General features: G+C 46.5%; 6 protein-coding genes across 8 annotated transcripts; 3 read left to right on the top strand and 3 right to left on the bottom strand.

Annotated features, from left to right (window-relative positions):
* The first annotated feature begins 2,573 nt into the window (after positions 1-2,573).
* abhd8a (abhydrolase domain containing 8a) lies at positions 2,574-11,549 on the top strand. Its single transcript, XM_042342890.1, has 5 exons — positions 2,574-2,700; positions 7,507-8,248; positions 8,909-9,079; positions 9,877-10,093; positions 11,013-11,549. The coding sequence occupies exons 2-5, from the start codon at positions 7,515-7,517 to the stop codon at positions 11,187-11,189; spliced, it is 1,299 nt and encodes a 432-aa protein (XP_042198824.1). The 5' UTR covers positions 2,574-2,700; positions 7,507-7,514; the 3' UTR covers positions 11,190-11,549.
* Positions 11,550-16,220: 4,671 nt separating this feature from the next.
* ankle1 (ankyrin repeat and LEM domain containing 1) lies at positions 16,221-26,363 on the bottom strand. The gene is made up of 9 exons (XM_042342866.1): positions 25,991-26,363; positions 22,506-22,658; positions 22,261-22,366; positions 21,677-21,803; positions 18,935-20,248; positions 18,134-18,323; positions 17,455-17,614; positions 16,897-17,026; positions 16,221-16,466 (listed from the first exon to the last, which is right to left on the bottom strand). The coding sequence occupies exons 1-9, from the start codon at positions 26,239-26,241 to the stop codon at positions 16,306-16,308; spliced, it is 2,592 nt and encodes an 863-aa protein (XP_042198800.1). The 5' UTR covers positions 26,242-26,363; the 3' UTR covers positions 16,221-16,305.
* A 391-nt stretch (positions 26,364-26,754) lies between these two features.
* rfxank (regulatory factor X-associated ankyrin-containing protein) lies at positions 26,755-34,269 on the top strand. 3 transcript variants are annotated; one of them, XM_007898804.2, is made up of 9 exons: positions 26,755-26,935; positions 28,661-28,979; positions 29,391-29,513; positions 29,688-29,753; positions 29,977-30,077; positions 30,709-30,834; positions 31,185-31,251; positions 31,728-31,808; positions 32,974-34,269. In XM_007898804.2, the coding sequence occupies exons 2-9, from the start codon at positions 28,685-28,687 to the stop codon at positions 33,102-33,104; spliced, it is 990 nt and encodes a 329-aa protein (XP_007896995.1). In that variant the 5' UTR covers positions 26,755-26,935; positions 28,661-28,684; the 3' UTR covers positions 33,105-34,269. The 3 variants fall into 3 exon arrangements, with proteins under 3 accessions (XP_007896995.1, XP_007896994.1, XP_007896993.1); XM_007898803.2 differs by lacking the exon at positions 26,755-26,935 and adding an exon at positions 26,949-27,065; XM_007898802.2 differs by lacking the exon at positions 26,755-26,935 and adding an exon at positions 27,390-27,507.
* Positions 34,270-34,322: 53 nt separating this feature from the next.
* Positions 34,323-37,080, bottom strand: LOC103181983 (nuclear receptor 2C2-associated protein). The gene is made up of 5 exons (XM_042342689.1): positions 36,979-37,080; positions 35,939-36,029; positions 35,214-35,319; positions 34,869-34,936; positions 34,323-34,685 (listed from the first exon to the last, which is right to left on the bottom strand). The coding sequence occupies exons 1-5, from the start codon at positions 37,014-37,016 to the stop codon at positions 34,563-34,565; spliced, it is 426 nt and encodes a 141-aa protein (XP_042198623.1). The 5' UTR covers positions 37,017-37,080; the 3' UTR covers positions 34,323-34,562.
* A 13,415-nt stretch (positions 37,081-50,495) lies between these two features.
* ncanb (neurocan b) lies at positions 50,496-95,652 on the top strand. Its single transcript, XM_007898800.2, is given in 17 exon segments — positions 50,496-50,528; positions 50,948-51,031; positions 66,713-66,792; positions 67,518-67,916; positions 69,757-69,931; positions 73,845-73,972; positions 74,248-74,541; positions 75,722-76,804; positions 79,670-81,493; positions 81,496-81,717; positions 87,244-87,357; positions 88,294-88,407; positions 91,308-91,466; positions 91,659-91,741; positions 91,942-92,086; positions 93,362-93,544; positions 93,955-95,652. Coding segments are annotated over 15 exon segments (5,112 nt in total). The 5' UTR covers positions 50,496-50,528; positions 50,948-51,031; positions 66,713-66,719; the 3' UTR covers positions 94,071-95,652.
* A 5,856-nt stretch (positions 95,653-101,508) lies between these two features.
* Positions 101,509-107,522, bottom strand: hapln4 (hyaluronan and proteoglycan link protein 4). Its single transcript, XM_007898799.2, has 5 exons — positions 107,224-107,522; positions 105,464-105,584; positions 104,200-104,562; positions 103,229-103,531; positions 101,509-101,896 (listed from the first exon to the last, which is right to left on the bottom strand). Exons 1-5 carry the CDS (start codon positions 107,224-107,226, stop codon positions 101,613-101,615), a joined length of 1,074 nt encoding a protein of 357 aa, XP_007896990.2. The 5' UTR covers positions 107,227-107,522; the 3' UTR covers positions 101,509-101,612.
* Positions 107,523-109,364: the final 1,842 nt, after the last annotated feature.

The raw sequence follows: 109,364 nt of genomic DNA, 5'->3' as shown, positions 1-109,364 counted from the left end.
TCTGTCCTTGAATGATTCAGATCGTACCTCTCACACTGCCTCCACTTCATCTCATAAACGGTTTCTCCTCTAGCTCCCATATTGTCTTGTGTGGGATTTCTCAGCGCTCTGTTCTTGGTCCCCTCCTCTTCAATATCTATATTCTCCCTCCTGGTGCCATCATCTGCAGACGAAGGGTCAACTTCCACATGTATGCAGATGAGACCCAACTGTACATCTCTGCCTCCACCGTTGACTCTAGGACTGCTGCTGCGCTAACAGAATGTCTGTCAGACATCAAGTCCTGGATGAGAGCTAATTTTCTTCAGTTGAACATCAACCGGACTGAGGCCCTCCTGATTGGCTCCCGTTAGCGCCTCCATATCTCAGGTGCTGACAGCATCACCATCCATGGATGCAAACTCCACCTTGCTAAGCCAGACCGGAAACTTGGCATCTTGTTTGACTCTCAACTATCCTTTCTACCCCACATCTGTGCCATGACCCGCTCTGCCTTCCCCCACCTCCGCGACATGGCCTTGCTCCCCCCTACCTTTGGAACCTCCTAACCCCTTACCATCCCTCCCCCCACGCAATGGGCAACAGCCTGCTTCATGTCCCCTGCCTCACTTGCCCCACCATTGGAGGGCGGGCCTTCAGCCACTCTGCCCCCACCCTCACCCCCTCCCTTGCCTCCTCCAAAACCCATTCAAGACCCTCATCTTCAACTGCTTTTGATCACCCTGATTCACCCCCTGCCCTCCACCCTCCCCAATCCCAACTCCCAGCTTGAGTCTGAAACACAGACTGTCCAGCACCTTGGGCCATCCTCCTGACATGAAAGGTGCTATACAAATGTAATTTTGTTTTGTGTATGTGTATGGGAGAGGGTCTTACTGGACAGTGATGAAGTGCAGAAATCCTGCTCAATTTACCCCAGAGTTGCTGAGAATAACTGTAGTTCCCTCCCCAATCTTCCCAGTATACTGCAATCCTGGTTGAAATAAACAAACTCAGCATAAATAATTATTTATTTATTTATTATTATGAAAATTGAATCTGTGGCTTTCTTGACTTGTATAAATCACTAATTCACCACAATGTGCATTTTGCCACTGAGTTAGCCAGTGAATATTGTTTCATAGGTGTTTGGATTCTAACAGAGCAAGTCTGGAAAAAAAAACATTCGTAGTGGTTTTGTTTCCTGCAATGATAATGCTTTGTCCGTGTTGGCAAGTGGCTTTGTTTTTCAGCTCGCTGTAAAGCAGAATTCTGTTCCCTGGGGAATACAATTTTACACTGAGTGAACAACTCATGCATGGAAGGATAGGTAGAGCAATCCAGAAACACACAAAAGTCAACATTTATCCACAGACAAAAATAAAGAGATAGCGAGAGGTAGGCAGAGGTAGACAGATGAGTGTTAGTCATAAGACATATACCTCACTAGATTCATAGGTACGCAATACATTGTTATAATAATAACATAATGATAATAATCCTTGCATTTGATATCACGTCATCGAGATGGCTCAAAGTGTTTCAAAAATAATAATAACCTTTAAATTTGTTATTCTGTCTTTCACATCAGTAAGACCTCTCAAAGCGCTTCACTGGATTTTACTGTGAAGTTTAGTGACTGTGTATTTCCTAAACAAAACACAGAAGCCAATTTGTTCACAGTCATATCCCACAAACAGCCAGCCAGTCAATACATACCATTGTATATATTCATCGATCCGTGCAGATTAGACCTTGGTCCTTCAAGACCCATCTCAAGACCCCCATTTTCGACCGTAACTTCGGTCACCCTCTTACCCCTACCTGCCACAACCACCATCTCCCCACCCACCCACCCCACCCCCTGATCTCAACCACCAGCTCGGGTGCAGATCCCTGACTGTCCAGCGCTTTGGGACGTCCTCCTGACATGAAAGGTGGGATACAAATGTAATTTGTTGTTGTGGTGGAGGTGGGACAGGTGCATAAATGAATGCAATGGGGAAAAAAAAGAGAACCAGGACTCTTGGGAGCACAGGCAGGTGAACGACTGTAAGATACCCCGTCGACAGGCGGAATGCAAGACACGCCTGTCAACCTGTTGACCTACAGGGCTCGGTCAGGGGCAGGGATGGTGTAAGCAAACAGGTAGATTGAGCTGGAGTCTGAACAAGGTGCAATTTGACGCATCTTGAGGGACCCAGGGGCAAGGTCCCGCCCTCGGAGTCGGAGGCGATTGGCTGGATTGGGTTGATGGGCAGCCGGATGGCCGAGCTGATTGGCCGAGGCGCCTGTCAATCAGAGCGGGGGGCGGGCTTTGGACGTGCTGTTCAGACTCACTCGTTGGATTTGAAGGACAGAGACATCTTGCGACCAGACATCAAAACAGGGGGAGGGAGACAGGGAGAAGGGGTTACAGATCCACACACATACACACACACGCATACAACTGCAATCCTGGCTGACAACATGTAAAAACAGAAAGCAAAGGGCTGTGTGTGTGTGTGTGTGTGTAGTGGTGGTGGTGGTGGAGGGGTTGAAAATAAAAGTCAAATCAAATAAATCCAGTCTTTTTTTTGTTTTGCAAGATTTTCCAATTTATTTGTATCTCACACACACATATATACATCAAAAAAAAATACCCGTGCGTTTGCAATTCCGAGGAACGGTGCATTTTCTGGTTTTTTTTTAAAAAAAACTAAAAAAAAAACAATAAATGAGGTAAGAGAGATTTCTTTGAAAATTGTTCAATTCTCCTTTGCATGTCCAGTACAGTATTTAATTGAGCCCTCTCTCTCTGCATCGATGAAACGTTTTTTTTTTGCTCTGTTCTGTTCGTTTGCCGGTTGCATTTCGAAGTACATGCAATTGCATTTCATTTTCATTTGGAAAAGACTGAAAATAACGCTTATGATGCAGATGGAGAGCAGTAATGCATATATTTGGGGACTTTTTTTTAATCAGCTAACGATTTATGATTTATTTACAGTGTGTGTGTGTGTGTATGTTTTGTACAAGATACATATAATATTCATCAAATGCATTGCAATTGACGTGGACCTGCAGTTGTTTACATGTATTTATTGGCTTATGCGGGTTTATTATCGCCTGTGTGTGTGTGTGTGTGTCTGAGATTTAAAGGGTAAAGCTCGCTGGAGCAAATCTCTGGGGATTATTAAAATACCTGCAGTTGGAAAACAACGTGAAGGGAAATATCATAAAATCCCAGAGAACGATTCGGAATAAATACTGGTAACCTGAGTGGGAGAAGGTTACATTGTAATGTGCAAAAGAGGGTTAGCGTTTCAAAAGAAAGGGGAATGGGGAATGGGTTTAATTGCCTTTTTGTGGGTTCAGGTTATCCCCGCTGTCCTGTATCCCTGGTGCTGAAATCGACACAGATAACTAGACGTTAGTTATACTGTACATAAGAATTTGCTAGGCTAAAGAAGACCAAGGTCCATCCAGTTCGCCTTCCACCATCCTGGCAGTATCGTGTCATGTCCCAAACTATATATTGTATCCTGAGATATTATTCCCTAACAGAAATCTAATTTGTAATATATGACATTAGCAGTGCAACCGAATAGGGATTGAGCCAGATGTTAGCGGAAGCTATATCCAAGTCAGTTGATTTCGATGTTGTTAGCCCGTGAATAATGTTGGCAACTTGCAGAATGCTTCATCCTTGCAAAATCTCTCTCCTCCCCCACACCCCCATATAAAACAATTATGCGATTCGATTTTCAAACGCAAATAAGAACCTTTTATCGCTTAAGACGGTGCTTAGGAAACACGTTTGTTTTACAATGTAGTTACTACCAGCCTCTTTTAACGAGAGAATTTGTAGAGCTGTTATTCTCTTAATAGCAGTGTGTACCACTGATCACACCACACTGTAATATCCCCAACACTATTATCCCAAACACCATTTATTTTACCAATATCGCTTTGCCTTTCCGCACCTACAAAGATTGCAGATTTTCTCAGTGGAAATGTAATTTACAGTCTACACCTCAAAAGGCTTAATAATAATCCTTGCATTTGATATAGCGCCTTATCACATCTTCACAACGTCTCAAAGCACTTCACAGGATAGACTAGAAAGTGAATTGACTGCATATTTTGTGGGTGAAACGTGGCAGCCAATTGTGCACAGAAGTGTCCCATTGGATTGAGTGACAAATTATTATCATTTATTTTAATTTTTTTTTGAAAGGGATCATTACCCCCGGAAAAGCGATCTGCCAATCAACTAACAACTGGGTTCCTACTTACAGCTAGAGGCCTGTGGAGTAAGGAAACTTGCCTAACATTTCGGCTTGGCATCTCTAAAGGCAAATTAATTATTAACCAATTGATTTTTTTTTCCTATTTAGTTTAACCCACAACCACTTTCCAGCCAGTTCAGGTTAGAGACCGGAGAAAGCTTCCTCTGGTCTTTCCCCATCAACAATGCATCTCAATGCTAACCTCAGAATGCCAATGGAATCCTTTCCACTACAGTATAGCCATCTCTGCTCTCTCTGACAAACCTACCAGTTTGATGAACAGTTTAGTGCTGTTTTGTCCTGTGAACCCAGCCACCAATTAATAACAACAACATGCATTTATATAGAGCCCTTCATATAACATCTCGGGACACTTTACAAAGATGGGGTCAGAACCCCACATGTTACATGTAACCCTAATCCAGTCCCACTCTCCTGGTCACCCAATCCATGACTGTTTGTGGGACACTGCTGTATGCAATTATCTGCCGTGTTTCACCCACCAATACACAGTCAATTAATTCACTTTACAATATGTTCTGTGAAGCGCTTTGAGATGTCTCAACGACATGGTAAGGCCTACATCAAATGCAAGGATTATTATTATTAGTGTTATTAGTGTGGAGGCTGGAAGAGAATCCAGATCAGAGCGAACTTCTTAATGTTTATCATTTGCAATCTCATCACAACTTTAGCCATGAGTTTTATTATGGCACAGCTATCCCTGCACATTAAACCCATCGAGTCTGAATTTAGGCATTGAGATATTGGCAGTGTGATGACTGATATTGATATCTCTGTGACAGCGTTAAAAAGTCCAGGGTGTGTGTGGTTTTTTGATTTGACTGAGCAAACCCAGTGAGCTGAACAGTCAAAGCCCTCAGTGCAGGGTAGCAAAGAGCTTCAGAGAGAAGATACGATCAGTTGGGGAGCAGAGTTGAGAAAATGTGGAGATTGGGGCTTGAAAAGCTGTAGGACATAGGATCACTCAGATAATGGATGAGCTCCAGGGTTTTGAGATCCTGGCAAGACAATGAGACAGAGAAGGAAACCGTGTGATGAGCCTTGATTTCAGCACAGTGAGAATAAGCAGAGAGGGGGAGGGTTGTGGAGGACAGGTGATTTGGAGAACAGTAGCAACAAGGAAGTAGAGAGGTATGGACCTCAGAATGGTATGTTGAAGTTCAGTGTCCGACTCAGTAGGAATCAGCTGCCAATTGGTATGGTTCCATCTCAATATTTTATATAAACTGTGTTTAGAGGCAATTGTGAACTCACAGATTTGTCACTTCACAAGGATATTCAAGTAGGAGAGAGTCACAGGGCTCTGTGTATAAATACTTCAGCAACCCTGCTCAGATCCTGTTGTGTACGTGCATTGGAAACCGCAGAGAATACTCTGTAAATGCTTACTCTTGTGAGGTTGGAAAAAGTGATTGAAGCATTTGCAGCCGGCAATCAGCATGTGTTGAGTGCCTCTGTCTCGGCTCACACCAATTTGCACAACTGAAGACTGACTTACACAAACACAGTGTCTCACACAACTAAATATGGCCTCCTGCACAGATTTGTAAAACTGCAGCACACTGATTTACGTGATTGTGCACAGATCTACACAGCTGCACGTTGATTTACACAACTGTACACTGACTCAAAATACTCCATTGTCTTGCAGCGCTGTAGTGATCTTTCAACGCTTTGGGACGTCCTCCCGACGTGAAAGGGGCTCTATAAATGTAATTTTGTTGTTGTTGTTGTTGCATAGCTGGCCGTTGGCATGTGAGGCTTCACAATCACACACTGAACCTCAAGAGAGAATAATAATAATACTTGCATTTGATAAAGCGCCTTATCGTGTCGTCGAGACATCTCAAAGTGCTTCACAGGATACACTGAATCTCCCTCATACAGGAGTAACTGAGGCTAATTGTAGCCCAGTTGCTAAGGAAAGCTTAGCACAGCACCACAGACAGAACTCCAGTACTTTGCCAGTCTATGGATGGCTCAGCCACTCACTGGATAAACGAGCAGATCCATGGCCTTGTGTTAAGAATGAAATAAAATTGTAGAGCAATGGGCCCAATTGGCAGAAGGGGTTGGAGTTTGGAATTGGATGGAGTTGTGATCACTCCATCCCCACTCAATTGAACTGACGGCCCAGAATAGACTTGACCCTTGGACTAAGTAGCTGAGGAAAGGGGTGGGGGTGGGAATCAGGAAGGGGTTGAGGGAAGGACTGCCTTTGTCCATCAGTTGTTGCCTTCAGGGGAGATGCCAAAGAGGATAAATCTATACAGTGAGAGAGAGAGAGAGTGAGGGGGCTGGGGGAAGAATCTTCTTGCTGACTCACTGAGTTTCTGAAAGAGCTGACATAAATAATTTAAGTCTTGCTGCATGTACAGTGAGAGCAGATGAATTCTGAATCAAAGCTTGGATTCCCAGTTCGCTGAGGTATCTGTGCTGAGGCTCATCAGTGATCAGTGAGAGATGGAGTCTCCAATTCTAGGCTCTGGGCAGACCAGAAGTCGCCTGAGATGATGCCAAGTGGTGTCACGCCTGCAGAACCATCTGTATTAAATAAGATCCACTGCCTTTAATGGAACATAATCCTTCGTTAAATGGAGTTTCTGTGGTAACCTTTGATGCACATTTTCAGTCCTGCTCTCTTGAAGACTGTGGCTTTGAAGTCCAGGTCCACAGGTCCTCAATGCACTGGCTGTTTACCTAATGGGAGCCTGAGAAAGGAATGTCAACAGGAACAACACACACACACATCGACAGTCAGACACATGCCTGACCTCAGTTTGGATGAGGGAGTGTCCATTTACAAAGATTTCCCCCTCCCCCCCTCCCCCAACCTAGATGAATTAATTTCTTGTATTCTTTGAGAAATAAAGTTAATAATAATCCGAGTTCCTGGATTTTCACGTCAGGCGAGTTGCTGAACGATTTTAGAATGATGATTCTTTAAAATTAGTCTTCAGGTTTTACAATAATAATCCAGTGCATTTGATATAGCGCCTTATCGTGCCTTCGAGACGTCTCAAAGTGCTTTACAGGATATACTGTAAAGTGAATTGACTGTATAGTTTGTGGGCGAAACGCGGCAGCCAATTGTGCACAGCGGAGTCCCACAAATACTCGGGGATTGAGTAACCAAATTATTATTATTATTATTTTTTCAAGGAGTCCTGAAGCTTCTCATACCTGCTACTATCTCTCTCCCATCTCTCTCCCTCTCTCTCTCTCTCTCCAGGCATCAAGATGCTGACCAGCATCACCGACGGGATAATGTGCTGCATCACAGGGCGGACATTGAACGTGGTGGGGCCTATCGACAGTGTGGAGACCAGTGACGGCTTTGACTATGTGGAGGTGAAACCCGGGCGGGTGTTGCGTGTCAAGCACATCGCCGGTGCCCAGACCTCGGTGGAGCCCCAGCCCTCTCTTCCGGGCAAAGGCTCGGTGCATTGTAAGCGTAAAATATCCGTCTACCGCAATGGGCAGCTGGTGATCGAGAATCTTGGCGACGTCATCCGCTCCGAGATCCTGCATTGCCAGAACGGCAACACGGAGCCAGGCAGCACAGTGGAGATCGAGCTGTCCGAAACCTCGGGCCAGGCCAACGGCAATGGCAACGGCAACGGCAGCGCCAACCCCCCCGAACAACCGTCCGGCAAACGACGCAAACGCAAGCCCAAGAAGACGGTGGTCATCGACTGCAAGAAGCGCATCACCAGCTGCAAGGGCACCCACTCTGACGTGACTCTCTTCTTCATCCACGGGGTGGGGGGCTCGCTGGACATCTGGAAGGAGCAGCTGGGCTTCTTCGCCAAGCTGGGCTATGAGGTGGTGGCCCCCGACTTGGCGGGTCACGGCTCCAGCTCCGGCCCCCGCATCGGGGCCGCTTACACCTTCTACGCCCTGGCGGAGGACATGAAGGCCATCTTCAAGAGATACGGGAAGAAACGGAACATTCTCATCGGACACTCTTACGGGTACGGGATCTGTGCTATTTTTTTTTCGCCCACAAGATACAACAGCAGATTATATTTCTTTAGCGCCTCTCATGGCACGTCGGGAGGACGTTCCAAAGACAATCAATCCGCTTTACAATGTATGCAATAAATTTGGTCACTTATTGGCAATCGGCTGCTGCTGCTGTTTCACCCACAAAAATACACAGTCAATTCACTTTACAGTGTATCCTGTAAAGCGCTTTGAGACATCTCGAAGACACAATAAGGTGGTGTATCAAATGCAAGGATGATTACTATTATAATTACGGGCAAAGTACCGTGCGCTCCCTCTTTCTTGTTGACCGTTGAATTCACAGACGCCTACAGACCCAGCCTTGCTGGCCTCTGTGAGTTCCTAATAAAAATAATCCTTGCATTTGATATAGTGCCTTATCACGTCTCAAAGCGCTTCACAGAATATACCGTAAAGTGAATCGACTGTATGTTTTTCGTGGGCGAAACGCGGCAGCCAATTGCGCACAGCAGCGTCCTACAAACAGCCGTGGATTGAGTGACCAAATTATTATTGTTATTATTTTTTTTAGGAAGGAATTATTACCCCCGGAAAACGACGAGTTAATGTACGTTTCTCCTCTGGGAGACCCGGGTTTGAGCCGCTTTCTGTTTTCCTTTCCCCAGGGTTTCCTTCTGCACGTTCCTAGCACACGAGTTCCCTGATCAGGTGCACAAACTGGTGATGATAAATGGAGGGGGGCCAACTGCCCTGGAACCCAGTCTCTGCTCCATCTTCAACCTGCCCTCGTGTGTCTTGCATTGCCTCTCCCCCTGCCTCCTCTGGAGTTTCCTTAAGTAAGTTGTTTGGGGGAAGATTAAGCTGACGCCGGTTGCATTCGCTATAACCGTCTCATTTCACACACGTACAACTAGTGCCTGCGAGATACCAGTCACTACGCTTTGCAGTAAATCCTGCGAAGTGTTTTTGAGATGTCCTCCCGACTGTATCAAATGTAAAGGATTATTATTATAATAACCTGTGCTCCTCTTGTGTTCCAGATTTCCCCCTTTTCCTACATTTACCAGTCTATGAGCTTAGACCCAAACCATTCGTACCGACAATAACGTTTATACAGTAACACCACCACTGGTATGTAGACTGAATGGATCGAAGGGTTTGTTGTACAGGCAAGAGCGAGCGCCAAATTGGGGAGGAGAGGAAGATTTTGAGGGTCATGACCAAATACATCGCCAAGAGAGAGAGAGAGAGAGAGAGAGGAGGTGGTTTTAAGAGGAGTTTGAGGTTGGGAGAAAAGGAATAATAGGAAGGGATTTTGGAGAAGAAAAACAGACACCATCTATGTGGGGAGGCTGCATCTACAATTATTATTCCCCCCCTTGCTCTAAGCCAGTGGTGGCCAACCTTTATGGTTGAATTTTCTTGATTTGAATATCTCTTGATTTACGCCACAAATCAAATCAAGAAAAAAAACTGAAAATACACGACCGATCGAACACGGACTTACCTAGACTCGTGCGGATGTTCTGGAAGGGCTGCTTCTTCATGGCTGGTCCCGTGGGCCACATCCGGCCCGCGGGCCACGTGTTGGCTACCGCTGCTCTAAAGCGGTCTCTCCCCACTTTTCTTTCAGAGCGGGATTTGCGCATCAAGGTGCCAAAGAGAAGCAGCTCATGAAGGAAGGGAACGCCTTCAATGTCTCGTCGTTCGTGCTGAGGGCGATGATGAATGGTCAGTACTGGCCGGAGGGAGACGAGGTGTATCACGCTGAGCTGACCGTTCCTGTCCTGTTGGTGCACGGGATGCACGACAAGTTTGTTCCCATCGATGAAGACCAACGCATGGCAGAGGTAAGAGAAACATCTTTGCCATCAGACGTTCACTGTTTGACCGCTCGACTCAGCGAAGTTAGTGACCTGGAAGTGTGGAGAATCCCTCTTCATACAACCACTTCCCATCTCCACCCCCACCCTGCCCACTCGCAAGGGGAAGAAGCTCATGCATAATAATAATATTAATAGTCCATTTGATATAACGCCTTATCATGTCTTCGAGACGTCTCAAAGCGCTTCACAGAATATACTGTAAAGTGAGTTGACTGTATATTTTATGGACGAAACGTGGCAGCCAATTGCACACAGCAGCGTCCCATAGACAGTCATGGATTGAGTGACCCGATTATTATTATTTGGTATTAAAATATATAATTATTATTTTTTAATAAACTTATTATTATAGGGATCATTACCCCCAGAAAAGCGATGCACCAATCGGCTAACAACCCGGGTTCCTACTTATTGCTGGGTAAACATTGGCGTGTGTGAGGAGTAAGTAAACTTAAGCTTTCGCCCTGACCTGCCCGGGAATCGAACCCTGGTCCTCTCGCTTGCGAGGGGTGCTCTAACCAGTACACTACGGCAGTGGTTAGAGCACTCGCTTTGCAAGTGAGAGACCTGAGTTCAATTCCAGACAGAGCGAAACCTTGGGCAAGTTTCCTTACTCCACACAGAGCCTAATAATAATCCCTCCAAAACCAAAAACAATAATAAATTGGTCATTTTCAATCTACGACTGTTTGTGGGACATTGCTGTGCGCAATTGGCTGCCGCGTTCGCCCACAAATATACAGTCAATTCACTTTACAGTGTGTTCTGTGAAGCGCTTTGGGACGTCCTCCCGACGTGAAAAACGCTATATCAAATGCAAGGATTATTGTTATTATTATTATTAACTCCACACCGCTGATTTCAGCTTTGTTTGCCTCGTTAGATCTTACTGATCGCATTTTTGAAAGTCATCGAGGAGGGCAGTCACATGGTGATGATGGAGTGTCCGGAGACTGTCAACACACTCTTACATGAGTTCCTGCTGTGGGAGCCTGACATGAGCACCAGTCAGAAGTCAGAGACTGAGCCAGAGATGGAAGAAGCTGCGGAAAACAAGTAAAGAGCTGGGGTGGGGGGAAAAAAAAACTTTAGAAAGGGGGGGGAAAAGAAAAGAGAGACACTAAGGGTTGACGGTAGAAATTTTCCCAGATCCAACGTGTAGAGAAAGGGATTTTATTCACAGTTGACAGAGGTTATTCGTTCGTTCGTTCCGTTCCATTCGTGGAGATATTCTGAACTACGTGAGGGCTGTAAGAGAGGTGCAGGGATTAACGACACCGCCACGCGAGTGAGGTGTGCGAGAGGATTAGCCGGGTCCTCGGGGGTCTCGAAACAGGCCTCGGGTGTCTGGCAAAAAGAGCGGAAATGTGTAAAATGTACATTTTGATAAAACGGCAGCTAAAAAAAAAGGTGATTTCTTATCAATTTAGGTGTTTTTTTTTAAAAAAGCGAGGGAGAGAGGCGTAGTAAACGTTTATTGTAATAAGTCACCGTCTAATTCTATCAGTGAGGGTGGAGAGGGCTTTTAGAACATGCTCTAGGCAAGGTCTTCAACCCCTTCTTAGGGACATAGGCACAGGAGGCTCTCTGGGGCAAATGGAGCAAGGTGAGACTATTTGTGGATTGGATTGAGAGAGAGCTGGTACTTGGGGGAGCGTTTATTATGCTGAGACTCTTTGTAAGGGAAGGAAAGGGCACATCTGAATTAACACTTAAAGCAGCTTCCTCACCGCCACCGCAGTGTTCACCAGCTCGACCGACCGACCGACCGATCAGTCAGTTAACAATCAATGTCCAGTACCGTCCTGTTATAAACCCTGAGTCAAAGGCTCTGCAGGTAATGGTTGCGCTTGACATGGCACGGAAATGCACAGAGAAGCAAGGAATAGACAGGGAGAGAAAACACATTGCCGGGAACGAAAGCCGTGGATTTATTTTGCACGCTGGACAATGAATATAAAACAGAAAAAAAAAAGAGGGTAATCTTATCTCAGCCGAGTGCTGTCGATCACAAACAAGCTTCAATCAGCCAGGGGAAGGGTTGACGCCAATTTATGCTTAACGTAGCACCTTTCATGTCAGGAGGACGTCTCAACAGCAACTTGTGTTTACACAGCGCCCTTCACACAGGGTAACATCGCAAAGCTCTTCACTACGTAAAAGACTAAACTTTTGCACAGAATCCGCAGTGGGGTAGACACACGCTGGTATCAACCTGAGCCAATCCTGAGTCACAAATTCACCCCCACACAGTACTCTATACCCAACTGTATTATCGGATAATATATAATGGTTATATCATATATAAAAGTGCAGCTGTACATAATAGATATAATTGTGATTTGACAAACTTGGTGTCATTCTGTTACAGACCAATATTCATTCCATTCACTACAATTACAGGGCAGCCAAAAACAAACATATTGCAGCCTGTAACTCATTCCCGTGGACCAGTCATTCTGTATATTACAAAACAACTTGCATTTATATAGCGCCCTTAACACAGGGCAGTGTCTTGGAGCGCTTATTATTATCCACCTGAACCTCTCAATAAGAATCCAGTCTGTAACTCACTGTAATTCACTATCTGTTCGTATCAGTAAAATTTGCTGTGCTATTTCTATTAATCCTCAATCACAAGCATTTTGGCTTGTGGAACCTGGGAATCCTATTCCAGTGTGTTGTGTTGTGTACATGTGTATGTTTGTGAGTGACCTATTCCGATTTCCTGATCAGGTAAGACAGGGATCAGGACTCAACAGACGGTGTGTCCCCATCCCGTTTCTCTCTCAACGTTTTGAAATATATATTTTTAAGTTTTCCTTTCGGAAAGAAAAACAAAAGGATATTTATTTATTTTTTTAAGTGAATCACACAAGGAGAGCGGTAAGTAAGGGCTGTAGATAGACGGAGTCCAGCTCGACAGACAACTGAGACGTGTGCTTGTAACAGCAGTGGGAATGCTACCCCGTAAAGCCAATTCAGCACTAGATCTGACACAAGTGTGTGCATCGCACACTTATCCTGACTCAGTTATCCCCCGTAATAGCGACTCCAAGAATTAATTAAAGGAGGGTTTACAGACTCCGAAGTCAATACATCTTCACTCCCAAAGATTCAACTCCATAGACTTCCCCTGCCCGCCCAAAATGTCACGCAACTATAATTAAACTGAAATACACATTCTCGTACTTTAGAAAAATATACCTTTTCCTCCCTCCTTTTGTCCCTGAGATGCTGACTTGTGCCCAAGGAGGGGGGGTGGCGCAGAAACTCTTCCAGGGGGGCGACAACTCCCCCAAACCCATCCTTTCCCCTAAATCCAGCCTGAAATTTTGCTGGAGTCACCCACCTTAAGAACCATGCAAATTCAGGAATATAAGATTTTCCCCCAATTCTGCGTTTCTTATCTTTTTTGAGACAAAATTGTCCTGCAGTTTAAGTTGATGGAATTTCAGGCCTCAGATTCTCCCAGTGATAGGTCATTTAGGGAGTGTTTTTTAAACTCTCTCTCTTCCCAGCCCAGGGCAACTCTTAACACCTCAAACCCTCCGAATTATTCATAAGAATATAGGAATTGCTAGATGAAAGAAGACCAAGGTCCATCCAGTTCACCTTCCACCATCCTGTCAGTCGCATGCACACGTCATGTCCCAAACTATATACTGTATCTCAAGATATTCCAACAAAGACCTACCTACCCCACTGTCAGACAGAGAGCAAATAGTGAAGCAGCAAATATTCTATTTATTTCACTCGGTGCAGAATCAATCACCACAATATATTTACAAAACATAATAATGTACATACAGACACACACAAACACATACGTATAAGATATATATATATTTTTACGAGCTTGACAAAGCTCTGTGTAACACCTAAAATAATTGCTGTACGTTTCAGTGAGAAATGTCGATGTAAGAATTTCACAAGAACCAATATAAAGTGTACGTTATATATAGTTATCTAACGTGTACGGTACAAAATTGCTTATTAAAAATCAGATGACTGTTTCTTTGTGTCGGTCTGGTTTGCTGAAGCATGGGGAAACGTGTGGGTCAAACTGCGGTGCAAACCTCACAACAGCAATTTGAGCTCCTATACGAGGCTGGCATTCAGTGTGTAACTGAGACTGCTGCAGTTCTATTTTGGTCACGGCAACTGAATGCCCAGTAAACAACAACAACAAAATTACATTTGTGCAACGCCTTTCACGTCGGGAGAACGTCCCAAGGCCTGGAACCCAAACATTCACAAAGATGACAGCAGAGATGGGAGGTTTGGTGTTGTTACCCTGGTGCAGAGAAGGTTGGGAGGGAGGTGAAGATAAAGGGAGGTAATTGAATAAAACTTCAGTAAACAGCAAATAGGGAGCGAGATTAATGAGTGCGCACATTCACTCAATTGGAAGCTCTTTTCAAAGAGAGGCAGAGAATGGCCTCCTTCTGTGCTGCATAATTCCATGATTCTATGAATTGAAGACTGGGAAGAAGAAAGGGGAGAGTCGAAGGAATTTTAGAGTGTGAAATGTCTCACTACAAATCGTCGTTGAAACAGAAACCATAACAGTATTCCAAAAAGGGAGCAGAAAAAATATCAGAGAGTACGGGGTGGGGCGGAGGAATAGGTCAATGGATTAAAGTAAATAGCTTTAGTGAGAGCTAATAGCAGCTTAGGCACAATGGGCCAAATGGCCTCCTATTGTAAACTTGATCAGTGAAGTGGCTTTAAAGACTTTAAAGATCTCTCTCTCGCCTCTGAGAGAGGTACCAGCTACTTACATTGCATCGCAACAACAACAACTTGCAGTCACATGGCACCTTTCACGTCGGGAGGACGTCCCAAGGCACCGATCACAATAAAGATATGGATAAACAGTGCAATGATTTTAGACTCTTTGACGATTTTATGGAAAAATTACTTTTTAAAAAAAACACACAAAAAATACAAATTGCTTTTATGATAGCGTCTTTCACATCAGGAAGACATCCCAGGGGCTTGAGACATCTCGACAAGGCGCTATACCAAATACAAGGATCATTATTATTTTTCGAATGATATGCGTTGTAGACAGAGTCCGTGTCAGTGAGTGGAGATGGTGGGCTCACTGAGGAGAGCAGTCTGCATAAAAAAAAGAGCCCAGAAGCAACTGAACAAACGAGGACTGAAAAAATAACAACGATTCCAAATAAAGGAACCAATAATAATAATAATAATCAATAAGTGAATAGGCATCTCCCAGGAAGGGGATTTCAATGGCTCAGTTGGTGGCTCACTGGCTCAGATGAGAGTGGGGATGGGTTCATAAAAAAAAGATAAATATTAAGATTTTAAAAACGTTTGAATTGGCTCAGCACTGATAAAATCAAGGGGGTGGGGAGGGGCGGGGAGGGAAGAAAGAAAGTTCCTGTCCGCCAATTCACTGAGAATACAAGATGGACAGATGGTCTAAAGCGTTGGCGATAGATCAGGGTTTTAGCTGGGCTGATAATCTCTCAGCCCTGCACTCACTGGAGTCTACGATTCCCCTTCGCAGACCACTAGTGCCCCGACACTTAAAGTTAAAATAGGGAACTTAAAATTAAGCTTTGTTGATACAATTTTTTAAAAAAAATGTGCGTGTGTGTGTGTGTGGTGTCATGGAGTCAATTACTCCCTTAGTTCAAACAGGTTAGCAGCTGCTCACCCACACACACACACTGCGTCTTATGGCAGATAAAAGAACTGCAACCGCAGAGGCTTGTGAGCCTCTCGTCCTGCCAGAAGACTGAGAGAAACTGGAGTCAATTAAAATAATTTTTTGGGGGTTGGGGGGGGGGGGGGGAAAGAGATTAAAAACATTTCCTCGGGGAGAGGAGGAGGGGCTCCAAAATATTTTCCACACAACAACCAATTGCATTTATATCGCGCCCTTCATGCAGGGCAGCATCCCAGAGCGCTTACAATACATAATACAAAATACCATACAAAATTTCATTCAGATGGCGCCTTTCACGTTGGGAGGTCGTCCCGAGGCTGAGCTCACTCGCACTCACACTCACTCACACGCTCACCCATACACACACACACTCACCCATACACACACACACTCACCCATCCACCCACTCACCCACACACACACACACAAAGGCCTCTTTACAAAGTAGCCCTGTTGACGTCTCCCGCTCTCCTGCCTAGATGTCCGCGGGTCGGAGCTGCCTTTCGCCCTCAGCCAGGAAGATGAGGGAGGCCTGGCGTATGAGGTGCACCCCCAGCTGCCGCCTGCGTTTCATAGTCCACGTGGCCACAGTGCCGTAGTAATCGCCCCTCTTCTGGTTTGTCAGCTTCGGTAACCCTAGTGTGGTTTGCGAGGAGGAGGAGAGGTTTATAAACCAGGACAGCAGCAAAAAATCATGGGTAATTGGAGTCGAAGTACGGATCGGCCATGATCGCATAGAATGACAGAACAGGCTCGAGGGGCTGAATGGCTTCCATGGCTGGAACTCCATGGGGACATAGAAATGTACAATACAGGACTGGCCCATCGAGTCCTTGTTAGCTGCCCCTTTAGTCCTATTCTCTTGCTTTGCACCCCCTCCCCCCCACCAACAAATCTAAAGGCCGTTTGTATTTCTCACACACATTGGACCCAAGTTGTGCTTTTCATTCCCACGTTAAAATTTACACCAAAGTCAGCCATTGAACCACATGGACTTGCACTGTGTGTGTGTGTGTGTGTGGGGGGGGGGGGGAGTGGGGGAGTGATAAAGAAATAGGTGACTTACCCAGTGCGTCGACCATGCAGGCCTCCCGGGTAAAGGCCTCGACAGCAATTACATTCTGGAAACAGTGCAGAGAGATGACTCCCAGGCCATCTGCCCAGATATCCATAATCCTCTGTAACTTACTGTTCACCTGTAGAGGAGAGAGGGGGAGGGAGCGAGAGAGAGAGAGACAAAAAGAAAGCAAGGAAGAAAGCAAGGAAGGAGAGAAAGCAAGCAAGCAAGGAGAGAAAGAAAGAAAGCAAACAAGGAGAGAAAAAGAGAGGATTTTAAGCAAACATATAAGGAACTTTTGACCTTATCCTACAAAAGCCCCAGTTTTGTCATTGAGTTGCTGACCAGCTCAACCCCAAGACAAAAAGTGTGTTGATGTCACTCTCTGTCCAGTTCACTCGCCATATGTGGGCGGGTGGGCGGGAGGGGTCGGGGGGAGAAAAGGGGAACCCAATTTGGGAAACTGAGGAGCAGAATGTCATAGTTTGCAAAAACAGCCAGCGTTCTGAAGGGAACTTCATACTCCTCCGACAGGCTAAGAGCAGGTGGAATTTCATGACTCCGTACCTGTGCTCGCACGTTGTTAAAATGCTTCTGAGCTTCGTTGAGATGGCTGTACGGCCGAGAGCGCTTGCCCTTCCCCACGTAGAAGATGGCGTTGACAAAAATGCGGAAACAGTCATCGTCGCTCAGTGCGTGAGACCGAGCCGGGAGGTTCATAGTCACTCTGGGGNAAAAAATCAATCCATCAATCCATCCATCAATCAATCAATCAATCCATAACAACAACAACAACAAGATTCCATTTATAGAGCGCCTTTCACATCGGGAGGACGTGAAACACAACATACCTCCTGCTCAAATCGACACCGCTTTAACAACATGAAACTGAATTTACAGCTTCAGTTTCTTTCTCAAATAAAAAGTAAATGCGAGAGAACAGCAGAGGTTCGAGAGGCTGTGGAGCCGGGTGAGGGTGAGGGTGGGGCTGGGGGTGGTCAGGTCACGGAGCCTGGTTCAGGAAAGGACACGGGCTGCAGAGTTCTGAATAATCCGCAGCCTGTGGAGGGAAGAGTTAGAAAGTCCGGCGAGCAGGGAGTTAGTGTAGTCAAGTCTGGACGTGATGAAAGCTTGGACAAGGGTCTTGGTGGCCCGAAGGGAGAGTTAGTGATGGAGACGGGCAACATTGTGGAGGTTGGGGGGACACACACGGGATAGCTGAACGGGACAAGGCAGCCACAAGGACCTGGGGTCGAGCAGCAGGTAGTTGAAGCTGGATTTGACAAGGCCCCCTCTCCACCGGCGAATCTGGTCTGGCTGATCAAACTGCTGGGACAGTATCAGCTCATCCTGTCTGCAATCCGGGATCACGAAGGTCTCAAGACTCCGACAAAGCTCAGCGCTGAACTCTGCGGCGAAACGAGTCATTTTAGTTACTCAGGAATAGTTACGTTGAGAATTCTCCTTTCCCCCACCACTGCCCCCCCCAACCACTGCCCACCCCAAAAAGGCTGAGAGGTGTCCCCGGGGGAGAGGATTGGGCTGTGATATCTCCCACCGCAAACCACCGGTAAGTATCTTGAGCCGAATCAAATAGGACCAACCAACAGCATCTTGGGCCTGTCGTCCAAAGAAAGTTGTGTGCGAGTGTGTAAGTGTGTGTGGAGTGTGAGTGTGGGGTGTGAGTGAGTGAGTGTGAGTGGGGGAGTGTGAGTGAGTGTGGGGGGTGTGAGTGTGAGTGAGTGTGAATGGGGGGTGAGTGAGTGAGTGTGAGTGGGGGGTGTGAGTGAGTGTGAGGGGTGTGAGTGTGAGTGAGTGGGGGGTGTGAGTGAGTGAGTGTGAGTGAGTGTGAGTGTGTATGAGTGAGTGTGAGTGGGGGGTGTGAGTGAGTGAGTGGGGGGTGTGAGAGTGTGAGTGGTGAGTGAGTGAGTGTGTGAGTGGGGGTGTGAGTGAGTGAGTGTGAGTGTGGGGTGTGAGTGAGTGAGTGTGAGTGAGGGGTGTGAGTGAGTGAGTGTGAGTGAGGGGTGTGAAGCCCCCATTGACGTACCCGCTTTTGGAGGCCGCCGCCGCGGGGCCCGAGGCTCCGCGACCAACCGGTTGAGGCGCCGGAGGTAGACGTTCCTGGTGAGGCGGGTGACGGGCCCCGGGTCTGCCCCGAGGTCCCGGAGCCGGAGGCGGAGGCGGCTGTTGGACAGGAGGTCGGCGGGAGGCGATCGGCCGCTCGACCCCCGCCCCCCCGCCTCCTGCCCCGGGGGACGGTCCACCGGCACCGGGCAGCCCTCGGGGTCGGGCAGCGCGGGGCACCGGGAGCCGCCGCCGCCGTCTTCGTCGCCACCGATTTCCGTGAGCCACGTGTCGTCGTCCCACCGGTCGTCTCCGCCCGGACCCCCGCGGGGGCTCCGGACAGTCACCCGGTGACCCTCGAGCGCTTCAGCCGCCACCGCGGCCCCGACCGGGACCGTGTCCGGGTAACTCTCCTCGAGCCCCGACGAGGAGGAGCGGGAGAGCGGCGTTCCGTCCACCCCCTCGTCGCTCCCTCGGCCGTCCCAGGAGTGGTGGCGGCGGCAGGGGACGACGGGTCTCCCTCCCTCCCCCGCCCTTGGGGGGCTGCGGACCCGCCGGACCCTCGCCGGGGCGGGCACGGGCCGGTCGAACAGGGACGAATCGCGGCGGCCGGAGCGCGGGGTGACGGCGGAGGCGGAGGAGGAGACGGGCGACGGCGGCGACGGCTCGAACTCACTCTCTCTCCTCTTCGGGTCCGACGTCGCCTTCCTCAGGAGCACCGCGAGGCCGGAGCCGCCGCCGCCTCGGCCCGGGGTCCCCTCTCGCCCCGCGGCGGGGCCTGGGTCCGGGCTGACATTGAGGCCCTCGACCGCGCTGGCGTACAGCTCGGAGCTGCTGTCCGAGTCGCCGTCGCCGCTCGGGGGGGAGTCCCGGCCGTTGGCCGCGCCGTCGCCTTCGTCGTCGAAGAGGAGCAGAGACGCGTCCACCGGTTCGGACAGGCGGCCGTTTGCGGCGGCGCGCGGGTCAGGCCGGAGCGGCCCCGGTGTCCGGTCCTCGGCCGCCGCCGCCGAAAGTCCACTCAGAGAAGCCCGGTCTTCGGGGGAGTCACACCGGGCGGTGCCGGTACCGGTGCTGGTGTCGGGCAGTGTCCCGCGGTCGTCAGTGTGAGTCTGGCCGTCCGGTCCCGGGGCTCGCGGTCCTGTAGACCGGGTCTCTCCCGAGGCGCCGCCGCTGCTGCTGACGGTGCCGCCTCCCCCGTTGCTCCGGGGCGGCGGGGAAACTGCGAGGCTCTCGGTTGGATCGGTGAAGAAGCGCGGCCGCCCGTCCACTGGTGGTGGTGGTGGTGGTGAAGCTGCCACTGGTGGTAGTAATAATAATAGTAGTAATCATAGTAGTAATAATAATAATAATAATAACTGCATTGGGGGATAACAGCCCCACGTCACGTCTTCGGGGCGTTTCCAAGCGCTTCTCAGGCCCGGGGCGTCCCCCACCGCCGGCCGCACACTCCGTGGGGGCGAAACGCGGGGCTCCGTCTGAGCACTCGCAACGCCCCCCCCCCCGCTGCCCCCCACCCCCCCGCACGACGCCCGCGGCGATCCGCTTGGCGGTAACGCGCCCCCTGAAGCGCTTCCAGGCGTCTCGCGGGGAAGACCCCCGACGACGAGAGAGAGAGAGAGAGAGGAGAGAGGGGGTCCGTGGAGTCCCGCAGCTCTCTCAGGGGTTAGAGCACTCGCTTTTTTGAGCGAGAGACCCGGGTTCGTTCGTTCAATCCCCGGCGGGTCAGGGCCGAACCCTCGGGCGAGTTTCCTCACTCCGCACACGGAGCCCTAATAATAACCCCTCCTCCCCCCCCCCCCCCCCGCACCCCAAAACAGTAATAAATCGGCCGTTTTCAACCCACGACTGTCTGTGGGACATCGCTGTGCGCAATCGGCCGCCGCCTTCGCCCACAAATACATACAGTCAGTTCACTTTACAGTGTGTTCTGTGAAGCGCTTTGGGACGTCCTCCCGACGTGAAAAGCGCTCTATAACCAATGCGAGTATTATTATTATTATTATTATTATTATTAAAACGTGAGGGGGGGATCATAACCAGCGGAGGGGGTTGCAGTTGCCCAGAGCAGCCACTGGGTGGCGCTGTACGAGGGGGGAGAGGGCACTGCAGCTCAGCACTGTGATTCAATACAGATCCCGTGGCGCCCCCCAGTGGCCGACCTCAGGCATTGCCACTCACTCGCTGCCGCACCCGAAAGAGTTGAGTCGAGTGCCTCGAAAAGCTATTCAAACCCACAAAAGATTTTTTTTTTTTTTTCTTTCGCGGATTGAAATTATTCTTTTGTGGAGCAGTAATTCATCGCCAAAGGCTAAAGAGTCGAGCGCTTTCGAGGCTGGGATCCGGTTTGGCTGAATGTCCCCAGAATTTGAGGAGGATCCCGATCGCTTACGCTCGCTGCCCCCGAAACGACTGGGTTCAGTTGAATCCCGGTCGGGGCGGTAATCGGGGCCCCGGTGGGTCGCAGTAACCCGAGCGAAAACCAGAGATCTCGCTTCCTTCTTGACCGTCACCCAGACCGAACCCCACCTTCCAGTAAGGGGCAGGTCCACGCCCACACTGGGATGCTTCCCCGCGTGAGGGGCACGATATGAATGCAAGTTGTCGTTGTTGTCGCCGGGTAAAGACATGATTGGGGCTAAAGTCTCCTGCGGTTGAATGAACTGTCAAGGCTGACACAGAAGCCAATGGATCTGTGCCTTTGTAAAGGAAAAAAGCTCCGACTGACCATATTGGTGCTTTGGGGAGACATCCAGAGGCTCCTGGTTCAGGCTGAGCTGTCGATATTCCTTGAGAATCCGAACACATTTCATGTTTTTTTGTTCTTCAGCCAAATCTTCCGGTTTCATTCCATCCTAGGTGCAACGTGAAGCACAAAAAGGCATCAGTCCAACACTCAGAAATAACCCAATTCCCCCCCAATTTCAAGTCAGCTGGCCGCTCATCTCATTATTAATAATAACCCTTGCATTCGATACAGCGCCTCATCAAACGGTCGAAACGGCTCAAGGTGCTTCAAGAATAATAATAATCATCCTTGCATTTGATACAGCGCCTTATTATGAATCGAGACGTCTCAAAGCGCTTCACAGAATATACTGTAAAGTGAATTGACTGTAAATTTTGTGGGCGAATTGTGGGCAACGTCCTTTAATGGGTTGTTGCTGCCTTTGCCAATATAAAAATTCACTTCACAGTATGTACGTGCTTTGGGACTTCTATTTTGGCGTGAAAGGTGCATGTCTGATACAAGTTGTCGTCGGCGTTACGTTCAACCTCGAAGCTACCCAGCGCCTGCGCAGGAACCCCTACCTGGTCTTGGAGGCTCGGATCCCCTCCATATCTGAGCAACAACTTTAAACTCTTAAGACAGCCCCAGGAGGCAGCTATGTGGAGTGGGGTGAGATCCTCCACCGTTCTATGCAAACCAACGAGACGTTTGTGTTATAAACACAGACACGGGAGACACACACACACATATATATGTAGCGCGTCCCTACAATTTGTCTGCATAAACCAAACGAAGGCAACTCTGGGGACAAGGAGCTGTTGCTCACCCGAGGTTAGGATCTCCTTGGTGTTGAAGGATCAGTTTCAAGCATTTGAGCCCACCTTCTGTGTCCTTCACGGATGCCAAATGCACAGCTGCGAGACCCTCTGGTAACACCAGATTGGGGTCTGCATTCTTCCGTAACCATCGCTCCACAGATCTGGGGAAAGGGCGAGAGGTGGAAAAACATTAGGAATTTAACCCTTTCTTGCACCTGAGCTCATCCGGGAGACCTGGGAGGTGTTGACAAGTGTGCCAAAGCCCAAATAGTCCTACTTAAATCATAATAATCTTTACATTTGATGCAGTGCCTTATCATATCGCTGAGGCATCTCAAAGCACTTGACAGGATTTTACTGTGAAATGTATAAATGCAGGCAAGCGTGGCAGCCAATTTGCACACAGTAATGACCCACAATTAGCCATGAAATGAGTGACTAAAGTTTATCAGTCGGACAAACACAGAGGATGTAACATTGGTTCGTGCAGAAGGGAGACCATTAACCCCTTCCAACCAACCTGATATTTTGCCAACAAAATATTCAGTCAATTCACTTTACAGTATATTCTGTGAGGCACTTTCATGTGATAAGGCCCAATATTGAATACAAGGAATATTATTATTAACTTCGGTGAACCTGCACTACAGACAGACCCTTCAGCTCAAGTTTCTTGGGTTCAAAAGAAAATGTATCAAGATTGTAGAAAACATTTCAACAAAACCAAAGAAGCACTTGCATTCCAAAGCTACAGCATGATGATTTCAGGGTGGGCTTTTTTCGTGGCAAATACGTAATTCTAAATTCTTCCACAACAAATCACTCAAAATTAATTCTATACACGACTTAGACAAATGGCATTCCTGCCCCCACCCCCAACCCACCAAAAATAACACCAAACAAGGAGCACTCTATTTTGCAAACACTCCAAGGCAAAAATATGAATCTTGTATAAATCGCATGGTTTTCTCTTTATTTTAAGAAAACAGTCTTCGCTCTTTGCCTGAAGGTTGGGTTGAATTCCACAGGCACCAAACACCCAACGGTTCTGTTTGAGCGGTCAGTCATGTGTTAGCGTCGTGGACGAATGCCGTGGGGGTGGGGGGAATTGTGTGAAAGCCAAATTGACCCACTATACAGAGATAAATTGTATTCGGAGTCCTGTAGCTCAGTGGTTAGAGCACTTGACTTGCAAGCGAGCCACCTGGGTTCAATTCCAGGCAGGGCAAAATCTCGGGCAAGTTTCCTTACTCTACACACCTAATAATAATTCCTCCAAACCAAAACAATAATAAAATTGGTCATTTTCAATCCATGACTGTTTGTGGGAACACTGCTGAGCGCAATTGGCTGCCGAGTTTCGCCCACAAATATACAGTCAATTCACTTTACGGTATATTCTGTGAAGCGCTTTGAGACATCTCGAAGACGTGAAAAGCGCTATATCAAATGCAAGGATTATTATTATTATTATTACTATACTGTCATTCCAAGTTGAAAACCAGCACAGATTTTTTATTGACCTGTTCCATATATCTCAATGTCATGAGCGATCCATTTACTGGCTGAGCCAGTGAGATTCACACAAAAAAGAAATCGCAATTGCATTCACACAATCTTTTTCTAGCAATCTCTTCAAATTCACAAAATAAAAAAGATGCTTTGGAGAACTTGACTCAAACAGAACGTTTCCTCTCTGGATAAACCCTGTATTGATTAACAGTTAGGCTTAAATAAATAGGCTCGTCTGACACTCCAATGCAGAACTGGGGGAACACTGCTTTGGTGCAGGTCACCGAGGTAAATAATAATATTCCTTGTATTCAATATTGTGTCGTCCTTCAGATCAAGATGTTGAATTGAGGTCTCATCCGCTCCTTAAAGTGGAGATGAAATATTACACAGCATCATTCAGAAACAGAATGGTAGCCTATCAGTTTCTCCCAGTGTCCTAGCCATCAATTCCCCCGCCACCCCCACCACCAAATTAAGTCATCCACAGCATTAGCTGTTGTATTTGCCTACAAAATCAATTACTACACGGACAGCAGATATAGCTTTCAATATGATAGCGCTACCAACCTGCCCGCTATCTCTGCTCAGCGGGCTCCAGCCTGCTTCATGTCCCCCCCTCACCCACCCCACCATTGGCAGGCGGACCTTCAGCCACTCTGCTTCCACCCTCTGGAACTCCATCCTGCAGTCCCACTGTCTCGCCCCCTCCAAGACCAGTCTCAAGACCCTCCTCTTCAACCGTGCCTTTGGTCACTCTCCTTTCCCCCCCGCCCGCCCCGATGGCAAACCCCAGCTCAGGTCCAAAACACTGATTGTCCTGCGCCTTGGGACGTCCTCCAATATAAACTGATGTTAGAATCTTAAAGGGGGTGAAGGAACAGAGAGACCTGGGGGCTCATATAAGTAAATCTTTGAAGGTGGCAGGACAACAACAACAACAAGATTACTTTCACGTCAGGAGGACCTTCCAAGGCGCTGAAAAAGGTAGATAAAGCTGTTAAAAAAGCATACAGGATACTAGGCTTTATAAACAGGGGCATAGAATACAAAAGTCAGGAAGTTATGATGAACCTTTATATAAAACACTGGTTAGGGCTCAGCTGGAGACTGCTCAGTTCTGGGCACCACATTTAAGGAAGGATGTCAAAGCATTGGAGAGGGTGCAAAGGAGATTTACCAGGAATGAGGGACTTCATTTATCAGGAGAAGCGAGCGAAGCTAGGATTATTGTCGTTGAAGCAGAGAAGATTAAGAGGAGACTTAATAGAAGCTTTCAAAATTATGAGGGATTCAATAGGGTGAACAAGAAGAAACTATTTCCACTGGCGGGTGGGTCGCTAACCCGAGGGCAACGATTTAAAATAGTTGTTAAAAGAAAACAGAGGGAAGGTGAGGAGAAATGTTTTCACACAGCGAGTTGTTGGGATCTGGAATGCGTTGCCTGAAAGGCTGGTGGAAGCCGATTCGATAACAACTTTCAAGAGAGAAGTAGATAATTATTTGGGGAGGACGAGTTTGCAGGGCTATGGGGAGAGAACGGGGGAGTGGGGTTGATCAGGGCTGTGGGGAGAGAATGGGGTTGATCGGGGCTATGGGGAGAGAGTGGGGGAGTGGGGTTGATCAGGGCTGTGGGGAGAGAGTGGGGTTGATCGGGGCTATGGGGAGAGCGCGGGGGGAGTGGGGTTGATCGGGGCTATGGGGAGAGCGCGGGGGAGTGGGGTTGATCGGGGCTATGGGGAGAGCGCGGGGGGAGTGGGGTTGATCGGGGCTGTGGGGAGAGCGCGGGGGGAGTGGGGTTGATCGGGGCTATGGGGAGAGCGCGGGGGGAGTGGGGTTGATCGGGGCTATGGGGAGAGCGCGGGGGGAGTGGGGTTGAATTGGAAGCTCTTTTTCAAAGAGCGGCACAGACACCATGGGCCGAATGGCCTCTTTCGGTGCTGTACACCCCTATGATCAAAAGCTCCGGAGGATCACTTACTCGGCTTCTTCCTCCTCCACGGCGTGGTGAAGGTTGCGGGCCAGTCTCTCGGCTTCCATTACCCCCCGACCCCGACCCCGACACAACCGCAGACACTGACCCCACCACCAAAGTCGACCCTCTGCACAGCGGCTGCGTCGTCGCCACAGCTGTACCCGCGTTTCGTTCAAACAAACCCCGCCCCTCCCGCCACCGCTCCTCCAATTGCAACGCCCAGAGCTTTCCGCCAACGGGAACGCCCCTTCTCGCATTCAGGCCAATCACAATCCAGCAATCAGGCCACGCCCACTCTGCTCCCTTCCTATTGGCTGCCCCGGTTGTCAGTCATTCAGAACCTGTGAACCCGCCTCCCCACTCCCTGATAAACACCCCTCCCCCCCGCCCCGAGCTCAACCATTGGCAATCGAGGGGACGGAAAATGCTGCATCTGTTACAATGAAGAGCGTTTCGACGCAACCCGCAGAAGTGCGCCCACAAACAACAGTGCGTTGTCGTCTCTTATTGAGAGGGTTGGAATCGAAAAGGGATAAATCGAATCAGAGTTGGTGACGGGTTTCTGACCTTCCGCTCCATCTCCCTCCCCCTCTCCCGGTTGGTTGCGCCTGATTTGCAGGCGAGCGCGCATGCGCCAGGCTCAGGCTGGCGAGGCGGTTAATCGCGACTAAACCCCGCGCCCCCTTTCCCCTCAACTCACAGGCCGCTGAAACACGTTTTAAAAAAGGCTACGACAATCGATGGTAGCGGGAGAGGGAGGCGGGAGGCGGCGGGGTCGGTCGGTCGGTGGGGGGGCGGATGTTAATTCACCGGATGTAGATGCAACAGCTCCACCTAACTTGATTGCAGTTAGTCCCGCCTCCGCTCAGAGCTGATTGGGCCGTGGAGTGGAATGCGCCGCCCCGATTGGCCCCTGGGGCTGCCAATCGCTACCGGAAGCACCCGAGTTAGGTGGGCCGCGCAAACCAGGCGCGGAGGAGGGGGGGGGGGAGAGGTTCTGCCCCTTTTAGTGCTCTTTATTAAGTGTTTGCAGAGGGAGCGGAGCAATGGCTTCCCCCTCTCTCCAGTGGACAGGCGGAAGGTACAGACAAACCCCTGCGATGGAAGATTTTTCCCCGCAATAAAATGCACACATTTAAACATCTACTCAATTGCATTGTGGGATATTGTTGTTGGCAAATTACTTTCACTTTTGCCAGAGGGCAGAAGCGGTGTCTCTCCCTGTGGGGGTGTCATTGTGTGTGTGTGTAATTGTGTGTGTGTGTCAAGGTGTGTAATCGTGTGTGTGTGTGTGTAATTGTGTCTGTGTGTAATTGTGTGTGTAGGTGTGTAATTGTGTGTGTGTGTGTCAAGGTGTGTAATTGTGTGTGTGTAATTGTGTAAGTGTGTAATTGTGTGTGTGTAGGTGTGTAATTGTGTGTGTGTGTGTACCTGAACATGTAAAGAGTCTTTTTTTTGGTGGGTGTTGCATTTATGCCATACCCTTCCGGATTCGATTTGCATAAAATCCACAGTATTACAAGGTATTGTGCATGCTTTGTGCTTTTTTTTTGGGTGGGGGGGTAAATAATAATAATACTGTTGTAAGGGTCCAAACACCAGCACCTTGGGACGGTCTCCCGACGTGAAAGGTGCTCTATAAATGTAATTTTGTTGTTGTTCCTGTAGGAAGTAAAAGTCTGGTGTTTGGGGTGTGGAATAGGATCAAGACAATTGATAGGATTCTACAGTGATGGTCTGAGATGTCAGTTGTGATTGGGGGAATCTCTTCCTGTTTCCAATTTGCACAAATGTGAAACTAAAAACAATTGTTCGAAAACGTACATTATAGCTACAACGATGTTATGCTAATATAGAGTTATGGTTAATATATAGCCATTGGAGATTTGGGTATTTTCACTTCTGGGATTAATTGATTTGTTTCCATATTTATGGAATGTTTCCATAAAAAAATCTGATCCGCTGCTCAGAGATCCACTTCAGTTTCAAAAGCTGGCAGTAAGCAGGTAGCGTTTTGTTTTGCCCACAAACTATACAGTATATTCTGTGACGTGCTTTGAGACGTCTCAATTGAAGTGATAAGGCACTGGGTAAAGTTCAAGGATTATTATTAGCTTAGTCATACAGAGAAAGTCTTTCCTGAGTTAGCAGATCTCAGCAAAGGCAGGACAGTGGCCAGGGCTACAGTTGTCCTTGATGCCACTGGATTAGGAAAGGGCGAAAACATTCTGGTTTTGTTATTCTGAGATCCTGCTTCTCTGGCTATCATGTGAGTGAGGATAAGATCAGAATCAGTTAAATTTCTGGGCAACGCTCACTGTCTAGGCTGGAACCACAACAGCTCTCGGGTAGGAGACGACACAAAATTGTCAAATCATTCCCTGATAACCATGTACAGTATAGCAAACGCTTTTTACAGCACGTGTCAGAGGTTGGGCAGAGGATTAAGATGTAAAGTTGAGAGAGGGAGAGAGATGGAGAGCTCAGTCAGGATCTAACCCAAAGCACTGCCCCGCATGAAGGGCAAGTTGTTGTTGTTGTATACATGACCTAGGACTGCTTGGAAGTAATTGTAGAAAAACACCAGCCTCAGCAACATCCTTTGCCTTGGTAAAGTGAAAAAAAAATCACCGGAAACAAATACATAGATACCGTACATATAAACTGCCCTGATAGTGTTTCAGCAGAGTCCTGGGAAAAATGAACAAAAACGAGCAGGATGGGAAGAGACTTGTGGGGGGAACCGCATGTATGACAGAGAGCGCTTCTGGGACAGATCAACGTGACGAACGGCCGCCTGTGAATAATGGAGACCAAGGCACTCGAGAGGCTGCAAGGTTGCCCAACATCATAAAGATAAAATATGCAACGCTTGAGATCAACGATGATATGCAGCAGATAATCACAGTTAATACTGAAAGCTGTCCCATCGTCAAGGACCAAGATCAGGACCAAACAACCTCTAACTCGGAAGCTGTTGCTGTATCATCCAAAGGTAAGTTCTGTAAAATCACTAAAAGTATTAACTGTGACGCGCTTTGAGACGTCCTTCCGACGTGATAAGGTGCTGTACTGAATGCAAGTATTGTTATTAACATTTAAAGCTGCCTTCAAATTCAGACAAGTAGAGCACAACCATACGAGGAGGCCATTTGAAAGTAACTAGCAGTATATTAACTGCAACTTGATGCTATTTAGTTTCTACTATTTAAGGAACCCCCAACGTGGAGTGTGGTTGAAGGTGAAAGGTGGACCCATTTACATTGGATAAGCTACACTGTTGAGTTTCCATTGACAGGTTGTTACGGACACTCTACAGACCATCACTGGATCGAAGACGCAAAGAAAGATTGTTTGCTAACACGACCAGCCGCTGATTTCAGTGCCCTCGCTTTGTCTCTTTCAGATTCCGTCTACAACTTCCCATTCTCCTTCCCCACAAAGTCCAGCGCCCAGCACAAGTACTCAACCACTCTGACGAACAGACAGAGGGGGAACGAGATCTCAGCTCTCCCCGCAAACCTAGACAGTGAGTAGGACGGCTGCACAGTCTGGAAGTCGTGGGAAGGAACAAGTTCAATTTTGCAAGCTTTAAATTTCATGCAATTAACGTAATGAATCCAGTTTGCGAATATCAAGAATATTGGGAATGTGCGTTATTTCCCTCTTCTGACCAAGGCTTTTCTGTTGCTTTTGTTTACAGCTCTCTCCATTCACCAGCTGGCTGCTCAGGGGGACCTAAATCAATTGATGAAGTACCTTCAGCAAGGTGAGGAGCAGAGAGCAGTCTTAATTGCTAGTTCTGAGAGAGAGGTCACTGGCACTTCCCAGCTTGCCCCTCTCTTCCCCCCCCCTCGTCTCAAGGCAGGAGGGTAACAAGTGCTCCGAGGAGAGGGTTGGGAGCGTACGAGTGTTGGGAATGATGGGGGGGTGGAGTTGCTGATGATCTTTCTGTATCTTCACCGTGGTGTGACATGTTCTTCCATTTTCAGGGGATTTCTTGATCGATCTGCAGGACGAATGGGGCTTCACACCCCTGATGTGGGCAGCGGCATTTGGAGAGATCGCGGTGGTGAAGTATGCACTGGAAAAGGTGAGGCTGAGCAAACATAAGCCAAGACCTTTCTCTGGGTCACAGTTAAGAAGGAGGCAGGGGTGGTGGGGTAAGGCCTTGCACTGACTGGTAGGTCCTGTCAAATATCCATGGGGGGGAGGAAGCTTCAGATTATTTTAGCTGCTTAAAAAAAAAACGAAGCAAAGATAATGTAGATAACTTAGCAACTGGGAGAGTTTATATCCTGCAAATTTTACTATGAATGAATTTATATCAATTTAATTTTAAAACTAAAGGACACCGTGGCATTCCCCTTTCATGGGTAGCCAGTGCCACAGGCAGAATGCAAGGTCAGAGCCGCTGCTGGCTAACACGACAACTACTACTTGCATTTATATAGCCCACTTCGCAGGGTAGTGTCCCAGAGCACTTAACAGGAGCGGAGTCTGACCCCGAGCCAGGAGAAGAGGAAAGGGGGAGGTGACCATAAGCATGATCACTGGGAGGTGGGTCAGCGTGGGCGATCGGTGACGGGGGGTTAGTAGGGGACAATGCACGGAGGGAATCTTGGATGTATAATTGTGTCCCACACAATATAAACCACGTGTTGTGTAAATGGAACTGTTCCAGGGCCTGAAGCCTCACGCTGGCCGCTCTCATGTTGTTGCAGGGGGCAGATCCACACATCCTGGGGAAAGAAAGGGAGAGCGCTCTGGCACTGGCCAGCGTCAGGGGCTACACGGACATCATTGTTCTGCTCCTCGATCACGGAGTCGACGTAAACATCTACGACTGGGTACGGTCAAAGGAAAACTCCTGCTTACCTCGTACTGCCTGTTTGTATACTTTACAATCCTCAGATACAGTTCATATCCTCGCACAGTACAGTCAAAGCGCTTCCTTCACAAGTATTTACGGTTAAGTGTAGTAACTGTATATTTGTCAGCAAATGTGGCAGGCACTTTGCCCACAGCAAGTTTCAGCCAACAGATATGAAGTAGATAACCAATTTACCTGAAGGATTGCAGCCAGGATAGCAGGACAAACTACCTTCTCTTTCCAATTGGTATCGGTGGTTGGACAGTATTTTTAATGGAAGCTCTTAAACTGAATGTGCAAGTGATATATTTTCCTGTATTTTTCCAGAATGGAGGAACGCCGTTACTCTACGCTGCTCGGGGAAACCACGTGAAGTGTGTGGAGACTCTGCTGGGTAAGTCTGGTGTCAGGGTGAATACAGGGTGACCAAAACGTAATGATACCATTACAATGTCTAATAAGTCTTAAAGAAATTCAGATTTTTTTTAGATAATAGAATAGTTATCATGACTTTTTTGTATTAAGGCAAACCCAGTTAGGTTTGATTCAGTGGGCAGCCCTTGACAGCACGCTTTGGCTGAGAATAAAAAATGTTGTTCATTAAAAGAAAGTGAATTCTCTCACTTTCATTTCTGGACTGGATTTAATGGTAGATACTTGAGGTAAAAGGACAATGGTTTGACCCAAAGCCCACGCAGTTTCCCTCAGGTTTTGTTTGCTCTCACTGAATTGACTTGAGCTCTTGGGGACTTTATTCTTAATGGACTGAGGGTTCCTACAGGACACAGATATCATCATAAAATATAATTGTACCTTTTGCTTTACTTGCATGCTCAGGCCTGATTCTCTCCCCACCCCTCTCTCTGGCAGCTAAAGGTGCAGACCTGACGATGGAGGCGGATTCTGGATACAGCCCTATGGATTTAGCCGTTGCTCTGGGTTTCAAAAGAGGCAAGCCTTTGCACTGAAGTTTCATGTGTTTTTTTTGTATACATTGCAACAACTCCCCAATCCCCTTCCTCCCCAGACAAGAAAAGCACAAAATCAAATGCAAGGATTATGATTACATTATGACAAAGGTAGTATTTACCCAGTTCCCTTTCTAAAAGTACTTGTGCTGGAGTCCTATAGCTCAGTGGTTAGAGCACTCGCCTCAGAAATGAGAGACCTGGGTTCTATTCCCGGCAGGGCAAAATGTTGGGCAAGTTTCCTTATTCTACACACCTTTGTTTACCTAACAGTAAATAGAAACCCGGTTGTTAGTCGATTGGTGGATCGCTTTTCCAGGGATAATCCTCAAAAAAAAAAACCAATAATATTTTGGTCACTGTTTGTGGGACACTGCTGTGCACAATTGCCAGCCACGTTTCACCAACAGACAGTCAATTCACTTTACAGTATATTCTGTGAAGCGCTTTGAGACATCTAGAAGATGTGTAAAGCGCTATATCAAATGCAAGGATTATTATTATTATGCTTAAAATGTTCCGCATTCCAACAATCCCAACAAAGCTGTGTGTGGGGGGAAAAAAAATCTAATGACTTTGTTAGAGGTTATTTAGGAGCAATGCCTTATCGGGATGTGTTAAATTGAGTTGACAGGGCAGATGTCTTGATGCTCGAGGCAGCAACAGAGAAGTTTCAATACTTATTTATTTTTGAAAAAAAACAATCAACTTCATTGTCAGGAATCTCCCTCCAACGGCAGCACCGTTATAAACATATTTTTATGCACAAAACATTAATTCTTATTGCAGTAAATACGAGCATTTGATCAAGCGCCTTATCACATTGGAACAACTCAAGACTATCGATACCACGAGTTGCTGTGAGGTATAATGTGTGTGGCAGCCTCATGTGCACAGCAACGAATTGGCTGCCACATTTCGCCCACAACATATAGTCAATTCACTTTACAGTATATTCTGTGAAGCGCTTTGAGATGTCTAGAAGACATGATAAGGCACTGTATCAAATGCAAGGAATATTATTATTTTTGACATGAGAAAATAGTCTTGTTTCAAAGTCATGATTTGCCTGATTTCTCTCTTTTTTAAACACACTCGCTCTCGCTTGTGCGAATTGCTGTGAAATTCGTTTTCGTTCTGTGTTTCAGTCCAACAAGCCATTGAAAACCATGTCTTGAAACTGCTTCAGAGTAACCGAGTGAGTGAGGGGGAGCGGGACAATCGCCCCCAGGCTTCAGCAGAGCCGGGAACTAAATCTACAGGCAGGCTTTCAGCCTAGACTTCTTACCTGGTCTTCACAGCAGGAAGATACCTTGAAGCAAAAACCTAAGGATTACACTGTAAAAAAAGAAACTAACAGATTTCAACCTTATATTGTGATATAGCCAAGGACACACCATTATCATTTAGGCATTTCTGACAAGACATCCTGAATGGGAAATTGAGTATGGGTATTGATCAGTGAAGTGATTGTAGCAGATGTAGGAGATTGTTCTCCTACATGGAAATGGCTAAACATAACTCATAAGCCGGACACCAAAAGTTTCCATTTGCCCACTTATTTATTCCTGTGTTTACAGTGAAGCAGAATCCTTTTTCAGTAGATTTTCCCAATAGGTTATTTACCTGCAGTCCTTCGAGTCAGTTCCATCAATTTATTTGATCACGGCAGATCTTTTAATCTCATTCCCCTGGTTTCTCCTCGTATCTCTTAAAAGCCTTACTTCCCAAGAATCCTATTGCTCGATCGAAAATCTTGATCGATTCTGCAGCCGTAGAAATCATGGGATTTAACAACACTGAATCGATGCGTCTCCCATTGACTGGTTCGGCAAGTGGCACAAAGGCAACCTCTTGTGTCTAAAGTGCTATGAACCAGTGAACTTTATTTCCAGATCATCATTCCTTTGTTGATCAAATCATTAATTTACACTTCGTCTGCCCTGGATGTTATGGGATCCACTCCCCCTGTTAATGTAAAGCAAGCCAGAGTTCATTATAATAGCTCCCTCACTTCAAAATGAATGTGTGTGCTTGGAGCAGTATGAGAACTTGCCTGTATCTATCACCTTTCATATAGGATGAATGTCTCATATTGTTGGGTGTCACTGAGCAGCAAAGAGGGGGGGAATTTGTGGGTGTCGATTAAAGGCACAATCAGAGATGTTTTTAAGAGAGTTTTGAAGGCAGACAGGAGCCAACATGGGTCAGCTTCTTCAAGGCAGCAAATATACAACAACTTGCATTTATATAGCGCCTTTCATGTCAGGAAGACGTTCCCAAGGCCCACCTTAATCCAAGTACAGCTCAGTGCACGTCTGGGTCATAATGTGAATTGATTGCATTCTGAATTTTCAACATACTCAAGCCCTTGTTCACAAGTGGTCATGGAAACAATGAGGAAGAAAAATATTTGACTTTCTGCTTTGAAAAACATATAAAAATAAATGATCTGTAGCTGCTCGTCTCCGTAGATGCTGTGAATTTGTGGGGAGGTTTTGCAATAGTCTGGCAATGCATTTAATGACATGAAATTTACTGCCAGTGATTCAATCGCTGGAGATTTTGTGCATCGTGGATTCAACCATGTTGTACCCTTTGCTCACAGCATCAAAGAGCTTAACTGCACTCCAGTCCAATGCTCCACTGGCAAAGGTGCCATCCTTTAGATGAGACATTAAACCAAGGTCCTGTCTGCGTGTTCAGGTGGAATGTTCAGAACAGTCTGCTTGGGGTCTTAAAGCAATTTTTCACCAAGGACATCGAGGTGGTAAATAACAATCCGGCCAAAGAAGTCTGAGCTGTTCTCAAAGACGAGCTTCAGTTTTGCAACTCTTGGCTCTTCAGTGATGGTGAAGCAGTGAGTTACATGTCAAGGACAAAGACTGTGGAAATGTTACAGACACTCACCCATCAAGTCTATGCTAATGGGTCTCTTCACCAGTCATCTAGTCTACTAGACTCGGATCATTATATAAAATATTACTGACCACAACCCCATTCTCACTACATAAAACACGGCCACCCCAACTCAGAAGGATATCTGTAGTCGGTTGGTGTCCTCAGGGTAGATTTCAGTTATCTTTGCCAGATCACCTCCATTCTCATTTCCTAGGAGACAAGACATGCAGACTGAGCCATCGGGAAACAGGCAAAATATCAGAAAGGTCACAGCGATAGAAGCAACTGCTGAATTTCTGTCCAAAGAGGAAAAGTGTGATGAGCAAACATGTCCGATCCATGATAAGGCAAGATAACAAATGCAAGGATCGTTATTATTAAGTGCACATTTGTGAATGTCACTAGATGGAGGACAGAGAGGTAAGGTGGAAGGTGGAAGAGAAGACAAAGGGGAAGGGAGGAATGGATGTTAATACAGGTAACTCACCTTCGAGTCTGCACAATCTTCCAGCGAAGCCGCCCTGGAACTGGATGTGGAGTTCGGTTACTTTGACGGGCTGAGGGAATTCGAGCAGCACCCACTGGCAGGAGCCCTGAGACAGAGAGAGACAGATTGTGCACAGTGCAGTGATGATAAAAAGCTAAAATAAAAATACCAAATAGAACAATGCCAGGACTTCACGCTGTGCCTCATCATGCCTTAAAACCACTTCACATGATGAGTGTCTGTTATGCAGACAAACATAGCAACTAATCTGGCACAGCAACCAAGATGAAAGGAATGTTGGCATTTACCCACAAAATATTCCACTTTACAGTATATCCTGTGAAGCTGTTCAAGATGTCCTGATATAAAATGCAAGGATAATTATTATTATACAAAAAAACTCATCATAGTACTTCATTTACCAGTGAATTTCGGATGAGGGAGAAATATTAACTAGGAAAGTAGATCGGACCTCAGTTTAGTGTCTCATCTGAAGGATGTCACCTCTGACAATACCGACATCTCCTCACCAGTAATGAGCTTGACTGTCAATCTAGATTATGTATCACAACGTGGGGCTTGATCTCACAACCTATTGAACCAGAGGCGGGAGTCCTACCCATTGAGTCAAGCTGACACCAAAGTCATCCAGTCATTCCTTATAACTAAAGCCACACTGTTCCGGTCTACAGGAGACCTCTACCTCCTTCCACGCTTCACAATACCTGGTCCGAGTTCCAGCAGGTCTCCTCATTACGGTCAAAGAGAAACTTCTTCCCAAACTGCTTCACATCTCGATTGAGGACCGAGCTCACCCTGAATCAGGAGACAAATGAAAGTCAGGGCCTTGCGGGCCACACAGTCTATGGGTGAACCAGCGACCCTCCCTGGGAGATTGCAGGTCGATGGGGTGCCTATACCCAGGAGCCTGGGTATCTCCCGATTCTTTGGGCTTTATCCACCAAGAGATCTGCAGTTCATCGTCACCTCATCCACCCATCCAACCTTCACTTATTCTGCTTTCGGTGGTAAAATACTTTCATGTCCACACACATAGACGACAACAACAACAACAACAAGCATGTATCTCGCGGCCCTCACCCCGGGGTAGTGTGCCGGAGCGCTCGAGCGGAGGAGCACGAAGCCGAACCGGAGGTGGTGGGGGAGGTGACCTTCAGCTACGGTCAAAGGGGAAGGTCTTCAGACCCGACAGGGGAAGACGGGGGCAAGGCGGAGGGATCGGGGGGGGGGGGGGGGGGGGGGGGGAGGGAGAGAGTTCCCGAGTTTTGGGGCGCGGTGGCTGAAAGCTGGGGATGGTGTCCGACCCACTCCCCCCCCCCCCCCCCAACCGCCAACCCCAATGGGTAGGTGCAGACCCCCAACCCCCCCAACCGCCAACCCCAATGGGTAGGTGCAGACCCCCAACCCCTGACCTCCCCTCCCCCACCCCACCAACCCCCAACCCCTGGCCTCCCACCCCCCACCTCACCCCCACCCCCCGGACAAACATCCAACCCAAGTTTGGGAAGAAGAAGATTGGGAGTTTGTGAAAAAACATTTTAATCCCCAAAAGAGCCATTTTCTGGCTGATTCCCAACTGGCCCTGACATCAGTCTCTCTCCCCTCCCCCCCCCCGCCCCCCCCTCCCCGCCCCCCCATATCCTGAGGCTACAGAAGCTAAGTGTCAGGTCTAGGCCGCTCATCCCCGGCCTCTCCCGCTCCGCCATCCCACCCCGGGGCCGCCCCGCCGCCGCCGCCGCCGCACCTGCTCATTGTCCCCCCGCACAGCGCCGAAGTCGCCATCGCAACGCCAGGCGGCGAAACCCGACCGTCGCTCCCGCTTTGCGACACCGCTGGCAGGCCCGGCCCCACTGACTTCACGACACTTTGGCCAGGCGCCGCAAACGGGATTGGCGGCCCGGCCACGGTTGCCCCTGGTTTCGCTGTCAATCAATCAGCCGCGCAGCGCCTGAACTGAGTGCCGCCCTCCAACTTGCAAAGGGCTTTATGAGAACTGGGCTGTAGTGTGTGATATACAATATATGCATTATATATATATCTCCAATGCAACGTATGATATGTAATGTAACGCCACATCCCGTCCTTTTTTTTAAAAAAAAATCTCCAAACGCTTTGCGGGAATTAATGTCGAGTGTGGTGACTGTGTGTTTCATAAGTGACACAACAACCACAACTTGCATTTATATGTGACTTGGGATGTCCGTTCCCCAACCCCCCCCCCACCCCACACACACACACACCCGATGTGGAAAGCTGCTGCTGTTGTTGTTATTGTTGTTCACATTCAATTCACTCAATTCGCAGTATATTCTGTGAGACGTTTCGAACAACGTGATAAGGCGCTATATCAAACGCAAGGATTATTGTTGATGTTCACACAGATAGCGCTGTTTTGTAACAGCGGAGAGCTTGATGCCAAGCTGGAAGAGAGGGTGGGGAAGGTGACCACAAGCACAATCGGGGAGGAAAGTCTATGGGTGTGACTTGAAGACACACAGAGAGGGGACAAGACGGAGGGATCGTGGGAAGGAGTTCCTGAGATTCGGGTCATAGTGGCTGAGAGTACGATTGAATGCAGCATCCGATTTGCACCAAGCAATGTCCCACAAACAACTATGAAATAATTGTCCAATTTTATCTGGGGGGGTGGCATGGGATCTTTATTGTCCATCTGAACAGGTACCGATGGGACCTCGGTTTAACGTCTCAGACGAAGAATGCCGTCTCTGACAATGCAGCGCACCCCCAGCACTGTGCTGGAGCCTTAGCCAAGACTGCGAGCTCAAAGTCCCAACGTGGGGCTTGAACCCACAATTTCAGAGGCAAGAGTGTGAGTTCCTGAGCCAGACTGTCACCCCAGCTCAGATCAGTGAACTCAGCACTGAATGAGATTCAAAACCTTCAGTGCTTTACCCACTGCCAGGGGAGAAGTACTGTTGTCAAGGAGAGGTTTTTAAGGCCAACTGTTGAAATATTTTCATGACGTTTGCATCTCATTATGGCCAGAAGAAATGGTGCTATAAGGAAATGACCAGCAGGTGGTATCACTGTAACATGTAAAATGTCCTGCCATTACCACTACAGTGACTTACACCATGTACAAATGGGCAGGAAGGGGGAATGCTGTTATCTTTTTGACCCTTTTACAGATGGAATATGAAAGACCTTGTGGGTCGTTGATCTTGCTCTGGGATATGGTGGGCGGAAAGAGGGAAGAGAATTAGGGAAAACGCCACTCATCAGAATATAGGAATTTGCTAGGTGAAAGAAGACCAAGGTCTGTCTGGTTCACTTTCCACCATCCTGGCAGCCGCGTGACATGTCGTGTCCCAAACTATATATTCTATCCTGAGATATTATTTCCTATAAGAACAGGAGCATAAGGACACTCAAGGTTATTCGGTACAAATCAGGGCAACAAACCAATGTGGTTAGTGTAAAAGGCTCATTTCAAACACCTGGAAAAGTGTCAATTGGGTCAAGGTCCCATACTGAACAACTGGCAACCAGACAGTGATCAGATAAACCAAAGAGAGTGTGACTCTCTCAAACCATCTTAAACATGGTGAACAAGGGAAGAAACAGCAACTGGATGAAATGATGCACAGTGTACTCGCTATTCATTTGGTTCTTCCCGATAAAACAGATTTATTTTTGGTCAGCTGGGTGTCATAACGGCTAGTTAAAGATTCTGTGACTCCATTGAAAAAGAGAAGGGAGTTTCTCCCGGTGTCCTGGTCAGCAATCCAACATTAAGATAAACGATTCAATGACTGATTTGGGACCTTGCTACGCATTGATTGCCTGCAAAACATACACTGCGACTACGCACTGTCACTATGCTTAATTAGGGTAATGACACGTGAAGCACTTTGAGATGTTTCGACGGTATAGGCGCTGTGTCAAATGCAGGGATTATTTAAAACTGGGAATTGGCACGGTTAGGATGTGAACAGCAGGCCACATCCCCTCTCGCGTTACATCATGTTATATTGGGAAGCCTGTCTCCCAGCGCGATCTCTCTGCCACCTGCGCCCAATAGTTCTGACATTCCACACTTGGCTCTGAGACATGGAGTGTCTCCAGAGACTAAGCCTGAAGTTGCCTTTTGTTCTTAAGCTGTCAGAACAAAGCCACAGGCCGGCAAACTGGACTCAAAGGTGTCCAGCTCAAGCGCTCAACAAGAATTACACACAACACAAGGAAGTGAGCTGGTAGAAATCTTTAAGGATGAAGATAAATCTATGCTGTAGATTTGGCAAATTGGACTTCAGTCTGCCAAAGAGGAGCCTCGGGCGAGATGGGAGCTCAGTCTATCACTGGACTCGCGGAGAGAAAGGCACGATCGAGAAGGACCCTTAGCTCAGGTCACAGGGTCAGGTCTAATTAAGAAGAAATCACTGTCACACGAATAGCAATTTAAAGCAGCTTGAAATGTAGATTAGAAACATGTGTTCTATATCCTCAGAACCCACTGTATAAAAAGATTCTCTACAACCTCTCCCTTAGTTTTTGGTTCTGATCTTCAACCCTTTAGCTACTAACTCACCAAGCAATAGAAATAAATTGTCCCTATTTAGGTGTCAGCGTGGCTCCGTTGGTGCTACTCTTGCCTCTGAGTCAGAAGGTTATAGGTTCAAGTCTCTCGTCAGGGCTTTGAACTCACATCGTCTAGGCTGACACTTAAGTGCAAAAATAATAATAATACACTGGGAGCACTGCATTGTTGGAGGTGGCATCCTACACATAAAAGATTAATCCGAGGTTCCGTTTCTGCCATTCAGTTGGACTATTTGGAAAGAGAAGGGAGTTTTTCCCGGTGTCCTGGCCAACAATCCCCCAGTTAAAATTGGTCAATCACTTTGTGGCTGTTTGTGGGGCGTTGCTGTATGCAAATTGGCTGCTGTGTTCACCAACAAAAATACACGGTCATGACACTAAACAGTAAATCCTCTGAAGTCCTTGAGATGTTTTGACTACATGATTAGACACTATATCAAATGCAAGGATTGTTATCACTGTATTTACCTCATCAAAACTCCTTGTAATTTTGAACACTACCTTGGTAACTGTGCTCCCTCTCCCCAGTCCGGAGACAGACAGACTCCTGTCAGATAGGAGTCAGAACTGTGAATGCAAAGTTTCTAAAGGTCTAGTTTAGCCTGGCAGCGATTCTTGCTCCGGGCAACCAAGCCAAGGTCACATCTATATTTTACCCACAAATATACAGTCAATTCACTTTACAGTCTATTCTGTGAAGTGCTTTGAGATGTCGAGAAGATGTGAAAGCGCTATATCAAATGCAAGGATTATTATTATTTATTATTATCTAAATTGCTTTCGCCCCCAGCAGGAAGCAAAGGGCTGTCTGGCCACTAGGAATGTTGTTACTGATGTTTTGTATATTCCCATAGCGCCTACGGGAGCGATCATCCTTTCGCTGAGGAATCTAACAAGGAAAATGTGGTCACTCAATCCACGACTGTTTGTGCGACACTGCTGTGTGCAATTGGCTGCTGCGTTTCACCCACAAAATACACACAGTATATTCTGTGAAGCGCTTTGAGACGTCTCAACAATATGATAAGGCACTATATCAAATGCAAGGATTATATGGGTGGGTTGGGGGGGGGGTTAGGGCTGTGGCTCGTGAGATGCAACAGAACCAGATGCCGGGGGAGAAGAGAGATGAGGAATTCGAGATTTTAAACGTAGCTCATTCAGGTTGTGTGTCCGCGTTTTTGGTAACACAAACCTGTATCTAATTGCGGGACATTATTTGTAAATATCAAGACTCATTAGTAACACTCGTGTGTGTGTGTGTGTGTCAGTAAAGTTCTCTGTCTATTCAGAGGCAAAACCAACCTCTTCTATCCCAAGAAAACTATTATAAGTTGGGAATAATCCGAAACTTTGCAGTCACAGTTCCGATTACTATTACAGGTGTCTGTCGGTCTCTGGACTGAGGAAAGGGAGAGGAAATGGCCAAGGTCTTGTTTAAAATTACGAGCAGAACTACTCTCGCTGGGCAAGACAATCTCAATCTGTTCTTATCCGTGGGAAGGTTCCCTGATCGTATCTTTCGTCTGGTCGAAAAAAAACGTTGTACAAGGGAGCACAGACTGAAGCTCAGAAATGGGCGAGGGAATTCAGTTCAGACTGAATTACTTCACTCGTGGAGCTGTGGGTGTATGGAGTGGATTTCCCAGGGAGGCAGATTACAGCAGCAAATTCAAAAGAGAATTTGGACAGATATTTGGCGAGGCATTCAATAGCAGACTGTGCAGTATCTTGCATAGCATCTACTGAACATGGTTACAAGTAGCATTTAATGCCTCGTTCATAATAGTATACAGTATTGAACAGGATTGAATGATTCGAATACTGATGCTTCCATTATAGAATTATTGACATCTTGGAATCCCCATGATTCTTCCCTGCAGAATATTTTCCAAATACTGTATTATTATTGACCTTGAGAGGGTGAAGGACTGAATGAATCCACTGGGAGTTTGAACCCAGAGCACTTCTGTGTCTCAAGGCAATCTAGTGGAAAGCAAGCAGTTTAAGTCCAGTTAAGACAGATAGGATTGCGCCATGTAATTTCAAGCGCATGCTACAGAAGTCACCAAACCACCCACCTCCCAAACTCTCACTAATGCTTCCCATCGCATTCTTCCAATGAACATAGGACATCGGAATATAGGAACAGGAGAATGCCATTCAGCCCCTCGAGCCTATTCCAGCATTCTCTTAGATCATGGCTGATCTGTACCTCAACTCCAATTACCCACCTTTTCCCCATATCTCTTGATACCCTTAGCTAACAAAAATCTATCCTCCTCAAAATTTAGACTAGCTGGGATGGACTAAATGGCTTGTTTCCATGTAGTGACCGTATCACTCTATGATCAGAGGCAATTCTGCTACAGAGAGAAGGGGACAAAAGAGACGGAGTGAAAGAGCGAGAGGAGAAGAGGTGGGAGAGAATTAAAGAGGCTGATAAAGACTTAAAGACTTTAATGTTGAAGGTGTAGGTCATATTCTCAAATGCTGCCTAATATATATATGTGTGTATGTGTATTTCCCAGTCGTATTACGTTCAAATCTTTGCATTCAGGACCATAAACCAACCCATAATCAACCTTTCAACACTGCTCTCAGAATGAGATACTGGCAATTTTGCAAAAGCCGGAAAGGATTATTATCACGCATCTTTGGTCCTGCGAACCTGACGATCTGCCTGCGAGAGACAGCTTATACTAGATGCTATTTAGATTTAATAAAAGCAGCCCTCACTCCCACCTGTTCCTGACAGACATGAAGCATTCACCTCTCAGAATTGACTCTCGTTCCTGAAGAAAACTGCTATCTCTCTCTCTCTTTCTCTCGGGGGAATTGAATCACCTTTTTTTTTTGCAAATGAGATTGGAGCGGCACTTCATTTGCTCATTTCTGATCTTGTTTAAGGCAAAGTAATGTGCCTTCAACCATCATGGCGGCAAACACACCAGCAGCCAGAGCACAAGAGGAACAAAGGATAATTCACAGCTTTAGCTCTGTGGGCTGTTGTCACCAAAATAGTATAATAATAATACTAATAATATTAACTATTCCCCATCCCCATTAAAATGTCTCATTCTGTATCCGTATTTACCATGTGCATGTTTAATGAGACCTTCACATCTATTTATACGAACAAGAGCAAATCTTCCTTTTTCACCTGCTTTCTTTCCGTGGATTATCTCTTACCCCTTTCCTTTCTCCCCCCCCCATGCCCCCACCCCCAACCGTGCTCTTCCCCTCTCTCAGAAAGAGAGAGCAAGAGAGAGAACAGGGAACATTGAAGCACACGATCCAATGAGTGGAATGGGGAGTGGAGGAGTAGTGTATGTGCGTGCAGGGGATGGGGAATAGAATAGGGGGGTGGAGGTCGATGCAGAGGTAGTTGTATGGATTGTACCACGGCTCAATGGGCCACATAAGTTTTTCAACTCCAAACTTCTTTGAGTGGATCCAAAACTCCACGTGTCCTTCAGAAATACTCCAGTACAAATGGAGATTTGGCGACAGCCCGCTTTGAGCATGCTCATTCCCTCCAGCAACGGAGCAGGGTCAGAGGGTAGCAATGGCCAGCAGCATTTTGCTTTGTTCACTGTCAGCTGATCAGATATTGCACCAAGTCATATTTAAAACCATTTTTTTTTCTGGCTCTTCCCTCCACCATCCCCCCCCCCCCCGCCCGCCCTCCCCCACCCTCCAGCGATCTGATTAATGGCTCCGTTGCAAGTGAGAGAAAGGGAGAGATGTGATTTTAAATTGCTGCGAGGCCAAACACTAATTTAAAACCGTGGATTTTAAGCGAGATTTGATCTTGCCAAATTGATTTGGAGAAACAAAGGCAAAATGTTTCCAGAGAGCAAATTCATCTCCCGCAACATATCCTCGATATCTAGTCCCGGCCGCTAATTAATCATTTATCTTTTAATTTCACAAAAAAGCGAGGCAGAGAGAGAGAGAGAGAGAGAGAAAAGAAACATTTCAGATGCAATGATTCAGCCGCGCTGAAAATAATAGGCACAAATCACCATCAGGGATACGGTTAAAATGCCACAATATCACGTAGCTTCACTAACTTTCGCCCAAAATATATACAGTCAATTCGCTTTACAGTATATTCTGTGAAGCGCTTTGAGACGCCGCGAAGATGTGATAAGGTGTGATGTGGAGTCCTGTAGCTCAGTGGTTAGAGCACTCGCTTTGCAAGTGAGAGACCTGAGTTCAAATCCAGGCAGAGGGCGAAACCTTGGGCAAGTTTCCTTACTCCACACAGAGCCTAATAATAATCCCTCCAAAACAAAACAATAATAAATTGGTCATTTTCAATCTACGACTGTTTGTGGGACATTGCTGTGCGCAATTGGCTGCCGCGTTCGCCCACAAATATACAGTCAACTCACTTTACAGTATATTCTGTGAAGCGCTTTGGGACGTCCTCCCGACGTGAAAAGCGCTATATCAAATGCAAGGATTATTATTATTATTATTATTATTATTATTATTATTATAAGGCTCTATATCAAACGCAAGGATTATTATTATTATTATTAACTTACACATGATGGGCTTTGCTCTTAGTTTTTACCAAGTATCGTTGAGTAATTTGCGGATTTTAACAACCAATTTTTAAAGAAGAAATTATCCCTCTTCCCCACCTCTTCTCCCTCACCCCCTCCCTCTCCTCACTCCACCTGCCCCCCCATTTTGTGCCATGAGCCACGAGAACGTGGGTAGAGATTGCCCCTAACTGGACCCTTGTCAGCCTCTCAATAAATTACTGCAGTAACAGCATCCCTTTTCAGAGAAGCAGTGATCTGGATCGCAGACCTACTGAAAGAAATAGAGATCACACCAAGCGGCTGCAGATAAAACACTGCCCCCACTGCGAGGAGGGGATGAGGGGCATATTTTGCGGAGTCAGGTTTTACAACCGGGTAGGGAGGGAGCGCGATGGGTCATACCATGGTGACCGCGTACATTTCCCCCCCACCTCACTCTAGTGCTAACTGAAGCAGTGCTGAGTGTCTTGTACTGAAGCATTGACCTGAGTAGCAATGGTTGATGGCTTGGAGCTGAGGAACCGTGCTGGGAATAGATTAAAATGGCCTTTTTCGACTCCAACACACATTCAACACAGCACGTGTGGCCTTAAGTGAGACTCCATGCAGCATCAGTAGCAAGGATGGGCTGGGGGGAGGGTTGCGTGGAGGACAGAGGATGGGGAGGGGGCAGTTGAACAGTAACATGCACAGAACTTAATTCCTCCATCACTTATGCTTCAAAATACCACCTAACCCCAAATGCCTCCAGACAAACCCATTCACTCATCGGCCTAACCCTCAACAGCACAACCGCCACCAACATCTGCGGCTGCTTAATATTCTGCAGTCCTGGTGCTTGGAGTCTCAGCATTGTTTCAATGATTTCTGTCTCGCTCCTGTAATCCATTTGCTGACAGACCCAATTAAGCCCGAAGGGATAGAGATCAGAGGTTGACTAATTATTCTGAAATTCATGTGAAACTGCGCTCAGATAAGAGCGTATTGAAAGGCTGAGGCTGCCGCTCATATCCGCAGACCCGCTTCTCGCTCTGTAAGTTCTGGGTAAGGGGAGAAAGTTTGAGAAGGAAGGCTGGAGGCACTGGGGAGGACCACAACAGTGGGGAGAATGATGCCCAGTGTTATAAAGACAACAAGCTCCTCAGCCTTGGAAAGAGATATCTCAGGGAGGACCTTATCGAGGTGTACAAGCTGCTAAACAGATTGTTATTGTGATCAGCCGGGTGTCTGACTCAAGGGGAAACCCATCACCATAATTAAGAGAGTTCCACATGTGCACGGAATTGAAAAAGTGAACCCAAAACATTACTTTCAAATATGCCAAGGCAGAAAATATACCAAGGAATCATACCAGGAGATAGAATAATAATAATAATAATAATTCTTGTTAAGACGCTATTTGATACAACGTCTTATCACATCATTGAGACGTCTCAAAGCACTTTCACAGGATATACTGTGAAGTGGATTGACAGTGTATTTTTGTGGGCGAAACATGGCAGCCAATTGCCCCCGGCAGTGTCCCACAAACAGCCGTGGATTGAGAGATCACAATTTTTTTCATAGGACTGTCCTCCGGGTCTGAGTCTTATCTAAACGGAGAAAACGGATGGTGTTATCCCCCTTTAGCTCCTGTTAGTTGGCTGGCTGGCTGGCTGGCTGGTTGGTGAGTCTTCATTACGAAGCAGAGTCTGTAAGTGGCCCTGAAATCTGCGAAGGGAGGGAAGTTTGGCGGTGAAAGGGTTACTCTCCGGTGGGTGTCAGCCTGTCAAACTGAGTTTAAAGGCAGCGGCGGAGGCCCCCAAGTCTCGGGCCGAGCGCTGGGTGGGAGACTGGAGATGGGCTCAGCTGTTGGGAGAGAAAGATTCATTAGCGGCCAAATGCAAAATAAAATGCATCTGTGCCAGAAGTGTGAGGATCATTAGTGAGCATCATACCTGACTGGAATGTCAACAGCATAGACAGTTTCAGGGACAAAGGGAGACCTGTTTTATCCATTTGTTTAAGTCTGGACCCCGAGGGCCCGTCCCATATCTCCTGGTGGAATCTGTGATTCCTTCACAGATACAGTGCAAAAAACACTCACAGCGTCAACCAACCAAGAATGTGTGGACCCTTTTTATAAGCCCAGTAGATTGGTCGTAACTAATAATAATAATAATAATAATCCTTACATTTCATATAGCGCCTTATCACGTCTTTGAGACGTTTCAAAGCGCTTTACAGAATATACTGTAAAATGAATTGACTGTATATTTTGTGGGCGAAACGCAGAAGCCGATTGTGCACAGCAGCGTCCCACAAACAGTCGTGGATTGAGTGACCTCTTTATTTATTTAACATAACTAAGGCGGTTGTGGTTTTTTCTCTAATATCCCACCAGGCTGTTGAAGGCAGGATGCTGAATTCATTGAAGAAACAGCTCGATATAATGATGGAAGAATGGTCAGATATGGTCTTGACTGTGTTGTCTCCTCCCCACTCCCTGCAGTCTCCAGGCTCACACATGAAGAATAGCCACTTGGCCCAAAGATCCATCAGTCTGTCCCAAGCCTCAGACCCTTTGGGAGAGGACAGGAAAAAATTGGCCAAGAAAAAATACATTACAAAGTTAATACATGTGATCATGTACAATAGGATTCGCAGAGTATAATTACAGGCTGTTCAGTATTGACACCCAGATCATTGTCTGCTATACTCTGAGAGGTAAGTATAAATGGAAACAAAGGAGTTCTGGTAACTGAACGGAGGCTGAATTCATCACTCGACTCTCAATGTGACAAAATAAAGCTAACTCTCTGCGCCTCCCACCCAATGAGCCCGAAGCAAGGAGAGACAAGAATAAAATGGTCTGCAGTTTGTCCCCGATCCCAACCTCAAATTCCAAATGGGCTGCGAAATACATAGTCACTGCACTTCACAGTAAATCGCTGAAGCGCTTTGAGACATCCTTTCAACATAACAAAGGCTATATCAATAATAATAATAATCCTTGCATGTGAAGCGCTTTGAGAATAGATTGTCTCAAAGCGCTTCACAGAATAGATTGTAAAGTGGATTGACAGTGTATTTTATGGGTGAAACACAGCTGCCAATTGCGCACAGCAGTGTCCCACGGATGGGATCCAATGCAAGGATTATTATTATAAGAGGGATTTCCCGAACACCATTCCCATTCCGAGCATATGACATCCTGATCCCCAGCAGAAACGACTACACGTGTATTCCACAATTACCCGTGTTTTACACTCGGGGTGATTGATCCACACTCAGTTACACCCAGAGGCAGAGCGATCGTCTCATGAAAAGGGCATCTGATAACAAGTCAGGAGAAATATTCCTTCCTCCTGTTCCTCTGGACGTGATAAATTCTCGATTCTTTCCTGTTACGTTCGGACTAGATTGAAAGGCTGACCGATAAACGTGCTGTAGCAATTTAGTTTTAATGAGCGGCCTTCAAAGACAAAATTATCCTGGATCTAGACGTAACCGAGGCTACAGGTTCCAGGCCTGACTCAGATGGCACCGATTTGGGATTATCCTGAAGAGCAGAGGGCTGAAGCTCCACCTGCTTTAACCATTGTAAAGCCATTTTCTCTTCAGAATTTCATATCGTACAAAATTAAATCCAGGTGTGAATTTGGAAGCCATGGAAAACCAGTGTCCAATAATAATAATAATCCTTGTATTTGATATAGCGCCTTATCACATCGTTGAGACATCACAAAGCGCTTCATAGAATATACTGTAAAGTGAATTGACTTAAATTAATATAAATTAAAGTTATATTAACTATTAACAGATGTTGGCCACAAAATATACAGTCAATTCATTTTACAGTATATTCTGCGAAGCACTTTGAGACGCCTCGAAGATGTGATAAGGCTCTGTATCAAATGCAAGCATTATTGTAATTATTATTATAAATTTCCACAATTCTGTGGGATCTTGAATTTTAAGGCAGAATAACCCATGTGTTAAGATTAGATGTAATTTGTTCTCAGATTTTGTTCGAAATGCGGGTGGGGGGATGTTAATAAGAGTTCCCTTTCACCTTTGGGATCCGGATGTGATTCCTGTTCAGATAGAAGGGTTAATCTACGGCAGCTCTGAGTGCTGTTGCTATGGTTATAATAGCGAGCTCCTTAACTCTGGAACTGTGGATTAATCTACATATTGCTCAACAATAATGAGCATATATACTCATGGCAAAGCAAACACAGTTAACCCTGCACAGAGCAAACCCCTACCGCAAGCCACAGGCATTCCTGGCTGGCACTGAATGTCTATTAACAATCATTACGGTATTGGGTTTATTAGAATAGTGAGCACAGCATGGGGGGTTAAATGGAGACGTGCAAATCAATCTTATTTCACTCAGGCAGATGGATGAAGTGAGCGAGTGGCAGTATTGCTCCCTGATACCAAACCATCGTTTTCGGTGTCCAGATTCCACAATAATCTAACAACGTGTGTTCTAGAACACCACACACACACACGCGCGTAACACCATATATTCCAGAACAACCCCCGCTCGAGATTCTGGAAGCTCCCCGTGTTCTGAAACAGCGGTGCATCATTGCTTTAGAATAGCGACCGCCTCAGGCATAGCACCGGTCTCCCTGTTCTAGAATAGCACAGAAGGCTTCAGCACGGGAGTCACAGGGAGTCACGGGGCAGCGTTGGCCGATTAGGGGCACCTGTGCTTCTGAAACATCCACAAAGGAGCTAGCACTTCACAGGATATACTGGACTGTATTTTGTGGGTTAAATCAATTGCACGCAGCAATGTCCCACACACAGCCATGGAGTGAGTTGACCAATTTTATTTGGGGAATTATTGGCCAGGACACTTGCCTTAACATGTAAAATCAGTGCTCGGTAACGTGGAATATAACAAAACAAAAGACAGGTGAAAAAATATTGATACCCGTTTCTGTACCGAAGCACATGTGTCCAATGGTGTCTCAAAGCCCTTCACACGGTGAGTTAATTTTGAAGTGCAGTGACTGTTCTACAGGCAGACTTGGCCGAACATACGCAGCAGCAACACCCTCAAATGCAGCAAGAATTGGGGAGAGTTGTGAGCCAGGCTACCAGGCAGGAACTCGTCGCTCTCATTCCAAATGTCAGTGCAGGAATTTTCACCTGAAGCAGGTGGATAGGATTATTAATTTGATGTCTGGTCCGAAAGACGGCACAACGGACAGCACAACTACCTTTCCCCACTGCTGTGGACTGTCAGCCTGGAGTAGCAGTTCAAGCCAGTCTATGAGGATTTCAAACCCCACAATCTTCTGACCAGAGACCAGAGGGAGGTGCTACCAACTGAGCCAAGCAGATTTCAAGCTCACCGCTCAATCCCCTTAACACCTAGTACGATAATGCAAAGTCATCTTTTGTATAAAATTATAATCCTTTCTGATACACATCTAATAATAATCCTTGCGTTAAATACAGCGCCTTATCGTGTCGTTGAGACGTCTCTCGAAGCGCTTCACAGCATATATTGCAAAGTGGATTGACTGTCTATTTCGTGGGCGAAACGCGGCAGCCGATTGCACACACACACACACGCGCACGCACGCAGGCACGCACGCACACGGCAACGTCCCACAAACAGCCGTGAATTTAATAAGAAACAATAATAACCCTCGCGTTCGATTGATCGCCCTATGGTGTCTTCGAGACGTCTCGAAGGGCTTCACAGAAACATCTTATCCGGTTAATTGACGGTATTAATTTAACGGGCGAAACCTGAGGCTCTAATCTCTTTCTAAATGAATCTGAAACAGAATGTGAGAGAGAGAGAGAGAGATCTGGGTTGAAAGTTACAGGAAAAGACACGTTTAATGATTGAGAGAGAGAGACAGAGAGATCTTTCAGCGACGCAGCCGCATATTGGCACCTTTTCTCTCTCTCCTTTTATGTGTTCTCTGCTGCTACAATTTCACCCAAATGTGTTCTAGTGGCGTTTCTGTGCGTTTGGGTGGTCAAGCTCCAGCAGAGGCTTTGCAAAGCAGAGGAGGGGAAAGGCAATGCAACCGATCAGCCGGAAAATTTAGGAAAAAAAATCCCTAATAATTGCAGAAGACACACACTTTATTTGGGAGGAGGAGGAGGAGAGGAGAGGAGGAGGAGGAGGAGGAGACTGACTGACAGGACGTGGAATTAGGTGAGGTGCGTTTTTGCTCAGCTGTGTGGGTTTTGATGTCTTTGCTCCACTGCACACACTCACACTCACTCACTCACTCACTCACACACACTCACTCACTCACACTCACCCTCAGGGTGGATTTCAATCTAAGCAGATTCCCACATCATCTGCAACTGATCCGAAATTCCCATTTTTTCCCCCTTTCTCTCCTCTCCAGCTCCAGTTAAGAGACTTTAACGCCCCCACAATAACTGCATCAATTGTACCTTTCACCGTTGATCTTTTTCCTACATAAAGAATTATTTTTTCCTCTCTCTCCCAAAAAAAATTGGGGTGGGTGGGGGGGTGGGTGGGTGGGAGTGTGGGGAGGGCGAAGGAGATATCTCCCCCAATGCAATCTCTCATCTTGTTTTACTCTCTATGTATCTGCATCTCAGATTTGATTTCCAAACCACCTGCGACTCAAATACATTGATGAATCGAACCTGAGAACCGAGAAGCCGATTTGCAGAGTAAAACTGGTAAATGTGCTTTATATATATATACATATAATATATATTTTAAACTGTTATTGCATCGTATTTCATCTTTGATTTCGTTATATTTTCTGAGATTTGATTTATTATTATTTGTGTGTGTTGGGGGGGGGGGGGGTTGGGGGGTTGGGTTGAGAGATCTTTTATTTGTGTCCCCCAGAGTTTATATCAATGTTCAATTGAAATGGACATGGTTTTTCTGGGTGGGAGGGGGTGGGTGGTGGTGGGGAGAGGTAATTTCGATCTTGCAACCGTTATATTTCCCAATCGATTGATTTCCGATAGTGCTATTTGTCGATTACAAATTTTTCAATCAGATTCTGACACAACGGGTGGTATCTATAGTGGTTTGGAGGAGAGATAGTGATAGAGAGAGAGAGAGAAAGAGAATGAAACTTGGTGCAAATTGTCTCACCCATTTGTACAGCACTGTGCTGGATGCACAGTTTTACTTGGGGGTTGTCACTGACCAAATCTTAGTATCATATATTTTGAGTGAATTGCTCTTTTTAGAAGCAAACTACTGTGCATTTCAATGAATTTGGTGTCTGTCGCACTTATTCTCGCAGTGAGTGCAGTTCTGTGAATCCCAACTACCGTATATATGTTTCCATGTACTTCATACGTGAGAGGTGTGTGTGTGTGTGTGTGTGTCTGTATCTGTGTGTCTGAGTGTGTGTGACAGTGGGAGATTTGGGACTGATGTTAGATGTCTGGTTCATGTGCGATCGATTTCTAGATCTGAACCTTGATGGAATATACTGATAATTTGTAGGCAAAACACACACACACACACACACACACACACACACAGAGTGGGAAACGTGTAAAGGATGAAGGGACAGAGACAAAGGTGGAGGGAGAGAGAGAGGTGAGTTGAGGCTGTTGGATTAATACGTTTGGGAAAATAAGTATGAAAAGGTTAAAGGGAGGCATTGCATTCATATATAAATATGAGAAGGTTCAGGGAGGCATTTGAGACAAAGAGAGATGCTGTAGCACAGAGGGGTATATTGTGGAACAAAGGGGAATGGGTGAGAGAGAAGAGGGGACCAGTGTGAGTGAGGGAGAAAGAGGAGAGTGTGTAAGTGATAGAAGGAAAACGTGTGAGAGAGAAAGAGAGAGGAAAACGTGAGTGAGAGAGAGAGAGAGAGGGAGTGGGGTGGGGGGAGAAGGTGTTAGACGAAGAGAAAGAAGGGAATGTGTGAGAGGAAGAGGGGTATGTGTGAGAATCAGAGACAGAGAGCTTTAACTCTTTAATTGCAAAGTGAACCAAGCAGTTGGCAGCTGAGCTACAATTCCACAGTATTTGTCGATTGTATTTTTTTTTAAATTCTCTCAATACGAAATACTGTGTCAGGAAATTGCGACTCCCTTCACATTTCTTTGCCAGGAACAAACACACTGAGAGATCAGGTGCAGCACAGGTCAAATGCACCACACAGTTGGCTCCAGGTTACCCCTGACTATGCCCCCCCCCCCCCCCATCAAACCACATCACTCCACCCTTCACAATGCTCCTCAGTCTCTCTGGACAAGAATTCTGTCTAATGCTGGAGGATTTTTTGTTGTTGAAGCGAGACAAGATCACTGGGGGCTGTGCTTATAGATATATAGCCCAGTGCCAAGCCAGCAGTCAGTCTAACGCTTTATGCTTGGATATCTGTGCTGACTTTGGAAGCAGGTTTTGAGGGGTGAGGAGACTATGTTCTAACACAGCCTTCAACCCAGCTCCCAGGTAACTGGCAGAAGGTGGAGGGAGGGAAAGTAGTCTACCATGCAATTATTACACAGATGCATGCAGGCATTCATTGCTTTTTCCAATCATATGTTTTTTTTCCCCCTGAAGTGGTGACTGCTAGTCCTGTGAGTATAACCCAAGTATAAATCTTTCTTCTAATAGTCTGATGTTGGCTGTGTGCTGTGCCTTATCGAATCGTTGTGTCTCAAGGCACTGAGTGGCAGTGAGTGAGTTAGTTAATATATACCTGGATTTGATAATAGCGCCTTATCACGTCGTTGAAACGTCTCAAAGCGCTTTGCAGAATATATTGTAAAGTGGATTGACTGTGTATTTTGTGGGCGAAACGTGGAAGAAGTGTCCCACAGTTGTGGATTGAGTGACCAATTTTTTTTGAGGGATTATTATTTCTGGAAAGCAATACGCCAATCGACTAACAACCGGGTTCCTACTTAACTCTAGGTAAACAGAGGTGGGTGGAGTAAAAAAACTTGCCTAAGGTTTCGCCCCACCCTGGAATCGTACCCGGGTCTACACGCTTGCGAGGCGTGGACTCTAACCATAGCTTCACAGGATATACTGTAAAGTTGTTTCATTTTCCTTCGGAGTCTTGATGCAGATTCCCCTCTCGGTGGAGGCGGATTGCGGGGGAAGAGGTTTGACCTCATTGACACAAAGCCATGTGATGTGATGTGTTTTACCCGGGTATTGTCAGGTTTCACAATCGAGAGCTTTGGGAGCTGGAAGTGCCTGTAGCACCTCACCCTCTCACAGCTCCATTTCTCTCTCGTACACCTCCCAATTATTAGCAATAACTGTTTCTGTATAATGAGCGGACGTTTGGGTTTGCACATCGCTCAGTGTTGGCACGTGAGCACATGTTTGCGTGTGCGTTTCTGTTTTGGGGACCGGGTGTTTGCTTGCGTGGCTTATTGACACGCTTGTGTGTGTGTGGCTTTCTGCGCATCCGTGTGTGTTGGTTTTTGTTTGCAGGGTGGAAGCGTTCCTTTGCATGTTTGCCAGGGTGCCTTTGCACAAACGGTTGGGGAGGAGGAATGCATTTAACACGCGCGTGCGTTTGCACACGCATGTGTGTGCTTAACCGTGAGCGCTTTTGCGTGCGTGAGCACTTTGTGTTGGCGAGGACAAAGGAACGAAAGGATTCCTCCTCCTTGCAAACTAGTTACAGCTTCAGGCACCTCATGCACCATTACTGCATTAGCCAGGCGAGATGCAGTGTGAAACTACCTTCCTGATGTGCTTTGAACCCAGCTCAGGGAAGAGCTCCATCTCCCATCCTCATCCTCATCTGCTGTGAGAGCGGCAGCTTTCCTTTTGATCTGCTGTGGTTGCAGTATTAATAATTCCAAGCAGGTTTTTCACTCTTAGGTCTAGACTTGCTATGCAAACCTGTACTTATTAAAGAGACACTGACTTTGTGCAAAGCCTTGTTAAGACCGTTGATTTGTTTGGCGATGGGGTGGGGGTGGGGGGTGGGGGGTGGGTGGGGGAGGGGGGTGTGGAGAGAAGGGAGGGGTGGGGAGGGTTTGGATCCAGATAAGCCATGCTTCATTCCTCGTTAATTAAATAAAATAATAATCCTTGCATTTGATATAGCTCCTTATCACGTCGTCAAAACATCTAAAACCCATACCAACTGCGAAGTGTAGTGACTGTGTATTTTGATGGTTTGCTTATTAATATAATTTGCACCTTTGCTTAATTGCCCCTTTTAAGCCTATGTTCCTCAATTGAGTAAATTCACCTGATAAAAACGCAATTGCTATACTTTACAATAAATCCCGTGAGATGCCCTCCCGATGTGATAGGCGCTGTATCAAATACAAGGATATATATTATTCACTAAGAGAACGCTGCATTGGGAACGAGAGGCGCAGAGCAACCAATTAAACTTCCCAATAATCTCAAGTTTCTTTCATTTCTCTCCTACTCCTAACTGCTGACTGCGTTAACCCCCTGAGTGAGCATCCCTCCTGCGTGAGGCTGGACAGGGATGTCAAGGAGAGGATGTCTAGGAGAGGAGATGAAGGACAAACGGGGTGGGGGACAGGATGCATCACAGCCCAATACTGCCTTTATTTGACATTCCAGTAGGTAGGCACTAGATTGTGATCAGAGGCAGGAACCCTGACTGATTTTTCATCTCTCCCAACATGGAGGCGCTGAAGTCAATTTGTAGGCTTGACCCCAACTCAACTCAAATCAGGAACTCAGCATTGATTGGGGATTGGAACCCATACCAAGTCCAGTGATGGGTTTTTCTTACAACGACTTTGAAAAGTGAAACTAAAACGTAAGTCCTTCTGAACCTGGCGAGTATGTATGAGACAGGATGTCAGGGTGAATAAAGGAGGTGACAGGAAGATCAAAGAATAAAGTGCTCTCATGGAAGTGACCAATAATTTTGGAAGTACAATGGAGGGACCAAAGTCAAAGAGTGTAAACATATTCATTGCTCACTCGCCGGCTCTCAGGAACTCGGTAATAACATCTGGTAAAATATACAGTTTAATATAATCCTCAGAGAATAATTAAAGAGCTGAAATGGAAGTAACGCATGCACACAAATCCATTCAACTCAAGCAGGTAAATATTCTCAAGAGTTTTGGATTTTTTGTCCTTTGTTCAAGAATGTTTTGGGGAAGAGAAAATTCTTTTTATCATTGTGTGAGGGCAAAAGGAAGAGAAAGGTATGGGAGAGATGTGTGTGTGTGTGTGTGAGCGTATGAGTGTGTTTGTATACATATGTGTGGGTTGGGATTAAGAGGGGTAGGCAAACAGAATGATATACAATATCAGAATATATACCTTGACACAGACTAGGATTATTATTATCATAAATGCAAAAGGAATTGGGAATGCTGTTAGCGACTTCCTCTTGTTTTCCTTTGTTCATCTCAACCGCGCCAAACTGACCTGTGTTGAATGCAAGAATTATTACTAAGAGGGAGAGGATGGCCAGTCTTACCTCAGAACTCTGTCTCTAAATTCCTGGAATGAATCCAGTAGCACTGTGCTGCTGAATGTCTCACATAGAGTTACATTGAGTAATACAACATAGAAGCAGGCCATTCGGTGCAATCAGTCTATTCCGGTGTTTATACTCCGCACAAGCCCTCTTTATGCCCCTCACGTTTACCCTCTATTCCATTCTTTGTTAACATATGCATCACAGTGGTTGAGAGAGAAGTGAAGGAGCTCAATATCAGCAAAAGGGATCAAAGCATTCTTCCAGAGTGAGGATGAGCGAGATACTTAAAAGGCATTGTGTTGAAGAGATATTTCATGGCAGCCACAGGAAATGGCGGTTGTGTTATAATAATTTTTTTTTGTGTGTCATTCGTCATAAAACTGCGCGAGAACAAATCCCAAATGGGCTCAGGAATTTAGAGGCTGGAGGTTGGCATTGCAATGATGGTATCCAAAGCATTAAAGGGATACCTGAGAGGAAAAATATAGTTTGGCTAACTTTCAATTTTCCTCTCCCAACGTGAGATAGAGTAACTTTACACAGGTCAAATCGGGACACATTGCCCTGCTATTTGGTTGCTGTGTCATCGCCTCTGCTATCTCGAGAGAGAGTTCTGCTTTGTCACAGGCACCCGTCATCCTTTGAGCCATTAAAGGATGCTAAGTCGAGGTCCATCTGTGCCTGCTCAGGTGGATGTTCAAGATTCCTGTGACTCTATTATAAAAGAGAAGGGAGTTTCTCCTGATATCTTGGCCGACATCCATCCCCTTGGGACGTCCTCCTGACGTGAAAGGCGCTATACAAATGTAATTTGTTGTTGCTGTTAGCTGGGTGGTGGGGGCAGAGGTAAGGGGCGGCTGAAGATTCTTTGGGGATGGCAGAAAAGGTGACTCCAGGTCCTGCTGGGATTATTATTTGAAAAAATTCTGAAAGTTTTATTTTATTGAGAAATCCCAGTTGAAGCCTCCAATGCAGGGGTGAAGAGATGGAGAGAGAATGAGATGTATGGAGGGGAAAAGTAGGTGCTGTGATGGAGGGGGTTGGGAGAGGTCAAGCTGATGTATGGAGGCCTTGAGAGTGTTGGAGGAAGAGAAGGCTGAGGGAAGTGCAGAGTCTTGAGGTCCCGAGAAGGAGACTTGTTCAAGCCCAGTGAGGACACAGCGAGGAGGAAGAACGAATTTGGGAGGAAAACGAGAAGAAAGTTGGGAGAGGAACAATGATCCAAGTTCATTTTTTTTAGGAATCCAGTAACCATAGCGATGGCACGGGAGGAGTGCGATATGGACCGTCCCAAGTCGTGTTTGAAATGCGGGAATTATTCAGCAGCTAGTTCGGAGGTCAGCCATTCTCAAACATATTAAGGGACGCAATCAGTGTTCGCTTCGAGAGAGCAGTCGATGCTCTGAGAAGCAAAAGGTTGTGCTTCATGAACCCATTGAAGTCTTCTGCAGTAGTAATTAAATTAATGGATAAATGATATCCACTTGATATAATATAAATAGATTTTTTTTTCAACGGGCGTTTGATCAAGCTCTGCATCTCGGGTTCAGGGAAATCAAGGCAAATTCATTAGCTGGATTAAAAATCGACTGAACAATAGAGAGTATATAAAATTATGATAAATGAATGTGAGTGTGTTGGGGGGGGTGGGGGGCGGGGGTTGAGAGTTGCATAGTAATTACAGTATTTGACAGTGGAGAATATAGGAATGCACAGAACTGTGAAAGACAATTGGCCAAAAGACAATGTAACACAGATATTATACGACTCTGTCTCTCATACCTCTTAATCCATTATGCCACTAAATAGCTATCTAATTCCCTATTGAATTTGTTGACACTGTCTGCCTCCGCCGCCTTCCTTAATAGTGCATTCCTCACGTACTCTGTCCTGTGCCTAAAGTATGTAATTGGGTCAGAAATTTTCTCTACTGGGGTTTGGTTTACACCCTCCTTGCTCCAGATTATTTGACTTGAGTTTAAAAAAAAAAGCTTATTGCAGGGCAAACCTCTTTTTAGTGCCGTCAGTCATCTGGCTCCAATATCTCAACGGCCGCCTTGCTGAAAAAAATGTCTGACTTATTGGGTCGTCTACTGATGTCACTTCCAGCGGGCAGTGCATAGAATCGTAGAATATTACAGCACAGAAGGAGGCCATTCGGCCCATCGTGTCTCTGCCGGCTCTTCGGAAGAGCCACCCAAACGGGGCCCGCTCCCCCACTCTTTCCCCAAACCCCTGCAAGTCTTCCCCAGACCCCTGCGATCTGATGACATTTGTGGTGAATCCGACCTCAAGCCTCCAGAACAAGTCCAACCCTGGCGTCTTGATGTCTCGGAGCTGTCGAAACGACAAGGAAAATTAATTGAGGGGAAAGCGATGGGGCCAGCGGGAGGAGACACAGGGCAGCAGAGAAACAGAAGTTGTGGCAGACAAAGACAACATGCCAAACACATGAGTGTACGTGTCTCCCGAGGTGCTGTGTGTGCGTGACAGCCAAGGAACAGTAGTCCAGGCTCGCTTTGATAAGTAGACGCGTTTGTTTCTGAAATCACTTTTAACTCCTGTTCGCGGCAACAGCTCATTTCAAGCGGACTTAGGTGGCTCCAGTTTAACATGCTCTGGGCTAGCCTGGAGGTCCTGGATTGTCGGCTAGATGCGACAGATAGATTTAAGTTGGCAAACGCATAATGTTTCTCCACGATGCACGCCAGGTGTTTGTGTAGTTCTCTCGGCGACTGTCACATCTGCTGAGGGCTGTGGCTGGCTGGGTGGTACAGTCATTATTTGGTGGCGAAGCAATTTACACAGGATGATTTATTTGAATAGCGAGAGGAGAGTTGGGGGAAGCCTTTCCACAGCTCCTGGTGGCTACAATCTGCTACCCAAAGCTGCAGTGAAGTGGAACTGACTGGCAGTTTCGCCCACAGAATGATCCCAAGGGGTGGCTTGTGCAAGCCATGGAAACATTACACGCCTGCAGTAGGGGGCGCTCTTCTGTGGCACATCTCAGCAATGTATCGTCTCGAAGACATGATAAGGCGCTATATCAAATGCGAAGATTATCACTATTATTATTAGAATGACCTTTGTATCTGATTAGGTGCCTCGTTTGCCTGTCGAGTGTAGTGACTGTGTATTTGCAGCCGATTTGCGTGCAGCAAAATCAAGGAAGCGGATCCCATTTAACCCGAGGATCATCGGCCAGGACACCCGGAGAATCCCGCTGTTCTCCTTTTGATCAGCGTGGCGGAATTTTTATCATCCATGTGACCGGACTGATAATAATAATAATAATACTCCTTGCATTTGACACAGCACCTTGTCACATCTTCAGAGAATCTCAAAGGACTTCACAGAATATACCGTAAAGTGGATTGACTGTGTATTTTGTGGGCGAAATGATACGTTTATCACCCGCATTTCAGGCGACGGGGTGCTCTACCATTCATTGCATTGGAGTCCCAGCTCCATACAGTGAGACCTGGGCTGTGTCTGGGGGTGGAACCAAAAGGCGAGAGAGCTACTGACTAAGCCAGTAAGGCCGGGATGAGTAACATCAACTTCAATTGTAAGTGAGAACAATTTCCTTGTCTTTCAAAGCGTTGATTTCATTGACTAGGCTTAGAGACTAGGACATGAATTGACTGTCTTATAGATTTGTGAACTCCTAGTCTAGATTGTTTCTTCCTCTCTCTCTCTCTCTCTCTCTCTCTGTCTCTGTCTCTCTCTATCTCGCTCTCTCCTCCTCCACACCCCCGAGGACCATATTCTCTACAGTCAAGCTTTTCTCTCAAGCATCTGTCAGCTTAGTTTCCATGACGATCCATCGCTCACGTTGGAAGCGGAATCAACCTCCGTGGCTTTCAGTCGAGCAGTCACTCACCAACAATTCACACTGAAGGTCCTGCGTGTTTACAATTTCTGGCACCTTGCGATGAAAAATTTTCTCAATTACACTTGCTCCCACCTCCCACCCTCCCTGAACCTATTTACAGGCTCGTTGTAGTCTGTCAGGCTGTTGAATTAATGCCAGATACGTGACTTGAAGGTGAGCCCGAATGCAATGAAAAGGTCCCAGTGTTGGGGATGAGATGCAGTTGGGGATCCAGACGACGTGCCTGTCTGAAACTGGAGCGAAGCTTTGAGGGGCGGCGTGTGAAATAATCTACATCTCCGACCTTCCACAAGCAGTAGAAATATGCTGACGTCAGCGTTTCCCACACAATCGGAGACGAACCTCGTTTTATTTCACGGGCTCTTGCTTTTGCGCTGCGCTGTTCTTGTGCCCTATTCTTCAAGGCGAGTCTCCTCTTCACTCGAGCCATCGACCACCCTCCTATCCTCCCTGCCCTCCACCCTCCCCGATCCCAACCCCCAGCTCGGGTCCAAATCCCTGATTGTCCAGCGCCTTGGGACATCCTCTCGACATGAAAGGCGCTGTACGAATGTAATTTGTTTTGTACAACCACGGTCAAATCCACACCCTCCCCAGCCCCAGAGCCATTTCTTCCTTAACCCATTGAGATCATGACCAGGAGAATTTTAAAATCCCAATGATTACTAAGATTCCGTCAAAAGCATTTTATTGCATCCCATGACCAAGCACTAAAACACCGTTGGGAGAAATGTAAATCAAGGCATTCCTTTCTCATCGAGACATTGCACAAGCCAGTACAGCGTAATAAGGGTTAATGCCATTTTCTCCTTATATTGAAACAGATTGCCTAACTAAGCAGTGGAGTGTAGAAATATTTACCTCTTGCTTGAAGGGCAAACGACAATTCTGTCAGTAATCAGACTTTTCCCACACAGTTGTGCTTCTGCTTTCTCATGCCTAAAAGGCTTTCTCGAAACCTATTCTGTCAAATTGCTTTCAGTGATCATTGAAGGGGTGTTAAGATAATGATGATTATATATTTTTTACGAAGTGCCATGATCATCCTTGCAATTGATCCTTGCAAGAGCCTTTCATGTCGGAAGGACATCTCAAAGCCCCTCACTGGATATACTGGAAAGTCCAGTTTTTGTAAGGGAATAATGTCGTTCTGTCTACCATTGCAGTTTCCAAGCTGAAACAGGGCATGTTGTTCTCTAGCTCTGTGCTGTGGGGCAGGTATTTTACCAACAAATACACAGTCACTGCACTTCACGGTAAAATCCAGTGAGGTGCTTTGAGATATCCTGACAGATGGAAGATCCAATGTCTCTTTCGTCCAAATCATCAGATGATGCTGGAAAGTTCTTGTGTGAACCAGAAATGTGACTGACTCCGTTATAGATTGGAGATGGATTTGCTGAGATATGCATAGTCATCAAGAACAATAACTTGCATATACATAGCAACCTTCACCGAGTATAACGTCTCGCGGTGCAATCCAATCCCTGGTTTCTAAACCCATCTGGTCTGTTCTACCTGAAATTAAGAACATTTCTCATACACTGCATTAAGAAGTTTGCTACGTATATGGATTTAAAGGGCTTTTAAAGGGACCAGTTGTATTGTGTGTGTCTGGATCTACATCTGGGACAGATAGAGTTTAATTAGGCCAAATTTAATTGCTTCCAGTAAACTCTCAGGTGTTTAGCAACCCTTTGGCTGGTGTGGGTTGCTAAAAGGCGATTAGCCCGAGTTCAGATATTCCAGTTCGAGGGGAAAATAATGGAAATTAGCCAGGGGAGGCTGGAGTGAAGTGTTGTGCCAAATTGTTTCAAAGGGTCTTGTTCAGGAATATTGGCCGAGCTTTCAAAGCAGCGGCTGGCAGGAACTCACAGGTGCTCTGGGTAGAAAAAATGACAAGGCATCAAATTTGGCATCAAAGTGGAGGCTGGTTGCTTTGACAGTGCTCTCGCTTTCGCTCTGCGGAGTGGGAGGTTTGAGATCAAACTTGCAGCCGGATCCTCTGATCCATTCCTCATCCTGCTCCTGTTCCTGGCTTGTCCTCCCCTTTTTGGCTGTGATTCGGAGCGTAACTTAGGGGGGTAAGCCGGGGGCTGATTCACACTGCTCCTCAATCACATCAGGAGATGGTTTCAAAAGTAAATGTGTCTCTCTCTCTCTCTCTTTCACTTTCCACCGCACATTTCCTTCCCACCCTTCACCCCTCCTGATCCCAACCTTCAGCTCAGGTCCAAATCCCTGACTGTCCAGCGCCTTGGGACATCCTCCCGCAGTGAAAGGTGCAGTGTAAATGTAATTTGTTATTATTGTTACCGCAATGATGGTGGATTGGGATGGGTGTGTGGTTGTGCCCACGTCCACTCAGTCCTTGAAAGGTCTTGCGGACAGAGCAGGTGGGAGAGAGTTAAATAATAATCATTTTAATTTTTTTTAATAACATTAATACATGAATATCGAAAGCCCACATGCAAATTAATCTCTGGTATGTGTGTGTGTGTGTGTGAGAGTGAAAGTGAGTGTGAGAGTACAAGGAATGATTGCACATAGTGAGCGAGCATGAGTGACTCTGATTGTGCGTGAGGGCGAGTGAGTGTGTGAGAGTGAGAATGAATGGGTAAGTGTGTGCGAGAGTGAATGTGAGAGAGTGAGTATAAATGAGTGAGTGTGAGAATGGGTGTGAGTGAGTGAATGAGTGTGAGTGTACGTAAAGAGATGTTGAGGTTAGTTGAGTCCTGAATCACTGATAGTCTCGGAATTCTTGGCCAAGCCCGGCCACTTGTAATTAATTCAGTTCCCAGTGGCCTCAGTAAAGGTAAGCGCTGTGCAATTTTGAAAACAAAACCAGGGGGATAGAGAAGGATGAGAGTGAGAAATGAACAGCTCAGTAAAGGAAATCCTGCCAATTAAATCCTGTTAAACACATGAGCGCACAGCCTGGCAATAACCTACTTGGATCACGATTTGTTCGGTGCAAATTTGCCAGTTTGCAAAATCTTTGTTCCCACCCCATCCCCACACCAGCCCACCCCACCCAGCGCGCTCCATCAGTCAACCCACCTCAAAAAAAAAATCCAATGTGAATAGATTTCTCACCGAGGTTATTAGGTTGGCAATATGCTCATCGCCCCTTAGGTTGGATTTCTGCAGCTCAACTGTATTCAGTGCATTGGGCGTTGAGGCTGGATAATTGGGCAACATTTTGTGCTGTAGTAAGGAACCCTGTACAAAAGCATATTTATGGTTTGTCTGGCGCAGAAAACATGCACTCAATTGACCCATTTATAACCCCTTGCCGAATTATCTGCTGTGTTTACAGTTCTGTTTTTTTGTTGTCTTTTTATCGAAAATGTTCGCACCCGAGACTGCAACTTCCTCGCAGATCACGACGCAGAATTTAAGATTGTGAGTAAAATGAGGGCTTTTTTTTTAATGTGATCCACTGTGTGTGATCCCAGCTTTCCACCCCCGCCCCACCACCCCCCTCTCAATTTCTTTCCCCTCCCTCTTGTGGACAACATCAGAAGATCGGTTTAGATGAATGAGACCCTTTGGCCCATCCGATCTCATCCCCCCAGAACACCCAGCTTACCATCCAATACCGAACACGGCATCGAGCTGCCTTTTTAAATGAGTCCAGTGTCCTGACCTCAACCATCCTTCCTGTTCTGGTGATTAATTGCCACCTGAGTAAAGAGATTACCCTAACTTCGACAGCAAGCTTCTCCCCACCCCCTGGCTGCGCTATTCCCTCCCTGTATTTGTGCTTTGATTGGGAGGAAGGTTAAAAGATGAAATCAATACCAACCACAACCCACTCTTCGCTATGTTCATTTTCAGGGATGGACGTCACTGTGGTTTCCGATTGCTAGGATCTCATAGATCAACTGCAGACACTTATCAATATTTGATGGCTAACCTCTCCAATGCCGAGAAATTGGAGCGTTGTGTTCTTCCTGCAGGAAAGCTCCGATGCCTGGCGATGTTTGTTTTCTGTTTCAGTAACAAAGATGAGACTGTGTTTTAATTGACCTTTCTAAAGCTGCTTCAATGAAAGTTCTTGAGTGAAGCAGCTCAACTTCCCAATGTCAGGCAGGCAATGACTGATTGGCAGGTGGAGATAAGCAAACGCATTAGTTTTGATAATAATAATAATAATTATCCCTACATTTGATACATAACTTTTATCATCACAAGGATGTCTAAAAGTGCTTTGCAGGATATACTGTCAAGTGTAGTGACTGCATCTCTGTACTTACTGCTCCAATGCAGGTAGAATCCTTGCATTTATAATAAATAATAATAATAATCCTTGCATTTGATTTAGTGCCTTTCAAGCAGTTGAGATGTCTCGAAGCACTTCGCACGATACACTGTAAAGTGGAGTGACTGTGTATTTTGTGGGTGAAACGCGGCAGCCAGTTGCGCACAGCAGCGTCCTACGAACAGCCATGGAATGAGTGACCAATTTTATTTGAGGGATTGTTGGCCGGGAACCGGGGAGAGAGAAACTCCCTTCTCTTTTCGAATCGTGCCACGGGATTAACATCCACTTGAATAGGTAGATGGGACTGAGGTTTAACTTCCCGTCCAAAGTGCCAGTGGCAGTAACATTACACCTGCATTAATACCTGCGTTCTGTATCACTAGACGTCGAACCAGTTCCAAGAATCCAAGCCAAGCCTCAACTATGCCAGGACTAAGCCACCCACCTAGCTGGCTTTGAGTGGCGGTGGCGGCAGGTGAACCAGGAGTTTGAGAGGAATTTACAGCCACAGCAGGAAGTGGATATGTACGGTGCTCGAATGGAATTGCTCTACACCTGGGCAAGCACAGGGCTCTTCCCTTTTTATTCCCTTGAATCTATTCGCTGCGCAAAGCCAGGTTACTCAACCCATTCTTCACGTCAGCCCAATAGAGCACAGAGCAGTCACAGCTCCTGCAGACCAACGGTCTCAGGTTTCCCTGCTCCACCCACCGTCACTGCAGGGTGATCCCCTCAGTTAGGACCTCAGTACTCCACAAATACACTTAGAACATGGGATTCCTGTGGACCTGCCTGGATGCTACCATATTTAGAACTGGTTTGGGGGTGAAAGTATTTCCAAGCAAAGTTTAACGCCGTTATTCATAATAATCCTTGCATTTGATACAGCGCCTTATCACGTCACCTGAGAGGTCTCAGGAGTTCGCCGTGAAGTGTAGTGACTGAGTGTGTATTGTTCCTTCAATAAAGAACAGAATTTTGTGTGGGAAAACACCTCGTCGGGTAAATCACTGGGCGTTTTTTTTAATATAAATAATTTCCTTTTAATTGAGAGTTATTAGCACCAATTGTGAGCTGGTTTGTGCTGTGAAGTCAATGCCATTGGGAATTTGCTCAAGATTCCTGGCACACTGACTTCTCTTTGACCGAGAGCATTATTCCATCTGTCTGGGTTGGACCTTTGCCCAGACCCCAGCGGCAGAAAGGACTGCCAACACATCCTTGTCTCTCACATTCCATGATACTGTAAGTGAGCGAAAGAGCGAGCGTGCTGGAGTCAGACAAGTTTGCGGTGTAAGACGCACTGGTTTAACTCGGTAAAAAGTGTGCGTGGGGGGCTTTTTTTTTGACTTGCCTGGGTGCGCCCCCTCCCCAACCACCTTTGCAGCACCGAGGTTTTGCTCTGTGGAGATTTGAAAATCGTTTTGTAATTCAGCGCTGCCCGAAGCATTGTATTACGTGAACCGGTAAGTCTGTGAGTCAGTGCTATGAATATTAAGTACATTCCCCGTGATACCCCATGATTCGCTCTTTCTCTCTCGCGCTCTCTATTCTCTGAATTTCAATCAATTTTGATTCCTAACCCAGAGAGCTGGTTTGTGCTTTGCCAAAGGGCTCTGGGTTACTTTGTGCTGTTCACACTTTTAATTCTTGATTAATACAAACACACAAAGTGCTGACCTTCATATTCCACTCCTACGTGATGTGAAATTGCCTCGGTTTTAAGATGGATGGGGGAGGGTTGAGGAACAGAGGGGTGCGGAGGATGATACTAATAAGATTTCCACAAGTCATTTCCTTCACAAGCCTCAGATGATACACCTCCACCTGAAGTCCTAAAGTTCCACCTGGTCTTAGCCCACGAGACCATTTGAGCTGAACATGTTAGAATGCACAGAATTGGTTGGTGAAATCCAATCTTAGTTTGGAGGCCTAGAACAAGATTTCCAGCGGAGAATAGAAATAATAATAGTAATAATGAATAATAATCCTTGCATTTGGTCCAGTGGCTTTCACGGGAGGACATCTCAAAGTGCTTCACATGTGGTGTGTGGTGACTGTGTATTTGTGGGTGAGCTCCGCATCCTGTTTGCACACAGTGTCTGATAAACATCTGCAAAGCGAATGATCAATTTGATTTGGGGGGGGATTGTTGGCCAGGACAAAAATGTATGTCTAGCGCCGTAGGGGGCACTGTCGTGAGGTTGATGGCACCAGGGTAGAGCAGCACAGAGACAGCTCAACTCTGCCTGACTGACTCACCTAGTTCCTCGATATCTAAAAAAAATCTGAAAAATAAGTCCATTGATCACGATTCAGGTCCACAAGGAAAAATGTTGAAGGTTAACAGAAATGAAAATTTCAGCAACTCTTAATGAAATGGACCCAAGGCTTGTGAGAGATATGAAACGATTTTACGGATCTAACGCCGTATTTTATCACTGTAAATGTAAGTGCCCGAGACGCGCAATGAAATTTCAAATTCAATCAGAGATTTGCTCTGAGCTCGGCTGTTTTTTTAAAAAAAAGAAAAGAAGCAAAACTTGTTTTATGTTGATCTCCGCAGGTGAAAGTCTCATTACCTGCCTCTCGCTGGCTCTGAAATATTTATCACCAGGAGGATATCTGGTAACTCAGTCAATGCTGTTCGAGAGAGGAGAGAGAGGAAGGCAACTGAGCGATAGATGCATCATCGAGGAGATGGGCATTTCTTTGGAGAGCTCCCTTTTTATCTCCGGAGGATTCACTTCTCTCTCTTTTCTTTGTTGCAGGTTAAGAATGTCAAATGTGGCTCTTCATTTCGGGCTCCTGTATCTGGCCTGGGCGTCCAGTGAGGCTCTGGCGGAGACAGGTAGATGTCCTCATCCAGCACATCAAGTCTTTTCATAGAATCACGGAATCTTACAGAATAGAAGGGAAGCCATTCGGCCCATCGTGCCTGTGGTGGCTCTTTGAAAGAGCTGTCCAATTAGTCCTACTTCCCCACTCTTTCCCTAGAGCCCTGCAATTTTTTCCTTTTCAAGTAACTATTCAAATCCCTTTTGAAAGCTACTATCAAATCTGCTTCCATTACCCTTTAAGGCAGTGCATTCCAGATCGTAACAACTCTGTGGGTAAAAAAAATTCTCCTTGTTTAGCCTCTGGTTGACCAACAGTGCAGATGAAAAGCTAGGTCTTAATGTAAAGGTGTGTGTCTGTGGCGGGAGGGTGGGGGGGAGAGGGTGGAGGAACTTCAGGTTGGAGGCAGGTTGGCAGAAAGCTCTCCCACTGATTGTGGTGTCGGTTGGGCACAGGACTTGAAACAGGCTAGTGTTCACGAACCAAATAATAATAATAATCCTTGCATTTGATATCTCACCTTATCATGTGTTTGAGATGTCTCAAAGCGTTTCAATGCTTCAAAGTGCTTCAAATGGCACCACTGAGGGGCAGTAGGGTTGGAGGAGGTCTCAGAGATAGGGTGGGGCGAGGGCATGGAAGGAATTGAAATTTCGTATCAGAGAAAGTAGAGTATTTCCTAATAAAGGACGTCTGGGCAACTGGTCTGAGACTTTGATGACCTCTTTGACTCTCCAGGTGCCAGCCATGGGAAGATAGTGAACATCAAAAAGGTCCAACATCAGAAGGTCCTCGGTGGGCTGGCAGAGACCACCCTCCTGCCCTGCGTGTTCTCTGTGCTGCCCACCTCAGCCATCGACCCCTCCGGCCTCCCAGACCCTCCCCGCATCAAGTGGACCAAGGTCATGCTGGAGGGCGGGAAGAGGAAGGAGATCCCGGTGCTGGTGGCAAAGAACAACACGGTGAAGCTGAACCCGGTTTACCAGGGCCGAGCCATCTTACCGGGCTACGCGGCCAACCACTACAACGCAAGTCTGCAACTCGCAGCTCTCCAGACAAGCGACTCTGGGATCTACCGCTGTGAAGTGGTGGTGGGCATCAACGATGAACGTGATACGGTTCCTCTGGAGGTCACCGGTGAGTACGTGATGTAAAATTTCAGGAGGAAGATGACCAAAATGGTGGTGCATAATTCGTGAGTCTATTGAATATGTAATGACAATAGTCAGCAAGTCAGCTTCATAATTCCTTCAAGCAGAGGCAATAGATACAGTAACATCGATATTGCCCTATTCCCACTGGGAAAAAGCGTGGACCCTAAATGGCAATGTTTTTATCCGAAGGGATGAGTCCAAAGCTGCTTCCTCACTGGTTTCCAATCTCACTGGCCGAAAATAGGCATTGAAATCAGTGTTTGTTTGAGTTGTCAGCCTGGCTCAGTGGGAAGGTAGCACTCTCGCCTCTGAGTCAGAAAGCTTGAGGGGACAAGCTCCCACATCGGGGCTCTGAACTGATAATCTAGTCTGAGATTCCAGTGTGGTGCTGGAGGGGGAAGAGCACTACATTGTCGGAGGCTCTGTCCTTCGGATGAGACGTTAAACCGAAGTCCTGTTGCCTTCAGAAGAGGGGGAGGACATTACTCTCAATTCAAACTCTTACTGGCTCCAGCTCTGAGGCTAAACCACGCTCAGACCCTTGGCTTTCTGACTATTTACTCAAAGGTTGTGGCCAACAGCCACAGAGAGACTTTACCATTGAGCTTAGCGGTAGCTGTGGCAACCAGCAACACTGAAACCCACTCAGCATCACAGAAGCCCACATTTATATAAATTGTGTGTGTTCGATCTGAGCAAGTGACAACCCACCCCTCAGAGCCAGAGTACTTAATAACCATCACCTGAGCCTTGGAATTGCAATACAGCTTCCAATTGCTCCCTGGTGCCTGTTGTTATTTACAATATATATTGTAATGCTGGGGCAGGGGGGGATTGAGCAGGCTCTGTACTGGCCAATAGCTGCATATTGTCAATGCAGTCTGCGTCCTTGGTAGACAAAGTCAAGAAAGAAAGCAGGAAGGAACTTGCCTTTATATAACTCTCCTTTATCTCGTGCTGAAATGTTTCAAAGCGCTTCAAAAATAATTACTGTCAAGCCCGGTGGCTGTTTTTTTTGTTCAGGAAAGACGACTGCTGTTTGCGTCAGCAGTGAGGTGATGATCGCCGATCAATTCATCTCATTTTTAAGGCGTTTAAGGGGAACTTTTTTTTACGCAGGTTGGGGTGAGGATGTGGAACTAACTGTCCCAAATTGTGCTGGAAGCAAAAAGCATCAATGTGCTTAGGGGGAAGCTTGATGCCTACAGAAGGGGGAAGGGAATAGAGGGGTATTGGGGGATGGGGCTCTCGTGTGGCATATAAACACAGTCATGGAACTCTTTAAGTCTGGTTTGATTACCCTTGAGCTCAGCGATGGGTTTCCACGTGCTTCAGACACCCAAATCTGAGGAAGAGAGCAATTTTCTTTCCTCCCCTGAAGGTGTTTGATCCCTGTCCTCCTTTACTTAAAAAAATTCCTTTTTAAAACAAAATAATAATTTGGTCACTCAATCCACAACTGTTTGTGGGACGCTGCTGTGCGCGTGTTCCGCCCACAAAATACACAGCCAACTCACTTTACAGTATATTCTGTGAAGCGCTTTAAGATGTCTCGAAGACGTGATAAGGCGCTGTATCAAATGCAAGGCTTATACGTTATAACTTTTCACTGAAGGACATCTCCATCGTTGTCCATCAGTACCTCACCCCAGTGATACATTGTGAGAGCCTTGGCAGTGCGTTCTCAGCAGAGTGACGGACAAACAGATCAGTTGCCTTTAGCACGTTTCAGCATTGCAGAGCCAGGGTTAATTCGGACACAAAGCATTTTTCGAACAAAGCTGACTTACTGACTTTCTCTCTCTCTCTCTCTCTCTCGCTAGGTGCCATCTTCCATTACCGCAATGGGAGCAGCAGGTACTCGCTGAGCTTCCAGGCAGCCCAGCGAGCTTGCGCCCTGAACTCAGCCAGAATGGCCTCCCCCGCACAACTGCTTGCTGCCTTCCACGACGGCTTTGACAACTGCGATGCCGGCTGGCTTTCTGACGGAACCGTGAGGTGAGCGTTGAGCCCTATACAAGAACGTTCACGCACAGATAGACACACACACAAAATGATAATAATAATCCGTGCGTTTGATATAGCGCCGTTGAGACGTCTGAAAGCGCTTTATAGGATATATTGTGAAATGGATTGACCGTATTTTGTGGACGAAACACGGCAGCCAATTGCGCACAGTCGTAGTTTGAATGACACACACACACATAGACACGTTCCGTATACAGTGACACGTGAGTGCACTCACACACACCCACACACACATGCAACAGTCAGGCACAGCCGGGCAGAACACACATGTTCACACACGTACGCATGCGCATGTTCACCCACAGACAGGCGGTCACAAGCACATGTTCACATACACACATCACGCTCCATTTGAATCCCTTCCAAACCACACAACTTGACATTAAAATCTACCACATTCCCCCAAGCACTGAAGTTATTATAGTCCCTGTAAACCAGCCACCCGCATTGCACTAATGTAGATGCCAAGTTTGTATTAAGTGGCAAATTTAACAAGGCGAAGCACACACACACACTCCAGGTCAATGACTGGAGGCCACGCGTTCACTATGTTCCTGGTGATGTGAGGCTGATGTGAGGCTCCGAGCAGGTCATTGTCTGGCCTGAAGCCTCTTCTTCTCTGGCCAGAGCAATGACTCACCAGCTCGTCTAACTTGCGGTATTTTCCTAGTGGCATTCCTCGATAAGAAGCGGGGTGCCCTTGTGTAACAGGGAGTGCGTCACGGAACCCCACCCGCAAGCAATGGGATTCCTGCACGGAACTCCCCCCCCACCCCGGCTCAGCAGCGAGGAATCCTGTAAATTACACCTCATTGTTTCTACCTCTTCGGGAAAGAAAAAAAATGATTTGGTCACTCAATCCACCACTGTTTGTGGGACGCTGCTGTACGCAATTGGCTGCCGCGTTTCGCCCACAAAATGCACAGTCAATGCACTTCACAGTATATTCTGTGAAGCGCCTTGAGACGTCTCAACGACGTGATCAAATGCAAGGATTATTATAATAATTATTATTAAGATGAATGGCAGAGGTTCCACTACAATTAAAAGTGAACATTTTACTGACTATTTTATTTAATCAAACACAGAACAAGTGAGTCCCCGGGATTCTTCACCCGGTAATAAACGGCTATTTTCAGTCTGGGTTTGAATTGGTTCATCATGTGTCACGATCTTGCAGGGGATGTTTTTTGTTTTCCGCTCAGAATCAGCCCATCTCTGTTTCTGTCTCGGTCTCTCTCTCCTCTCTTGTTTCTCTCTCCCTCTTTTTCTCTTGTCCGTTTTCATTCCCTTCTATTTCACCCACAAAATATAAAGTCGATCCACGTTACAGTATATTCTGCGAAGGGCTTTGAGAGGTCTCAACGACGTGATAAGGCGCTATGTCAAATACAAGGATTATTATTATTTCATTTTCTCACTCGTTGCTTTTCTAGTCTTTCTTTTTTGCTCCCTCGCTCTGCATTTCAGTTCTCTTTCTCTCTCTGTTCTCGCCGTATCCCTTTCTCTGCTGATGAACGTTGCTCTCCCCACACAGATTTTCCCCAGATGGAGCAGGTTGCTCGGGGAGGCAGTTGGGGCGGAGAGTGTGGGCAATTTCAGGAAGGAGGGATTGCTAGTGACAGGCTGTGAGGGTTTGTCCTGATCTTGCACATTCCTAAGGACCGGTTACCACTGTCCCTGATCACACGGTGGCTTTCAAATGTGCTAGCTCAGTCTCGTCATTCTTGTCTCTTCGCCACAGCCCCTTCTGTTCCCACTTTCTGAGAGCAAGTCGTGCCAGCCAGCCAATTAATTTTCGCTCTGTGTGTTCTGTGGAAGAGAAGCTTCCAGCTTCCTCAGGCCCGCGCCAAATCGGATGCTGTAGCATTGCCAGCGATCTATTCAGGCATCACCGCTGTGTTGGCAGCTTAGGCTCTGCGTTGTCGGAGGGGCTGAGCTCAGTGAGAGGAGACTCACAATGCCATTCTGCTTCATTTCCAGGGCAACAGAAATCATATAGGAAATGTGAGACACAGAGAGAGAGAGAGAGAGAGAGAAAGACGGACACACAAAGGAGTCAGATGCAGAATGGTAGACGGAGCGAGAGGAAGACAGAGAGAGAGAGAGAGACGTACACACAAAAGATATAGATGGGGGAGAGAGAGGTAGACAGTGATAGAGAGATGAAGGGAGATAGAAGGAGAGAAAGGGAGCAGTTGAGACAGAGAGAGAGACACACACACATATGCACGACTGAGTTGGACAGAGAGACGGAGAAAAAGAGAAAGATTGTATGTTGAAAGCAGCCGTGACAAAAGGACCTCCTTCGCGGGGGAATGAGCTTTATAAGAAATGATTTTAATTAACTCGGGCTGTGTCTGGAGAGCTAAGCCTCCGGTCCTTGTCCTGAGAAGTCAATTCCCAGCTCCACATATGGCAATCCATTTCCCATTTTCCTCCCAGCCGCCGCAACGAATGTTTTATTAATTATTCCTAAACGACTGTGAAAATGGGAAATTCAGAAACGTTTGACCCAACAACCCGTGGCCCCCACTGTAATCCACGTTCAAAAGGTCTCCACGCTCTTTGCCTGATGAGTTTCGGGTTAGCTCCGCGAAGCTAGCCCGTGTGAAGGACGCTGTGTAAATGCAAGTTGTTGTTGTTGTTTCTTTGACGTGTAGTGACTGTTGTGGAGGTAAAATGCTGCATAAGTGAAATCCCCCTAACAGTCCAAAGAGGTCCCATGCTAATGCCTCACCTGAAGGATGGCACCTCTGACAACACAATGCTTCCCCCATCACTGACCTCGGACATCGGTTGGGATTTTAGCCCAAGATTTAGTTGGGACTTTAGCCCAAGACTTAGTGGGGATTTCAACCCACAAGCTTCCGACCAGGATGAGAGAGTGTCAGCAACTGAGCCAGGCTGACACGCATTCAAAACTAATACGCCGACTATTTAATTAATGTAACAAAATCACTAAACGTGGAAAAATCACTGACTCCGCGATTGTGTCTCTCTTAGAGTAATGGGGTGGAGAGTGGAGTTATCAAAGATCTGAGAACCTGGCATCAATCTCACTGAGAAAAAGATACAGACTTTTCCAAAAAAAAAGTGCTAAAGTGTCTCTAAAATTAATACAAGGTTATATACTTTTCCAGGAATGGGATCCATTGCCAATTTCACAGATAAAAGCACTTTGGAATGCAATTGAGACACATTTTCAAAAGATGCATCACAGTTATTGCCTTTAAATAACACCTGAATCTCTTTAATTAAAGACTAAACAGCTTTGCCAGCCGCCCTTCCTCACATTTTCTCAATTAAGGCTAAGTACAGGGCAGCTGATGATATGATATTAATGGTATAAATCTGGAACAGGCTGAGTGCAAATCAAAGTGACTTGCAGATTGAGACAGTTTCAATGGTAAACCCCATTCTAATTCTCTCCCCTTTGCGTAAAGAGCTGTTGTAAATCTAAGGCAAACTACACTGCAAGTTTCTACATTTACATGAATCCAGGAACCAACTTTGTTGGACCTGTAAAAGTAAACTGAAATGTTGCAGTTCCTATAGCTCGGAGCCTCTAGGGAGACAAACAATTTACAGATAATTGTGGTTTTCTTCCAGCATCACCCCTCTTTGTTGGGAGTTGATTTTATTTCCCCCTTAAGTTTGTCACAGACTCAATCACCTCCCAAAATCCTTTCATGCTTAAGAACTTCTCTGCATCACTCTCCTTTGGGAATCTCAGCTGAAACCGCTCGCTCCCCCTCTAACTCCCAAAGACTCTTCCAAACGATGCCTTCAAACCTCTTCCCTCTTGGTCCATTGCTAAGTTCTCTCAGATGTACAGTTTCGTGAATGGTCGCCAACAAAAGTTGCCCTTGTCATTGTACAGATACCCAATCAGATTGCCGAGACCCGGTTGCTATGGTGATAAATCCCAACTTCCTGGCATCAGGAGCTACGGAGAACGAGACCCTGGGGAATTATATGACGTCTACTGCTACATCAAGGACCACAAAGGCAAGTCACGGTTTCTAAGGCGGTTTCTATGGTTCTGCCTTAGAACCATAGAAATTCACGGCACAGAAGAAGTCCATTGTGTCTTCAAGAGCAATTCTTGCCGTCCCGTTTACCTGCCCTTTGTGAAGGCATTTATATAGTTCCCTTTTGAAAGCTAATGTGCGGATTCTTGTGTGCTTGTGTGTTAAGTGAATTGAGTGAAGCATTATGCTTCGTTGCTGGTACCTGGATGTAACAACTGTGCTCCGTGGCTCTGTTTGTCTATGTTCTGGCAGGTAAAGTATTCCACGTGACAGCTCCGGGGAAGCTGAACCTGACGGAGGCCGAGGGCCGGTGTCAAGCCCAGAATGCGGAGTTGGCGACCACTGGGCAGCTCTACTTGGCTTGGAGGAAAGGCTTTGACCAGTGCGACGCCGGCTGGTTGGCAGACGGGAGCGCCCGCTATCCCATCAACGTGCCCAGGAGGAACTGTGGCGGAGACATCCCGGGAGTGAGAACGATCTATCAGATGCCAAACCGGACTGGCTTCCCGGACCCGGCCTCCAAATATGACGCCTACTGCTATGAGGGTAAGAGCTCCACCTGGTCCACATGCCGTCAGCACCTCTAACATTGATACATGATACAGCGCCAATAAGGCTTGCCCACAAAATACAGTCACTACACCTTACAGCATATCTTACGAAGCACTTTAAGATGTCCACCTTGCTACAAGCAAATTAACGGATTATACTAATAGCAATCCTCGCATTTGATCTCATAGAAAGGCAGAACAGGCTCGAGGGGCTGAATGGCATCCTCCTGTTCCTATGTTCCTACGAGAGTGCTATGAACTGAGCCAGGCTGGTATCTAAAGAGTAGCGCAGGAGTTGAAAATAGAGGATAGAGATTGCGATTTGCAAGCAAGCCGGCGTTTGAGTATTTCTGAGCAAACCTTGGAAGCGTTGGACAAGCTTCTAACAAGGAAACTCACCATCAATCTGCCAGTAAAATGTTTAATCAAAGCCAGACTTTCGTAGCCAGAGGCGAGCTCTATTATAAATGATGGCAGTTTTGATGACAAAGACTTTGAAGTGTTTAATTGAAGCACAGCGGCCAAAAAAAACGTTATCCATACGTCATTGTGCATTATAATAAATATGTGGGACAGAAAATATAGCAGTGGGAAAGCCATGTAAACAGCATCCATTAACATAATGCTTCAAAGATTTACTCCTGAGGTTCAAAATTCCTCGCCTCAGGCATTCTTTTTCAGTATATGTTGAAATCAGGAAAATGAAATTACTGCTAATACATATTTAACAGTAATTTTATTTAGTGATTTCAATATGTACTGTTAAATACATACTTAACAGAAGAGTTTCTCCCAGTGTCCCGGCCAACATTCCTCCCCAGAAAAAAATGGGAAATCTCTCATTGACTGTTTGTGCGATGTTACAATGCGTAAGCAAACTGGCTTAAAAAATACTCTGTCGCTACATTTGACGGTATATCCCGTGAAGTGTTTTGAGTCATTGAACCTGATGTGAAAGTTAATCTTACCAGGTGTTAGCGTCTCTCATTGCACCTGGTAATAGGTTTCACAGGTACTTTGTTACCTTGCCTGGCTCCAGGCCCTTCTCCCCCACCACCACCACACCAAATTGAGGACCATCACACCAGCACAGTCAACCATCAATTGGTGATGTTGCTAATATATTCTGACTTGGCAGAATTAAATCCTATTCTTTCCTTCTTTCCAAATGCTAGCTGTCAATGGCGAATGGCCAAGCAAACACGCGATGGATTCCGAAGCCTCAGGGAGATCTGTGCAGGGCCAAGTGGAACATAAGACAAAACAGGAACCGTTAGAACACTCTAAGGGACAAGAAGGTGATGGGGAACCCATCACAGTGGGGAGGTTAACAGTGGCAGAATGGGGCGAGACTCCATCTAATGGTACAAATGGGACACAGGTTGTTGAAATGTATCTACATCTAGGAACCAACATCTCTGATCCGGAACACCAGAATCTAACTCGCCTTGAGACTCCATCTGTTGTCATCGAGGAACACAACTCAACATCCAGCACAAATGTCATCTCCTCAGGCGCTGGTAGCAGTCTGACCCAGAGTGTACTAGACGCAGACCTGACAAAGGAACCCGAAGGGAGTGGTCTCGACGCTTACCGAGATCAGCTTTCTATCTCAACCCCAGGAGCAGTGACCGTTGGCGGAGATGAGAGGCCAAGCAAAATGTCCAAGGAGGAGGAGGGGCGGGGGAAACTCGCGGGTCCTGTCAGCTCCCAGAGCCAAGCAAGCTCTGCTCTTCACGATAACAAAATTGTAGTGGGCGAACTCATTTCGAAAGAAAAGAATGACTGGCGGACAGAAGCAGAAGATCCAGAGTCTCAACGAGTGCAAAACGCAGGAGAAGAGAGCGTCTCTGTGAGCCCCATGGAAGTCTTGGATATCTTAAAGTCCGCTTCCCCCACTAACCGGGACGCTTTGAATCTCTTGCCTATATCCAGGAGTTCCCCAACAAAAGAGGCAAGATTAGGTATCATGGTTATTGACGAGTCCAATGATTTGCCTTTGTTGGACCCCCTAGATGAGAGTAAGGACAAATCCCCAGACAATGACTGGGGGCACTTAGAAAATCAGCTCACCAGACAGATCGTTCCAGAGACCATCACTGAAGTCCCCTTTGGCCAACAGCCCCTGGTCGAGCCTGATGCTAGTCTCAAAGCTCCGACAGATGTTACGCATCAAAATCCAGCCAGAGGAACTCAAGCACCACTGTATACGTCAACGTCCTTCGCTGGGACAGAAAATAAGAGAGTGACTCCTCCAGGTAAGCAATTTTCATGTCAATCATTCTGTTATACAGTGGTTTGATTGCTACGGGACATCATCAACAGCTCAGATTACACCTGGAATTGGTTACCAGGAAGGTCAGGACAATGGGATTCCTTTGTGTTAAAAAAGATGTCACGATGCAGTGATGTGTTTAATAGAGTGGGCAGACGAAAGGGCAAACAGCCTTCTTCACCACACCTCTCTCTCACGAGTTCCTGTGACGTATGGAGCTACATCCATTCCTATTACTTCTCCATTCCCAATCGTCTGACCCTCTCCCTTGCCTCCTTCAAGATCCGTCTCAAGAGATTCCTCTTCGACTGTGCCTTCGGTCACCATTCTACCCTTCCTGCCCTCCACCCTTTCCTGATCCCAACCCCCAGTTCGGGTCCAAATCCTTGACTGTCCAATGCTTTGGGATGTCCTCCCGATGTGAAAGGCGCTGTGTAAATGTAATTTGTTGTTGCTCAGGGAATTGGAAAAGCAGGAAAAATGTTCCAATTTTCCGATCAGTATCCACAGACTGCTTGAGAGTGTAAAGGAGGGAAGGGGGAAGGGAAAATTCATTGAAACAGGGAAATGAAAGTAGTTATGGAATGAAGAGCACTTTATGGTTGGTAATGTCAGATGTCAATGGCTGTTATTTCTTTCTGAACATCTCTTAAATTAAACCCAATCTTACAGATTACTGATTTAAACACCTCGCTCTATGATTTCCAACTCTCACAAAACTCAATCATACAAGTTGAAGCTGCAAAAAAGCCCCAGTAAATCATGTGTAATGGGATCAAAGATCAAACTGCAACTATAACTTTAAAAAAAACACAGGAAGAGAATAGTGATAAATTACGCTGCCAAAAAATAAAAAAGGGGATGTGATACTATCATTAATAAATTTGCCTTTCTCCCTTTCACAGTCTGTATCTTGAACAGGACAACCCCTTTGCTTGTCGCTCCCTCATTCTGCCTTCATGTTTAACAAATTAAGACATTTACTGTTCAAAGAGAAATAGTTTAATCTTCAATTATGAGAATGAAAGCGTACGCTCAATAATTAATTGTCTGTGGGTTTTTTCGCTGAGGAGAAAAAAGATTAAAGAAGCATTATTTTGGGCACTGGAGATCTACAGCAACTGGGATTACATACTGCTGGCTTGTTGTATTTAGGGCTGAAAAAGCACCGGTATCTGAAATTCTATCACGCTCTTCTCCCCTCAAACTGAGGACCTTACACTAAGTAAAAGTTATAAAGTGTTTATTTTTAGCCTCAAGTAAAACAGGCCTAAGGGGCTTCCTCCCCCAGCCTGAGCATTTAATAATAATAATAATTTATAGGGAGATTGGTAATGACTAGACAACAACAGCCTCCCCTTTTCGTGGTGTTTGAGCCTGGGGATTATTCATGTTCTTGGACGTGCTGCACCCGCAAACTAGACAAATCAATTCACTTTACGGTGTATTCTGTGAAGCACTTTGAGACGTCTCGAAGACGTGCTAAGGCGCTATATCAAATTATTATTATGTTCAATAGGGTGTGACTGACCAGAAGCAAGTTGAGGAAGCCCCTTAGGCCTGTTATGGTTGAGGCTAAAAATAAGCACTTTATAACTTTGACTTGGTAGAGGGAATTAATTCCTTACAACCCAGCCTGCTAGTTTCAAGGCACAAAACCTAACCTCCTTGCAATGGGAATATCATGCTTTGACGCCACATAGTGTCCGGGTCCATGACCTGATGTGTTATAAGAAAGGTAACATTGTATTACATAGCATTGTATTACATCCACTGGTTGTCCTCCCATTATTCAGCCTTGACCTCAACTGCCCATCCCAAAAGTACCCTCAAAGTGGCCAAAGCTCCCTCAAACACTGGCCTTTGGTTCTAAACCTCAATGCTGGCCCAATAATGGGTGTTGAAAGATTGGAAATGTCCCCCCATGGAGATGAGCAGAGAGAGAAAACAAATGTTGCAATGCAATTTGGATTTAAGGAACCCACACTACTTTTGGGGGTGGGGGTGGGAGGTGTCAGTCGGAGCTTTGGAAACATTCCCTCAAGTTTTAGTTTACATGAATTACAAGTGGCTACAGTACAGGGAAGCCTTAAGGGAGTTAATTAACTTCAAACATATCGTGTACTTGGGAACATCAAGATCTGTGCCGGCTTCTCCTGAGTATTGTCAGGCTACCCAGTTGAATACTAAGTGTGAATGAACTTAAAGGGAAATGAGACCAATTAACCTAGAAAATAAATTCTGTGTTGATGTGAAGTTAACTTTGGCAGAGGAAGAATTCTCACTCGGATTGGCACCTAGTATGCTTTGCAGTCTGTGACTTATTGTATTGTGGAGTCCTGTAGTTTAGTGGTTAGAGCACTCGCCTCGCAAATAGGAGGACCTGAGCGTGATTCCCAGGCAGGGCAAAACGTTGGGCAAGTTTCCTTACTCCACACGCCTCTGTGAAGCTCTTTGAGATGTCTCGAAGACTTGATAAGGTGCTATATGAAATGCAAGGATTAATATTTTTAATATTGACTGTTTTTGCAAACAATCGTGGTAGTCACTATGCACACAGCGACGTCCTGCAAAGAGCAAAGGCCCATGTTGGAAATGGGACAGTCATGTCGTCTAAACTGACACTCAAATTCAGTGCTGGGGGAACGCTGCATTGAGGGAGGGGAATATGAGCGACGGAGGACAAACCATGGAGTAGTTGGGTCGATGTCTCTGCATTATAACGTTGTATGTTGATGTGAACCAAACTCTAACATGAGTGTGTGTCTTCAGGAGAGGAGCAGAGAGGAACTGGACAGAAGCCTCAAGTGGTAACATTTGATAATATGTGTGTGTCACCTTCCTACAGATCACACTGCAGCTGTGGACAGCGGACACCCACCAACACCCGACCATGTAGGTCAGAAGGAGGCGAGCTCCTCGCTTGGCAGCCTCAAGCTAGAAGGGACAAAAGCCAAGAGGGCAAATGTTGGTCTGTGGGTGGGCTCAGAGGGAGAAGGAACCTCAGCAGAAGCCAGACCGCAAGGCGACAGTGGGAGAGAGGAGACAGGAGCCTCGCTGGGGAGTGGTCGAGAGGGTCCTGGAGTGGAAGGAATGGGACTGGGGGGCAAGGTTGCAGTCAGCACGACAAGTCCGAGGACTGAGCCTTCCACTCAGGTAAAACCCAGCCTCAAGGCTTCAAGGGATATGACTGTGAAAGAGAAGGCAGAGGAGGTTTCTACCTCGACAAAGCCAACTGGAGTCTACAGACGCTTGGGAATAAAGATTCCTGTTTTGCGAAGGTTCGGGCAGAAGGATAATTCCCAGCCAGCGAGCGGCAATGTGTCGGGAGAGCAGCGTGGAGCCTCACCACCATCGCCAGTGAAGGGAACCGATATTCCGTTAGTGGGCAAGAGCGAGGAGTCAAACCAGGAGCAGTCGAGAGCTGAAACCGCTACAAGAGCAAGGGAACAGGTTGGATCTCAGACTGAGATGAAAGTTCAGAGCTCAGGAATCCCAGAGCTGTTGTCTCACCCCCAATACAGCTCCAACTCCCACACAAGCCCAGGTGTCGAGGCAGCGAGCTCCTTCTCTGATGCCACTAACGCAGTCGGCAGTGGTGAGGAAGAAGCCACTTTTCAAGACCTTTTTGCAAGCGGGAACTCTGGGCTGGCTACGCTCTCGGCACCCACGACTGGAGATCACGAGTGGAGCCAGGCTGCAACCACTTCAGTGCCTATTCAGCAACTCAGCGGTGGGCTTCAAGGGACTGCGGGGACTGTTGATGGTTATTTGGAAGGTTATACGGCACCCAGCACCCATCCTGACCACGTTCTAGCAACAGAGAGCGTGACAGAACAGCCACAGCGACTCACAACAGCAGGAGTAGAGATGGATCGCCTTGAGGAAGGGAAAGGCAATCCGCCAGCATCAATTGGTACAAACAGTGCAGGCTGGCTTCAATCTTCTACAGGGAACCCAATGGAGACACAGGAGGCTGGTACATTCTCACACACACAGGAACCAACGACCTCAATTGATGGTGGTGTTAGCACCGCACGAGCAACGAAGACGGAATTGGTCAATATGGAGCAGGAGCAGAATTCGTCAGTGACAGAGATGTTCTCGTCAATAGACCAGGAGAATCTGGAGGATCAAAAGGAAACCACAGCCGTGGCTCACGGCGACTATTCAGCCCCGGAGACCCTGTCCTCAGGGAGCACCGTGTCCGCAGGTACCTACATTGAGTTAGGAGCCAGCTCCCCGCAGGTGACTGATCCGAACGACATTAAAATAGCGGTGACAGGGGAGGGAGGAGGAAACAAAAGTGGAAGTGACTTGCACACGGTTGGAGTAGATTCACCACGCGAGGAATCTACTGTAGAGGAACCCCAGCTTGAAACTGGGGAGACCAGAGGACCACAAGCTTCGGCAACACCTTTGGCAGTCACTGGAGAGCCCGAGGCAGCGATCACGGGCAAAGAGGTGGGCGCCGGGCTGGCAACACCAGGGGCAACGGTAGCCGCGGATGTGCTGAGAGAGGAAGTCATTGGAGGACCAGCGAAGATTCGTCCCCGAGGGAAGCTCTTCAAAGCTTCACATCCGTTCCATTCTTCACTCCGTGGGACAAGGGTGGGGGTGTCGATGTCCGAGCCAACCCGACAACAACAGGGACTGGAGACAGCGCAGAGGATGTGATCTCGCCCACACCAGCTGATGAGGCACCCATAGCGTCTGAGATAATGGGGCTGTCACTGATAGAATTCACGGATGCCTCTGGGGCAGCAGAGGACCAAGCGGGTGGAGGCCTGGCCACATCTCCCGCAGACACCAAAGTTGCTGTCTGGACCTTCATGCCAACCTCTGAGGTTCTACCCACCAGCACCCACTCAGAGGAGCAACTCTTCTCAATGCCAGGTGAGCGATCAATCAACCCTTTTATATCAATGATTTATTTAGTGAAGCGCTCCGGGATGCTACCCCATGTGTAGGGCGCTATGTAAATGCAAGTTGTTGTTATTGTAGTGGTTGTTGTTTAGAGAGAGGCGTGTGTGTGTGTATGTGTTCAGGGGAAGGGATAGGGGTCTGGGACACTACCCCGTGTGTAGAGAGCTATATCAATGCAAGTTGTTGTTGTTTGCTGTGTGAAATCGCGTCATTCTTTGGTCACTTAATCCACGACTGTTCGTGGGACGCTGCTGTGCGCAATTGGCTGCCATGTTTTGCCCACAAAATATACAGCCAATTCACTTTACAGTATATTCTGTGAAGTGCTTTGAGACGTGTCGAAGACGTGATAAGGCGCTATGTCAAATGCAAGGATTATTATTATTATTTATCCTAGAGATTTTCTTTATGGTCTGATAAATCCAATAATGGAGAAGGAATTGTTTTAAATCACACTCTTTCTTACAGTCCTCTCTCTCTACATGATACCAATCTTTGGTAACACCATAAAACAATCCATCGTGGCTGAGAGACGTGGACGGTGAAATTCAATCTCTCTCTCAGCATATTTCACTGCCCTCTGGGCAGAGGCAGGTATATTGAACACCGATACAGTGTGTAGGTTTCATGTTGAAGTGTAACACCCAGTGAAGCAATCCAAAGGCACATTTCACTTCTCCCCACTCTATTCTACAATTTACTGTACTTTCCAACGCGTTCCTCTGTCCATCAGTTCTCTGCTCCCACACAGGAGCTTATTTCTTCAAAAGAAAGTACACCACAGTAACTTGTTTGGGATAGATCCAATATTACTCCACCCTTCGCTCTTCCTTTTTTTTACAGCCTACACTGTCTTAAAGTGCTTAACAGGTGATTGCCTTCAAGTTCAGTAGAGATTGTAGGCCAGAGCCGCAACCGTCTAACACAGCATCGACTAAATCCCACTTACAGTGACTGATTTATCACTGGCTCTGACACTGGGAAACCTGACTGGCCTGGATTATTTAACATTGTATTGTATTGTGTATCCACGCGGAGAAGCAGACAGGACCTCAGATTGTTTCCGAAGGAGGTCACCACCTCAGTTCTAGCGAAAGGTCATAGACCTGAACCGTTAACTAATTTTCCTCTCTCCATGGATGCTGCCTGACCTGCTGCGTGTTCCGCTCCCCAGCCCCCCCCCCCCACCACCACCACCTACACAAGTTATGCATTGGGTGTGTTAGCCCAGAACTTAAGTCCTGACATGTTGCTTGAAATCAATCCTGACCCAGAGACAGTGAGAGTGGTGGCAAAGTTGTGATTAAATCACAGTTAGTATGAATGACATGGGAGATGGACATATAATCTACACAGAACACCTTCCACATCAGATCAGCAGTACTTCACGTTACCCGTATTGCTTGTATTAATCAAAAGAGCGAACACATGTGTTTATAAAATCTTGTAATTACCAGCTGCTCGTGTCATTAAGCTGCTGAACTTGCAAAATCCAAAAAGGACAGCTTCTGAGAGCCTTGTGAATCGAATACCAAAGCCCAATTAATGCGAATCAGTGTTAAGAATCCCTTTATAATGGCTACTGGGTCTTGTAAAACATAGCTCGAGCCCTAGCAACCTCTTTGGACAGGCCTGGGGGAGATTGATTAAGCAGTTTGGCATCATAATATTGCAAATGGTCCCGCAATCCCGTACACATGTTAATCACTGTGAAATCCGCCAGACAGATTGTTAGAGCTGGAAAGCTCCTTCGAGGACTGGTTCAGCATTTCGTTACCAAAAATAATACGGAAAGGCTCGGGAGAGAGATGAGAATTTATTTTGCTGACTTCTAAATTTCTCTTTTGTCGCAATCCATATCTGTAACGTGAGCCAATCCTTCAGGGAACCGAGGCAAGCACAATTCGAAACCTGCTCTCTACTCAGTCTCCCCTTGTCCTGAGCATGTAAAAGATCAGCAATAAGCCAATGGTCTACACTCTTTATTCATGTCTTGCAAAACAGGCGCCTTTAAACTTTGCTGCAACAACCATTTTATGTAGCCAGGTCCCAGTTCTTGGTTGTGCTAGGAGTCTGTCTCTCTCTCTCTCTCTCTCTCTCGCTTGTATATATTGATCATTTAGAAAACTATTCTCTCTTTATTCTTCTGTGCAAAATACAATCAATCGTTCGCTTCATGGCTGCTTGTGGAATGCTGCTATGCGCAAATTATCTGCCACGTTCACCTACAAATACACAGTCACTGCACTTTACGGTATATTCTGTGAAGCGCTTTGAGACATCCTCCTGATGTGAGAGGAGCTATATCAAATCTATTGGATTATTTATTGTCATTAATAATAAAAAAAAGAGACCATCTCAATTCTCTCTCGCGTTTTCGAAGAGCGTGTGAGAAACCAGTTGTAATTCACTCCTCTGCGAGTTCTAAGGGAGTTGTGATATTAAATATCTATCCGATCAAAAGAAAATTTTACACTGGGCAAAGAAGAAAATCAAAACGCACGGTTTATTCAACAAAGAATATTGCCGCAGAGCCCGAAAGCTGCTTGTTTTGCAGTCCTTCACTGGATCCACAATGGTGCGCATTTGAACTGTTGTACATAAAGATCAAATAACATCACACGCTGGGAATCTGCAGCTTGAAAGGCCATCGTGCCATGGGTGGGTGGTGGCAGCTCGGAGAATAATTCTTTGCCCGGGCTTGGATCTCTCGGAGCAAGGAGTCAGAGCCGTCATCATCTCGACGATTACTTCACTTGGTCGTGATTCGGAATGTTTCAAAGGAGATGCCAGAGAGAGTTTGAAACTTCAACGTGTCAGGTTTAGCCTGAGCTCCTGCATCAACCCCAGCCTCTGCTTTCGTACTTTCAGTCAACCTCCCACCCCCAATCCCACCTCCCTACACATAGCAACCTTCACATACCTTCACTATAAGGCTCGGAACATAGGAACTTGCTTAGCGAAGGAAGACCGAGGTCCATCCAGTTCACCTTCCACCAACCATCCTGTCAGTCGCTTGACATGTCGCATCTAATACTACATACTGCATCCCCAGATACTATTTCCTAACAGAAATCTGTCTAATTGACCATTATCGCGTGAATACAACACAATGTTACGCAGCTCTTTTAGTTTCCCCGTTATTATCAGCCCCCCCAGAGGTCACCAAGGAGGAGGGTGGCAGATGGGCCCATAACAGATCCATTCCCAGTTAATAAGATGTGACTAATTGTCTGAAAATTAAACACAGATGGCTCCGCATGAGACATCTCCGTAGGTTTCATTAATTATAAATTACTCCTGTGTGTTTTTTTGGGGGGAGGAAAGAAAAGGCCAGCAAATCACTTTGTAAATTTTATTTAAGAAAAAAAGAGGATTGTTTGGTCATTCCTGTTGGAGAGGGTCTGAGAGACAGTGATCTGAGGTGGGGCTGAGAAGAAACTCGAACAGTGACTCCTATTTGGCAAATAGAAAGACAGGAGTGAAACATATCAACTGTGAATTCTGCAAAGGGCAGAATGAACCCATTTCCGAAGGTCACCTCCAGCCCTCTCCTGCCTTATTTGCCCTATTGCCTTCTGTGGAGCTCCGAGCACAAAAGCATAGAGCCAGGGAATATTTCCAGCACATTGCGTCACTGTGTTTGCGCTAGTGTTAGCTCCCCCGCTGGGGCTCTCAACTCTAGTCCCATTCCTTTGCATTTTCCCACCCCGTGTGTGTCTGTGCTCGTGCTACTTTCCAGAACTAGTGGTGATCTGCTGTCTTCTTCCACTGTCAGCATTACCCCATCTTAAATCCATCCTTTTATCTTCACGTGGAACCTTCAGATGAAAAGCCGAGCTCAGATTCTTCTATATGCTATATTCTTCCCCCCCACCCCCACCCACCCCACAGTGTGCACAATCTCTTGGCAGCCCTCTTCACGGTCTTCGGGTGATGTGACAGACATTCTCCTTATTTTAAGTTGTTTCATTCCTTTCCCCTGTCCTGTCTTTCCCATCGATCATTCCATACACCTCTAGGAACACTCTCTCCTCTCTGGGTGGAAAAGAGAGATAAGAACTGGATAAAAAATAGCTGGTGTCTTTTCTCTAGTTGCAATGGAGGGAGTGGGGGGGTGGGGGCAGAGCCCGGGAAGGTTTGGGGGAACACACTTGTGCCACTTATAACTTGTTATGTTGGATAGACCATTTCACATGGAGAGCAGTGTTCTATGGAGCTTCGAGTCTGAAGACATAGAACCAGGGAAGCTTTGCAACACTCCCTCCCTCCCTCCCTCCAGTTAAAATTGGTCATTCACCTCATAGCTGTTCTTTGCAGCCTTACACCGGTGTCCTGATTGCACGCAGAAACAGTCACCGACCGCACTTGACAGTAATTGTTGCAAAGCGCAGTGATAAGGCGTTAGTTAGAAAAATGCAAGTTCTTGCTGCCTGCCTGCTCAGGGAATGTTTCAAAGGCGGCTGTGAAGGGAAGAAAATCAATTAAAATGAGATGAACGAAATGCACGTTCTACTTTTATACAGGTTGAAGTGAAATAAGAATCAATTACACTCGACGCGCTCTGAGGCTAATGGGACTCCTTGCTTAAGGCAGAATCTATTCCCCCCCTCGGCCATCGATTCCTCTCCTGGTGCAGGTCTCTAATAATTACGTGAATGCATTCGGCTCAATGATTTAATCATATTAGCCTCTCCTAATTAATGGGCTTCAACTGCATTAATTCAGAACTCGTGAAAATGATCGCTCCAATGCTTGTTTTTGGCGTGCGACTGTGTGACTTAAACCGACCGCAACATTAACAGCCCGTACATTACACGCTGAGAGATGGATAGGAGATGGCGTGGCTGCAATCTCAGTCCCCAAGATCTATCAATGACTTGAATACTCTTATAGCTACTTTTGTGTAGGATTCAAAGCTCCAGGCTCTTCACAACGACCATGGGAATTATTGAGCAGAGGAGGAGAGGACAAGCTTAATTTCAGCCTGACATGCTAAGACAGCAGAACAGTAAGCCACAGGTTCAGGATTGCTAGGGGCAATTTGAAGGCAGACATCAGGAGGTATTTCATTCTGAAGTGCTCCGAGATGTTACTCCATGTGAAGGTTGCTATGTAAATGAAAATCATTGTTATAATGATCCTTGCCTTTGATACAGCACCTTATCATGTCTTTGAGATGTCTCAAAGCGCTTCACAGAATCTACTGGCAAGTGCAATGACTGTGTATTTTGTGGGAGAAAACGTGGCAGCCAATTGCGCACAGCAGCGTCCCACAAACCGTCGTGGATTGAGTGACCACACTTTTTTTGGGGGGGCGGCGGAGGGATTATTACCACTGGAAAGCGATCCACCAATCGGCTAACAACCGGGTTCCAACCTACTGCAAGGTGAACAGAGTGGTTGGATTGCTGGGTATGTGCAGGGGAGGGGGGAGCAATTTATTCTCTTGATACCTGTGAATGGAATCATTTTGTCTCCTCTTTTCTGACCCAGATACGGATCCCTGTCAGACGAACCCTTGCCTCCACCAGGGATCGTGCATGTCTAACAGCACCATGTACACCTGCGTCTGTGTGTCCGGCTTCACTGGAGAAAACTGCGAGATAGGTAAGCGAGGGAGCAAAGTCTGAGAGCCACCAGTCTGTCACTTCCCCCCCTGCCCTCCAAATAATAATTAATAATTCCAACCCCCATCCCTTCACGCCTCCCCCCCCCCAAAAAAAAATATTGGTCATTCAATCCATGACTGTTTGTGGGACATCTCTCCCCCACCCACTCCCACACACATCCCCACCAGCTCAAGGTGCAAACTCTCGATTGTCCAGTGCCTCCTGATGTGAAAGGCTCTAAATACAAATGCAATTATTTTGTCGTCGTTGTTCTATTTGTTTCGCAGATGAAATGTACGGAACGCTATATTTCATTTATTGAAAGAAGCTGGTTTGATTCTCTATTTGTATCCCCACTCCTGTCCCTAATCTGTCTCTATTCAAGGCACGAAAACGTTCCCTTATTATTTCTGGTTATTAAACCCAATTTTTTTTTAAATCGTTTCATGCGAGCAGCTTACAGAAAATGGGCTCCTTTTGTTCCTGGGACAGTTGTGGCTGCCAGGAAGTCAAAATGTTCACATTGGTTCAGATCAAAGGGAGAGCAGCAACCTGGTGCAGATCAAAGGAAAATTAATTAATGTAATATTAATAGTAATTTCAGAAATTCCGTGCCTGTTTTCTGGAACTCCATCACGAAATTACCTCGCCCTCTCCCTGCCTTCAGAGCTCACCTTCAGATTTCTCCTTTCACCTGTGCGTTCAGTCAACTTCCCCACCCCACCCCCTACCCCCACCACCCACCCACAAACTCAGGTTCCCGGTCACTTGTGTGAAGCACTTTCAGAATTCCTCCCGACGTGAAAGACGTTGTATCAAATGCAAGGATTATTATTATTTTTATGATTACGAATCGTCTGTAATTCAGGGGTCATTGAATTCAATGACATGGAGACCAACTGAGTTATTTTCGATGGTTTGCTTTACTTCCCAGACATTGACGAGTGCCAGGCCAATCCCTGCCAGAATGGAGCCACGTGTGTTGACGGAATCAACTCCTTCACGTGCCTGTGTCTGCCCAGTTACACAGGGAGTCTGTGCGAGGAAGGTGAGCCGAGAGTGTGTGAGGGTGAGAGAGATGTCAGGGTGGGAGCTAACGACTGCCCTGTCACTGAGCGATTCTTAACTGTAGAGCAAACCAAGCAGGGGGAAGGAAACTGCTGACCGCCTTATAATGGTGTGTTAGCTTGGCTCAGTGGTAGCACTCTTGCCTCTGAGTCAGAGGATTGTGGGTTCAAGCCCACACGTCAAGGCTTGGAATCATCCACAAAATACACAGTCACTCCACTTTACAGTGTAATCCTGTGAAGCGTTTTTAGACTTCTGAACGGCGCAATAAGGCGCAATATGAAATACAAGGATTATTAATGTAACACACTTCAGTCCTTTTCTAATAATAATGATAATAATCCTTGCATTTGATATGGCGCCTTATCACCTCTTCAAGACATCTCATAGCCCAGGTGCATCTTGAAAGTGCGGTGTACTTCATAGAACCATCATAGAATTATACAGCGCAGAAGGAGGCCATTCAGCCCACCCTGTCTATGTCGGCTCTTTGAAAAGAGCTACCCAAATCAATCCCACTCCTCCGCGCTCTCCCCATAGCCAAACTTATCCTCCCCAAATAATTTTCTTCCTGCGCTGACTGGCTGACTTTCTGCTAGGTGGGGGTGTGTGTATGTGTGGGGGGGGGTGGGGAGGAGGGGTGGTGGTGCGGGGTGGGGGGGATCAGGCCTGTTTGCTCGCTGGTGGGTTACACAATGTGGGCTGGAGCACCGCCCTGCACCACAGCTGCAGCCTGTAATGAAGCGCCAGAGATCAATGACTGGCCCCGGCTCCTGCAGGCAGCAGCTACAAATGAGAAGGTTTGTAATCATGCCGCGCGCGGAGAGTGCAGAGTGCTGGAGCGTATAGGCATGACTGGCTGGCTCCCACTGTGCAATGAGTGAACGCAGGCAGCCCTGCTCCCCTCCGTCACCTCCTATTAGGCTTCTGGCAGCCGTAACCGTTAGCAAAAAGGGCAGAGGAGAGAGCGAGAAAGAGAGGGAATCTGGGCAACATGACACTATCAGACCTAAACAGTAAGTCACTGGCTGACTGATCCTTACTGTTGTCAGACTGTGACCATGCGACAGATATTTCAGCTCCCTGTCTATCTTTGTCTATCTCACACACTTTCTTTCTTTCTTTCTTTTCTTTCTTTCTTCTTTTTTTCTTTCTCACGCACAGTTTCTCTCTCTTTCTCTCGCAGACGTTTCTTTCTGTCTATCTCATGTGCTCTAATCAATGCATCTGTCTCCCACTGTCTTTCAATCTGTCTCCCGCACTCCTTTACTCCAACTCTCACCCTATCTGTCCATCTGTCTATCACTCTCTACCTCGGTCTCTCTCTCTTTTTGCATCCAAAGCGGTGAGAGTGACTGGGTTTGCTCCTTTGACTCACTCATTACATATACATACAGACATATTGACATGCATACACATGTACAAACACGTAACACAGAAATACACACCCATATATAAATATAATATAATATATATATATATGTGTGGTGGATATCTCTCAGTAGAGAGTTTACTGTGTGAGGGAGGCTGGGAAGAGAAGGCAAGGTCCTGGAAATTATTAAATAACACCTAGAAATAAAACTTTGATCAAGGAATGTAAACCTTGACTGAGCAGCTTTGAATGGCTGAGGCGAGGCTAGCTGCAGGGACGAGGAGTCTGATTGCATAGAAGGAGGCGTGTGGAGTGAGGAGAGTTGTGCATATTAAACACTGCGCAACGTAGAGCTCCAGCAATGCCTCGCAACAAAGCAAAGATCTCTTTTCAATGGGGGAGAAGATGCAGTCCTGTAGTGTAGTGGTTAGCGCGCTCGCCGCGCAGGCGAGAGGACCCGGGTTCGATTCCCGGGCAGGCGGGGCGAAACCTTGGGCAAGTTTCTTTACTCCACACTTGGCAGATCGCTTTTCCGGGGCTAATAACCCCTCCAAAAAAAAGAAACCAACAAATCGATAAACAAATAATTTGGTCATTCATCCACGACCGTTTGTGGGACACACGCAGTCAATTTACTTTACAGTATATTCTGTGAAATGCTTTGAGACGTCTCGACGACGTGATAAGGCGCTGTATCAAATGTAAGGATTATTATTATAAGGTGTTACGTATGGATACAAACATCTCCAACCTGCCGCTCTGTGTGACTAAGGAAACCGAGAACAAGCAGTATAGTACACCGACTTGCTTGGAGGCTGTTACTCAGGAGAGTTGTGCAGATTGGCCAGGATTGCTGTCTAACCTCTAAACTGCTGCGCTGTAAAGGTGCCTCCAGGGGTTGCAATGCTAACAGGATTTCAGGAAACATGGAAAAAAACTCTCCTCGTCTCAGAACCCATTACTGCAAGTGTTCTTTGAAAGGTCAATGCTTCCTGTCACCTGAATGCACAGACATACACACACATTACACATACAGACAAAATATACATGCGTATACACGCAGACATACACACACTTACATATACAGACATATGTAGACATCCTGTCCCACATACACACGCACACAGATATACAAACACACACAAATACACATACGTATATGGTATATTATATATACACACAGTAAAACTCACATAAGTTTTAGAAGAACATAAGAAATGCCAGCCAAAAAACAAAAGACCAAGGTCCATCTAATTCTCCTTCACCTTCCTGGCGGTCACATGCAGGGATGTCCCGAACTCCCTATGTGCTATATCCCATAATGTTATTTCCTAAAAGAAAACTATCTAATCTGTGTTTGAAGGAACATTTCCTGCTTCAACCGTCTCCCTAGGGAGCCTGTTCCACAGGTTCACTGTTCGCGCACTGAAATAGTGTTTCGGTGGATTTATTCTGAATTTACCAATTCAGTCGGAGCCTCATGTGTACCTTGTGCCTTTACCTTACAGACACAGAGGGATGTGACCACAACTGGGACAAGTTCCAGGGTCACTGTTACCGGTACTTCTCACACAGGCGCCTGTGGGAAAACGCAGAGAAGGATTGCCGAGGACATGGAGCACATCTGGTCAGCATCCACTCGTCCCAGGAGATGGAGTTCCTAAACAGTGAGTCCCAACTCGTATTTTCACTGTCATTATTATTGTTATTATTGTCTATTATCACAATTATTATTTATTATTCCAATAAATTATTAGCACAAACAAATGTGCGTTAACGTCCATCACCAATGATCTCCCTCTTCCTCCCCCCCCACCACCCCCGCCCTCTCTCTCTCTTTCTCTGTATCTCTCTTCCAGGCATGGGACGAGAGTACACTTGGATTGGTTTGAATGACCGGACAATTGAGGAAGATTTCCAATGGACAGATTCCACTCCCTTGGTGAGTGTAAGGAACTATATACTGTAATACAGCATACAATTATTTGCTGGTTGTATGTGCTGTTTATCCCTGTGGCTCCTGTAACAGGAATGGGGGTGGGGTGGGGGAAGGAAATGCTACAACCTGACAGCAATTTTCAAATAAATCTCACGTCCTTTCTTTTTCTTTATGAAACAAAATGCTTTTTTTTGTTTGCCCAGCAATATGAGAACTGGCGGGAAAACCAGCCGGACAGTTTCTTTGCTGGCGGGGAGGACTGTGTGGTTACCATTAAACACGAGAACGGCAAGTGGAACGATGTCCCTTGTAACTACAACCTGCCCTACATCTGTAAGAAAGGCACAGGTAAGGAAACGGTGGCGAACGAGGAACATCTTGACTCTAGAAGCCGTTGGCTGGGAGAGGCGAAAGTGGAATGGAATGCAATTGTCTCAGAGGCGAGTAATACAGAGTGTCCACAAAGTCCTGTTACCATGTTTTTTTGGGGGGTCAGCCGGGTGTCTGACACATGCGGAAACCCATCACCACACTTAAGAGTCTCCAAACCGCAGTGCACTGACCAACAACTGGAACATGTGGAAGAATGATGCTAATTGCATATAGAAGTACGTCATTGTATTCAGTACAAGTGTATTTTAGACGTCCAGAAGATCAGTGTGTGAGTGTGTGTGTGTGTGTGTGTGTGAGCGCCATAATTTTCATGGCTGATAGTGTTCTGTCGCCATGTTGGGTGCGACATTTTACGTAACATGGATGGAGTAAGGAGGCGAAATGCATCTCTGTCAGACAGCTTGTTTCAGCTACTACGATTGCTGTTTCGCCCACAAAATATACAGTCAATTCACTTTACAGTATATTCTGTGAAGCGCTTTGTCGACTTGAAGACGTGATTGGGCGCTATATCGAATGCAAGGATTATAGTCATTTATTATTACTGTGATAGGGGGTAAGAGGACTTTGTGGACACCCTGTAGTTCCATGTATATCATTGACCGCTCACACATAAGATGGAGCCATGTATTAAGAGAACAAGTGAATCTCTCTCAGCCCTGCTCAGAAACTTGCTTTCTCCTCGAGGTCCCTCACTAGCCCCAGCGCTCAAACCCATAGCGAAGTGTCCAAAAATAAGTGTCCTAGTTATGTCCGTGGACATCTCGAATGAGATCCCAGCAGTATTGGAAAAACACGACGGAATATCAAAATGTAAAAAAAAAATGTTCAGTTATAGGCGAAGAATTGGTGTCAGGTTAATGTGATTCACAACACATTCCTCATCTCAGAATCAACACCATTCAGTGTTAACTTGGTGTTAATTTGGTCACTCAATCCACGACTGTTTGTGGGACGCTGCTGTGCGCAATTGGCTGCAGAGTTTCGTCCACAAAGTATACAGTCAATCACTTTACAGTATATTCTCTGAAGCGCTTTGAGACGTGATAAGGTGCTATATCAAATGCAAGGATTATTATTATTATTAACGAAACAGTGTCAATTTCATTCCCCATTAAGAACAACAACTTGCATTTATATAGAGCTCTTCATGCGGGGTAGCGTCCTGGAGCGAATCACTTAACTCAGTCCCCTCTAACTCTACTGCTCTCTTTCTCTCACTCTCTCAAGTTCTCTGTGGGCTTCCCCCCAATGTGGAACATGCCGTGATAATCGGCAGGAAGAAAGCTCGCTACGAGATCCACTCGCTGGTCCGCTATCAGTGTGAGGACAGCTTCATCCAGCGGCACATCCCTACCATCAAGTGCCGTTCCAATGGCAAATGGGACAAGCCCAAAATCCTCTGCTTAAACCGTGAGTCCTGCCTCTCCCCTAGTAGGTTGCGTCATACGTGTTCTTGAGCGCTTTGAGACGTCTCAATGAAGTCATAGGAAGAGGAGTAGGCCATTCGGCCATTCCATTAGATCATCGCTGATCTGTACCTCAACTCCGTTTACCCTCCTTCGCTCTGTATCCCTTGCTACCCCGACCTAACAAAAATCTGTCGACCACAGCGTTGAAAATTTTAATTGCTCCAACATCTACAGACGTTTGGGGGAGAGATTTCCATTAGGCCTTGTGTAAGGGGAAGGGGAATCCGAATGTGATTCAATGTAGTGATAAGGCGCTATATCAAACACAGATTATTATTATTATACTTAGTTCTGGTCTGCTCTAGCTGTGTGTGTGTGTGTCTCTCTCTCTCTCTGTCTCTTTCTCTCTAGCCTCCAGTGGTGGTCGCAGGTCCCGACGACACCCACACAAATCCAGCAGGAAAGAAAAGCGGAAACACAGGAAGAACCAGGCTCAGCATCTGATGGATGTGAGGCATTACTACTGAGCGCAGGAGGTCCTGCCCTGTCACAGGAGACACCGCGGGCAAATCCGGAGACATTCGATCTGGAAAAAAAAAACACCGTCAAGGACCTCGAGTCTTGTTTTTTTTTAATTATTATTATTATATTTTAGTTGCTGCGAATTGCATCGAAATATTTCCTCTTTGAAGAAAAAAAAACACACACAAAGAAATTAGCGGGTTTGGAACTAATTTCAACCGCCCTGTGCGGTCAGGTCATCGATGAAAGCGATCATCCCGAGAATCGAATCATCGACGCTTTTTTTTTAACCATTAAAAAAGCAAAGGTCCAAGTTCATCACCGATTATGGTTAGAGGGGGGGGGGGAGCAGAGGTGCCTGTGTTGTCTGTGAGCCTTTAACATGATATTCCGTGGGTTAAGCTAAGTGCAATTTTCTATTCAGCCGTGTAACAAATTTCCCCTTTTGCGCTTATTAATAACTCCAGTACAACTTTTAACAGTGTGATAAATCTACGTTGAGTAGCTTAGTGCCTGACGCACAATTTGGGAATGGCTATGTGTGGTTTCCAGACCCAACAATAGTTGGGTGCATTTGTTCAGCGACTGACTGACCGAATACGAAGTTAGAATTGGATCTCTTGAGGTCAAAGTGAGATGTTGCACTCCAATACCTTTTTCGACCTCCGAAACCATTCTGACTTTTGTTCCAACCTCAGTCAGCTGACTAAAAGTTCCTCATTTTAAATGGGATGAAACTCCACAAAAACCCATATTCGAATAGCGGCCATTCATTCGGGGCTGGATGCCAGCGTATCTCTTCCACTTTAATGGGGTCTGTCTGCTTTCACAGCCTAATTCAGCTCATAGAGGGGGAACAAAGAGTGAGAGAGGGAGGGGGGCATTTTACTAAAATGCACAGCAAATCCTCTCTGCGGTCGTTGGAAAGATGCCATCATTGGTGGCCTTGACGTTCACATCCCCCTGAAACTCAGAGGTTTTGGCAGCTTTAGACAGTTTGGCACTGAGACATCAGGCACTGAGGAGCATCTGTGCCCCACAGCTGCTGCTGTAGACTTTGTGGGATGTTGTTGTAATAATACCTTCGCTTGTGATGTGTGTGTGTGGGCTGGGAGGGCATTGGGCATATCGGTTGGGGGGTGCGATGGTTTGGAAGTTCTCCCAGATCTTTTCCAGCCAAGTCACTCCACAACCCGTCGCCCTTTACAATTTGACTGCCTGGAGCCCTTTTCTGGGTGACATTAATAGCATGGACCTTCCCCGTTAAAGAGGGAAAACTGGGACCCTAACGAAAGAATTATTACCCTTTTAAAAATGAAAGTGCATAAAACTATTTTTCTCGTTTGTAATGGATGTAACAGCAGGAGGGAGCTGGAGTGACAACAGTAGAGAAACACGTGGGGCTTTCTGGTAGGATTTATAGCGCCTGACTGCGCAAGGCAACTGGGGTAACATCTGTAGACATAGAATCATTCACACGAGGCACCGGCTTCATTAAAACCGACAATGTACATGAGCAGTGTCAGTCAGTTCATGGAAGCGAGAGGACCCGGGTTCGATTCCAGGGCAGGACGAAACCTTAGGCAAGTTTCCTTACTCCACGCACCTCTGTTTACCGGTTCGTTTTCCGGGGGTATTAATCCTCCCCCTCCCATTGGTTTTTAATAATTTGGTCACTCAATCTGCGACTGTTTGTGGGACACTGCTGTGTTCAATTGGCTGCCGTGTTTCGCCCACTTTACAGTATATTCTGGGAAGTGCTTTGAAATGTCTCGACAACATGATAAACGGCTCTATCAAACGCAAGGATTATCATTATGTCAAGGCAAGTGACACAAGGCATTGAGCAGTATTGCCGCTCACTGTTACAATTACATACGTTGAAAAAATGAAGAGAGAGAAGAAAATAATAGCTCATGATAAATCCTCAGTGGCTCTTTATTCTGAATCAGGAGTCTGCCTCGCTAATCTGTATTGTGTTTAATACATTACATGAACCACCCACCATGGAACTGAGGGCTGACAGTTATATGTAATGGAGTAAGAATAAACACTCTCCAATCTATATAATTTAATTGAGATTCCATTTCACTCGGGTTTTTAATTTTTAATATTTCCCTTGGAATGAAATGACACTGTTAAATTACAACGAAGCCAAGTCCACTGAATATTAATATTTAGAGATTTTTTTAAAAAAAAATAAGTTTGCCCCCACCCGCAAATAATTGGGAAGATTAAAGGAACAGTTGAATTGAAGGTGAATTCGGGGTGTCAGCCTGGCTCAGTCGGTAGCAGTCTTGCCTCCGAGTCAGAAGTCAGTGGGTTCAAGCCCCGTGTGATATAATCCAGGCTGACTCTCCAGTGCAGTTTGGGGGTTGGGGGGGTGAGCACTGCGTTGTTGGAGGTGAACGCTAAATCGAGGACCCTGTTCGGATGGATGCTAAAGATCTCACGGTGCTAATCGAAAAAAGAAGGGAGTTTCCTCGGTGTCCTGGCCAACCGTCCCCCAGGTAAAATAACGTATTCGTTTCATGGCTGTTTGTGTCTGTAAACTGACCGCAGTATTGGCCTAAGAGTAAAACCACGTTATAATGAAGTCTGTAATTCTGACCTGATGCTGTGTTGCTTTCAATTGTCCTTCAGCACAGGTCAAAGTCACCTTGTGCTTGTCAGCAGTCGGGTGCATTCAGCCAACGCAGATTAGCCCAGTCGCAAGCCCAGATATTGATCAACTCCCAGGCATCGCTTGCGTTACAGTTTCTCTTATCAGCAAGACTAATGGAAGATTAATAGATATTAGAAGAAAAAGGCAGCTACACTCCCCCACCCCACTCCCCTTCCCAGCCCCCCCCCCCTCACCCCACCCACTCCCTCCCTTCCCCCTGCCCCCTCCATCCTTTGAATCCTGCGGTGTCATATCTCCCCAGGTACAATAATAACTCGCGCAAGGTTTATCTGGCAAAATGAGTAGTTTCACTTTTTATTGATGGGGATATTCAACGACACCTTTGGGGGAGGGTTAGGGGTTGGGGGGTTGCAATTCTCATCACCTCCAATACAGGAATTACATTTGTTATGTGAACAGGCTTCCTGTAGGCTGTAACTCTATATGAACCAGATTCCCTGTATAGCTTGTATGTGGTTTGGCTCAAGCTTCCGATCATCCGTTTGGGATGTCAGAGGAAGGAAGGGCCAGTTAAAGGATTGTGCCTAGCTGGGACGAGTCTGTGTGTGGACTGATTTCTGTTCTTTCTGTAGTGCTATTGGGTGCAGTGTTAATGCTTCCAGGTGTTTCTGTGCTTGTCGATGTGCTGTGAATAATTTGCATTCTTGAAATCCTTTTTTTCCCTCTCTCTCTCTCTCTCTCTCTCTCGTGTTTTTACGTACCGAATTTCAGTCAAAATAAAATAATTTTTTAAAGGTGACTCCTTGCTATTCGCTTCTGTTCCAATTAAGATTCCCTGGGATTAATAAGGATGCCAGTTCCTTCTCCTCCCCCCTCCCCCCCCCCCCAGGCAACTCCCCCCCCCAAAAAAAAAATCTGTGAGATTGTACTCTGAGTTCTAACTGTCGAGAGCTCCAGAGATTGGGTTCAGCAAGTTTTACAAACACTTGTGACGTGAAATCTGGGTGATTGTTGACTGGGGTCATTGGGAAAGAGAAACTACTTCTCTTTTCAAATAGTGCCACAGGATCTTCAACATCCATCTAAAACAGGCAGATATTTTGATGTCTCATCCGAAGGGCAGTACCTCCGACAATACAGAGCTGCCCCCCACCACCACCCACAGCCGAGACTATGTGAGGGCAAGTTCCTGAGGTGAGGTTTAGATCTGTAATCTATCTTAGAGGCGAGAGTGCTACCAACTGAGCCAGGTGGATACCTTGAGAGAAGAGAAGTGGCATGAAAAGACCGTCAATGACCTCCTCATTTCTGAATGCTCCCAGTTTGCTCCCTGCATGAATCTGACCACATTTTTTCCTCTTTAATAATGATGATATGTGGACGCAGCACCCAATCTTGTGGAGGTCTGCAAATGTATGCACATAGATTAGAATACATTAACCGAATCCATTGAAGAATACCTTTTCAGCTAATCAAGTGTTGGCATTCAAACTGTAATTGAAAACATAAATCCGTTTAAAAAAAATTCAGGAATTCTGGAATGGGATGTTGCTCTCACTATCAAGCGGAGCCGGTCGTTTTTCTTCGGAAGCTTCTAGATCTTAGTATTCCTCCTTCGTTCCAGTCGCTGATGTGATTCATTGGTTACATTCTGAATAATGTATAACAGATTTTTCAAATTATGGGCTGGATTGAAACATATCAAAGTGATTTGCCTTCTCTACCATTGTTGCCCTTATCAATTCTGTGCGTTCAGCAGCCAGGCCCCTACTCCAACTGAATACGTCTGCAGTTTATATTCCTAGTCATCTGTGAGACAGTTCATTACTCTTGTTCTCCTCCTCCTCCCTCTCTCATTTTCCGCCCCCGCCACCCCACTCTTTGCTCCACTGTAGTGCATCTTGGAATCTGTACTAGGTCCATATAAATCTCCTCTAATAACTTGCCCAAGTGGTCGTTCTCCAGGAGTGAGTTTAGAACCTGCCCATTAATGGATTATTCCACTGTCTTTACACACACACACACACACACACACACTGCCCACTCTCCTTCCCTCATCCTGGCCTCTGCCACAGCAAAGGAACCATTGTGGTCTATGGAGCATTTGATTCCTCAAAACTCTGATTTAACCATTACTGGATAGAGTCAGAAGGCTGCTGATTCCAGCCCCAGGTAAGGACTTGACTCACAGTCTACACTGACACTGTGGCTCAGTTCAAGGGGAGCATTCCACTGGCATAGATGCCAATCAAACATTAAACTGAGGTCCAACTATCCTCAGGTGGACATTAAAGATCCCATGGCATTGTTAAAAAGGAGGAAAAGGGAATTTCTCCCAGTGTCCTGGCCAACAACTTCCTCCCCTCCTTCTCTCCCATAATTAATTTAATGGCCTTTTGCAGTACCTTGCTGTGTGTGTACCAAATTACTGGCATGCTTGCCAACAAAATACACCGTCAATCCACTGGACAGCAATTAAAAGCATGAAGTGCTTTCGAGTCATTTTGAAATGATAAGGTTCTCAGTCAAATGGAAGTTCTATAAAAAATTGTCTTCTCGTCAACGTGGGGACAGGTGTGTAAATATCCCACTGTTGCCACAAGGGGGGGCGCTCTTTTGAGGCTGGAATTCGTCGGGAGGGATAATAATTAATAATAATAATGCTTGCATTTGATACAGCCTTATCACATCGTTGAACGTCCCAAAGTACTTCACAGGATTTACTGTGTATTTTGTGAGCGAAACTGATGTTGGGGGATGTGGTTGAGAAGCTTTGCAATGGGTTGGAAGTGGCACCAATGGCTCTCTTCACGTTGATGAGAACAATATTCCTTTCAGGACAGAGGGCAGATGGCGCCTGGGAAATTGACATCCCCTGATTTTACCAGACAGTTCTGGCAACAGAGCATCGTGCAAACCAAGAGTGTGCTGACAGAACAACAGTAATATTTCACCTGCCGAGGGTTTTAATTAAGCAGCGGGGGAATTCTGTCATGTCTGAATTCTCTCTCTTTCCCTCTCTCTCGCTCTCTCTTGCCTGAATCTTCAGCGTTTTATGCGAGAGAGAAAGAGAAAATTTGACAGATACATAGATCACCCACTGCGTGAGATTTAAAAAACAGAGACTTAAAAACAAATTTAATTCCCATCTCGGTAGAAATCCAAAGCCGAAATCCAAAGCTGGCTCGGGCAATGTTCTGGGGTCACGTCAATTCCTTTTATGATTTGTTTTTGTAGCCAGGCTGAAAAGGGGAATTAATGAACATCCTTTGGTGAAAAGTTACTTTATCCCTTAATTCATATTTTACTACCATAGTTGTCCGAGTACTGGCTGCGGTTGGGGTGATCTCCCATCAACAACAACAACAAATCACATTTGTACAGCACTTTTCACATCGTGAGGATGTCCCAAGGCGCTGGACAGTCAGGGATTTGGATCTGAGCTGGGGATTGGGATCAAGATGGGTGGCAGGAAGGTAAGGGTAAGACCGAAAATGCTGACGAAGAGGAGGGTCTTGAGACGGTTCTCTCCACCTCCTCCTTACCTGATTCTGGAACATTTTAGGCACAGGTTGGCAAGAGCCAAGGCTTGGGAACCCCAGAGTGTACGTTGGGGGTAACTGCTGGAGTTCCCACCAGCTACAGATCCACAGATAAGGAAATCAAATGCAGTAAAGGGTGAGCCTCACTGCCCTGCATTCTTCACTGCACAAACCACAGCAGTTACTGTGGCGACAGTGATGCTTTGAGACTGCAGATCTTTCTGGCAAAGTTTTCTGATAAATCAGAATGTGTTTTCGGGAAGAGAGAGGTGGTGGTGGATGGGGTGGGGGGTGGAGGGTGAGAGAGAGGGAGTGAACACGTTGTTGTCAATGTGTCTAAGATTTCCGCAACCCATTTTCAGCTTGCTCGGTCTTCAGTGATTCAGTGACTGTTGGCTGTTGACGTCTCTTATTGCTTCAGTAGTGGCAAATATTTTTTACGGAATTAAAAAGTGAACGCAGTCAATGAGCTGATTGGGGGGAACGGGATGTCGGGAGACAATGAGTGACATCGCAAGCGCCACTTTGACGGCGCGGGAGAATACTGCGGGAAATTAGGAAAACTACTGCAAAAGAAATGACAAGACGGGTTTCTTGACGAGAAGTTTCACACTGTATTGCATAACATACTGCAGCTTGTAATAACGTCAATAAAATTAACCTCAGTCTTTCTGCAGACAGAAATAAAGCCTTTTTTTTTAATTCCCCTCTGTCTGGGTTTGTTACAAAATGCACTAACAGGCCTGTCTGTGTTGGAATTCACATCACCCTGGAACTGGCCAGTGCATTGCACCACCCTTCCTTCCCCACTTTAACATTCACGCTATTTGCATCTTCCACTAGTCTTTACATTACCCTTAAAAAGCAGACGTTGTTTCACAGGATATGCAAGTTAATTGGGATTTTTGCGTACAATTTTCTGACCAGGAACTGGAATGTTACAGCTCTTCAAAAACTCCCACAGCAACTACAACAACAACTTGCATTTATACAGCGCCCCCTCACGCAGGGTAGTGTCCCAGAGCGGCGGAGCACGACGCTGAGCCGGGGGGAGGTTTTTGTTTGTTGTAGGCACGGTCGAAGAGGAAGGTCTTCAGGCGCGCTCTGAAGATGTGGAAGGAGGGGGCAAAGCGGAGGCACTCCAGAGTTTCGGGGCATAATGGCTGAAAGTGCGGCCACCGATGGTGGAAGGGAGGACACAAGGGACATGCAGGAGGCTGGTGCCAGTTGAGCCATGGGTCGGGGGTTAAGCAGGTCAGAGCGCTAGGGAGGTGCCAGGGCATGAAAGGGATTTGAAAACGAGCGTGAGGATCTTGACAATAAGCACGGTTGGAGATGCCTCCCTGGATTACTTAAGGTTCTGCTGCTCATCATTGCTGCTACTGCTTATAACAGTACGCCCCATACAAGGCGCGTTTCTTGTCGGGGAATCCATAGCTGCGGACCCCGGGATCTGGACCCCCGCACTTGGCTCTGGGGTTGACGATGGGGTAACGGACGCTGCCGTCCTCCAACCAACCCGCGTCACAGCGATCCAGTAAATTGATCTTCCAGGCTGCGTACAGCTGGCCCACCTTGGCGATCGCTCCCCCGCTCCGCTCACACGCGCGCATGGCTTCCGCGTAGTTCAGCTTCCTGTACATCTTCCGGAAGTAAACGTTTCCTTTGTTTCAAAACAAGAAGGAACAACTCAAGATTATTATTCCCTCTCCGCCCGCTCGCCCCACAATGCCAGGGACAAGTAAACAAACAAACAAACAACTATGTCCTCGAGCCGTCTCAAAGGGCTTAACATTGGGCAACTGACCAACTTGGACAAAGCAACGTCCCACAAACACCCATGAAGTGAATGATTGATTTTACCTGGGGCATTGTTGGCCAGATACAGGGAGATGCAATTCATTGCTCCGCCATTGGAGTATCTGCAAAGACTGTGAGCTCAACTCATAGGAACAGGAGCAGGCCATTCAGCCCTCCGAGCCTGTTCCACCACTCTATTAAATCATGGCTGATCTGTACCTTAACTCCAATTTACAACCTTCCAACCCCCAGAGGTGAAAGTTCTACCAACTGAGCCAGGCTGAGACACAAGTAACAACACTTTCAGATATACACCAAGGCATTCGGACAAGAAGGGTCAGAGTCGGGTGCAAACGGCAAGTTTAGGACCTGGGATAATTTACAGCTATAAGGGGGTCAGGTGGTTTGAGGCTGGGATTCAAGAAATAGCTCGATTCTGTAATGGGAGGATGGTGGAGTGGGTTTTCTGTGAGGATGAGCACAAATGGACTTCTTCATTTGAACGCCTCTTGTGATCTTTGATATGCAGATCTGTAAATAGCCCCTACCAGCTATAAATGGTGTACACAATTGTTGAAGTAATAAGGAAAGAAACACCCATTAGGTGGAAGCCGGTAATTGTGCCGAGTCCGTGGGGAGTCTCTTTTACGCCCACGAGAATGTTCTGTTCCTCTGCATTTATATTAAAGTCAAAATATTCTGTAACGAGGAGATAAAGAGCCCCAGCCCACATGCATCACATTAGGGGATCTGTAACGAACGACCAAACAGACAGACGCAACCAGAGTTTAACGCCTCAAAATCCGAAAGACGTCATCTCTGACAATGCAGCATTCTCCCCCAGCCCCCCACCCCCACTCCATTGCTGCATTACGGCATTAGTCCAGACCAGGGTGGTCCATACACGACCCAGGGGTGCATTTCGTGCACCTCATCCTCTCCCTCCATAACCCCTAATTCTTATGGTCACGTTTCTGGAAGAGTAACACGAAAATATTGCTTATGCAGCCAAAAGCGCCCTAGATGGTGAGCTCAAGTCCTGACCTGGGGGGCTTAACCCCTACGACCTTCTGGCCCAGAGGCGAGAGTGCTACCGACCGAGAAGCGCTAAATAATAACAAACGACGAATCACATTTGCATAGCGCCCTTCGCGTCGGGAGGACGTCCCGAGGCGCCAAACGGCAGCTCCCTCACCTTGCAGGTTGGAGGTGAAGCAGAAGGCGTCGTATCGCTCGTCTTCCTTGTGCCGGTAGCCGTAGTTGCTGATGCCCACTGTCCGGTCGGAGCCGCTGCACCTCCTGCGGGGGCTGGCGATGGGGTACTGCACGGATCCGTCCTCCAGCCAGCCCGCGTTACACCAGTCCAGCCCGTCCCCCCAGGCTCTGTGCACCTGCTCGTAGGAGGCCAACACCCCATCCTGCTCCCGGCAGGCACGTTCCGCCTCGTAAAAGTTTAACTTGTACCGTCCCAGCCGCGACTGGTAAGGAAACACCACTCCTATTGATGGCAAAAATTACACTGTTGGTAAACTGCAGCCTCCTGGGCATCTCGGCTCTCTTGCGAGCGGCTCTGTGCGGGCGTTGAGGCATTAGGAGCTGTCCGCCATTGAGGTGCTGATCCTAGTCCTGTCCTCACCCGTTCTCCCCACGCTCGCCACTTCACCATCAGTGACAGCAGTCACTGGGTTGGCAACAGGAACAGAAACCCTCCCTCGTTTCCCCACCTCTCTTTCCCTTTCCCAGCCCAGGGACACCGAGGCCATTTGTCATTGTCCCGACTTGAAGCTTAAGCAGAGACCATGGCAACGCCAATGCTGGCGAGTGAAACGTAGAAATTAGTAATAATAATAATACTGATAATCCTGGCATTTGACGTATGGCCCTACCACATCGTTAAGACGTCTCAAAGCGCTTCACAGAATATACAGTAAAGTGAATTGACTGTATGTTTTTTGGACGAAACGCGGCATCCAATTGCACACAGCAGTGTCCCACAAAGAGTCTACAAATTCTACCCAATCTTAGCATGTGAGACCATTTTTATAACTAAGACTGAATTTGAAAAGCTTCCACATCGGGGTTAAGCCTAGGTGAAATTTTGATCCCGGCCAACACCCCCCAACCACCCCCCCCACCACCGCCCCACCCCCAAAAAAGAGTAGGTACCTTCCAGGTTGAGTTTAACTATCCCAGTGTCATCTTCCAGCTCATTGACCACTTCGCATTCATATTTGCCGTAATCCTGGAGTGTCACGTGCTCCAGGACTAGCGAGGCATCCCCCTGTCCATCTCCCTGCAGGAACACACGGTCCTTGTAGACTCCGAAGCTGTGGCGCACTTCGCCCAGGCTGAGGAACACATCCGAGCTCTGCAAGGAATGGTCCACCTTAGTCCACTTGATCCTGATCTGGTCTGGCTCCTGGTGACCTGGCTGCTCGTTGTATCTACAGGGCAACACGATGGATGCTCCTCGATGGGTCAGCACTTCCCCTGGGGCGGTCTGCACCACCACTGCCCCGCTCTCATCTCCTACATTTGGCGAACGCACGACAGACATATAATATAATAATAATAATAATAATCCTTGCATTTGATATAGTGCCTTACCAAGTCATGAGACATCTCAAAGCACTTCGCAGGGTATACTGTAAAGTGTAGTGACCATATAATTTGTGGGTGAAACGAACGTAAGAACTTGCCTTCGATGTGGTGGTTGTAATATCTCATTAGTTCTCTTGCATAATACACAGTCACTACACTTTACAGTACATCCTCTATAGCGCTTTGAGATGATCCCTTTATGTCAAAGGCACTATATCAATGCAAGGATTATTATCATAAAAAGTTTCAAAGTAATTCTGTGAGCAAATGCAGCAATCATTTTGCACATAGCAATGACCTACAAAGAGCCATGAATTGAATGGTCCAATTTAATTGGGGGAGAGTTAGCCAGGACACCAGGGGCTAATTTCTCTTTTCAACTAGTGCCATGGGATCTTTAGCATCCACCTGAACAAACAAGACAGACATTACCTAGGTTTAACATCTCATCCAAAGGATGGCACCTCCGATAATACAGTGCTCCCTTCTGTCTTAGAGGCAAGAGTGCTACCAACTGAGCCAGGCTTATAACCTGAGCTAAGAAATGGCTCAGCTTAAGGTATAAACTAAGCGCCTGAGATATCAAAGGATATGGAGCAAAGGCAGGTAATTAGAGTTGAAGTACAGATCAGCCATGATCCATTATAGAATGGCGGAACAAGCTCTAGGGGCTGAATGGCCTATTCCTATGTTCCTATGAACTTGATCGTTAGGGCATAGTTTGGTGACTTTCTGATCAGAGCGGATATTGCCGCTGGGAATCAATTCAGCTTGTTTAACGCCTTTCATGTCGGGAGGATGTCCCAAGGCGCTAAGCCATCTCTCTTACCTGAAACTTGAACCTTTTGTTTGATCCCGATGACGGTGGCGACGAGGCTGATGAACAGAGGCATGAAAAAGATCAGGAGAGAGTTGTCCTGCGATGGACTCGAAGACCTCCTCAGAACCACCTAAGGAACGAAAAATAACTAGAGGCTTTTCCTTCTCGGTTGCCCTCGGGGGAAAATCCTAGAATCATAGCATCTTACAGCACAGAAGGAGGCCATTCCGCCCATCGTGCGCGCCTGTACCAGCTCTTTGAAAGAGCTATCCAACTAGTCCCACTCCCCCGCTGTAGAATCATAGAATCTTAATGAGCCCATTTTGTCCCGAAATTTAAAATCGTGCGAAATTCTTAAATTCCATCGTCATTTCGAGAGGCTTGTTTTCCGCAGTTCTTGAACAGGAACAAACGGCAGCAAAATTAGGACCGTATTTTTCTGCGCGATCTTAAAATTCATCCTGTCTTTAGACCCACCGGTCCGGCTTGTTCTGCTACATCCCGGAGAAGATTGTGTAACGCTCCATCAAATGTCAACTGCAAATGGAAGTATTTGATGTGTTCCTTTGAGAATAACTGAGTTACTGGCTTGTAACTGAATCAGTCCCCGATGCACATCCTAAACCCCACCACAATTTTACATTAAATTACTGCCTGAATGCGATTTACCAGCTATTTATTATTCTATATAGAAAAATATGTTCTGTGGGAAGGAGGTAAGTGGGGTGGAGTGGCTGACTTTAAGTGTAGTGACTATTCGGTAACCAAATTCAGCCGGCGATGTCTCACACTTTGAGTGACCCATAAATCTATGTTTGGGCTCATGTGACAGAGGGAGAAACTTTGACCACAACATCATTCTTGTTCTAAATAACACCGAGGAACCATTTATCCCTGGAGGAGGTGCCCTCATTCCGATGAGAAGATAAACCGAGGTCCTGTCTGCCCCCTCGGATGGCACACTGGAAAAGAGGAGGGAGTTTTTCCTGTTTTCCTGCTCAAGAATACCCCAGATAAAATAGGTCATTCACTCACTCACTCCATGCATGTTTGTGGGACACTGCTGTGCACAAATTGTATGCCACATTCGCCTACAAAATACAGTCACTACACTTTTACAGCGAGTGCAGATGTGAAATTGGAGTTGAGGTACAGATCAACCATGATCTAATAGAATGGCGGAATAGGCTTGAGGGGCTGAATGGCCTCCTCCTGTTCCTATGTTCCTATCAAAGGCGCTGTATCAATTGATGATATTATTGTAAGCGCTCAGGCAGAACCTCTAACAGTGCCGCACTCCCCCCCCCCCACCCACCCACTACCACACTGGGCTGTCAACCTCCATAATAAGCTGGAGCCCCGATGTTGGGGGGACTTGAACCACTGACCTTACAGCCCAGAGATGAGAGCGATACCCATTGAGCTGAGCCGACAGCTTAATTGGATCATTTTCCAAGAAAACAAGCAAGGCATTAATATTTATCATTTGAAACCAAATTACAGAAGGACACAGGACGCAAAGGGTGTAAAGTGATCTGTGTGTGTGTGCGTGTGTGTGTGCGTGTGTCAGCATGTGTCGGTGTGTGTAGGAGAAGCAAGTTAGCACGGATCAAATGTTAATGGGATCGGTAGCAACCCCGCTAAAGCTGGGTCAGAAATCTGCCAGCTCGAATAGCTCTGCTGTAGCTCTCTCAAGGTTACACATCGCTGCTGCAGACAAGCTGTTACTGAAGCGAGCACCGGCACTGTAAAACGCACTTCAAACTTACCATTTCTGCAGTGAACAGGAATCCCAAACTATACGCAGGAAAAATAAACAGAATAAACTAGGTGGAACTGTGAGCCAGCTGTGTGCTCTGCTGTTGTCCTGCGGATTCTTCTCTCGCTCTCTTTCTCTCTCTCTCTCTCACTTTCTCTCTCTGCGCCGCACGGTGCAGACACTGATGCAAATTAAAGGCCTGATCACGTTTTTTTTAAAACTCAAAAGTCAGCAAAAGTACAAGAGAGTGACGGTGAGAACATCTCATTATACCGCGGGTGTTTGGTGCAGTGTAAGAGGGGGGGGGTGTGTGTGCGCGCGGAGGGGGGGGGGGGGGTTTAGAGGATTAACACAGATGCACATTGAACGCAGCGGGTGTTTTGCCTGCCTTAGCATCCTGAGATGGTTGGCAGTGGGGAGGAGAGGGGGTGTTGTATGGTTCTATTCGTTAATGCTGCAACTGTCAGGGACATGTCTGACACAGGATAGCATGCAGGCTGGAACACTCAATCTCTCGCATGACATGCATAAGGGCTCATTGACTTTCACCATCTCTTTTGTGCTGTCATCAGCTTGCCTGTTAATTCCTCCCTGATGGACAGGTTAATATCACAGGGAAGCTGTGCTCCAGATTGCAGTTTTTATGCACCCGCACAAAGGCTTCCGAGGAAGAGATACTACTAACTAGCGTACTTAAGCCGCCAAATGTGAGATAATGGGGGTGGATGTGTGCCCGATAGACCGGGGTGGGGGTCACTGAGTAATGTGGGCCGTGGAGAAATCCGAGAGAGAAGCAGCAAATTACCTAAAATTAGATGCAGCACGAATGGAGAGTGCGAGAGTGCTCAGAATGGGGGAGAGATGCTAATTTCTCACCCAGCACTCAATTCCACTTTTACTAACGTTGAGGCTGAGGCAAGAGGGGCTCGTTAGTGATTCAGTCCCTGAAAAGACGTCTGACGCCAGGACCCTTTTTATTAATATAATAATAACAATCCTTACATTTGTTATAGCGCCTAATCACATCTTCGAGACATCTTCGAGAGAATATAACACACGGTCACATAAGCCTAGTCCCTCTCTTGCCTCTGAGTCGCTCTGTACAGTAGGTAGGATGGGTCTAACTTTACTTACAGGGCTAAGTGTGTCGTTGTGCAATGAGTTAATTCAAAGAAAGAGCTTGGATTTTTACAGCTGGTCAACACCATTACAACACCCTGAAAGGTAATTACCGTCAAGTGCTTCATTAACAAGCGAGGCAACCATTTTGTGCCAGCGGTGTCCCACAGCTTGTGACTAACCAATTAATCTGGGCCATTATGGGGTAGGAAATCACGAGGAACCCCCTTCGCTTTTCCAGTTGTATCACGGGAGCTTCAGCGTCCAACCTGAACGGGCAGACAAAGTTTTGGGTTCATGTCTCATGCCAAAGTGGTACCTCCTGCATTGTCCTTGCTCCCCACCCTACCCTACTGGTGTGTCAGCCTACACTGTAAGGTGAAGTGCCCACATAGGTTTGAACCCACATTCCAAGGGAGGCAGAGGCAAGAACGCTACCAACTGAGTCAACTTGACCTGCTTGTTGGGATCCTTTGCTAGTGTGTCAGTAAATGTGAATGCAGTGTGTCTGTTTCCTGTTACAGTCCCCCAGTAATTTGGGGATATATTTGGGAGATCCAGTAAATGAGTCGTTCAGGCCATGACACGTGCAAGCGACTGCCAGGATGGTGGAAGGCGAACTGGTTTGTACCTCGTGTTCTTTTTTCGTCTAGCATTTCCTCCGTTCCTATTTCACAGGCTCGACCTCTTGTTTGTGCTGACTCACCTGTGGGATCACATCTGCTGCAATCAGCATCGAGATGATGAGGCTATATTAATCTCGAAGAAGAAACGTATAAAGACGAGGAGTGTCTGGTTAAAATTGAACTTTAGTATGTTCCCCAGTCCTGCACTGATTTGCCCCCAAGCATTTGAAATGCACCATCAGCTCGCTGTTGAACTCAGCTGCAGATTTAGGGCTGTGACAACCTATCTCTCTTGCTCCACCTCGTGGTCTAAGCATTGAGCTTCAGTCGTGTATTCGCAAAGAGATGGTACAGGAAAACTCTCAAAAGTCTGATCTGTATCAATCGTATAATCGCCCAAGTCGTA

The sequence above is a fragment of the Callorhinchus milii genome, unplaced genomic scaffold (assembly GCF_018977255.1).
Source record: "Callorhinchus milii isolate IMCB2004 unplaced genomic scaffold, IMCB_Cmil_1.0 Scaffold21, whole genome shotgun sequence".
Lineage (NCBI taxonomy): Eukaryota > Metazoa > Chordata > Chondrichthyes > Chimaeriformes > Callorhinchidae > Callorhinchus > Callorhinchus milii.
This window is presented reverse-complemented; position numbering and strand designations above follow the sequence as displayed.

Excerpts from the sequence above, each read along its gene's own strand:
- rfxank (XM_007898804.2), top strand. The coding sequence starts at position 28,685 with ATGAACAAAAACGAGCAGGATGGGAAGAGACTTGTGGGGGGAACCGCA. Across the intron at positions 29,514-29,687 it reads TCTCCCCGCAAACCTAGACA|CTCTCTCCATTCACCAGCTG; the intron begins GTGAGTAGGACG and ends TTTTGTTTACAG. Across the intron at positions 29,754-29,976 it reads GATGAAGTACCTTCAGCAAG|GGGATTTCTTGATCGATCTG; the intron begins GTGAGGAGCAGA and ends TTCCATTTTCAG.
- LOC103181983 (XM_042342689.1), bottom strand. The coding sequence starts at position 37,016 with ATGGCGACTTCGGCGCTGTGCGGGGGGACAATGAGCAG. Across the intron at positions 35,320-35,938 it reads CCTGCTGGAACTCGGACCAG|GGCTCCTGCCAGTGGGTGCT; the intron begins GTATTGTGAAGC and ends TCTCTGTCTCAG. Across the intron at positions 34,937-35,213 it reads AAGATTGTGCAGACTCGAAG|GAAATGAGAATGGAGGTGAT; the intron begins GTGAGTTACCTG and ends CTTGTCTCCTAG.
- hapln4 (XM_007898799.2), bottom strand. Across the intron at positions 104,563-105,463 it reads ACAAAAGGTTCAAGTTTCAG|GAGATGAGAGCGGGGCAGTG; the intron begins GTAAGAGAGATG and ends CGCCAAATGTAG. Across the intron at positions 103,532-104,199 it reads AGTTAAACTCAACCTGGAAG|GAGTGGTGTTTCCTTACCAG; the intron begins GTACCTACTCTT and ends TGCCATCAATAG.
- ankle1 (XM_042342866.1), bottom strand. The coding sequence starts at position 26,241 with ATGCGAGAAGGGGCGTTCCCGTTGGCGGAAAGCTCTGGGCGTTGCAAT. Across the intron at positions 22,659-25,990 it reads GTGGAGGAGGAAGAAGCCGA|ATCTGTGGAGCGATGGTTAC; the intron begins GTAAGTGATCCT and ends CCCTTTCCCCAG. Across the intron at positions 20,249-21,676 it reads CTCCCCAAAGCACCAATATG|TGGCAGCTTCACCACCACCA; the intron begins GTCAGTCGGAGC and ends TACTACCACCAG.
- abhd8a (XM_042342890.1), top strand. The coding sequence starts at position 7,515 with ATGCTGACCAGCATCACCGACGGGATAATGTGCTGCATCACAGGGCGG. Across the intron at positions 8,249-8,908 it reads CTCATCGGACACTCTTACGG|GGTTTCCTTCTGCACGTTCC; the intron begins GTACGGGATCTG and ends TCCTTTCCCCAG. Across the intron at positions 10,094-11,012 it reads AAGACCAACGCATGGCAGAG|ATCTTACTGATCGCATTTTT; the intron begins GTAAGAGAAACA and ends TTGCCTCGTTAG.